Source organism: Cavia porcellus, unplaced genomic scaffold (assembly GCF_034190915.1).
Source record: "Cavia porcellus strain 051 isolate PalLab524CR breed Dunkin Hartley unplaced genomic scaffold, mCavPor4.1 scaffold_7, whole genome shotgun sequence".
In the NCBI taxonomy this organism is placed as follows: Eukaryota; Metazoa; Chordata; class Mammalia; order Rodentia; family Caviidae; genus Cavia; species Cavia porcellus.
Window position 1 is genome coordinate 5048262 of NW_026947490.1, and position 138882 is coordinate 5187143.

Consider the following 138882-nt stretch of genomic DNA (forward strand, 5'->3'; position numbering starts at 1 on the left):
GGCCTGGCATGGTGCTGCACACCTGTAATCCCAGCACACAGGAGGCTGAAGCAAGGGAATCATTGCAAGTTCGAGGCCAACCTGGGCTACAAAATGAGTTCAAGGCCAGCCTGAGCTGCATAGTGAGACCAGGTCTCAAAAAGACACAAACATTCTCTGGATTCCCTCAACTTTCTTTTTTGAGTTGGGCTCCTGTGATTTACTTTTTTGTTTTGTTTTTTGAGACAGGGTCTCCATAGATTGGGCTGGCCTCAAACTCACTATACAGCCCAAGCTGGCTTTAAATGCATGGCAGTCCTCCAGCCTCAGCCTCCTGAGTGCTAGGGTTACAGGCAGGCAACAGCACACTCAGCTCTTACTTTTTCTTTCTTTTTTTTTTTTTTTTTTGGTCTTTTTGAGACAGGGTCTCTCTAAGCAGTTTAGGGTGGCCTTGAACTCACTTTGTGGCCCAGGCTGGACTTGAACTCCGAACTATTCTCTTGCCTCAGCCTCTCAAATGCTGGGATTATAGGTGTGAGCCCCCTCGCCTGGCTAGTTGCTAGTTCTTACTTTCTTTTTTCTTTTCTTTTTTTTTTTTTTTTTTTTTTTTTTTGGTCTTTTTCCTTTTTGTTGATACCGGGGATCCAACTCATGACTGCCTGCTTGCAAGGCAGATGCTTATGACCCTGAGCTAAATCCCCAGCCCCAGTTCTTACTTTTTTAATTGAGCCAATTAATGGCCTTTGAGTGATGGGCCCAGCAGGGAGGGAATGTCAGTCTAGTTGAATGTTGATGTGGGGCTGTCTTAGGTGATTTTACTAGAGGCCTGAAAGTGGCAGTCTTCTTGGAAGTGCAACCTTCAGTTAATTATGAATCTCTTGTCTCCTTTCTACCTATCTTTTATTTCTTTTATCCTACCTCAGTCCCAGCTACTCAGGAGGCTAAGGCAGGAGGCTGGCTTGAGTCCAGGATGTCAGGCCAGCCTAGGCACAATGGTGAGGCCATATATATATATATATATATATATATATATATATATAATTCTGGTCCATTTGTTAGTCTGATTCTTTAATAGAATTGTTTTTGCAGTAAAACTAACTCTGAAGACCTGTTTGAATTGACATGTAAGGGTAAGGGTTTTGCCTAGCATGTGTAAGACCCTAGGTCTCATCCCCAACACTGCAAAAAGGAAAAGAAAGAAAGAAAGAAAGAAAGAAAATAACAAAACACCCAGTTCCCATGGGCTCTGAAAGATCCTCTTATTTTAGGGCTTGTCCAGAAAGACCCTGAGCCTGTGTCTTTCTTTCTCCTTGCTGAGACACAATTGTCAGCACTCCCAATTATTATTTTTGTTATTATTATCATTTTGTGTCCCAGGCTGTTCTCAAACATGCAATGACCCTCCTGCCTCCGATCCCAAGTGTTGGAATTACAGGTGTGCACCACCACACCCAGTTTGGCACCCACAATTTAAAGGAGGAAAGGTTTATTTGGCTCACATCTTGTAGAGGTTTCAGTCCATAGTTACTTGCTCCAAGCAGGGAAAAACAGGTTCTAGCATGGCAGCAGTGATGAAGCAGCCAGTGATGAAGTGAGGAGCCCAGGAGGGACATAGACCCTTCCGGAGCATCAGCTGTGCCCCCACAACAGGCCTCACCTGCTGACATCACATTTAGCTACGAGCTCATCAGTGATCTAATCCACAGGTGAGCATCTCACCCCACCATCCAATCCCTCACCAAAGTCCACCTAGAGTGGGAGAGACGGTACCTGATCATGTGTTGCATGCTATTTTCAGTTGCACAGCACAGAATATAATCACAAGAATCCAATTTGTTACTCCAACTCCCCTTTGAAGAGTCCCTTCCCCACTAAATAAATGGCATTTCTTATTTTCACTGGAATTAAAGAAACAGTTTCTTCCCTGACTGCTGAGGTTTAATGATCTCCTCTTGGGGAGAGCCACAGTGAGGATTTGGTCCTGTGCTTGTTCTTGGGAAATAGTGTGGCAGCATTAACATATAAAAGATATGATGCCTGCATTAACTAATGACCAAAAATACATCTATATGGGGGAGACACTGAGAGAGCAAGTCTCAGAAGGCAGGAAGAAAGAAAGGAAGGAAGGAAGAAAAACTAACTTAAAGTCTTGGTTAGTTACTTTGCTACTGAGTGAGCACCTAGGAGGAAGTAGAAGGTGGTAAAGAGCAACTGATGTGTTTCTAGAATGATTTGGTGGGGTGGGGTAGAGCTCAGTGGTAGCCTTCTTAGCGTGCATAATGCCCTGGGTTCAATGCCCAGCACCCGCCTCCCCAAAAATATGATAGAAAGCTTGGCATAGATGTGATTCAGAAGCATGGCACCCACATTCTTGATTTTGAAAGAACAAGTTGTTTTGTAAAGTGTGTGATACCTAACAAACTTACATTGTCAAAGGGAAATTTGGAGGCTTTCTGCCTAGATAGGGGACATCAGTTGATGTAATTTTTAATTCAATGAGTTAACATTTGGCTTCTACAATAATAGTACTTATCTATCTGTAATAAATAAAATTTATTATTTGTAACATTTGGCTTCTACAATGATAGTACTTATCTATCTGTAATAAATAAAATTTATTATTATTTTCAAACCCCAAAACAAGGACTGTGGCCCAAGAAACAAGAGGCCAGCTTCTCAAATCACCACTGTAAATAAAATTGTAAACAGCATGAAATATAGCTGTCTTTTTTTTTCCTTTTTCTTTTTTATCAGTACTGGGGAACTAACTCACGGCCACACACTTGCAAGGCAGGCGCTTATGCCCTGAGCTAAATCCCCAGCCCCATGAAATATAGCTTTAGTGTGTGTGTGAGTGTAACATAGGGTCTTGTTGGGTAGTTCGGACTGGTCTTGAACTCACTATGTAGCCCACATTGACCTTGAACTTGTAGCTGTCCTCCTGTCTCAGCCTCCCGAGTCTTGGGATTACAGGCATGTGCCGCCATGCCGGCTCAATAATACAGCTTTATAATAGCCATTGTTCCAAAACATTTTAGAAGCCTATCATCTTGCTGGGCTTGGTGGCACATGCCTGTAATGCCAGCATTTGGGAGGCTGAGGCAGGAGGATCACCACAAATTTGAGGCCAATCTGGGCTACGTAGTGAGTTCAAGGCTGATCTGAACTACATGGTGAGACCCTGTCTCAAAAAAAAAAAAAAAAAGTCTGTGACTTTTGTTAAAAAGTGGAGTTAGATGTAAAAGTCTTAATTGTATTGCAGCAAACGTGAATGAAACTATTTTTAGTATTAGTGGGCAAGTGAGGTCAGAACACTTAATTTCAGCACAACGTACTTTATGTTTGTGAATGTCTATATTAATAGTTACTTTAATGATTATTCAATGGTCTATTTTTGTACAAACAACTAATAATAACCATATTTTTGGCTGGCCATCTAAGTAAATGGGTTTTAAAAATGTTTTTGATTGATGATATGAAATCTGATTGTGATACAGTCTTCATATCTTGAGGGCAAATTCGTTTATGTAAAAACAGACTCTTGACCAAACTGTAGGCCAGAGAAAGGAGTTGAGACAGTTTATGAGAATTTGTTGAATTGTAATTGAAGACTTAATCTCTGCATTGACCTTTGTCAGTCTTCAGTGCCAGCTTCTCAGTTTAGTGATAATTTACTGAGTTTATGTTTTATTTTTTGGCAGTACTGGGGATCAAACCTGGGGCACAGTGGGAGATGGACCTTGCAATCGTTCTGCCTCAGCCTCCCCCAGAGCTAATAATATAGATCTGTGGTGCCTTGTCTGGCTTTACTGAGATTTTTGCATTCACTAATAGACACACCTCGAGACTCTGCATGGCTTCAGTCTTTCCATGCCCCTAATATCCGCACTGCATTCTTCAAACCCCAAAACAAGGACTGTGGCCCAACAAACAAGAGGCCAGCTTCTCAAATCACCAGCTTCTGTTTCCTAGCAGTCTGAATGGGCTTTTCCTCTCGTTCTCTTTCCTCCAGTCTTGGCCTCAGTAGCTTTGCTGGTACCACCGGACTAAAACTGAAATTCCTCGAGAGAACAATTGCATTACTCTTGGTTTTTATTGAAAACCCAAAATTCGAGTTCAGTCACCTGAGTATTGTAATCCTCTTTCTAGTCTGCCTCACAATCCAAAAAGTTATATTTGAAATCCCATTGAGACATTATTGGAATCCCAACCGGTCAATTCCAATCTACCACCACCAACCAGTGCAATCCGCAGTGAGAATAAAAACACAAAGGTGTATTCCAAGTTAAGGGCAGCCAAGGGGTCCTACTTCCATTTCCCACGAGGACATGTGGAAAAAGGCCTTGATCCTAGGCCTCTCCAGCATTTATCCTGGGAGAAAGGTGGGGGTTGCTCAGGGATGAGTGATAGTCAGGATGTCAGGGATTCTGAGTAACTTGAGATGGTTGGCCAGGTGCAAGGATGGCATCTCTAATTTGCAGAGATAAAGACATGCAGAAGGATCAATTTATGTAACCTGATTAAGGTAGCAATGGGATTGTTTTGGGGGGCTATTGCTTCGGTTTGTGATATGCAAACTCTTGTGCCTTGGGGAGTCATAGCTTCTTATCTTGAGGCTCATACCCAGTTGACATTCCCGGAGCAAATTGTTCTACATCTCCCCAGTTCAATCCTATATTGTGGAGAGAACCATGCAAGGAAACATGACTGATGGCTGACTGTCTGATTTGCACATTAGTACCTCAGCTATCCTTATTTGCAATGCTTAGAGCCAGTTGAAGAGAGAAGGAAATATTCTACCAGCCTTTCACATATCAGTATAAGGAAATGATTCTCCAAGTAATCAAAGTCACAGCAATTGTTTTGGATCCAAAAGGAGTCACTGGAGTTGTCTCTGACATCTCTGTGATGGCTATAGATTTTGCACATTAGCACCTGGGTTAGCCTTATTTGTCATACTCAGAGTTAATTGAAGAGAAGAAAATACCCTAGCACCCTTTTACATATCAGTATAAGGAAATGAGTCTCCAAATATTCAGTCACAGCAATTGTTTTGGATTCAAAGGGAGTCACTGAAGTTGCTTCCCACAGTTTGCATTGTCATTGTGCCCTAGTGACTTAGCTCTGTTTTTGTTTTGTTGTGTTTTGTTTTTCATGACCTCATGCTTGCCAGGCAGGCCATATGCCTCTGAGCTATATGCCCTGCCCTAGCTCTGTTCTTAGGGGCAGCCCTCCTGGGCCTGGAATCGCCTTCCCCCTGCCTCTGTGCTTGGCCGTTTTACACCCCAACAACCTGCTGCCATGTACCTGAGTCCCCCTCATTGGCCCTCAACCACCTTTTGGACATTTCAGTGCCACCTAGCCCCTGATGACTTAGGCTGATTTACCTGCTCCTAGAAGTATCATCTTCCTGTCTTGATAATGTTTGGTTCATTTAATGAGGCTGAAGGAAAATCCATGATTTCACTGAATTCTCAAAAATCTTATAAGAGGACATGGGGCTCGGGATTCAGCTCAGTGGCACAAGTGCCTACCTGGCATGTGTGAGGTCATGAGTTCAATCCCTAGCACCAAAAAGAAAGTGTGCGTGTGTGGGACAAATGGACACCTCAGCACTAAGTTTACCAGCACCCTGGCTCCAGGCAGGGGACACTGAGCCCGTAATACGCCCTGGCTGGCTGAGGCAGATTGGAGCCTCCAAATACCACTTCCCTCAAGGCACTGGAGAACAGAAGAAGGTTCCTAGGATGCGACAGCCTCTCCTGAGGCCGCCTGCAGTTTGCCTCTGAGTCAGTTCCCTGCCTGCCATGGGGCAGCAGAGTCTCTGTCATCCTCCCACCTCCAGATCCCCTGCCCACACCTCCACTCTCAGATCCAGATCCCAGAAAGTAGGAATCTCTCTCCTGCCAAGACCAGCTTGCAGGATCTCGATTCCTGCAGGAGAACTTGCATCTTCCCCCAATGAGTCACATGTACCAGCCACCCCAGCTCCTGCAGAGACAATGCAGCCCCTACCCGAAGGCCTGAGCAGGATCTTACATCCAACTACACCCCCAGGGAGCGATGGAGCCAACCTACCTGGTATCTGTGACCGGGTCCCCTTGACCCCTGTGGCCAAGCCTGGTTCTGTGGCCTTTCCTCTCAACTCTTCCATGGAGTCACAGTGTATCAATCCCTTTGGTATTATGATTAGATACCTGAGGAAGGCTAATTTTATAAACAAAAGAGGGTTATTTAGCCCACCATTTAGAGATTTAAAGGCCTGGCACTGGCACTGGCACCAGCCCTGCTCTGGCATGAAGGCCTTCTTGGTTACATCACAGAGGAACCCCAGGATGGAGGGAGAGATGGTGTCTACACTCAGGAAGCCACAAAGACCGGGGCAGCTGGGCTGTGGCTGGAGACAACCTTCTTGAGAAAACTAACCAGGCCCCTTGAGAAATCCCTGCTTTTCCTTTCCAGAACTCACTCAGTGAATGTCAGGCTCCCCTATAGGCCCTGCCCCTCAAAGGGTCCCACCTCCTAGTCATGTCAGCCTGGGGGCCGAAACTGTGACCTGTGAGATTTGGGGGGACACACTAAAACCACGCCCACACCGAGGTACTCAGTTTACATCATGATTTGCCCAGTTGAGCCCTAAGAATCTCAGTGAGCCTTGCTTCAGTGATTTAGTGGACAGCCGTCACACTTTGCCTGGCTACCTGTCACCGGTCAGACGACCATATTGATGGTGGCACACATCATTCATCTAGGGAAGATGTCCTTCCTCCAAGAGCAGGCCAGCCCTTTGAAAGAGAAACAGTCCCTAATTTTCTTAAATAAGCTCAGAAATGGGTGTATGACCCAGGCTTTGCCCATGGGCCTTGTCATTGGGAGACATGAGTGAGATGTGGCGAGCGACACATTGACTCTTTGAAATTCCACTTTACTGTGTGAGGAGGTGGCAGTGGCTGCCAGGGCTAGGTCAGCCCGACTGCATCCAGCAGAAATATCTTGTGTTTTTCTCCTAAAAAAACATCTGTAGTTTTTCCTACTTGCTCCAAGGACTTCATGTCTGGAACAGACTGGCTCAGTCAAGGACACTTTTAACTCTGCACTCAAACCCTCCCCCTTTCCTCCCAGGATGTCCCTGTTTTATGATAAACAATTCCTTTTAAAGTAAACCTGCTTAAAACCAGTCTGCTTGACAACATGTGACTTAATTCATGTAACTAATCAAGTAATAACCTGCTATCAAACCTTGTACTTCCTGCTTGCAAAACGTATTTAAGTCTGGGAATTTAGCTAAGTGGCACAGCGCCTGCCTGGCAAGCACAAGATTGTGAGTATGATCCCCAGCATGAAAAAAAAAAAGTATTTAAGCTAAACTCTAAGTTGACTGGGGGCTGATGATTTGGACTCAAACTCAGCCCCCCAGCCTGCTGATGTTAATAAACAAGTTGCTTCCCAAACTCCCTGGTGTATTTTCCTTTTTGGTCCAGGTTTTTTTTTTTTTTTTTTTTTTTTTTGCAATGTTCTTAGAGCAACAGGCACTGCCTTTTGCAGCTGAGTGTTGTGGCTACTGCAGTGTGACCATGAGGATCCCATGCTGTTGGGGTGACAGGAATGAATGAGACAGAAGTTAGGGTTCTATTAGTTTTTAAGGACAGCAGCTCCAAAATGAAGTCTGCGGAGTGCCCCTCTCCCCCAGCAATTTTACAGAAACATCTGCCAAGTGGCCTTGGCTGTCAGGAAACTCCCCAGAGGATAATCAAACAGGTACTGACTCAGGGGGTGTGGTCCTTCATGGACACTGTGAATACGGCACAGAGTCTAAGCAGTATGTAGTCTCCTATAGGATAGAGATCATAGGGCTTATACAATGCCTTGAGTTTTCTTTTTTTCTTTTTTTTTTTTTTTTTGTCTTTTTCATTTTTCTCCGTACCGGGGATCGAACTCACGACCACCTGCTTGCAAGGCAGGTGCTTATGCTGCTGAGCTAAATCCCCAGCTCCGAGTTTTCTATCTTTTAATAAGTTTCCTGCACCCTACCTTCTCCACCGCAGTTTCATTCTTCAACGCTCTGGGACACCACCACCTCAGTGTTGCAGTAATGTTAGATGAGAGGGAGCTGAGCTGGGTTGCAGCACACAGCAAGTATGAGCTCTGACTAGAATCTAAAACTCTGTGCTGGGTAGGCATGGGCTTTGGGCACATTACTGGACTTTGCTGACATACACTGAATGGTACTGTGAGAGTTAAAGAGAGGCGTACAGAACTTAGCACAGTTTCTGACACACAACAATCATGCTAGTCAAATGATCAAATTACATATGCTCTTGCATACGATAATAAATGGAAGTTCTAATTTTTACTTAAGATTTATTGATGATCCAGGTGTGGTGGCTCAGGTCTATAATGTCAGCACTTGGGAGGCTAAGGCCACAAGTTTGAGGCCAGCCTGGGCTACATAAATGAGTTCAAGGTCATACTGAACTGCATAGCAACACTTTGTCTCAAACACAAAACAGAACGTCCAGGCATGGTGGTGCCTACCTGTAACCCCTGCATTTGGGAGGCTGAGGCAAGAGGTTTGGTATTTTGGGCTCAAACTCATGGTGAGTCTCCTGCCTCAGCCTCCTGTGTGGTAGGATTATGGGTGTGGGCTACCATACCCAGATAAATTTACATTTCACTCTCTCTTTGGAATAGAGGTATATGGACTCAGAGAGGCAACCTGCATTATTGTGAGTTCCTACCCAGTTCTAGAAGAACAACTCAAATCCAGTGTACTCTGATGACAAGCGAACTGGAACATCTTCCTTCATACACAAAAATTTTTCTGCAGAGGGTCACTTGTAATAGTGCCTAAAAAAAATCCTAGACAATATTGCAATAATACTGTAAAAAGTGATGAGATTAAGACTCTGGTAGAACCAGGTGTGGTGACACACAGCTGTAATGCCAACACTTGGGAGGCTGAGGCAGGGGGATTGCTGCAAATTAGAGACTACTCTGGGATACACAGTGAGTTAAAAGTCAACCTAAACCTAGCAAAAGCCTGTCTCAAATGAAACAATGCTGGGTATGGTGACACATGCCTGTAATTCCAGCACTCAGGACACAGAGGCAGGGGGATCTCTGAGTTCAAGGCCAGCCTGAACTACAGAGCAAGACACTGTTTTAAACAAAACAAAAACAAACACCTCTGGTAGAAACTTCTGATCATCCTCCAACATCCATTCTTCTTTGGTACCACTGAAAGCACACTTTTTTTTTTTTGGTACTGGGGACCAAACTCACAACCTTGCACTTGTCAGGCAAGCGCTTAGGCCACTGAGCTAAATACCCTTCTGCAACCACATTTTCTATCCTTTTCTTTTGCAACTTTAGCAGGTCAAGTGACTAGTTTTTACCAGCAGAATGAAAGCAGAAATGCACATGCAGCCTCTGCAACAAGTTTGCAAGAGGTGTGTGTGTGTGGAGGTGTTCTCTTCTCTGTCCTTTTCTTCTGTTCACTGGGATGCAGGCACAGTGGTGTACTTCAGAGGAATTTGTCCAACAAACATTTTTTTTTAATTTTTAAATTTTATTTATTTATTTTTATTATGGAGAAAAAAATCAGAAATAGGGTACAAGTTATACAGAATTTCAGAAAAAATAAACAAGAGGCAATCACTAGTTAATAGATTACATATTATTATCTTAGAAATAGTTGTTCAAGTTACAAAATTAAAGCATATAAAGTGGACTTTCAAACAGTGAGACTGCAAACAGTTCTGTTCAATGATCCAACAAAACTCAGTAATATGGTTATCTATCTTATACACTTAAATATATATGCAGTTATATTCTTTAGAGCACTTTCTTTTCCTTTCTTTTGTACAATGACAATTACACATTTTGGGTTTTATTACTCCCACAGATCTTATTACTTTCTTTTGAAGAGAGTAAAACCAAATGTGACATAACAGAACAGAGTCAGTCAAATCGGAAGGATGAACATAGTAGATAATGTGAAAACAAAATACTAGGTGATTAACAATGTTTACCATACTGCCTCTTGTTATGTTAATAAGAATTGCCTATATCATCAGTTATAATAAAATTGAACAAAACAGTAAAGAATAAAACCAAAACATTGGAGACATTACAGGGCTTTAAAAGAAGATAATAGTCAACCGGAATGAGTGTCATAATGAATCTTATTGTCTTTACAGTTTGTCCAACAAACATTTATGAGTACCTAGAACCCAAGACACCCATAAGATTTCTAGGAATAACATGACCCAGGATGAGTTCACAATCATTATGTGACACAATCTTCTACTTTATCCTTAGGTCAAATGGTTTGATTCATACTGGTAATCCCACACCAAAGGAAAACCTAAATAAACCTTCTAGCTTCACTTGCTTTGAGTTGACTTTAAAATCACTAATTCTGGCAACCACACAGCAGGGCAACCAGGTTCACATATTTAGTCTTGGCATATTTAGTGCACTGGTTAGTCTTCCAGCAATTTCACTGGGAAAAACACATCTGCAGTGTGAGTTAAGGTGGCAATGGTTGCCTAGGTTACTTTTCAGGGACTTGAAAGCTGCTTTGGCCAGAGATTCTGACTGCTCCCTTGGAAGACAAAGCTTGAAATCTCTGTTTTCATGCCATGTTTGTTCCCGTTGCTGCCTTAACTTATGGATCAAATTCTCCTCAGATCTGCATGTAGACAAGTTGACCATTTGAGAAATGTTTCTGTCCCAAACTGCAGTACAAGGGTTACTTGACCTAGACCTGTCTCTGCTCTCTCCTTCCCCTCCAAGGCTGAAGACACCATGGCCTCCAATCTCAGGGACAGCAGACTGTGAAAGGAGCCAAAGGGGCAGCACCAGGTCTGGAAGAGCTCTGCCCATACGTGGGAAATGCATGACTGCCTCTCCCTTTTTATTCCTGCGCTGTGTCTGTAATCCCACAGCTCCCTGCAGTTGGGAAGTTGATTTACAAGCAAATCTCCTGCTTCTCCGTTCTTTGGCTGCTTAAGAAAGCCTTTTCTTACTTTATCTGATTTGTTTTATTATCATGCATTAAATATGGTTTCACTGTGACATTTGCACATGGGCACATATCATATTATATACAGGTCACCTTCACCTTGTCTCTCTTCCTCCTACTCCCCCGTCCTCTTTCCCAGGCCTGATATCCCTCTCCTACTTCTAGAACCTCTTTTTCTCTCTCCGTTCCCAAATATGAAGGAGAACATGTGATACTTGTGTTATTTTCTCTGTCGCTGAGACACAACCTGACACCCAAAGCTTAAAGAAGAGAGGTTTACTTTGGATCATGATTACAGTCCATGGTTGGTAGGCTGCAGGCCACAAGCAGGCCACTCACCTCATAGGGGCAGGAAAGAGGTGGAGATGGACACCCTTCCGTGCCACACCCCTAGTGGCCCACATTTCTCAGGACCCACCTCCTAACAGCCAGTCAGCTGCAGCTGGATCCCCAAGATCCAGTAACCTTCCAAAAGCCCACCTATGAGCCCATGAGGACTTTGGGGGATATGCTTTGTTTTTCTTTTTTTTTTCAATTGGTACCGGGGATTGTATTCACGACCATGCACTTGCAAAGCAGGCGCTTATGCTGCTGAGCTAATTCCCCAGTCCCTGTTTAGTCTTTTTTTGAGACAGGGTTTGACTATGCAGTTCAGGCTGGATTTAAATTCACTAAATAGCCTAGGTTGGTCTTGAACTCACAGGGATCCTCCTGCTTCGGCCTCCTGAGTGCTGGAATTACAAGCATGGGCCACCATGCCCAGTGTGGGGGAATATAAGCCATAACTCTTGTGTTTCTGTGTCTGACATATCAATCAAACTGATGTCCTGCTGTTTAAACCATTTTTTTTTTCTGCAAATGACAGGGTTCTGTTTTTCATGGCTGAATAAATACTCCATTGTATACATATACACTTTACTTTCTCCAGCCAGTCCTCTGGGGACACACTCCTAGGCTGACTGGGTACTTGGCAATTGTGAACAATGCTGAAATAGACTTGGGTACAGTGGGTGACTCTTTCTTATGCTGATTTCACTTCCTGCAGGTGTATACCTAGGAGTGGTAGAAGTGGATCATACAGTAATTCTGGTTTGTTTTCTGAGGGTTCTCCATAAAAATGAAAAAGACAAAAAAAAAAAAAAAAAAAGAAATGATTAACCTCAGGAAATTATAGAAAGTTCTGTAAGGTCCAGCTGCCAGCTGTAATCTAATTGTGTCAATAGCAACAGCATTCCTGGGGTTTTTTGCTTTATAAGTCACTGCCTTTTGCTGTGAGGTGCACAGTCTCCAAATTGGCTCTTGCAGACTGTGATGCCAGGCCAGCCCTAAAATAAAGCCTTTGCTCCCCAAATTTTAATTTCTTGCTTCCTTGGGTTTTGTTCTGGGGTCCGAGCTATCACAATATGATCTAGGTTTGGGTGTATCAGTGCTTAAACAGTGTTATTTTTTTTTTCCCAAAACCTGAAATCTGATTTTGTATTCTGTAGGAAATTTAGGACCTCCAAAGGCTAGTTAAGTTATGCTGAAAATTCAAGAGGCCATATCTTTATTTTTATTATTATTATTTTGTTTTAGGTACCTGATAGAACTGTGGGGGACCGGTGGTGGCTGAAAAGATAAGAAGTATGAAATATAAATGACCTTTATTTTGAGAATGCGGGGAGAGACACCCCATCCCCTGGGGTGCAGCATCTCCACCCCGGAGTCAGCGATCTCTCCGTGGAACACGTGGAGTCGGGGCCTATATGTAGCTTAGGTTAGGGGTTGTGCCTGAGGGGGCATTAGGGATGTACAGGTAGCCCACTGGCACTAGTTTGGCGCCTAAGATTCCTAAGGGTGTGGGGAGATAGAAAGGTAAATCCCTGGGGGGGGGGGGGGCGGGGATAGGAGCTTCCTGGTTCTGGCTGAGACTTTCCTGGCTACAGTGTCCCATGTGGGCCAAAACCCTTTCAGTAGCAGGGATCAAACGCACGACCATGGGCTTGCCAGGCAGGTACTTATGCCACTGAACTATATCCCTGGCCAAGAGGCTATATATCTTTAAAGGAGAAACGCAGAGAGACAAGTGGCTCTGAGAAAGCTAAAAATTTGAGTGGAGAGATATAAAAATAATCTTCAGGCCAGAACTCATGACCTCAGGCTTGCCAGGCAAGCGCTTGAGTCCCTGGCCCCTTTTTTTCTTTTCGCTTTTTCTCTTTTCTTTCTTCTTCTTCCCCCTCCAACTCCCTCTCCACCTCCTCCTCCTTCTTTTTTGGGGGGAAAGTGGGGACTGGAGAGCAAACACAGGTCCTAACCCCGGCCTTCTTCCTTTTCTTTTAGAGACAGGGTTAAGGGTTTTTTTTGTTTTTTTTTTTTCCTCTTTTCATCGGTACCGGGGGTTGAACTCAGGATCCCCTGCTTGCAAGGCAGGTGCTTATGCCGCTGAGCTAAATGCCCAGCCCCTGGGTTAGGGTTTTGAACTCACTAGGTTCCTGAGGCCTCGAACTCACCGCGATCCTCCTGCTTCAACCTCGTCAGTGCTGTTTGTACAGCGGGGATTACAGCAAGGCATCGCTAAAGTTCCTTGGTATCGGGGTTTACAGCAAGGCACAGCTAAAGTTCCTTGGTATCTGAGACCATTGTCCGAGCACAGACCCTATCCCGCAGCAGGCAGAGTCGTTACAGGGCCAATAGGCAAAGGAGACCCAATCCTACTGTAGGCGTGGGCTGCCCCGCGCGGGTCAGCTCATAGATGCTGTACGTGAAGTCCGCGTGCAGCGAGGCTGCGGTGCGAGGTCGAAGGTGGCGACTGTGGACCAACTACAGGGTCTACACCACCGCCGCTCGCAAGGCGTGGTCTCCGGACCACCGCTCCTAAGGCCCTTAGAGCCCATGCAGCCCACCTCGTCCCCAGGAGCCCCACCCATTGCCGTCACTTCACGGCGATTGGTCACCGCGGAGTGCACCGCGTCGCGCCTCGCTCCGCAACGCTTTAGTACCGCCTCCTGGCCTCTCGCCCCTCCTCTGAGACATGCCACGCCCCCTACAGGCCACTTGCTGTGCGATGATTGGTTGCTGCCTTTCACAAGGCGTCTCACTCCGCCCCACCGGCGCCCACGCCTAGCTCCAGAAACCCGCAGGCGGCTCCCTGGCTTGAGGAGAATACGCCGGCCGGGTTACAGCGCGGCCACCTCCTCCTGCCTCCCGCGCCCGGGAGTCGGCGCTGGCATCAGAGAAACCTCGGTGAGTGCGGTTGGCTGGCTTGGGAGGCGTGAGGGATCTCGCGCCGACGCCTGGGCATGGGAAAGTGCCTCCCACGGGCCGGGCCAATCCCTCGGGGTGCTGCGGCGAGGCGCGGCGCGGCCCGGGGCGCCCGGCGCCACTCGGGCGACCGCTGCCCTGGCGCGGGCTTGACCCCCACCTGCGGGGGTCGGGGAGGCGGGCCTGCACCTGCCTCAGACTCGGCCTGGGTCGCTTTCTTTCAGAACCCGGAGAGGTTTTCAGGTGACCGCTTTGGGGGTCTGGGGCGACGGCACGGGAGAGGACGAACCCTCCGGGCGCCCCGAGTCCTTGCCGGGGATCTGTGCGTGCTCGGTGGGCTTTCCTGACTCCGTCACGCGCAGACTCGGGGGGGGGGGGAAGAGGGAGAAATAAACCTTGAGTGTGGAGTGTCTTTTACGACGAGGAGCAGCGCGGCGTTGACCCCGTGTGTCTTTAGAGCAGAGTCTTTGCGAGCAAGGCCGTTTCAGGCATAAACGGGCAAATCTGTGACCTTTCCCGAAGCTGCGCTGGGGTGCGCGGTTCCCGCCGCGCTGTGCTGTGGCGAGGGGAGGAGGGGCGGGGTCTGAGCCGCCCGGGCGTTGGGGATGAAATCTGCATCCTCTCTCCGCTTCTCTCCGACTCTGACTCCTGCTCCTACTGGGAATCCCACTTCCTGGCGGTTCCAGTGGCGCTGCCTCCCAGGCTTGTCACCTTTGTTTTTCCTCATCTTGTTTCCTCTTTCCAACCTCCTTAAGTTTCCAGAAAAAGGACGCATAAAAACATTTTAACCTAGTGTGGTGTTGGAAGGCTCTTCGATCTTAAGATGGAAACCAAAAGTTTGAATATTGATACCTTGAGGAAGAAGCAGGTGTAACTGGAGCAGGGTGAGGATGTATTTTTCGTCTTACGGAAACACATTCTTCCCACTTCCTCCTGTACCACTTAGGATTCCAGCAGTCCTTCCTTAGCTGATCTTTTCCAGCAGTCCTTCCTAGCTGATCTTTTCTGAATTCATCTCCGGTGTCCAAGGTAAAGAATGTATCTTGTTTTATCCTCCTCTGCCTTTTCAAACAATAGACAATTGAGATGTAAAGCAATCAAAACATTACAAAAGAATAGCAAGTAAAATAAACGGTGCATAAATGTATCAAAAAGCATTGGTTTTCGTGGTTCTTCATATTTTAATATTGCCAGTTCCATTCCAGAGAAGGGGAACGTAGTATATCGTTTGGTAACTGACATAAAAATGACAGATTTCTTATCAATGTCTCTCTCTCTCTCTGGTTTTTTTTGTTTGTTTGTTTTTGTCTTTCTCGTCCTGCTGTCTTCCTGCCTTGGGAGAGTGCTGGGACTATAGGCGTGTGCCGCTACCCCCTGCAAACGTTTCTTGTTATATATGAACCTCATTTTTTTTTTGTCTTTTCCCTTTTTATCGGTACCAGGAATCGAAATCACGACTGCCTGCTTGCAAGGCAGACGCTTATGCCACTGAGCTAAATCTCCAGCCCCCTATGAACCTCATTTTAAAGATGCATAGTATACCATTGCTTTGATATACTATTAGGTTTTTTGGTCTTTTCTCATGGAAGTTTGACCGTTTCTGGATTTTAGCCATTGAAGCCTTGTCTGAAAAAACTTTAGACACCATAAGATGGTTTAAATAAAAAAAACAAGAGGAAAACCAACCAAACCAAAAAAGGATGGTTGATGTAGATTCCATACCTTATTATACTTTAGTAGGGTTTTGTTTCAGAATGGTTCTTTTTGTTATTTACAAAAGTTTATAATTTGAAGACAGCTGCTGAATATATTCTTGGGATCTGTATGTCCATTTATACTGAGAGTCTGCATCGGAAAAAATTTGGAGTACTTTGTTAAATAGCAGCAAATTTATTAACCTTGTTACTACTCAGTGGTGTTGATCGTACAGTTATATTGCCTCATTTGATTGGCAGGAATAAATAGAGGATGCTTTGAGGAAGAGAAAATGTGAACAGACATATTTTGTATTCATTCTGATCTGTGGCAATCTCCATCAGTGTCCAATGATAGCGGAAACACTTATTCTTTTTAAAACAATTATTTTTTTCATTGCAAAATGTATTTCAACTATCAAAAATGTATGGATCATATATTAAAATTTTTTTATTTTTTGTCTTTTTCCTTTTTATCGGTACCGGGGATCGAACTCACGACTGCCTGCTTGCAAGGCAGGTGCTTATGCCGCTGAGCTAAATCTCCAGCCCCTCATAAGAGATTAACAAAGAAAATGCTCGCATTTTTTTTTTTTTGAGGGAAGCCCTTATCCTGATTTTTGTGTTAATTTTTTTCTTGCTTTTGAAAAAAGCTTTACAAATTATGTATATATTTATGTGTATGTATACATATATATATATATACACACACATAGTCATAAGTGCACAAATACACATCCCTATATCCTAAATAGTATAGTTTTAAATAAGTAGTGTTAAAATTTCCATGCAAGAGGGGCTGCGGATTTAGTTCAGCAGGCATAAGAGCCTGCTTGGTAAGTGCAAGGTTGTGAGTTCAATCACTGGTTCCACCAAAAAAAAAAAAAAAGTAAGAAAAATTCCATACAGATATCATGTTTCTAGGTTTTTATTTAACTGCTATTGAGAAATATAGAGCTAGCCAGGGATTTAACTCAGAGGCACAAGCACCTGCCTGTGAAGTACAAGGCCATGAGTTCACCCCTGGTACAAAAATAAATAAATAAATAATAAAAAACAGAGGTTTTTTTTTTTTAATAAATCGGTCCTGGCGATCAAACTCACCACTGCCTGCTTGTGAGGCAGGCGCTTATGCCGTTGAGCTAAATCCCCATCCCCCAGAGCTGTTTTTTTAAAAAATTAAGTTCATAGCTGATATATACATAATGATCACATTCATCAGAGAATTTGTACCTGTATATGATATATCTTAGTTCCTTTTTTTCTCCCACTCCCCTCCCTTCCCTTCATCCTGTCTTCTCTTATTTACAAAGCTTTGTTTCCATTTTATCCTTTTTTTTTAATTTTTCTTTTTCTCACCTCCAGTTCCCTTTCCCTTTTGAATAATTTCTACTTCACAGTGTCTATTATATACTTTGGTTCTTATTTACATTTTCAGTTTCTCACACCAGAGAAACAATGATATAGTTACATGTGTGTCTGATTTATTTCACTTAAGAAAATGGTTTCAAGGTGCATTAGAGTTGGTTTTAAGAGAACTAAAGGAATAGACACATAGTCCATAGGGGGAAAGGTATATCTCTATAAAAGTGCTAAATTAGCTGAGAGTGATGACACATACCTATAATCCCAGCACTCTGGGATGCTGACCTAAGAATACTGCAAATTTGGCCTAGTCTGGGCAACTTGATGAGACTGTCATAAAACAGAAAATAGAAAATGGGCTGGGGTTGTAACTCAGTGTGAATATTCTGGGTTCAGTCCCCAATACTGCCTGCTAAAAGAGATGGCTAGGGCTGGGGATTTAGCTCAGCAGCATAAGCGCCTGCCTGTCAAGCGTGAGGTTCTGAGTTCAATCCCCTGTACTGCCAAAAATAAAAAATAAAAGAGATGGCTAAATTAGTTATATCAGGTTAATGTTTTACAGGACAACAAAAGCATAATATTTTGGGATTAATGTTCTCTACCAAGCTATAAAATACCTTGTTAATTTCTATAGTAAACCTTTTAAGACTGTAAATTATTTGCATCTTTATTAACAGTGATTATTAACAGAAAATTCTGTCCCCTAGAACACAGATAAAGGCCAAACAGGCTTAGTAGAAAATAGAAGAGCTTCTCAAATGTGGGATTCAGTGTTTGTATAATCATAACTTCTAACTAGTTATACAAGGGGAGGACGCTTGTCACTGATAGATAAAGGCTTCCAGGAAGAGATGAAGCCTTTCTGAGGAGGCTGGGTGGTGTTAGGAGGGAGTTCAAGCAATGGGGTTCATACGGAGAGTTCTAGAGGGAACCAAGTAGTGGAAGAACAGCAGAAAGAGGGTTAGGATAGTGGGTCACCCTGCATTCCTGCTCCTGGACTCACCATTTCCTACCTGCAGTTATCATCAAGGAAGGTCAAAGCCAAATATATGGGTGAGGAAAGTGCAGGAGTGCTGCTAATTGCAGGGTGCAGGGCTTACAGGCGGTTTGGCTTGCAGGTGATCAAGAAAGATAAGGCAGCCCCTGCCCAGGACAGATAGGGATCTGGGCCCCATTGTGGTGTCAGATCTCAGGTAAACCACAGCTGGACACAGTGCTTCAGGCTGGCCTAGTTATCTTCCACCCAGCTGGCCATTAGCTTCTTTTTAGCTCTCCTGTTGGTCTTTCCTGGATCCTGCATCCTTTTTTATTGATTTTACTGTCTGTAGTGCTGAAACTCCAGTAGTATCTAGAATGAGTTACCTTTGTTGGAGTCCTTGCATATCTGAAGGTGTTTTAATTCTGTCCTCATACCTGACGATAATTTTGGTGGCTGGTGTTAGTTATGGTTGGAAGTGCTTTTCCCTCAGAGATCCCCGGTACCGATAAAAAGGAAAAAGACAAAAAAAAAAAAAAAGTCCAGAGTTTTGAAGCTGTCGCTCCATTGTCATCTTGCTTCCTGTGTTGCTACTGAGAATTCTAAGCCATTGTGACCCCTTAATCCTTCAGGTATATGTTTTTTTCACCTCTTCGTAAATTTATAGATTCTATACTTTGGTTTCTGTGTTTTACATTTCAAATGATGTGTGGATCTGTTTTCATTCATTTAATTAAGTATTCACTGGGCCCTTTAATTTTTCAAAATACAAGAATATGTTTTCTTGAAATATCTTGTTTTCCCACGTATTTTCTTTGTAGTAAACACCATTTATTTTTTGTGGTATTGGGGATTGAACTCTGAGCACTGAACTACATACCCAACTATTTTTTTTTTCCATTTTGGGACAAAGTCCTGATGTTTTACTGTTCTCATCACAGAGACAAAATATCCAACATGCAAAGTTGAGGGAGGAAAGCTTTATTTAGTTCACAGTTTGTAGAGGGTTCAAGTCATAACTAGCTGGCTCCAAGGCAGGGTGGCAAATAGCAAAGGGGTTACCCTTTGTGGTGGCAGCAGACAGCAAAAGCAGAGAGAAGGAGACAGACCTCTTTCTGCCCCTTATATTATACTCAGTCTACAGGAATTAAGGGAATGTCAGTGCAGTCAGTGGTCTGATCCAGCAATCAGTTACCCTTAATTCCAGCATTGCACTATGAATCAGTCATACACTCTAGAGTCAGCTGCCTCTGAAAAAAGCCCACCCTCCATGACTGCATGAGGCTTTGAGGGATATCTAGATGCAAACCGTAACACTTGCTAAATTACTAAATTCCCCAGGCTAGGCTTGAACTGTAATCATCCTGCCTTAGCTTCTCAGACTGCTGGGATTACAGGTACATGGCACCACATCCAGCCATCTGTGAATCTTTTATGCTGGTTTTCTAATTTCTTATCTATTTGCTGTCTGTTTTACTTTCTCTACTTACTCTGTTTACTTGCTTCACAACCCTTCTATTGGATTTTTAAAGAAAATAGTTCACCCTTTCATGTTCTTAAATTGCAAAGACTATTTTGCCATCTCTCAGTGTTTCTTAGAATAGCATTTTTTTTTTTTTTTTTTTGTCTTTTTCCTTTTTATCGGTACCGGGGATTGAGCTCATGACTGCGTGCTTGCAAGGCAGGCACTTATGCCGCTGAGCTAAATCCCCAGCCCCCTTGTTTTGCTTTTTTGAGACAGTGTTTCAGTGTGTAGCTCAAGCTGACCATGAACTCTTGGTGATCCTCCTGCCTCAGCCTCCTGAGTGCTGAGATTACAGAGGTGCACCACAGTGCCTGACTTTTATTCTAGTTTATCTGAGGTTACAATGATTTTAAATTTTCTGTCTCTTAATGGTTGTATCAGACTACTTATTTTTTCTGTGCCTTTCATATTGTTTCCTCAGATTCATAGTAATCATTAATTCTTTGCTAATAAATAAAATTGACTAAATGGTGATTGATACCTCTGAGGAGGCTTTTCACTGTGTATTTTCCTGCAAAATGATCTGGCTAGACCATGGGTTAATGGTACCCTGATACCTGTTTTTTATATCTTGTCCCGTAAGCCTTTCTGATTCTCTGGAGTTTTCCTGACTAGGAGGAAAGGATCCTGCTGTCAGTGTTCTGAGTCTGAAGAGAGACTGAAACTTCTTTTGGCATAATCCCGAATATTAAATTTTAGTGTGATACATTACCTGTGATACTGTTGTATCTGGAGTCCCCCAGCCCAACACAAGCATAAGGAAAATGACAGACAGATGAAACAAAAACTCACAGACTTGTCGAGATGGGAAGGAGGAGTTGCCAATACCATGAAGAAAGAAGGATCACATCCCGGACCCACCTGTTTTCTAACTTCCCTGTTCTTACTGGCTTGGCTCTCAGCTTTTTTCCTGCCAGTTTAGATTTGGCTTTCTTGGGTTTGCCCAGGTCAGTTAGCATCCATCTGGTTTCCAGCTTTAAAACTTTTATTGCTCTTATGTCCTCTTTTGGGTTTCCTGATGTAAGAAGTTCATGATTTTTTTTTGAAGTTCATGATTTTTAAGAATTTTCTGCTGTTTTAGAAGGCTTTTGGGAGGGACCAAATGGGATGCTCATATTTGTATGGTCCACTATCTTTATCTAGAAACAGTACTGTGCTTCCAGCGGGGCAGTCCTGGTAGTGCTGCCAGAATGGAATTACCTGGAGGAAGCAGTCATGTCTGAGTTGGACTGAGTGCTTGTATGTCCTTGTGTCCTCAGTCGTTCTCACTTTTGAAGGCCATGCTATCACCCCAGTTTACACACCGGAAGATCCCAGCCACAGAGAGCTTAAACTGGAACAGTGCCTGGCACATGGCTAGACCAGGGAGACTGGCTTTGATAAATGTGTCCTAGTAGATGCAGCCGGGGAGAGGCTGATTGCAGGTAAGCCCAGGCTTCTGCTTTTAGCCACTGCTGGTAGCTGATGTGGGAATGTGTTCCCTGATCATCAAGGTGTCCACTTCCTTTGAGCCTTGAGAAATGTTCTTAGCATAGATGTTTTCTGAACTCAGGTTAATACCCCTGCTTTCCCAGTGCCACTTGTCAGCAGGGCTCCCTTTTGCCTATGGGGGTGGAAAGCTATGACCCTGTAGCTCAGTTTGGTTTTGTTTTTTGTTTTTTTTTTTTTTTTTGTTTTTTTTTTTGGTACTGGGGATCGAACTCAGACTGCGAGCTTGCAAGGCAGGCACTTATGCCACTGAGCTAAATCCTCGGCCCCCTGCAGCCCAATTTTGAAGTGGAGAGTAGTTATTTAATGAGCGATTCCAGCTGAGGCAGAGATAACTAAGCAGGGCTGTGGAGAGGTGGGACAGGACGACCTTAGTGAGGGAGTGGAATTTCCCTGTAGCTGGATCAGCTTTTGGGTTGGATAGCAGTCATGTAGCCTCCTGTGCAATTCATGATACTATGCTTTTCTAGTTTTTCACCTTTTTAGTACAGGACTTTTTTTAAACATACAGAGGTTGAAAGGTTGAAGGAAGAGTAAATTCAACGTTGTTAAAAATTTGCTGTGCATGTTGGTGCATATCTGTAGTCACAGCACTGAGGAGGCAGAGGCAGGAGGATTGATGTGAGTTCAAGGCTAGCCTGGACTATATATCGAGACCATGTCTCAAAAGAAAAAAAAAAAAAGGCTGGGGATTTAGCTCAGTGGTGTAAGTGACTGCCTGAGTTTGATCCCTGGTACTAAAAACAAACAAACAAATAAAAGAATATTGTTACTGGATGTGGTAGTGCACGGGTGTAATCCCAGGACTGGGGAGGCTGAGGCAGCACAATCATTGTGAGTTTGAGACCAGCCTGAGCTACAAAGTAAGCTCAAAGCCAACCTGAACTGCATAGTGAGACCGTTTCTCAAAAAGACTCCCCTCATAAAAATTAACATTTTACCATATTTGGTTTATGTTATTATGCTTAACTATTTGATAACATATTGATGACACTGACACTTTGAGATGAGGAACCTAACCCACTCTTGTATAGTAATATGCAGGTTTGCTGACTGCAGTTGTAGAAATAAAACTTTGAGGATTAGTCAATACAGAGGCACAGAAAAGGTTTTGTTAGGTAGAAGTTAAAAGGTACACACCCCAAAAAACAGAGTGCAGGCCCTCTAGACAGAAAGAGGTGGGCTAGGGATACAGTTCAGTGGCGTAAGCACCTGCCTGGCAAGTGCAAGGTCCTGAGTTTGATTCCTGGTACCAAAACAAAACAAAACCAAACCAGAAAAGAGGCACCTTATTTCCTGGAAATGGGGACATTTATGCTTCTCTTGAGGGTTGGAAATCTCAGAAAAAGAAAGTGGTGGCCTACACCTCCAGGCAGGCACTGGTGTGAGCCTAGTTGTTGTTTTTTGTTTTGTCTTTTACTTTTTTATCGGTACCACGGATCGACCTCATGATCGCCTGCTTGCAAGGCAGGTGCTTATGCCGCTGAGCTAAATCCCCAGCCCCTAGCTTTTGTTTAAAGATGGATAATTTTTTTTTTTTTTTTTTTTTTTTTTTTTTTTTTTTTTTGGTGCCAGGGATCAAACTTACGACCTCGCGTTTGCCAAGCAGGCACTTATGCTGTTGAGCTAAACCTCCAGCTCTGAATTCTCTCAACCTGTTCTTTTATCTTAGGGTCGGGTTCCTGGTCTTCTCAATTAAGCACATTAATGGATTATGAGTGTTCCTGAGGAATTATGGGTGTGATGGGTCTGGAAAGCAGCCCAAATTTAATTAAGGGAATGCTGGTATGGATTGCTTTAGATGGCTTCAACTGGGTCCTACAAGTTGCAGGCATTTTATTTTATTTTATTTTATTTTATTTTATTTTATTTTTTGGTACTGGGGATCCAAACTCACGACTTCATGTTTGCCAACCAGGCACTTAGGCTGCTGAGCTAAACCCCCAGCCACTATTTGCAGGCATCTTAAAAGTGTGATTTTTTCAAGTTATGATTTATTTACATGCTTTCTGTGTATCTTATTTCTCCTATCCCACCTCAACTTGACCCCTAAACATATCAGCAGACAAGTCTTAGGCTTGGTGAGGCTTTTGCACTGTACCTGTGATGGAGACAGCAGAGGTGGCAGTTCTGGTGACTTCTGAATTGCCTTGTGGTTATTCTTCTATTGTCTTGATGAATATCACCTAGCTTCAAGATGGCTGATCCATATTCATCTCCTTATCAAGTGATTACTGGGCTATACCCTTGTTCTGTCCTGAGTAAGCTTTCTAATGTGGATATGCTCAGGTAATTTTTCAGATTTAAAAATTTTTGCTTCTCTGTTGGTTACAATTTAAGTCATCAGTCATCATAGTGCACAGGTCAGGAGAAGCCAAGCCACATGTCCAATGCTTTGCTTAGAAATTTCCTTAACCAACTTGCAATTCTAGTTCCAGCTATTTAGAAAGCTGAAGGAGGATCACTTGAGCTTGAGGTATCCCGGACAATATAGCAAGACCCTGTTTTAAAACAAAAAATCAGGGGCTGGAGATTTAGCTCTGGTATAAGCACCTTCCTGACGAGCTCGAGGTCGTGAGTTCAATACCCAGCACCAAAAAAAAAAAAAAAAAAAACCCAAAATTTACTAGCCAAACTTCCATTTTGCCGGTTCACAAGTTCTACCTTTCACAGAAGGCTGAAACACACATTTAGTTTTACCAAGTTGTTTGGCTCCTAGTAACAAGGATTGCCTTTCTTCCGCTGTCCCATGACAAGTTCTTCTGTCAGAGATGGTAACTGTGGCCCTTACTGTCTGGATTTCTACCAACATTTGGTGACAGTAGCTTTCCCAAGAAGCTTTCCCAATGTTTCCACTTGCAGAAGATTGAGGCTCCATGTATAATTCTCTTCCTTCTGAGCTCCTAACTGACTCCCCCAGAATAGGGTAACCTTTTTCTAGGTTCACATCTTCAAACCTCCAGCCTCTTCTCAGTACACATTCCCAAAGCTGCTTCCACATTTTTAGGTTTTTGTCACAGGAGCCACCAGGCCCGGCTCTAATCACTCTTAAAAATCCTTGTCTCCCTCCTCAGGTACCACTAGGATTTTTTTTTTTTTTTTGGTATCAGGGATCAAACTTAGGACTTCATGCTTGCCAGGCAGGCACTTATACCACTGAGCTATACCCCCAGCCCACGACTAGGATTTTAACATAGACATTCAGACCATAGCAATCTATGTCCATTCTCTTTACAGAACCACAGTTCCACCATATCATAAATAGTTCTGTGATACCTCTGACTTGTGTTCAGATTTTCCTTACTGACCCAAGATTGCCTTAATAAAAACATTTTGAACGACAATGGATTATGTCTTACACATTTCACTTAGGTTGCCAGTAATATGTTTTTGATATAGATAAAATGAACAATGAGATTCTCTGAAGTTTCTACCTCATACAGCTCTTGAAAACTGCCTCAGCTGGGTGTGGTGGTACACACCTGTAATCCCAGGATTTGGGAGGCTGAGACAGAATTGCTGAGAGTTAGAGACTAGCCTGAACTACATAGTGAAACCCTGTCTCAAAAAGAGGGAAAAAAAAAAGGTCATGAGTTCCATCCCTGTACCAGGGGGGAAAACAGAAAATAAAACTGCTTCATTACTGGAGAGATGCTGAGGCATAAAGTCTAAACATGGAAGAACACTTGAGACCATTTGGTGCAGTGAGTACCAAATTTAATCACTAGCGAGGGGAATTTTCCAATTTGGGAGTTTAAAAAAATGGCCTTGCTCTTGACTTTCTCATCTTTAAGTATATGTCCCAATTCCCTTATTTTCTTTCTGCTCCCCTCATGCGTGTGAAGTTAGCCTGGTCCATGGATCTGTTTGGAACTAATTTAGTATACCCCTCTCTTTGAAAATGTCAGAGTCAGGAAAAGCAGAACTTTTTCTCCCTAGATTTTTCTTGCATTTCCTTCATCAGGTGTACACACCAAATGACATGTAAGTACTCTGCAATAGGATGTGCATTTACTAAAGCAGACAAACAGAAAACTTAAAACGACATATGAAAGCATTCAACTAATTGGGTCAGGGATGTGACATTGGATGTGTGTTTGAAGACTAAAATCAAAGTTTGCCTGTAGATAAGAAGTGAAAAGGGAATTACAGGGAAAGGGAGCTGTGCGCATGTGTGTATAAAGTACATTAAAAATTAAAAAATATGTACTTATGAGCTGATCGTCGTTGTATATACCCATAATTTTAGCACTTAGAAAGCTGCGGCAGCAAGATTGCCACAAATTTGAGGGCCTCCTGAGCTACATAGTGAGTTCTAGGGCAGTCTGAATGGCATAGTGAGATTCTGCCTTTAAAAAAAACAAAACCCAAACAATCAAAAGTATAATTTATATATGTGAGATATTTAGCAGTTTACCTAACAGGGCTATCCAACAAGTATTTGCTATTTTCTACCTTCTGCTTTTTTATGGGAGCAGGAAGGTGTTCCAGAGTAGTGGGAGATGCATGATCCAATCTGAATTTTAGGAGAAAGTTCTGATATATAGACTTGGTGAAGCAAGAGGGAGTCTTTTTGCATTTAAAAATTTTTTGGTACATTTTAGATACACGTAATGATCACATTCACCACAAGCAATTTGTACCTGTATAATATTTATTTTAATTCTTTTTTTCCATTATCCTCCCTTCAATCCCTCATATTCTCCTTAATTATAAAAGATTTGTTTTCACTTTTTCCTTTTTTTTTCTTGTACTTTTTTCCTTTCTCCTCTTCTCTTATTCCTCTTCTCATTTGAACATTTTCTTCTCATTTCCCAATATCCATTATACATTTTTTTTGAGAGGGTCTAATGTAACCCAGGCTGGCCTCAAATTTGTGATCCTCCTGCATCAGTGTCTTGAGTTCTGGGATCACAGGCATGTGACACCATGCCTGGCCTCTATTGTTATTATTATTAATTTTTAAAGTCTGTTTGTTTTATCTTCATTATACACTGAGCTCACTTTGTAGCCCAGGGTGGTCTCAAATTTACAAGTGTCTTCTTGCCTCAGCCTCCTGAGTGCTGGGATTGTAGGGCTGCGCCACCATGCCTGGCACCTGGTCTCTATTATTCATTTTAGTCCTTACATACACTTTTTGTTTCTCACACCAGAGAAATAACATGCTATTTAAATGTGGGTAGGGATGATTTTCAGAAATAATTTTTTTTTTTTGGAGATAAGAGTCTTGTATATAGCCCACACTAGCCTGGAACTCAAGGTAATCCTCCTGCCTCAGCCTCCCAAGTGCTGGGATTACAGGTGTGCACCACAGTGCCCAGCTCAGTGTGTTTAAATATGTTGTCACAGCATAATAAATTTATTTATTCCTTGTATTAGTTGTCCTTTATTACAAGATCATAGAACTAATTACAAATTTAACATTTAACTTGGTAAACGTTAGTCAGGTAGTTTAATAAAAATGAAATGTTTATTTAAAAGTAGTCACAGAACAGCTCAAAATGCTAAGTAAGGATGAAAAACTTCTGACTTGCCAATAGACTTAGCTCTCAGTAAATGAAAGCTTTTCTTTTCTTTTGTTTTTTTGGTACTGGGGATCGAACTCACAACCTCGAATTTGCTAGGCAGGTGCTTATGCTGCTGAGCCAAATCCCCAGCCCCAAGATTTTCTTTTCTTTTCTTTTCTTTTCTTTTCTTTTCTTTTCTTTTCTTTTCTTTCTTTTTTTTTTTTTTTTTGTCTTTTTCCTTTTTATCGGTACCAGGGATCGAACTCACGACTGCCTGCTTGCAAGGCAGGCACTTATGCCGCTGAGCTAAATCCCCAGCCCCTTTTTTTTTTTTTTTTAAGGAAAAATAGACTGTAATTGCAGTAGACAGCGATATGGGAAGTTAACTGTTTGTCTCAGCTGGGATAGACACATTTACATAATGGGCTATGCTTGAGCCTCCTTTGCAAGGAGCTTTAGATCTTGGCAATCGTCTCCTTTTCCTGTTGTGCAGAGATACTCTGCACCACTTGCTTCTCCACCCAACTTATCACATGCTCTTGTTCCTTGCGATGCATCATACTCTGCTCAGAGATACGGCAGTCCAGTGATTCTTTACTTCCTTATAAGTAACCTCCAAGACCATAGCAGTATTACTTCTCTGGACATCAAAAAGGTAGTGGCACTTCTGAACAAGTACCTGCTGGGAATTCTCCAATTCATTTGCATTCTGGATTTGTTTCATGGAAGCTTGCTTTGCTTCTTCTAGCTGGGCAGTTTTTTCCTCGCTGAATTTATCAATAAATTCTCCAAAAGAGGCATCATATATATATATATTTTTTTGTCTTTTTCATTTTTATCGGTACCGGGGATCGAACTCACGACCGCCTGCTTGCAAGGCAGGTACTTATAGAGGCATCATATTTTTTAATTCCATAGATAAGTAGCCCTAATACAGATATGGTATTTCTTTGGATAAAAATACAAGATCAGCGCAGTTCCAAGCATGTAGGGTTGTTACACCAGTTTTAGGGTACAGGAACTAGAAGAATTGCTCAGGAATCAGCCCAAGCTGAACTTTCCTGCCGTATTCAGGAAGAGGTGATAAAGAAGGGAACCGTGGCTGCCCCGTGTGAAGCATCCTTGTCACCTGCAATTCCCCTGGTCTTAGGAGGACTGAGTTCTTCTGACCGGGGGCTGCTGGAGCAGTGACAGAAAGTCCCACCTGGGACAGCATGGTCAATAAAGGTCCAGGAAGTGGTCTTAGCAGCCCTGTGATCCCAATCGGACCAAAATTTACTTTCTTTACCAAAGTAGTATTTCTTACTGCTGATTTTTATAAATGGTCAGTTTATTTAAATTGATAAATCATAATTGCATAGGTATAAAGTTGGCTTTATTTTGTGATAGAATGATGAAATGAATCACATTTCTTGTTGTGAAAGCTTTAATAGTCATGAGTACATATTTGAGTGCCTGTTAGGCTTTGTGAAACTATAATGAACAGTAATGGAATTGGGCCGATCTTCCTCAGGGAGACAGGCATTAAACAGTAGGATTAATAATTAAATGACTGGAAGAATAGATCTAGAGTCAGGAAACCATGGATGTGAGCATCATGTTGCACTTGAATTATTTCAGTTAGCCTCTCTACTGGTCTCCCAGGTCTTTTCACTCCTTTTTTTTTTTTTTTTTTTTTTTTTTTTGTGAGGCAGTACTTACTATGTAGTTCAAACTGGTCTTGAGCTCACTGTGTTGCCCAGGCTGGCCTTGAACTTGTGGTGATCTTCCTGCCTCAGCCTCCTGAAGGTTAGGATTACATACATGTGCCAAAATGCCTGACACTTTCCATTCTTTTTCTTTTTTGAGTCAAGGTTTTGGTGTGTAGTTCAGGCTGGCCTTGATCCTTCTGGCTCAGCCTCTCAAGTGCTATGATTATAGGTGTGTGCCAACACATCTGTCTGCCTTTCTCCTTTGAGGCCTACAATTGTTCTTCCCATAGCAGCCATAGGGATTCTTTAATCTTCTTAGAACCTTCTTGTGGCTCTGTATTTTCAAGCAGTACAAGCCAAAATTCTCACAGTGACCTGTAAGGCTCAGCAGTGATCTGCCCTTGTCCTGTTACTATCTGATCTCATTTCTTCTTTCCCTGCACCGAGTCCTCCTCAACCCTACTGACCTCTTGTCGGTCTGGGAGTGTTCAGGCACTGGCTTCAGCCCTGTGTGGTGTCTGCTGTTTCCTGTCGGATCTTGGTATAGCTAATTCCTCCCACCTTCAGGTGTTTGCTCAATTGTGCCCTGCTCAGTGAGACCTATCTTGGCCACCAGCTTGATATTTCCGTTGGCTGTTCTAGCTCCTATATGCCTGGTACCCTTTACTCTGTCCTGACACCCTGTTCCCCTGTGGCACTATCCCCTTTTCACATGTTATCTAATTTACTATTTATTATGCTGTTGTCTCTCCTGTCTCCCATTAAGCTCTATGGAGCCAGTGCTTTTTATCTGTTATTGATGGATCATAAGTCCAGAGAAGTGCCTGGCATGAAGCAGGCATTGTGAATAAATACTGAGTGAATGAAAACTGAAGGGAAGATGATATCTGAGTTGACAAGGAACAACTAAGCTAACGTCTGAAGTGACTTGAGAGTTAATTAGATGATCTCCATTAAGGATGGAGAGAGATCAGAAAGAGGACCTGTGGGTTTTAGGTGAGGTACCTTAGCAATTATGAGGTACTAAATGAAAAACCATTGTGATTATAAGAAAGTAATGAGTAATCTGTTATAAGAAGGGGATGGGTTTTACAGAGTTTTATCTTTATATTAAAACAAATGAGAAGACAATTATGTGTTTTAAGCAGGAGGCGGGCTCCAGATTTGTACCATTTTGTAAACAGCGATTTTAGCTGCCAGTGGAAGAATGTATTGATGGGTACGGCATGGAATTGGTTAGATCTGTTATGAACTTTTGTAACGGTGCAGGTAGAGAGCACTGTATTGAAGTGGTGGAGATGGGAAGAAGCTAGACTTGAGTGAGACATTTAGGAGACACAGTCAGCTGATTGGATATGAGAGGGCAGAGAGGAGGAATAAGAATGACATCTGGCTTTCTGGCTTGTGTAACTGAATAAATAGTGATTCATTCATTGAGAAGCCCAGAACAGAATCAGGTTTAGAAGAAATGTGGATTCAGGTTCAAACATGTTGATTTTAAAGTAATTTTGAGACATAATGTCTAAGAGGCAGTTGGGTATGAGACTCTGGGATTAGATATTGAAATCTGTAAATCTGCAACGGAGGGGAGGCTTCCCCAAATAATCTGTGTCAAAAGTTGTTAACTAGCTAGGTGTGGTGGCACATGTCTATAATCTCAGCACTTGGGAAACTGAGGCCAGAGGATCGCTATGAGCTCGAGGCCTGCCTGGGCTCCATAGTGGTCAGCCTGAACTACTGAGTGAGAACCTGTCTTGGGAAAGAAAAAAAAGTTGTTAAGCAGGACCATTAATGAGGAAAATTATAAATTATAAAATTAAAGTCTTCTTATTTAAAAGTCTACAATCCTCCCTCACTTTTTTTGGTCCTGGGGATCGAATTCACAACCTCATGCTTGCCAGGCAGCCACTTACGCCACTGAGTTAAATCCCCAACCCTAGTACCTTTAACTTGAGTCTCAAACTTTAAATCTTTTACCCAAAGCAGAGGTGCTTACTAAGTTTTATTCTTGTTGTATATAATTTACAGTTTTATATGATTTAGAGACAAACATTTCTTGAGCTTAAATATGTAAGATATCTTTTCCTCAAGCGCTTAGATCATTGAATAATTTTTATTGCTGGATTTTTTTAATTGATGGATTTTAAGGCTCGTAAAACATTTACTGTGGGTGCTTAGAAACCTGGTACATGGCTAACTCAAGAAGAAAACTATTTTCCACGTTCCTTTGGCAAGGTTTAATTCAGCATAAATCATAAGGTCATTGCAGACCTCATTAGACTGCTTTCTTCTCTTGTCAAATGCCCAGTGTCCTCTAAGTCAGGGCTGTTTATCTTATTTTTGTTCTTCTGTCTTCACCATAGCCTGGGGAAGAACTTTCTCTTCATGAGCTCTGAAAATGAGAGAAATGCGGCAGGATGACAAGCAGCAGTGCAGTGTCATGGCCCAGATGCAGATTTGGGAATCAGATGTACACTCGTTTTCCTCCTTGCTAGCTGTGTGACCTTGGCAAATTAGCCTTTTCAGTGACGGGAAGATCATAATAGCAGCTGCCTAGCGTGTTTGTGAAGGTTGAAAGTAATGGTTTCTGCGAAGGGTGAGAGTTGGAATGGTCTGAGAAGAGCCCAGCATCTGTAAACAACTTGTAATAGCTAGTGCTGGTAGTAGCAGTAGTAATGGGGACAGCTAGAAAATAGTTTTATTTTGTCTAGTTGTTTTTGCTCTGGCAAGCAAGACCTACTGCTTTGAATGACGTTTATGTTTTATTTTATATTTTGTTAAACCACTGTTTTGCCACAGATTTTAAGTGATAGACATTTTAATTAATGAACTGTTTTGCAGTGCTGGCCTTGAACCCAGGGCTTGTGCACTGAGCTATCATACATGTCCAGCCCTCTTACTGTTTTTTATCTTGGACAAGATATCATTAAGTTGCTGAATTGCCCAGGCTGGGCTTGAATTTGTGATGCTCATGCCTTAGTCTCTCAGAGAGCTGGGATTACAGGTGTGTCACTGTGCCCAGTTCGTGATTTAATTTGAAAAGAGTTTACTGATTTCTGTGTTAACATGTGGACCCCTGATGATGAAGGCTAAGTTTCATTAATCTTTATTTTCTCCCCAGTGCCTTGCTCACAGGAAGACTTATGTGAGTATTTAGAACATTCCCTAGAGCAGTTTGTGGTTATTTGCAGGTGTGGGTCTGGTTTGCAGTTGTAAGTCTGCTCTGCTGCTGGGTGCACAGTAATCCAAGGGGTACAGCAACTAGCGGTTGATACTGATTTTATTCTCAGGCTTCTTCCACATTTTCTCCTTGAGATACCTTAGCTGCCCTCATGACTCCAGGTACCACTTTGTTACTGAGAACCTCTAATGTATGCCTATGTCAGCTGTGTTTAGGGTCTCTTCACCTGCATGTCCAGTATATACACCCAAGCTGGCTCTCCTCTCAGCCTCCCTTTTAGCAGTCCCAGTTTTGATTCATGCTCCCTCAGTAGCCACTGGGCACCTGGCCAAGAATTGGATGACTGTTCTTGACTCCTTCCAGCTATAGCTAATGCTGCTGTAATAGTTTTCAGTTGAAAACCCTTTCCTTTGCTTGTATACTTTGGCCTCAGTTTACAGCCTTATTCTCTGCCTGTCTAGAATGATGACAGGTGTCATTTTCAAATTTCTCTTTGGTTCTTCTTCTACACTGTCACCCCCAGAATTCTCTTTCTAAATTACAGATGTTACAGTAACTTTCTGGCTTACAAACTTGGTGGTTTCCTGTTGCTTAGGGTAAGATTCAGTAAACTATAACCTGTGGGCAACTCTGGCCTTCTGCCTGTTTTATAAATACAAATGGTGTTGGAACATAGTCATGCCCATTTGTTTATGTTTTGCGTGTGGCTGCTTTCATACTGCAACAGCAGAGTTGTGTAGTTATGACAAGGGTTTTATGGCCCCGAAACCAAAGTGTGTAAATTCTGGTTCTTTTTAGTACAGGTTTGCTCTCATGCGGCTTAGAGGGTAGAGTTCTTACTTGAGTAGGCTAAAAAAAATATATTCATGACGCTGTTCTAAACAGGTTCTGATCATTAACATTCTCTGAAATATCCTACATCTTTGTTGGCTCGTAAGTCTGCATATTTTATTTTGTTATCTGACAATTTGTGCTTCAAAACCCATCTCAAATTTATATAAATTTGTTACAGTGTTTCTTTGCCCCAAGCTGTCCTTGACCCATCCAGTTGGAGCCCTAAAAGAGGAAGACCTCAATTTATTTCATAAATCAGTGTGTGGAAAAGCCATTCAACTGCTTATAGGGCTAGTTATACTAGGTTAGTGTGTAGGAAATGAAGATTATGATGAACTTCTTGTAGGAAATGATTTTCACTATTTTAACCTTGAAGCATTATCTTAAATTGATAGCAACTGTCCTTATTCTTGCTTGTAAGCAGTTAATATCTAATCTTTTCATTAACAATTGATAAACATGTTTGTAGAATATCTTGATCAAATGTTCCCATGTTGCCTTTTGTTTTAATATTGACTGATCACCTTGAAATTGTGAGACTTGGTTTTATACTTTGTTACAGTATGTTTGGAAAGTCCCTTTTGCACTGGAGGAACTCAGAATGTATCAGGCAGCAACTGGAATCTCTTCTTTCCATTTAGCTGGGTTTTTTTGTTTTTTCATTTTTCCTGGCTACCATCGAGTTTTCTTCATGAGTTTCCTTTCTGGGTGAGTCAGGAATTGAAAGGGAATTTAAAGTGTTTGGGATTTTGTCTTGTGACCCACTCTATCCCTGATTTCCCGTCTCAATTTCTAGCTGCTCCATCCTTAACATCTGAAGCCAGTAAGATAGAATTTTTCCTTGAATTTTAACCACTTTGTGTCGTAGGAATTCCCTGTGGTTGGAAGTGGGAGAAAGCTGTGCAAAAGTGTGTCCTGCTAGGCTTGGTGGCATAGGCCCATAATCCCAGCACTTGGGAGGCAGAAGCAGGAGAATCTCTTGAGTATGAGGTAAGCCCAGGCTACATGGTGAGTTCAAGGCCAGCCTGGATTATAAAGCAAAACTGTCTTCCCATCCAAAAAAAAAAAAAAAAAAAAAACCAGAAATGAACAAATAGACAAATGGCTCCTACTCGTGTTTTTTTCCTGTCAAGAGTCAAATCCCTTCCAGATTTTGTCTGCTTTCTAGTACCCTAGTGCTTTTAAATAGTTTTCATATTTGTTGTTTTTAGAATTTATGGTGGCTCTAAATCACCCGTTTGGACACAGTCTGTCTGTGTTTTAAAAAATTTCCCTAATATGCCATCCTTTTGTCTTGATTTTTTTTAAACCGGGACTTGAACTTATGACCTCGCACTTGCCAGGCAAGTGCTGTGCCACTGAGCGAGATCCCCAGCCCTTGTTTTGTTTTTCACAGGTATGCCCCACTGTGCTTGGCCATGTCATTCTTTATTTACATTATTTTTCTCATTTCTGACCTTTGTTACCTACTACTACATCATAGATTGAACTGCAAAACCTGGTGGCTTAAAACAGTCATTTTATTTTTTGTTTCCTGGATTCCGTGGGTCAGGAATTTAGGAAGGGCACAGCCAAAATGATGTATCTCTGCTCCATACGTTTGGCATTTCACACAGGAGAGCTCAAACTGATGTCATGGCGAGGATAGGACGACATAGCCCTGTCTTTATTCGCACATTGGCAGTTGATGGTGGCTGTTGGCTGGGACCACAACTGAACTGTGGGCCAGAACACCTTACGTGGTCTCCTCACAGCATGGCACCCCTGGGTTTCTGCAGGTGACTCAGGACTTTACAATTACTGTTCCAGATAACCAGGTGAGTGCTGCATTGCCTTCCATGACCTAATCTTGGAAGTTGTGTTGCAGAAATTACATAGCATAGTTTCCTGTATTCTGGCTAACTGGTTTTTCTTGTTGACTCAGTTCAAGTGGTAGAACATAGCTCCACCTGTCAGTGGGAAAAGAGTCAAGGGTTATATGTTTTAATTTGTTTTTTGATCCTGGAAATCGAACTCAGGGCCTTGTGTTGCCAGGCTGTGTTTTGTCAGTGAGCTAGCTCTCTGGCCCAAGGATTTTTTTTTAATGCTGTAGGAGATTGACTTCCAAGTCTTGTGGTAGGATGTGCACTACCACTGCGCTGCCCTTCTAACCCCACAAACAGGCGTGAAAACCTCAGTGTCCATTTAGCATATAGCAAGCTCCCTCTTGTGTCTAAGCACAGTCCTACATTTATCTCAATAGGAACTTATTGAAATACTGATTTTTTTCTTAATTATAATAGAATAGGCCCTAAAATAGCTTAAAGCTTTTTTGGTCCTGGGAATCGAACTCAGGACCTTGCACTTGTGCCACTGAGCTAAGCCCCCAATAGCTTAAAGCTTTAAGAAGGGAATAAGAAACAGATATAGTAGCACATACCTAATTTCTCAGAAGACTGAGACAAAAGGATCACAGCTTCCTTTTGGGCAACCCAGCAAGACTCTGCCAAAATAAATTTTTAAAAAAGGAGTTCAGGGATGTAACTTAGGGATAAAATGCCCCTAGGTCTGATCCCCAGTACTACTAAAACAAAAAGTAAGATATTTCATTTCCTTCATACTGACCTAAGTCCCTTTAAAAATGTGTTTTATTTTGAGACAAAGCCTTGCTAGTCATTAAGTTACCCAGGTTGGGTTTGAACTGTTTTTTCTTTATTCTTTTTTCTGAAATGGATGGTCTTACTTTCTAGTGCAAGCTGACCTTGAACTCACTATGTAATGCAAATTGGTCTTGAATTTGCAGTGATCCTCCTGCCTCAACCTCCTGAGTGCTGGGGTTACAGGTGTACCACCATGCCCAGTGGATATTTCACTTCTTAGAAACATTTCCTTAGTTTGATAACTTTGTGTTTTGTTTGTAGGATACAGTATTTAATGAAAAATCCATGTTTGAGCAATAAAAATGGCAGGCTTCCTAGATAATTTCCGATGGCCTGAATGTGAATGTATTGATTGGAGTGAGAGAAGAAACGCCGTGGCTTCCGTGCTCGCAGGCATCCTGGTAAGTGAGAAGGCCAGTTGGTGACTTTTACTTTTTATTTTTCATGTTTTGCTCTGGAAATTGGTGTTGATTCCTTTGGACTGTGAAAACTCTTCCAGGTACTGTATTTCCCTGATGTTTTCAGTAGATAATTATCAGGATTCTAGGTGCTGTTACAGAACAGGGTCTGCCCTGGTTTGTTTTGGTAAATTCATTACATTTACTACCTTTTCTTCAGTTCTAGTGGTAGCGTGTTATGATTTTCAGCTTAGTGATACAGTATATGTGTGAGTACTTTACCGTCCTCAAAAGCTCAGCATTTGATGTAACACAAGGTGTTGTGACTCATTGACAGTCAGGTTGTGTAGACAGCAGAAGCACCTCTGGCTTCATTAGAACAGAAGCTGTGCCTGCTCTAGGGAGGCCATAAGACTGTGGATTTATCAGGGAAAACTGAACTTTTCAACCTGGATGTTCCTTGACTGTACCCCTTCTTTCCTCCCTTTCCTATACCAGCTTCACCCTCTGTACCAGCTGCACCTTGTGTGATAACATCAAACAGCTTTGCTACATCCCTCCCAGCTGCCAGGCCACCTAGATGTGCAGAGCTGTAAGCCTGGCATCTTTGAATAACTGCCATTGTTCTGCTTCTGTATGTTAGCCTGCTCCACAGCTCCACAGAGGCCCTGTACAAGGCCTGCAAACCTCATGCTTGGGCTTGGACTTTGGGGTGCTGAACTCTTTTGGGCCTGCTGGCATAATAAATTTTGATTCTCTCCACGTCTCAAGAGTGCCACTCAGTTTCTTCGCCTCTGGTGAGCTAAGATTGCCGTAGCGATTTCCTTAGCTACAGTTTAGGGAAACAAAAGAAGAAATTTGTGGAGGAAACCATGAGTTTATTTATTTTTTTGTGTTTCTGAGACATGGTTTCGTTGTGCGGTTCAGGCTGGTCTTGAACTCACGGTGAGCCTCCTGCCTCAGGGATTGTAGATGTGTTTAATTTTCTTCATTTTTAAAATTTTGAAATTCTTCACGGGGCTGGGGATTTAGCTCAGCGGCATAAGTGCCTGCTTTGCAAGCAGGCAGTCGTGAGTTCGATCCCCAGTACCGGTAGAAAGGAAAAAGACAAAAAAAAAAAAAACAAGAAATTCTTCACATTTTGAAAATGTGAAGAACATTTTCAAAAATAGAGGATGCTATAAAGATCATCCCTTGCTGGTCTCAAAAAAAAAAAAAAAGATCTTTTTCTTCTTACCCCTTAAATTTATCATCCAGCTTCAAAAAACAGAACAAAGCAAAAACCAATCACAGCTAGTCTTGCTTTTATCATGCTATCAACCACTCCTTGTTTCCTCCTGCTTGTTTTAATACAGGTTTCAGCATGTCTTACAATTTTTAAAATTCATTTTTTTCAATGTATACTTCTGCTACTGGAATCAAATAGAGAAAAACTAGATGAAGTAGGGTAAAGTAGGAACTGAAGATAATTGTAAGGAAGTCTGAGTGCAGATTTCTTTTAGATGTCTTTTTTCTTTTCTTCATTTTTTTTTAAACATGCTCCATGACTGTGTTCATTAATATTTACAGGGAGGGCAGGATTGATCTCAAGTGAAATTAGACTGGCTTCTTTATATTAAATGATTTTCAGATTTTTCAGTTATTTCACTTCATAGAGTTTGGACACTATTCATGCATGGTTTTTAACAATTCAAAATGCTCTGGAGAGCCAGGCTATTTAACCTGACCTGCTGTAGCAGGCGCACTACCCCACAAGTTTAGAATACACAACCCAGTGAGGATCCTAACTCCCCCAGGTGTCTCTTTACTTAGGGCACCCTGGCCTTTGACGAGGGAATGTGGAAAGTGCTTTGGCCAAGCACCAGATAGATGGTTGACTTCTCTCTCCTTGTTCCCTGCCACCTGCTGTCTGTATCGAGCAAATAAATGTGTTTGTCATCTCAGCAGGAGGCCTCCACATAGCTGTACCTTGGTCTTGAATTTCCCTTGCCTAGGGACAGTGTCTCTTTACTATTTTAGGCTGCTCTTGGACACCTATGTTAGCTATCTTTGCATCACTATGACAGAATACCTGAGAAGAACAGCTTAGAGGAGGAAAGATTTATTTTGGCCTACAGTTTCAGAAGTTTGTGATCACATGGCTTCATTGCTTCAGGCCTGTGGCAGGCAGAAACATCATGGTGGAAGGGAATGGCAGGCACCAGCTGCTTACCTCATGGAAGCCAGGAGCAGAGGATGACAGACTGTGAGAGAGCTAGAGAAAGGGACGGGTCCTTCACCGGCCCTACCTGCTAACAGCCCATTCAGTCCTGAACTCATCATTTTATCCACTGATGAGGGCAGTGCCCTCGTGGTCCAGTTGCTTACATAGCAGTCCCCTTCTCTGAACATTGCTGTACTGGTGATCACGTCTTCACAGTGAGTCTTTTGGGGAAGATTTTAGATCCTAGCCACAAAGTGGGAAGTGGATATGAGGGAGCTGAGGGAGCCTAACACTGAATGCAGTGGTCATTGGTTGGTGGCTGAAGGAATGGGAGAGTTTATTGATGTCTGGGCCACGCAGCTTTGGCCTATATGCTCATCAAGGCCTGTAGTGTATAAATGACAACCAATGGGTTTTTAAATTTTTTTTTAAATCAGACTTTATTGATACATTTTAGATACACATAAAGATCATTTTAACCAAAGTGTTTAGCTAGATTAAAAATGTTACAAACATTTGCTAAAAAGTACATTAAATATGAGGATTGTATATTCACTGTTTATCAGGACTTTAGAAGAAAACCATCACATTTGCATTTAATTTGTCTTAAGAAATTCCGAAGCAACTTGTCTATGTTAGATCTGTTCCATTTATGTGGAACTGTTCAGCTTGTTTAACTAGAAACATTTTACAAATTCATGTTGAGTCAGTTATACAACATTAAATGACTTAGCTAAGATCAGAGCAGGTGAAATAGTTCTGAAGACTGGGCGTAGTGGTGCAGGCTTGTAATCCCAGCACTTGGGCAGCTGAAGCATGAGGATTGCTGCAATTTTGAAGCCAGCATAGGCTACAAAGTGAGTTCAAGGCCAGTCTGAACTTCATAGCAAAACTCCGTTTGTGTTTTCTAAATAGTTTTGGATATGTGACAACTGACTTTTGTTAAGCATGCATTGTATTTGTGGAAACAAAACTGCTGGAAGATGTTAGTAATGTTGACTGGAGAGAAGACATGCTTCAGATAATCAGGGAGTTGGTTCTTCTGGAGTTTAGTTAAGAGCTTCCCCTCCAACTAAGTATGGTGGCTGGAAGAAGTAAAGAAGCCATTCCCAAATATAGTTATGGTTCTGTCTTGCTCTAGGAACAGAATTTCAGAATCTTACTCCAGTTTGAGTCATCTGCAATAAAGAACAGGTAAACAAGGGATTGTTTTGTATTTCAGTATCCAAAAGTCAAAAGTAGAAGTCTTTGTTTCCTGTATAGGAATAGAAGAACGTTACTCCAAGAAGAGTTTAGTGTTGTAATGTCTCGGGCTGTGGCTTCAGTTTTTTACAGGTTGGTGGATAATGATTGATGCAGCGGTGGTCTATCCCAAGCCGGAACAGTTGAACCATACTTTTCACACCTGTGGTGTGTTTTCCACGTTGGCTTTCTTCATGTAAGTATTAAGGTAATTCTCAATTTAAGAATTTTTAAAAATATTTTTCCTGGGGCTGGGGATTTAGCTCAGTGGTATAAGCACCTGCCTTGTAAGCGGGCGGTCGTGAGTTCGATCCCTGGTACCGATAAAAAGAAAAGAAAAAAAATATTTTTCCCCTAGTGATCAGTGATTTCTTTTTTTTTTTTTTTTAATTTTTTTGATCAGTGATTTCTTGAATAACTTCAATTTTATTGATAAATTTCTTCTTTAACACTATACATTTGTGTTTTCAGTAGATTAAGGTTGTTTTTGTGGCACTGGCGGTTGAACCTGGGTATCATGGGTAGTAGATGAGCACTTTATTACTTACGTATTTTGAAAGGCCAGAAATAACCCATGACATGTAGTATCAATTGATTTTATGTTTTTTTTTTTTTGTACTGGGACTCAAACTCAGGATGTTACACTTGCCAGGCAGGCACCATGCCACTGAGCTGTATTCCCAGCCCACAGCACTTACGTATTTTGAAATACAGTCACCTTAAATTGGCTAGACCAACCTGGAACTTGTACTCCTCCTGCCTCAGTTTCTTGAGTAACTGGAATTGTGTGTATATACCACTATACCTGTGTTTTTTGTTTTTTTTTTTTTTTAAACTGAGAATGAGTGCTAAATTTATCTGTCTTGGTTACTTTTTTCTTGTTGCTGGGACAAAATACCTGAAACTCAATGTTAAAGGAAGGTTGGTTTATTCATTTAGCTCACAGTTGGTGGAGGTTTCAGTCTGTGATCAGTTAACTCCAAGGAGGGGTGACTTGGCAAAGGGGCAACAGTTCAAGGCAGCAGAACACAGCATAAGCAGTAAGAGCAAAAGAGTGGAGAACAAGCCTCTTTTTCTGCCTTATATTGTAAACAGGCTTCCTCCCTTTCTCCTGGGTTGGTGTAGCATTCACATCATCTTGGTGCACTCTTCTTGCACAGAGTGAGGATGTTCACAAAGTAAGGATGCTAGCTCCCGGCTGAGTGGCTTAGTTAATTTTTTTAATTAATTTTATTTTGAAAGTAGTAAAATACAACAGAACAAGACAGAATAAAGCCAACTGAGACAGTATAGTGGAATTGGTACAGAACTTCACAGCAGGTTACCGGGATAACAGTAATAGGTATCACAGTATATATCATTATCTTTACAATAGTTGTTCTTTCAATCATGTATATCAAAATAAAATGAAACACAGAACATTATAGAACTTATCAAAACAGAGTATTAAATAGAGCAGTACCATTAATCTATTAAATAGAGCAGTACCATTAATCAGAATAGAGCAAAACAGTAATAAAAAGAGATGGTAGAAGGAAATCCCCCTTATTTGCTGTGGTCAACCTCCCAGGAGATGCTTAGATTTCTGGTTCCTATATGCTAACTGGAGGACAGGAGAAGGGGGGTAAAGGAAGTGGGATGCTTGACTCTAGGCCGTGTACCGGTAGGTTCACTATTGCTTAGCAGGGAGGCGGGTTGGTTGCTTGGTTTCCCAACTTCATAAGTTCCAAAATGGTGTGGAACACACTGGTGGTTCTCCCCCTGGAGGGGCCGTAGTCTGCCACACTGCAGCCACTTGCCAGGGAGGGGAGCTGCTTGCTTGATTTCCCAGGGTCCTAAGTTCCAACAAGGCATGGATCTCAGGAGACACTGGTGGTTCTTCCCCTGGAAGGCCACAGTCTGCCACACCACCACTGCTTACCAGGGAGGGGAGGTGCTTGCTTGGCTTCCCAGTGTCCTAAGTTCCAACATAGTGCGGATCTCAGGAGCTGCTGGTGGTTTTTCCCCCTGGAAGGGCCACAGTCTGCCACACCGCAGCCGCTTACCTGGGAGGCGAGCTTCTTGCTTGGTTTCCCAGTGTCTTAAGTTCCAGCATGGCACAGATCTCAGGAGCTGCTGGTAGTTCTCCCCCGGAACGGCTTAATTTTTATGAACTTCTCAAGTTGATACCATATATCAACCATTATATAAGTCAGGTACCTTTTTTGGTGGGAGAGGTTTAGACAAGGTCTTGCTCTGTAATGCAGGCTGACCTTGAACTTACTATGTATACAGTTCAGGTTGACCTCAAACTCACAGGATTCTTCTGCCTCAGCTTTCTGAGTAGTGGGATTCCATAATGTAATATTCCATGTGCTACCATGCCTGGCTACAGAAATCTCTTTTTTTTTTTGGTACCAGGGATCGAACTCATCTTATGCCATTGAGCTAAATCTCCAGCCCTCCAGAAATCTCTTAAAATAAATGTTTTCTGGGTATACCTTAGGAGAAAAAAAGACTAATGTAATATTTCTGTCCAATAGAATTTTTTTAAAGATATGTTTAAATATTGGCCTTTTAAAGGAAGTAATCTGTTTTCTTCTAGGTAAATGTGTTAATAACATCAAAGCTAATTGGATGACTTTGTTTTGTTCCAGGATAAATGCTGTGTCCAATGCACAGGTGAGAGGCGACAGCTATGAAACAGGCTGTCTAGGAAGAACAGGTAAAGGCATTGTGACTATTGCTGGATATAGGCAACACAGGGCGTACAGGCACATGAGCAGCAGGCTTCAAATAACCAAAGCCCCATATGAGTCTTTATTCAGGACTGGTATGAATGATGTGTTTTAGTTTTTTAATCGATACTGGGCATTGAACTCATGATCATGTGCTTGCAAGGCAGGCGCTTATGTCACTGAGCTAAATCCCCAGCTCCTAAAAGTTTTAGTTGTATTTAAATCCTTCTGAAAGTTAAAGTAACTGTTTTTGTCATATTATGATGCCCAAAGTATAGATAAAATTTTTCTGTTCAAAAAATCAGTGGGTCTGGTGCATGCCTGTAATTCCAGCATGTGGGAGGCTGAGGTAGGAGGATCCTGTGAGTTTGATGCCAGCATGGGCTACAGTAAAGTGGGTTTAAGCCAGCCTGAACTGCAGAGTGAATCCTGTCTCAAAAAGACAAGCTGGGGATATAGCACTGTGCCTGCCTGGCAAGTGTGAGGTCCTGAGTTTGAGTTCCGTTAGTAAAAAAAAAAACAAAAACAACCCCCCCCCCCCAAAAAAAAACAAGCCCCCCAAAACAATGCTTTATAGACTCCAGGTTATTCTTCTTTTGTACCAGGGATTGAACTCACGACCTCCTGCTTGCCAGGCAGGCGCTTATGCTGCTGAGTTAAATCCCCGGCCTCCAGGTTATTGTTGTAGTGCTGAGGATGGGCTTAATCTTACCCATGATGCTGGCCAGTAATGTTCTTTACTGATAACTTTATCAGTAAAGCAATCTCACAGTTGCTTTGGCACAGCTAGGACTACAGCGCTTTTCACCTTCAATTCTGACTGCGTGAATAGCCATCTACAGATGCCAGTGAAATTGTGTATAAGAAACTTGCAGTTTGTCTACAAATGAATTAATTTGTGGCTTGAATTCTTTTGAATTGCTATACAATGGTGTTTTTCTTTATTTAGGTTATAACAGATTCTCTTAGGATCCAGGAGTTTGTTCTCAGTGGAATTTCAGTGCTCCATGTAAAAAGCACACAGTGGAAAGTACTGTTTCTAATCTTTAAGGAGCAGGAAAAGTGATTTGTGGTCACAGTTGGAAGTCTGTAGTAGGTGGGAGAGGAATTTTGAAGGATGATTAAGAATAACCAAATATTTGTTAGAATAGTTAACATATGTCAAAGACTGCCCTGAATATGTGCCAGTATTAGCTTCTTAGCTCATAGTATTAGCTCATTAGCTCTATGAAGTAAATGTTCTCATTGTCCTTTTCTGTTGTTATTTTTTGAGTCAGGTCATCCTATGTTCTTCAGGTTGGCTGTAGGCTTACTGTGTAGCCCAGGTTGGTCTCAAACTTGTCATCCTCCTGCCTCAGTCTCTCAAGTACTGGTATTATAGGCATGTTTCACCTTGCCTGGTACATGTCTTCATTTTTAGATGCAGGAGCTAAGGATAGAGGTCTTACATAGCTTGGCCAAAGTCACAGAGCAAGTGGTAGATCTGAGCACGTCTGGACCCAGGGGCTATGCTTTTAGCTGCTATTCTCTGTATGTTGCCAGCCCAGAGCCATTTGGTCCCTTTGGTTCAGTGCCATATGGTATCTTCTATTTCTTTTGGGCTGCTTGAGTATAATTTATGTACAGTAAAACATACAAATTTAAAAGGTACAGTTTAGTGAATTTTAATAAATGCTTACAGAACATGTCCATTTCTTTCAGTGTGTCCTTCTACCCTTTTGAGTTAGTTTCCTTTCCTTACCTCCTAGCTACTACCCATCTGCCTTTTATCACTATAGTTTTGCTTTTTCTATAATTTTGTATCATTGAAATTCTACAGTTAGTATCATAATGTTTTATATAAGTACCCTGTGCTAACAGATTTCACCACTTTATCTCTGAGTGTAGCAGAAAATGCCCCCTGGCCCCAGCCAGTATACTTCAGTTTGTTAGTTGCCCAGGTAATAGTTTCTGGTTCCAGATCTAGTTGCTCCTGTCTCTTAGAAGCTACAGGTCACTGTGATGCACACTTCATAAATCATTCCTCAATTGACAAGCCATTTTGCCTCTGTACCTCCTGCTTGCTTATCTCAGATAAGCCCTAGACCATCAGGATTAGAGTCTGATATTTTGGGAATGATCCTGATCAATGCCTGTCCATGTAAGTGAATTTGCCTCCAAATCCTGGGTGTTATTTTGGTGTTTCTGCTTGCCATTGCATCTGGTGCATTAGCTGGGAAGACTGACTTTTCTGACCTCTTTGGTCATCAGTCATGGCCCTTGTACATGGAGCAAGGGTTTCTCCAGGTCCTTGATGGGAAGGTGTGCCCTTGAGATTTCTGGAGTCCCCTTGGAGATCTGAAGGAGGATTTTCAGTTCCCTACTCAAGCAGCTTGCATCAAAATCCAAAGGGAGGAGCACCCAATGTCTGTCTATCTGTCTGTCTGCCTGCTTGCCAGCTTGATTCTGGTAAAACCCCAAGGGGCACCCCAGTTAGTCTGTTAGCCTTACTCAGTGTGAGCAGAAGAGATTAATCAACTCTTGTTAGTTAAGGCCACCTTCAAAGGATAGGAGGTTGGAATGTTGAACCTCTGAGTGCTTGTTGAATGAATGTGTGAGAAAGTGGCCCAGACAGCATAAGCAGTATGTTGCTACATCTGTGCACCAGGACTTGGAAGCACTGGTCATGGTAATTGATTGGGCCCTCACCTGTGGTTCTGTAGCAATCAACATATGGCATAATGGAGGCCCTGCACCCTCCTTAGCTAAGTCACACTTAAGTCCCTGTGAGGGGCACAGCCAGGTGGGCATCTGAATGGTCTCTCTCTGAGGGGCACCCACCCTTTGTCTGTTGTGCCATTGTTTAGGAGGCCACAACATAGGGAGATAGAATTAGTGAAAACCCAAATTCCTTGACTGCAAGAAAAGGGGCTTTTAGAATTAAAAATGAAACCAAACTGCTCCCTGCATCTAAAAAAAAAAAAAGGGAAAAAGAGGCACATTCTTCCTGAGAATTCACCCATGGCACCACCTGTAACTTCACTTCTCACTGCCAACTCGCCTGCTTCCAGCCAGTTGAAACCATTTCAGTTCATTGCTGCATTCAGCCGAAGAGGCCCTCCAGAGACATATTTATCTAGAATGGATGGTATCATCTAACACTCACCTGAGATGACTGTTGACACTTCCTTCTGACATACACATTCAGACTGAGGACAATTGGACTGTCAGCTCTGACAAATGAAGTGTGCCTTGTTGGACCTGAATAGATAGAACAGATTGAACTCTTATCAAATCAGGTTCCTGAGAGCTTGTGGTCATTACAGAAGTCAGAGATAAACCTGTGACTTCCCTGGGAGGCAATGGAACAGAACTCTCTGCCTTCAAAATTTCCCTCTCTAAAAAAGTTAACATCATTGGGGGAACAGGGGCTCTTGTGTCTCGCCCTTTCTGCCAGCCACAAACTTGCAACCTGAGACATTGCCTTCATACCTAGCCAGTCAGCCTCACTCTTGTTTAACCCTCTGACTGTTCTCTGAAAGGAAAATGATGCCTGCATCAACCTGAGACAGATAACTGCAATCCTGAAGTTCTCAAAACTCTCTTCCCAGAGGCAGAGACTTAAAGACTCACCTCTGGGCCTGGACATCAACAGTGTTGCCTCACCTTGACCCTAGATATCATGAAAAGCACAAATAGTCATCCAGCCACACATCAGTGTGATAGACTGATAATCACCTCGGGCAAGAGCACTGTGCTGTCACCAACACAGAAGAGATGCCTTCCTCTATTTGTGAGTTGCTCCCATAAGCTCCTTCAACTGGGAAGATGCCACGATAAAAGGCCAGCTCACTTGAACTCAGTTGCCATAGCGATTAAAAGCTTTCCCACCTTGGTTCTACATCTTGGTCCTGCATAACAAGAAAGCAATCCTAGTCATCAAAACAAACCCACAAGGCCATCTGAGAGGCTGTCAGGTTCAGCCCAAGCCAGAAAATCTTTACCCTTTTCTGCCCAAGGACCCCAAGTCTGACCTGGGTCCTTCATACATTCATCAGTCCCAGGCTGCTCTGCCAGCCTCAGTGCTACCACCGCCCATTCTGTCTCCTGCACCACAGCCTCCTGCTCTACTGTTAGCAACTCCTTCTGACTCAGTTTAATGGTGAAGAATGTCACCATATTTATATATGGGGTTCATGCCTGGTTAAAGTCAAAAGTCCCTACCACTGTGATTGATACTGATACTTGGGTGAACACAGTCCTCCCCTGAATACATCAAAACTGGGGCTGTAATGCAACAGAGGGCCATGAAACCGTAAATCAGTACCACACTGCTCTCCTGGTAGACCTAAGAGAGAGGTAAAAAGCCAATAAACATATCTAGAATTACCCACTGGAGACCCCACTAAAAAAGAAATTTTACCAAAGCAGATCCTGTGAGATTGATAGATACTTTATCAAACGTGAATTCCTGTACACGCTTGAGTGCCCTATACCTATCCTGGGATGTGACCAGCCTCCCTTACACTTGAGTTCACTGTGCCGGACTTGATTTGGACTCTGACTGTACCTGGGGAGGAAGAATGGTGCCTGCATTGGCCCAAATGCCTGATAATATCTGTATATGTTGCCTCTGTCTTCTGACACTTACAGCCTGCTTGGACCTCAGAATGCCCTTCTTCTGCCTTGGATTGGTTCATGTCAGCCAGCCCTCTTTGCAACTGACCTGGATTCAACCTCCCAGAGGTTCAGAAACTTGTGACTTGTGTCCTCTTTTTTTTTTTTTTTTTTTTTTTTTTTTTTTGTCTTTTTCCTTTTTATTGGAACCGGGGATCGAACTCACGATTGCCTGCTTGCAAGGCAGGCGCTTATGCTGCAGAGCTAAACCTTCAGCCCCGACTTGTGTCCTCTTTGAAAAGCATTTCTGGGGGGCTGGGGATTTAGCTCAGTGTCATAAGCGCCTGCCTTGCAAGCAGGCAGTCGTGAGTTCAATCCCTGGTACCGATAAAAACGAAAAAGACAAAAAAAAAAAAAAAAGAAAGAAAAGCACTTCTGATTAATGACACTCAACCTGCTTGCTGAAAAGACACAAGAGCTGTGCTACAATCTGGCAGAAACTGGTTACAAGGAAGAAACTGCAAATTTCTTGAAACTGCTGGCTTCTATATGCTTATTCAGACTCAGTCCTTGGGAGCACCCAAGGGCTGCCTCCCTGCTCTGCCTCTGAGCTGTAATAGCCACTGTCCTTCTGATCAGGAAAGCTGATAAGCTCTCCTTAGACTGAGATCTACCTGTCTAGGAGTTGCATGCTATGTGATGTCTAAAAAATGGACCCCCTGGGGCTGGGAATTTAGCTCAGTGGCCTAAGTGCCTGCCTGCCAAGTGTAAGGTCATGAGTTTGATCCCTGACAGATGCTAAGTATATCCTATTTACAGGTAGAAGTGGCTCTGTTGGGAATGGTGTCTGACATGCTAAATACACTGTGGTCACCTTAGACAAAATTATTTTGGCCCAAACTCTCCTGCAGGGATGATCTGCACAGCAGACTGCTGTTTGGAAACCTGCCATCAAAGATGCAAAATAATTCAGCCCCGAGGCTTAGCCCTTTCCAGGGATCTGATTGAAACATCAATCCCAGCCACCAGACCTGCCCCACTGTGTGTTCTGCAAGCTCAAGTTGCTGCACTTGAAGCTTGAAGCTCAGGCTTCAGCATCTGTCACTGGCCCTGACCTCCCATTCCCTATCCATACTGAAAAGACAAAGTTTGTAGGGTCTTATAAAAAATCATCCCTAGATATGACCTATCCTTGATCATTGGCAGTGACAGCAGGCCTGCATATGTAACAGGGGTGACTCAAAATGTAGATTAAGGCTGGGGATATAGCTCAGTGGCATAAGTGCCTGCCTGGCAAGTGCAAGGTGCTGAGTTTGATCCCTGGTACCAAAACACACACACACACACACACACACACACACACACACACACACAATTAAAAATTACATACAGCTTGTGATCAGTTAAAAGACCAGCTATATCTGTAGATATTCCTGTACACACATAAAAGCCAGATACGTATTAACTGCCTCTACAAGTTTCAGAAATTCAGCCTTAGAATTTGCTGAAAAATTTACACGGACAGCTCCTCTAAGGCTCACTCTGAAGAGACTTGCCCCCCCCCCCCATCTGTGGTTTTTTTAATTAACCTGGATTCTGTTTGTCCTGGTCCTTGCTTTGCTGCTCCCTGTTAGCTGTGTTTTTTTCCTTAAATTCTATGGACAGTTGCCCCAAGAGAATAGAACAATTGACCAAGATTTGATGAGTATCTAAGATACATTGGATACTCTCTTAGATCAGATATCTCCCTCACTATCTTGCCAGAGTAATGTTACAAACAGACAGGTGCAAATTCTAGTTGGGGGCTGGGGATTTACCTTAGTGGCTAAGCACCTGCCTGGCAAGCACGAGGTCATGAGTTCGATCCCTGGTACAAAAAAAAAAAAAAAAAAAGCTAGTTGGGCATTCTCAGAAGATCACTGTAACATGCCCAGCAAGGATTTGGTAGGGAAACTAAAAGAGGAGGAAAATGTAGCAGAAAATGCCCCTGCTTCCAGCCAGTCTACTTGAGTTTGTTAGTTGCCCAGGTAACAGTTCCTGCTCCAAATCTAGTTGTTCCTGTCTCTTAGAAGCAACTGGTTACAAAAAAACAAAAAACAAAATGTAAGAACCCCCAGAATCTTTGGGGCCAGTGTTTAGCTTTTTTTTTTTTTTTTTTTTTTTTTTTTTTTGGTGTTTAGCTCTTAAGTGCTTGCTTGGCAAACACAAAGTCTGAGTTTGAGCCCCAGTACCAAAAAAGAAACAACTGGTTATTGTGATGCATAGCTAGTCACTCTCATGCATATTATACTAGCCAATGCCCAGTTGACAAGCCATTCTGCCTCTGTGCTTCCTGCTTTTTTATCTCAGATAAGCCTAGACCACCAGAGATCAGGGTCTGATATTTTGAGAATGATCTCGATCAGTGCCCAGCAACATAAATAAACCTGCCTCCAAATCCTGGGTGGTGTTTTGGTATTTTTGCTTGTCATTGCATGAGTATCATAACATTTTAAATAAAGGAGCTATGAAAAACTTAGTTTTCTTTTCTACTTAATCCTTAATGCTTTGTAACCTCACCTCCTCTCAGAGTTGTGGAGAATTGGGAAGGAGGGAATGTAGTGACAATGACAAATGAACCTAGGGTAAAAGTGCATAATACCTGTGTGTGTGTGTGTGTGTGTGTGTGTGTGTGTGTGCGCACGTGCATTGGCACATGTATAGGTGTACTCACTTTTTAATATATCCTGTGTCCCAGCCCTGATAAGTAAGAGAGGGTAAAGAAAACAAAAACAGCAGTAATAGCAAGTGAATGTGATAGGATTTTCAGTGTGGTTAAAGAGAAGGAGAATATAAAGTGAAAATGGCCTTTATTCTAAGGACGCGGAGAGAAATTCCATGACCCCTGGGGCCTGGCTTTTTCTGCTGGGCACGTGGTGTGGGGGGCATACATATAGCTTTTGTCTGGGGTGGTGCCTAAAGGTGGCATCGCTGATGTTGAGTAGCTGGTTGGAACCCTCTTTGCACCATAAGTAAGTTGCCTAGAGGCGGGGAAAATGACCTCAAGGTAAATTTCCCTTAGTCCCACCTCCCACTGCTCAAATGTCCTATCTAGGGCAAAATCCTTTCAGAATGTATGTACAGAGACTACAGTAATTTATTTGATCAAGATTTTTTGTTGAATATTTTACAGACATTGCTGTAGGTTGTTCCTATTATTTTTATCTGCAGACAGTAGTTGGCTGTAGTGGCACATACCTATAATCCCAGCACTAGGTAAGCGAGGCAGGAGGATTATTGTAAATTTGAGGCCATTCTGGACTACATAGTGAGTAGGCTACATAGCACGACCCTGTCTCACAAAAAAAAAAAAAAAAAAAAAAAAAAGTAAACATGGCATTTATATTTGCCTTTCTCTGTTTTTTTGTTTTTTTTTGTTTTTTTTGTTTTTTTTTGAGGTAGAATCTTGCTGTGTAATTCAATTCAGGCTGACCTTGAACTCACTGTATGACCTCACAGGATGACCTCAGACTTGTGGCGATCCTCCTGCTTCAGTCTCCTGAGTGCTAGGTGTGCACCCCTGTGCCCTTTGGTTCTCATGCTTTTTTACCCTCATTCTGTGATGGTTACATTTTGTGAGTGTTCCCATGCAGTTAAACCATACATTTATATGTGGTGCATAGTTCAAGTTCTATGTAGAACTTCAAAATTTAAGAAGGAATTTTTTACAGTCCAACTTAGGCATTACTACACTAAGCTCTTATATTACTTAAATAACTGATTTGTAAACTATCTCCATTTAATTCCTAGAGGAATTTGTAGGGAGGTATCAAAATTGTAAATAGACAGTAAATGATTTCTTAAGTAACAAATCTGTAAAAGGTATAGGGTTAGGTAGAAATAATGATTGTATATAGAATCTAGTATAAAATACATTCTCTTAACTGTTCAGTAATCTTAAATCTGAGCTTCCTGACAGTCAAACAAAATAGGAAAAATGTTAGTTTTTATGTTTTGTCAAACAAAGCATCCTCATTTTTCAAGGTAAGTGTTTTTCTTGTTTAATTCTGTTAATAAGAAGCTGGGCGTGTGACGCATGCCTGTAATTCCAGCAGGAAGGAAGCAGGGGCAGGAGAATCATGGCAAGTTTGAGGCCAGCCTAGGTTACATAGTGAGTTCAAGGCCTGTCTGCACTATAAAGTAAGATCCTGTCTAAAAAACAAGTGCACAATAATTTTGTTAGAAAATTAAACATATATAGGGTTATATGAAGGCTATGATGGAAAATAATTGTAAGGATTTTTGATGGTTCTTTTTACTCACTTGAGATAAAAGCTATGATTACCTGTAGTTTAAGGGTTGTCTTCTCTGTGGAATGAAACATGACCTTATACTTCTAGAGATCTGCTGTTTAGTATTTTAGTAAAATTCAATCACCTGGACACCTGTTTCAAGTGTCAGCTGTTCTAACACTGCTGAGATTTGACCAATGTTTCTTGCATATCTGATGTCTAAAATTCATGTTTCTGTTTGCTTAGTAGTAGAATATCTGCAGTTGTTGAGTGTGGTGGCACATGCCTTTGATTCCAGCACTTGGCAGGCTGAGGCAGGAAGATCGCCATGAGTTCAAGGCCAGCCTGAGCCACATAGTGAGATGCTATCTCAAAACAAAAACTCGAAACCAGAATATCTGCAGTACAGGGACATTTCATTTTCTGTTGTGGAAATTGGCTAGGGTTTTATTTTCATATCAACAGAGCTTCATTTCTTTTCCATAGGGTGAGAGGCCGTCACTATGCCTAATACAAGTATTAGGCTACTTTCCTAAGATGTGTTGAATCTGCTCCAGGGCCCAGACGGTTACATTATTGAGAGTCTAGAATCCTGTATACCCCCGGTTGAAGAGATACTTTTGACCTTGAGCTTTTAAAGCGTGTGTGGCTTAGGTTGGTTCCTTCAGTTATAAAAGTCCAACTGTGCTTATGAGGAATGGCCCTATTTATATTACATTGAGCAGTGGTGTCACTGCAGAAGCTTAGATTAGAAAGGGATGTACTGGTCCTTGTTCATTTGGAATCTCTTTTTCCTGCCTGATGAGCACTAGAGTGTGTTTGGTGCTCTTACAGAGCAGTTATTTTGATAATATGCGTAACAAGATGGTTTTCCAATTAGGGTTTAATGAGCCAGTTTAGTTAAGTAATTACCAATGAAGGTTGCCTCGGTTACTTGTGCATTAGCTTCTTCAGCTAGAAAAAAGGTAATTTCTCTGTCCTGATAATGGTCTAACTTCTTTTAGGTTTTTTAATCTTCAGTGAGTTAACTGTAATACCAGACATATATAAAATATGTGACTATCTTGACATGCACACTGTGTATTGCTCCCAGTGTTATGCGTCTCTGAAACCTTATGGAGCTGCAAAACTGAGCAAAGTCACAAAGCGTCTTCTTTACACAGGTGCTCGAGTTTGGCTCTTCATTGGTTTCATGTTGATGTTCGGATCACTTATTGCTTCCATGTGGATTCTTTTTGGGGCGTATGTTACTCAGAGTAAGTATTTGTTTCTCCTTTCTTTTATAGGATAGCTTCCTATGCCTTTTGTATTTAGCAAAGTCTGTTGAGTCCACCTGGAATAAAATGTAGTGTACTTACTGAATTAGCTCTTGGCTGTTGCACCATGCGCAGGGTTACTGGTTGTTGACACAGCCTGTCATTGTGCAGTAGAATGGCCCAAGTGTGAGTCCTAGCCACTGACAAAGATCTCTAGAGTTTCTAACTCCTCTCCTTTCCTTGCATAGCCAGGCTTTTATACAAGAGGCCTATTTCTGGGGGTCTAAAGTGAGAAAGCAGTTTAGGCTTATTGTCAGACCCCTTATACACAATTCTGAAATCCACAGAATGCTAGAAAAAAATTTTATAATGAATTTGGCAGCAAAACCTGACCAAAACTGATTAGAGGCTCATTATGGTTTTAATCCCATTTAATGTGGTAGTCAAATGTTGCATTACAGTAATGAATTTGAATGTATTTGATTATAGGATGGTGGTCCAGTTCCAGCTCGGGATGCTATGTAATATATATGTGCTTTGTGGGTTTGTTGTTTTGTTTTTTTGGTATCAGAAATTGAACTCAGGACCCTTGTACTTGCCAGACAGGCATTGTGCCACTGAGCTATATCCCCTGCCCTGTGTTACTCTTCTTAAATCGGAAAAATTCTAATTTTTTTTTTTGGTCTTTTTGAGACAGGGTCTTGCTATGCCGTTCAGGCTGGTCTTGAGCTCACTTTGTAGCCCAGGCTGGTATCAAACTTGCTACAGTTCTGCCTCAGTCTCCTGAGTGCTGGGATTACAGGCATGTGCCACCATGCCCAGCTGAAATTTCTAATGTGTGTTTCAAATCTTTTACTGTGCAGGTTATCTTGAACTATTAATATATTAATATTCATAATAGCACTACCATTTATATATAGGTTGAGTATCTCTAATCTGAAATCCAAAATGCCCTAGAATTGGAAACTTTTTGAGAGCTAACATGATACAACAAGTGGGAAATTCCAAATTTGATCTCTTGTGATGTTTCATTCAAAAAATAGGTGTACTGGGGGCTGGGGATTTAGCTCAGCGGCATAAGCGTCTGCCTTGCAAGCAGGCAGTTGTGAGTTTGATCCCCAGTACCGATAAAAAAGGAAAAAGACAAAAAAAAAAAAAATAGGTGTGCTAAAAATACTGTGTAAAATCACTTTTAGGCTATGTGTATGAGATATACATGGAACATAACTGAATTTAATGTTTAGACTTGGGTCCCATCCCCAAGATAGATTTGGATATTCTAAAATCTGAAAAAATATGAAATCTGAAATGCCTTAGTCCCAAGCATTTTCTAATAAGGTACAGTCTGTCCTGTACCATTTAATGGATCAAATACTATAGTATTCTAAGCAATATGCATGGGCACTGATTTAAGTCTCATTTTCTGTGGTGGACCCATTTTATAGATTTTATAGATGGGAAACTGAGCTATTTTATAGCATTTTATACCTCAGTTTCCCATTTTATAGATGGGAAACTGAGCTATTTTGGAATTCAAGGTCATTTATTTAATCAGTGATAGAATTAGGATTTGAACCTAAGAATCTGGCTCAAACTTGAACTTCTGTTCCAAGCTGCTCTATTTGCTACGATGTAAAAAACAAAACATACACACACACACAAAAAAAACCCCCCAGTTTCTTCATCTTTTCTAGTATTGGTTTTTTATCACAATTGTGTTTTATTTTATTATTGGCTACAAAGATGGTATAGCCAAAAATAGCAATGACATGAACATATAAAGGTATTTCTTTGGGGTTGGGGATTTAGTTCAGTGGTATAAATGTCTGCCTGGCAAGCAAGAGGTCATGAGTTTGATTCCCGGTACCAAAACAACAACAATAACAAAATTGTGTTTGTTTGGAGAGTTGCCCTGGTGTGACCTCAGCAGGCCACCTTAACTCCTCTTCTGGAAATGTCCTGTCTCAACTGTATTCTTGAAGAACCTGAGCCTTGAAGAGTTTGCCGTGCTCTGGCAGTGCGTGTTAATGTGGCCTGCAGTGAGAGGCAAGTCCGTCCTGCCCGGGCCTGGTGGGGTGTGAAGAGCTTGGGCAGGTCCTCCTCGGCACTGGCGCTGCACATTTTCCTGCTAACAGTGCTGCTGGTACTGATGCTTCTGCTGCTGCTTGCTGGTGTTCCTTATGTACCTGTCATGCTTCACTGTATCTTGGCTCATTTCATCCAGCCTGTCCATCATCAGCAGTGGCAGGTTCTTCCTCAGATGACTGCTGCTAGCAAGGCTGAGCAATTCTCGAGCTCCCATGTCAGGACATAGATCAGATGTGACTGACCATCTTTTTTTTTTTTTTTTTGATATCGGGATCGAACTTAAAACTGCACGCTTGCAAGGCAGGTACTTATGCCCCTGAGCTAAATCCCCAACCGCTCTTTTCTTTCCTTTCTTATCTTTTTTGAGACAGGGTCTTCCTATGCAGTTTAGGCAGGCTTGAGCTTCCTTTGTAGCCCAGGCTGGTCTCAAATTTGCACTGATCCTTCTGCTTCAGCCTTCCGAGGTGCTGAGATTACAGGAGTGTGCCACCACGCCCTGCTCAGATGTAAATTTTTAATTACAATTGGCACTTCTTCAAACATGTGCTCAAAGGTGATGTTTGGCTTTTTCAATGTTTCAGGGGAAAATTTTTTCTCTTTACAGACTTCCATCTCCTTAGGAGTCAGTCTGTAGGCCTTTAGCAAGAGACTCTTCTGCAGTTTTAAAGGGATCGTAACTGAGAACAGCAGATTCTTCAGTGGCATATTGGTAACTGACCTGAGAATCCAGAAGTGCCCAGATGATGAATGAGCCCATGGGGAAATGGTCGATGCTTATGTGGTGAAGGCTCTGCATCGTTTCCATTTGATGCTAGACTTCATCAAACTCAGCATTATCCTCTGTGTGCTGGGAAGGGGAAGCAGTTAGTTATTGCAAGTTGATCTTCGACAGCTAGGCCCAAAAGCACTTCCATCCACCTTGGTTCTTTGTCCTTTTTCTTGATAATGTTTATTATCTTTAATACCACCAGGCCATCTGTGTGCACTTGCCTCACAGCTGAATCTCCAAGAGCTGCCTCTCCTTCCCCGTCTCCCTCTGCCCCTGCCTTTGCCTTTGCCTCTGCCTTTCCCTTTCTGCACCGCAAGGTGGGGGGGGGGGGGGGGCTGAACCTTCCTTGCAGGATGCCATCTTTCCAGCCTGTCTAGTATTTTGTAATCAACATTTAGAGTTTTTTTCTTTCTTTCACCTTATACTTGCCAGGCCGGCACTGTGCTCCTGAGCTATTTCCAGCCCCATTTGTAGTTTTACAAAAATTATCTATAAAAATTTTAAAAAGCTTCTGATTTTTTTCTTTTCCTGTGAAGACAGGAAGCTTTTCCTCTAGGATAAAGTCAGGGAAAGAACTTGATGATAAATTTTAATGATTCCTGTTTGTATGTGTCACATTTGCATAATGTAACTCCTGGATTCATGAAAGAAAATAAATTAGAAGGCTTGTTACCTGGTAAGGGGTTTTATCCAGGAATTGATGTCCTAAACAAAGAACTAAGCAGGACACTCAAGAGTAGTAGCAGAAACAGTGATTTATTTGCAAGAGAAAAGACAAGATCCACTCCACAGAGTGGGAGCGGGCTGGTCAGTGAGAAGAGTTCGTGGCACCAGGGGCACTTGGTGTGGAGAGTACTCAGCTTAGGACTGAGACAGGATCCAGGATTTGATCTGAGGTATGACGCCTGCCAGGGAGGGGCCCAACTCAGGCCCTGTGTCGGTCAGTGGAGGTTTTGATCTTACCTGGCCTTAGGGAAACCCTCATGGTGTCCAAAACCCTGAAGGATGTCAAATCTGCATAGTCAGTGATGTGATTAGGGCTGGGGTTGGCAGAAGACCATTGGGCACATACCTGGGGCCCTGCTGTGTATAAGCAAGGTTGCCTAGTATTTTTCCCCTTGTGTTTAGACCTAGGCATCCTGGTCCCTAGCTACCTTTAACTTAGAAGATGGATCTAGTCGCAGAAGGTGGACCCTAAGGTGGGTCCTCCCCTTTTTTTTTTTTTTTTATTAATTTTAACAGCTGTTTCCATGGTTATCCAAGCCTTAGGTCTAGCCCGGAAAGCAGGCTCCATGGTACGGGACCCTACTTTTTTCTCTAGTCTTTTCCTTAGTTACTACTTCCTGCCAACAACTAATCAAGAATTTAATTATATATTTCTAACATTATTATTTCTATCTTCCACAGGAGGCAAGGGAATAAGGTACTCTGTTTTCCCAGTACCTTTTTGTTTTGTTTTGTTTTCTTTCTTTCTTTCCTTTTTTTTTTTTTTTTTTTTGTACCTGGGATCAAACTCACGACCTTGTGCTTGCCAGGCAGGTGCTTATGCCACTGGGCTAAATCCCCAGTCCTGTTGTGTTTTCTTTTGAGGCAGGGTCTTGCTGTGTCATCCAGGCTGGCCTTATCTTGGGCTCAAGTGATCTTCCTGTCTCAGTCTCCCAAGTGGCAGGGGCTACAGGTAGTAGCTCTCAGCACTTTTGATGCAGCTAGTACCATAGCAGTTACTGTTTTTTTATTTTTATTTTTTTCAAATCCATTTTATTAATAGATAAAAAGAAAGAAAAAACTACAACAAAATTTTAAAGTATTTCAGTTGGGGTAACAATCTTGCATACATATAATAACAGTTACTTTAATATGTGTGTATAATAATAATGAAAATTATAAAAGATCAAGGACATTTCTTTGCAAGTTGATTTTTTAAAACAAATGATTTGTTTTTAATTATAGATACTGTAATATTATGATTTTTTTGTTTTGCAAAACCAGTAAATATTGTACGAAAATAAATTCTTTCTTTTTTTGGGAGAGAGGTACCAGGAATCAAACTCAGGACCTCACACTTGCTAAGCAGATACTGTGCTGCTGAACTATATCCCAGCCCAAGAATAAATTTTAAACTTGTAATTTTCCAAGATACTTGAATAATAAAAAGGAGCCTGTTTTTTCTCAACATTTAAGTAACTGTGAATTTATTCCCTAATCTTTCCAAGAATAAGCCTGAATTTATGCCTTAAATGGAAAAGAATAATAGACAATAATAGCTATGTTAAGTAGCTTTTGATAGTTTTTCTGATGTTTATTTTCTGGAATTCATCTTCACAAAATACCTGAATTTAAAATATTTCTACTGAGTTGATCAGTGAGAGGAAGTAAGGTATGTGTCGAACACATAAACTTTACCATACTTGTCACAGTTACACATATCAACAAAATTATGCATATCAAAAATAGACTACCTTTTAAAAAGTACAGAAAAAATGAGGAAAAACCCAAGTTGAAAGCCAAAACAGGACTGCATTATCACCCAGGTGACAGCACCAGGAAGATTAATGTCTGTAGCAAAGAAAACTATATCCCTCCTTGCATGGTTGTAATGGTTTTGTGCTGATGCATTTGATGGGGCGTGCGAGCATCCGAAGAGCTTTACTATTTACGGGAAGCACCAAGGCATGGTAGGAGTGAAAGCTCAGCTCACACAGCTCTTCCTACTCTGCTTCTGGATCACATCCAGAAAGAGGCGTTTTTACAGAGGAAAAGCACTACCTTGATTACTTTCTCCATCACCAAATCGCAAATGGATAGTAGCAAGCAGCCATGTGAGAGCCAGATGAAAATTTCTGCAAATAAGATGATCACTTTGTGACACTGAAGAATGGGTGGTAGGTGACACATAGTCAAAAAGATGTGATACTCAGAGGCTCCCTAAGTCATTGTTGGATGCAGTTATGTCAGTGAGGGGGTCCTCACTGGCTTGGTAGACACATGGTGGTACCAGCTGTCCGATGGCTCATTTCTTATAAACAGAATAGGGGATTCTTAGGACCTGCAAGTCCCCAGGACAGAATGTCCCAGTGGAAACACTGAAGCTAGCCTCTTGAGTGTCGAAGCTTTCCCTAATAGCTGACTAAAAGCAACTTCTGCCCCTGGAATTCTTGTACTTGCTTTTGTTTTGTTTTGTTTTTTTCTTTTTCTTTTTTTTTTTTTCTGGTACTGGGGATTGAACTCATTGAACTCATGACCTCACATGCCAGGCAGGCGCTTATGCCACTGAGCTAAATCTCCAGCCCTGTACTTGTTTTCTTATCTTGTTTCTTACCGACTCCCTTAGCAGTTTTTTAAAATAAAAAACAAAGATAATAAACAAGAAAAATCTGATAATGTTTACTAACTTTTATCCATAGTGAGAGTAGTCTTTTGAGAGAATACAATTGGCACTTTATTATTTTGCTTTCATTATAGATGTCTTAGAGTTGATGAAAAAATAGTAATACATGTATTATATGCAACATGTCCTCAATGACACCAGGATTTTGTGACTGCTATTTGTAGTTTTCTTTCTTTCTTTCTTTCTTTTTTTCTTTCTTTTGGTAGTCTTCTAATTCATTTTACTTTGTATGTGCAGATACCGATGTTTATCCAGGACTAGCTGTGTTTTTTCAAAATGCTTTCATATTTTTTAGGTAAGTTGCTTAATTTCTTAGCCACATCTACAGCATTTAAGGAAATGTCATCTCTGTTCTAATAACAGCATATGCATAGAACAGATAAGAATCTCTGGATTATAATGCATAGGTCTTCTGGAAGGAGGTAAAAATGCCATTACTACATAAGAGCGTATCAGACCCTCTGATTTGGGGTCTTGATATGTCAAGACGTTTCCTGGATGCTTTTCATGTATTAGATTGTAATTTCAAAACACAGCATGCCCACAAGTTGCCTCATGGTCCGGTGTCTCTGATCCTCCCTTTCCTGAGATAATTCCCACTTTTCTTTTTGATCTCTGCTCAGTTACTACTTTTCTCAGCTTCTAACTAGGTCAGATCCTTATTTTTTGCTCCTTTATAGCACTTTTTATTTTTAATTGAGTCTTTAGAGGCTTTTGATGGTCTCCTTCCCCAACCTCTGAGCTCCATTAAGGAGCAGATCAGTTCATTGTGACTGACTCACACCCCAGCACTTAGCTAGGGCCTCTCCTATAGCCCACGTTTGCCACACAGTACTTTTTAATGAACAAGGAGCTGCAGCCTGCTATATTTTAGGGTGCTATAGTAATTGCAGTTCAGATACAAGAGGCTTTGAGAGAGAAAAACTGGTCCTAATGTTTTGCTACTGTGAAAAATGTCCCTTTCCTTTACAAGTTTTCTGAGTATTTAGGTTTTAAGCAGGAGTATTTAAGCTCAGCTATCCTTGCTAAACAGCATTATAAAACAAGAAATTCTGACACCACCATCATGGTCTCTTACTTAATTTTAGAAATGACACAAAGCATTCAGGGGACACCTGTCTAAGCATATTTTAGGAAGTAAATTGTGTTACTTTTTCATGTTTTTCCTCATGATTTATATGTGTATCTTTCTAGCACTCTGATCTACAAATTTGGAAGAACGGAAGAGCTCTGGACCTGAGATCACTTTTTAAATCACATTTTTCTTTTATTACATTCTATTTGTAGATAAGTTTTTATCTTAATATAATTTACAAATTGCCAAATGGAATAGATTGTATATTAAATGTTTTTGTTTCTTTACATTTTTATGCCCTGAGTTCTGAAATAGGTTTATAAAATCTGTCCTTTTTTTCATTGACTAGACTTATAATATGTACATAATATAAGACTATATAGATTGGATGATGAGTATCAGTTTTTTATTCCTGAGACTTAAAGCTTGATCTGTTCCCTGAGCCAGGATTATGTCATCATGTCATTTTAGAGAGAAATACCATCTCAGTGTCTCTAATTTCTGAAGATGTACAAAAAATTGTATCTTCATATATCTGGAATAAGTATTAAGCCATTTTTAAAGCTGTTTCTGCAAGTTGTAATTTATTTGGCTTAAAAATGGGATTTTTTTTTTTTTTTTTTTTTGTCTTTTTCCTTTTTATCGGTACTGGGGATCGAACTCACGACTGCCTGTTTGCAAGGCAGGCACTTATACCGTTGAGCTAAATCTCCAGCCCCCAAAAATGGGATTTTTTTAAAGGAAAAAGTTTGTTCTTCTGTATTAAAGAAGTGGGCTTTTATATGAAGATTTTTAAAATACCCACAAGACTAGTTGGAAAGCCTCTTTTAGATAGATTTCCTCTATTTGAGAAGGGGTAACACATAATCAAATAAACTTGGTTTTTATGGTTAACGTGTAAAGACTGTAAGGCTGTTCAACAGTGGGCTCCCCATAAAAGCAGCTTCAGTGATCTGCGGGGTGGTCTTTCAGCCTGCCTGCTGGTGTCTGGCGTAACACAGTTGTGTAACAAGCAAATCTGAGACTGCTGCAGTTTAAAAGCATGACCCAGGTAACAGAAAGTAGAATAGTTTAAAGATAAAGCACTTCTTCCTGAAGGGAATCTTTGTGCCATAGTGAAAAATTAATCATTTCAGCCACTTAGTTACCCATTGCAGGTCTCTCTTTGCAGTGGCTCTGAAGCTTCGAGTCAACAGTTGCTGTAAAATGCATCCTTAATTGAAATTTCACACTCCAATTCAAAACCTCTTTTGCCTACTCTGAAATACTCTATTTGCACTGTGTATTCTATGAGCCTTTATTGCTGCTTTTGCTTTCCTTTGTTAAATCCTTTGTTAAAAAAGATTTTGTGTTGCACTTTTTTCCTCAGAGGGATTTTATGGAGCCTTTTGTCCTAAAATGGGATAATATCAATAGTAAAATATGCAATTTCTGATGCAAGCCTTACTTAAGAACTTCTCTCAGAGAGGACTTCCTGTGCACAGACTGAAGCCGTTGCAGAAAGCTGTGCCTTTGTCTAGACACCATCTTGTTCATTACTTCTTGTTTTCTCTCAGAATGTCAGTGAGTTGTGTCTTGCTTCCAACGGATTTTAAGGCTACTTGTTTGTACTCTTAGAACCTGTTGCAATAAATATTACTTGTCACATTCTAATATTGTTAAGTGTTTGAAAAAATGAACCACAAAAATTGATTTTTTCTTCACTTTTTAATTATTCAAGTACATTGATCTTAAAAGAAGGAGAAATACAATAGTGTACTTAGACTTTAAAATATCAGTGTGAGGGTTTTGAAGGGTATACCTAAAAAAAAAGGCTATCCCTGAAGACCGACTGAAAATGATTTTTTTTATTCTTGACTCTGACATGAATTTTCTTATTGTAAGACAATAAAGTAATTTTCTCAGTTTACTTTCCATTTAAACAGATATTGGTATCCACTCTTAGAGATACTGTGAGTTGGTAGAATTCATAATTACATTTGACTCCCTTAATAAAGATCTCACTGTTAAACAAGTTCAGTGGTTGTTGAATGTCTTTTGTGTGTGATCAATTTTTAACCAGCATAATTTAAACAATATTTATTTCTTGAAATCGTTATTTTCCCTATTGCCAGTGGTGAAAAAAACAGGTTGGACTTTCCATTGTGTATTGGTCTTTGTAAGACATTGGCATGTGTTAACATCATGAATTTTGAAAGCTATAAGATGAATGTTATCAGACCATCAGGCACTGCAAGGGTGTTTGATGGTGATGCAAGATCCCCACCCATTTGAGTTAGATGCACTGAACTCTTCTGTACATTCTTCCCTGGTGGAAGAGGTATTTCCATAATGTCAGTTCGGCAGCATTTCTTTCCTTACTTCTTTATAGATTTATTTACTTCATACGAGTCTCTGCCAGTCGTATAAATTTATCCCTGTTCCTCCATGCACTCTCCTGTCATCACTCATTTTGATTCTGCTTAGAGTGTGTGGAATTTTGGGGCAGCCTTAGGGATTTTAATCTCAAGCGACAACCTGTTAAGCCCTGAAGAGAACACCTGAGCTAATTTTATGTACTATAAATAATCAGTTAAATGTTGTTAAAAGATACTCAGCCCTGTGCAATTTTTTCATAGCAGTCTCTTCACTTTGTAATTTATTCAGATAGGAAAGAGTAGAAATGGAAATAGAAGCTATGTAAAGCAGAAATGATTGTTATTATTTGGTACTGGGGATTGAACTCAGGGCCTTACACTTGCCAAACACACACTTTACCACCAAGCTACATCTCTAGCCAAGAAATTACTATTTCAGTCACTATGATTTTTTTCCCTTATTTCTCTGACTGAAGATGAATAGTCTGCTGTGACATAGATGTAGTGCTTTCCTGAAGCATCACTGGAGACGTGTATTTGATCCTACAGTCGTTTTTTACCTGGAGGGAATTGTGACACAAATTTTCATAGCCACCCTCATTTTCTTAGAAGTAATCTTATATTTCCATTTTATAAAGAAAGAACTAATTTGTGTGCTAATCGGTTGTTTAAAGAATCTTTACTTACTCTTATCCCTTAAATTTAATGTACACTTTTTAATTATTGACAGTATGTCTATGGAATACAAGGCAGAGTTACGATGTTTCTCTACAATGTGAAATGATTAGATTAATCCAATTAACATGTCTCACCTCAGCTGTCCCTGAGTTTCATTATTAGCAAGCCCAAATACTTTTGTCCTCTAGCTCTTTTTTTCCATTTACCCCAACACTTTAAATGGAAAGCTTTCCAGATAACAGTCCTTGCTATTCCTTGGCTGAGTAAAGTTGTGGCCACTAAATTAGAGAATACCGAGGCATTGTATCTAGGGGGAAGACCACCTCTGAGACCCATAGTCTCATTATTGACCTCAACTGATCAATAGGTGACCTTGCTTTCTGTGTATTTCTGCTTAAGGATATCTTATTTAATATACATTGTTGGGTCATTAGCATTGATCTTGTGTCCAACAGCACTTTAACTCATGCTCAGTGAACCTTCTGGAATAGATTTTTCCCTCAGGCACATCACAACCTTTGTGTGTTTAAGAGTAGTTCTTCAGCAGAACTTGGAGGCCACTTTAAACTGAAATTGCCCATGGCCAGTAGAACGATAGTGTGGAAAATGCATTAGATGGACTATAAACAAGGATACTTGTTTGTAGTATGACAGTTGAAACAAGGCTGGAGTTGCCTTCTGTGTATCTCACCTGTCAGTTGGCGACCAGAAATGGGGACTCCCAGCAATTTTTCCTTGCTCCCTACTGTTCTTTCTCTGCTGCTTAAGTGTCTTTTAAGTGTCAGTAGCCTTGGTTGCTGGCTGCTTTGGTATCCTTATTCTTCCATGCAGTCAACTTTTGTGTTGCCAGCTTAGTGTACCAGCTCACTGTTAAGTGCTTGAGATAGAAACCCCAAATAGGCAATCGCGCTATCCAGAATAGGTTTTATTTAGACTTACATGACAGCACAGTGGGGTGTCTTAGTTACTTTTCTCCTTGCTGACACAAAATATCCAACACTCAAGGTTAAGGTAGGCAAGGTTTATTTATTTACAGTTTGTAGAGGTTTCAGTCCAGAACCAGCTGGCTCCAAGGCAGAGTGGTGTGGCAGAGGAACATCACAGAGGAGAAACAGCCCATGGCAAAGCAGGGCAGGCAGAAGATAGCCAGCCAGAAATTGCGTCAACAAGAGACAGTGGTAACTTCCGTCTGCCCCTTTTCTATCTAGGCTACTGGGGTTAGGGCCAATGTAAAGCCAATCAGTGGACTAATTAGTAATCACACATCCTTAATCCCAGCATTATGCATTCTACATCTGGCCACCCCTGAAGCCCAGCCGCCTTTGGGAGGACATCTAGACACAACCCATAACACTGCATGAACTGACCTGCTAAGGGTTTGGGGGAAATTGCTTACACAGGGGGAAAAAAGTAGGCTCCTGTGTACATTGAGTTTCTATTTGGGTAGAGGAGGGGCCCCCTTGAGGACTTAATAGAGACAAAATGTGGGACACAGAGATGCAGAATCATCCAAAGAGATGCAGGGTGGAGTCGGGGGTAGATCCAATCAGAGGCCCCGCTGCAGCCCAAGCAAATGTCTCCTGGTGCGGCCATTGGTATCTGATGGAGCTGAGCTGGCTGCAAGGTATTTGGGGCAGCTGGGGAAGAAAAATTGTCTCTTAAGGAGCTTCAGATCTTTCTGTCTCAATTTCTTTCCTCTTTCACTATTTCCAGTTTAATCATCCAGGAGGTCTTTGTTTTAGGAGCATTTTCCTGCTGAACTGAGAACTCTCTCTCTTGCATTTTGTCTTCTGCCCAAATTTGCAGTGAGAAACTCTGATACCTAAAAGTCAGATAACTTGCCTGTGAATTGGGAGTAGAAAGGAGATAAAGGGGCAGTAGGAGAATACTATTTCTGTGACATGGCTCCTGTTCTGGTTTGTAGCCAGAGTTCTCGGGGAGGTACAAGTTACGTTTTTGCCCTATGTGTGACAGGAGACTGTTGCCCTATCTAGAATTAACCCAAGGAAATGCTGAGTGTATTCCCTGTCTCTCTTTCTGATGTTTTGCAGAGCACGTTTTCTTTCTTCTCTAAGTGCTGTTTAGCTTTTGGTCACAAGGTGGCACGCAGGTTGTGAAAAACAAAAAGAGTCCCCATCTGCTGGTTTGGGTTGTTTTGAGTCTGCTAATGCAGATACTTTGTAGCAGCTTTGTCACACTTTATGTTTTTCCCTTAAGGATCCAGATGAACATAATGCGCCTCAATTACCTTAGCTGTCCCAAGTAGGATATTTTAATTTCTACAGGTAGCCTTAATGATTACTTGGGAATGTTGATATCTCAGAAACATCTTCCTTGTTCTTTTCAGGTGGTCCCTGTTCTCGCAGGGGCCATAATCATACAGGAAACTTAGGAAAGATAAGTTCTAATGTATATCAGCTCTCAGCCCAAAGTTAAGGGTCTCTAAAGAATGCTGTCCTTTCTGCTACCACTGGGTGAAGCCAGGGCACCCTGGGATGCTATGTGCCTTGTTTTGGAAGGAGTGAGGTGTTACTGCTCAGTGGGGTGGAGTAGGTGTTAGGTCTGAGAAAGAGGAGGAAGAGGAAGGGGTGGAAGGAAGGAGTGGAAAGGGAAAGAGGGCCGTGAAAGGAGTGGTGGAAAGGAGTATAAAATATAAGTAACCTTTATTTCAGGAATGTGGGGAGAGACCCCCCCCCCGCCCCTCCACCCCGGGGCCGGCAGTCTCTCTCTGGAACACACTCTCCCTTTCTTCTCTCGAACACGTGGAGTGAGGCCCATAAGTAGCCCCTGTCTCGGGTGGACCCCAAGGGGCATTAGGGATGCACAGGTATTTCATTGGCACACGTTTGGCGCCAGGGACAGGTTCTTAGGAATGGGGGTATAGGATTACAGGTAAATCTATAGGGGCGGGGGAGGCAGGAGCCCCCTAACTTGGCTGAGGCTTTTCCTGGTTAAAGTGTCCGGTCTGGGCCAGCAACTCTTTCAGTAGGGTATGAGACCTAACATTCACCACACACTAGTCTTTGTTTCTTTACTTAACTATAACTGACAAAGCATGATATTTTGGACATTTCACCCTTCCCTTTGTCCCTCAGGCCTGCTGATGTCTAAAACACTCATCAGCTCTTAAAGGGCTCTTATGCTTTCAAACTCTGATTTTTTTTTTTTTTTTTTTTTTTTTTTTTTTTTTTTTTTGGTCTTTTTGAGACGGGGGTTTTGGTATGCAGTCCAGGCTTCAACTCACTTTACATCCAGCTTGTTTCGTTTATTTGACACAGTGTTTCACTGTATAGTTCAGGCTAGCACATACTTGGGAGTGCAAGTATTCAGAAAATGAGACATTATGGCCAGGATATTTGTATTTGTTGTTACATGGTCTCTTTCTATATGCATTTCAGGCTGGTCTGGACTCACGGTGTGGCCCAGGCTGGCCTCAAACTCAGCCTCCCAAGTGCGGGGATTATGAGTGTGTGCCACCATGCCTGGTTTACTTATGTGGTTTTGGATCATCTTAAAGATAGTGATCCAGGCTGTGTGTGCCTACTGTCTGCAGGTCACCCACTGGCAGGCAAGGTGACAATGCAGACCATTTACTGGTGTTGGGGGCTATGCTGCAACCTGACACCCACTAACCCTGCCCCTGAGGGTGGAGTTTGCCTGAGAAGTACACTCAGCGCAAAGCCCTGAGCCCAGTACGCAGGCTCCTAGTCTTTAAGAGCTTTTGGAGTTGTTGTAAAAGTTTATGCTTTTAGTTTCCTCAGTGTGAAAAAAAGGCTTGAGTAATTTTTGTGTCCTGAAGCTGCGGCTTTTCTTAAAAGCATGGTTTTAATAACACAACTTTCCTTGTCTCCTTTCCATCTTTATTTCTGCTTACTGCCCGCCCTATCTCCACAATGGGATGGGCTTTTAGGCTGCATCCCTGACAGTTTACCTAGAGTGCTGGCGAGGTGCCCTGAGCAGATCTCTGTCCGGAGCAGTGGTCACCATACTGGCCATTCCCAGCCCTCCCAGAGGCAGCCTGCTGAGATCTCAGCAAGGAATGGGAAACCACTTTTACTCTCCCCTGCAGATAGCCAGGCCTTCCTCCTGCAGCCAGGGCCATGGAAATCCCACTGCACCGTGGAAAACTCGGGGGTTTCCAGAGTTTTCAGGAAACGCCAAACAGGAAGGCTGGGTTAGGATGTTCTCATCCCAGATTCAGGCAATTTGGCAGATAGCGACTATCCTTTTGGAGCTCCCAAGGGGCCCTTAATGTGCTGTGACTGCACAGTGATTCTGCAGGTTTAAAACCACGGGCAGAGAAGTGATTTAAAATGAAATGAAGTCGGGCATGGTGGTGCACACCTTTAATTCCAGCACTCTGGAGGACGAGGCAGGGGGATTATTGGGATTTTCAGCCCAGCCACATTAGTGAGACCCCATCTCAGAAAAATGGAAAAACATTCCATGTGGAAGTCTTGGGGGAGAGAGCAGCACCCATTTTTTTTCTAGGGCAGAACATCAGGTGGTGTCTTGCAGATGGATGTCTCCCTTAGGTTAGGTCTCTACCAGGCCTCCAGGTCCTGCCCTGAGGCCTTTTCTCTTCTGAAAGCCTCTGTCCTTCACCCTCTTGGGTCTTAGCACTTCCTGTGTAATTGTGAGCTCACGCAGGGATTTATCTTCAAGGACACCAGCGTCTGGTCCTCAGGGGTGTGTAATGTCCTTCATAGAATAGGCACAGGAAATGTGCTTACTTAACAGTTTGTAGCGTTTGGAAATAGTGTCTTTAAGATAGGTGACCTCATCTAATTCACAGAAAAATAACTTACGGTCTACAAGTGGCCTCAGTCCAACTAACTACATCATCTCTGGGTGAGTAGTTCTTTGTATAGGGCTCTCGTTCCCATTTATGTGCGTGCAGTGCATCCTCCTGGACTCCAGCCAGCCTTCCCTAGTGCATGGTCCATGATGTGATCTATAGGTGCACAGCAGAAGGAAGGGTTCCCCGCCTACAGCTTGTGACCCCAGAGCTCCCTGTGAAATGCATGGACCTGTAATTCATGACCTGAAACTACACGAGTAAATCTCTGCACCTCTACAATGACCAGTTCATTGAATAGGCTGCAGTTAGCAACTCTTTCCATAAAAGGCCAGATAGCAGATATCTTAAGGTTTGTGGCGACACAGTCTCTGATGCAACGGAATTCTGACTTGTCATGCAAAAGAAGCTATAGACGATAACCTCACTGTATTCCAATAAAACTGTATGGACATTGAAATTTGAATTTTGCATGTGATGAAATTTTTTTTTTCCAATTTAAGGATGTAAAAAGTATTTTTAGTTCACAGGCTATGCAATAATGGAATGGGCTGGATTTACCCAGCCACTTAAGGTTATACTCTGTTATAGATGATTTAGAAGACTGAGCCAGGTGTGGTGGTGTATGAATATGATCCCAGCCCTCAGGAGGTTGAGGCAGGAGGATCTTTGCGAGTTTGAGGCCAGCTGGGCCTCACTATGTCCTTGGCAGCCTGGGTAACATAGTGAATCCTGCCTCAAAAAACCAATCCCCTCCCCCACCAAAAACTTTTTTTCTTTTCTTCCAACTAAAAAAATCTTAGAAGAATTAAACTTAGATTGACTAAAACTTAAAGTCCTAAGTTAATTTTTTAAGCTAGTGGCATACTGTATTAATTCTATTGATTAGTCAATTTGCATAGTGTTGGTATTGTACATAACCTAGAGATAACTGAAAGTGTACAAGAGGGTGTATGTCAGTCATATACAGATATAACACCATTCTCCATAAGGACTTGAGTGTCTGTGGGTTTGGTTCCCAAGCGGGGGGCTTAGACCTACAGTAATCTCCGAAGGATACTGAGGGGTGGCTGTTTACACATCCTGTCATCTCCTCCCATGGTCAGCAGAGGACGCGCTTCTGTCCTAAGTGTCCACAGAGAATTTTTACTTCTCCCACTTACTAACCCTTCCTGCAAATCTGTGCCAACACAAGGTGCATCTAAGAGACAGGACTTACAAGCACAGGCTGCTGGGGGCGGGACTGGCCTTTTTTCCTTTGTTGCCCATGATGGGCAACACCCTTGGGCCTGCTAGACAGGCACCCTACCACTGGGTTCCACACCTCCTGCCTCCCTGGACAGCCAATTGCACAATGCCTAAAGGAAAAGCACCCAGCTTCCAAGCAGCAAGACTGGGCCCAACTGAGGAAAAAAAGCTGACTTCACCAACCAGTGCTAGAAGCTTCATCAGCCTTCAGACGGCATCTCCTCATCCGCTGCTGAGCTGAGCAAAGGTGGCCAGCAGGGCTTTGCCCAAAGCAGGCCTGGCTGCCACTGTGTTCCCTGTGCAGGCTTGGGGTGCATCCACCCATCTCTTTCCTAAATGTTAAGACTCATAAGATGGGCTTCAAGCATGTGTCGCTTGAACGAAAGAGCCCCCCAACACCAGCACCATCCAGTCTCGTGTACATTTGGTGGAAAACATCACAGGTCAGCCTATTCTCTTTAGCACAGTGCTCTTCAGCATGTAAGCCAAGAATGAAAATCACTTCTGAAAACCTCGTCATCCCGCTTCAAGGAATCACATGACACCCACAGTGTTCTTGCCAGGGAGTTCCCTGGGGCCCCATCAGCTATGCTGGGTGTTACCTAAGAAAACACAAGTTTACATAGGAAGTTTAAGAAGCTAAAACTTGGCAGAAAATAGGCCAAAACGAAAAACGGCAAAATGGAACGAAAAACTGCACAGAGACTATTGAAAAAGTTCCCTATATACTGGTTTCTAGATTTTTAAAAAAAATTTATTAGAAACCTTTTTTTTTTTTTTTTTTTTTTTTGTCTTTTTCATTTTTATCGGTACCGGGGATCGAACTCACGACCACCTGCTTGCAAGGCAGGTGCTTATGCCGCTGAGCTAAATCCCCAGCCCCTAGAAACATTTTTTACTAGTTTACTTGTGTGTGTGTGTGGTGTCAGACTGAACCCAGAGCCTCATGCATGCTAGCCAAGTGCTGTGTCCTCACTCCAGGGTGAATCACATTTGAAGCCAGCAAACTGGAAGGCACCTATGATCCATCCTTGGGACAGGCTGGGTCAGACTGGGACAACTCAGTTATTAGTTCAGAAGAACAACTAATCTCCAAATGGCCTGGACCAACCATCAGGGAAACTGACACAGACCTGCTGTAGTCATGCTGCAGGCAAGAAGTTTCATGTGTTTTTAGTGTTTAAAAGAAACCTTCATCTTTTAAGAGATTTCTGTAGAATCTTCCTAGGAACTTGTAAAACTCAGAGAATTTTTTTTGGACAGGTTGGCCTCAAACTTGCAGTGATCCTCCTGCCTCAGTCTCCCAAGTCCTGTGGCCACAGGTGTTTGCCACCAAACGCAGAGAGTCAGGAAATTCTTAGAAAAAGTCCTCAGCTGTCTTCCTCTAGACACTCAGCATGGCAGGCTTCTGAGGCAGGAGCCGGGAGTGGGTCTGTGTGAGCTCCAGGCTGGATGTCATTAACTTCCCTGCTCAATGTCCTCCTCTGGGGATGCCCGGCTGGACCAGTGCTTTGGTTCCAAGTCTTCTCCTTCCTTCTCTGCAACAGAGATGATGGATACAGAGTCCCAGACATCATCCTTTGGGGAACTGTCCTGGTCCAAGACCTCTAGGATGAGCTGAGCAGGGTCCCTTAAGTACTAGAAAAGATTAAGAACCGATATTGTAATTAGCTTACCAGTTTCATATGTCAGACCTTTTGCTTTTATTTGATTTTATTTATTCTGTCTACCAATGAAATAATTTTTCTGTCTTGTTTTTCTGCAGTGCTGGGATTGAAACCAGGGCCTGGTATATACTAGATACACGTTGTACCACTGAACCCTGGGCCTGAAATGGTTTCTAATACAAGAACACCACCGCTTTACCCCTTGTCTATTTTATTCATGTATTTATTTATTTTGTCATTTTGATATAGGGTCTGGCTGTGCAGCTCGGGCTGGCCTTGAGCTCACTTTGTAGACCAGGCTGGTGTTGGAACTACCACAATCCTTCTGCCTCAGCCTCCGGAGTGCTGGGATTACAGGAGTGTGTCACCATGCCTGGCTTTTTTTTTTTTTTTTTTTTTTAAGAGGGTCTCACTATGTAGTGAAGGTTCATTTCCAACTCAGTAGCCCAAGCTGGCTTTTAACTGGAGGGGTATCCCTCCTGCCTCAACCTCCCAAGTGCTGAAATTACAGGCATGTGCCACCCTTTTTTTTAGGGCAACTCCTAAGTCACCCAGCTGACCCTTCATTTTAGCAATATTTTTAACACTAATCCAAGGACCAAGCATATTCGTCTGCTGAAAGTCATGAAGGACATAACTCAGCAAAAGCAGGCAAGAATCCTCACTCTGTAGATGTGTGGATTATCAGTCCTGAATTTTTTTTTTTTTTTTTTTTTTTTTTATCGGTACCAGGGATTGAACTCATGACTGCCTGCTTGCAAGGCAGGCGCTTATGCCACTGAGCTAAATCCCCAGCCCCTATCCTAAAATGTTTTTAAAATGTCTCTTTAGTGGAGGAAAGGGGACCTAAGTGGGATGGTTTGGAGGCACTGGGCTCGGCCCCTCCTCGCAGCCGAGCTTTCTGCCGTGGGCCACCCAGGCGTTCTCCTGTGGCCCCTGGTGCCAGTACCGGTACCCGTGTCGTACCAAGGCATGTTTATTTATCTCACGGCTCCCAGCTCACCCTGCCCCTATGTGCAGCCGCCCATTGGCCACGGTCCCCGGAAACCAGAGCCTCGCAGGCTCTTGGAGATCTGCGAGCTGCGATAAGGAGGAGCACGCTGGGGTCATGTGCCCCTGCAAAAACCTCAAAAATCAAAGTGAAACATGATTCATTCTTCTCATCTAACTGCAGCCACCTTTGGTAGCTGTTTTTCACACTTTCCCAGAAAAGTCAACTGAAAGCCTGTGTTTTAGATTCATGCTGGGAGGAATAAACCCACTTCCTCGGCCTCAGCTGAGTGTAAGTTCTGAGACCATGCACCGCGGTTACTCCAAGAGAATGCTAATCGGGGAGGCCCCACTGGGGCACTTTAAATAGCACCTGTGTGCTTTCAACATCTCCTGACAGAGGAACCGCACTGGTGCTTCCTAGAGGCACCATTGTCTGACAGTTGGGCTCCTTGGCATGGGTCTTCATTCTAGAGATAACAAAAGTAAAAGTGTTTCTCATCCCTGTATCCCAGGTTTACCAAGGAATCACATACACTCTCCAGGAGCAGATCCTTTTTTTGTTTTTTTGGAGACAGGGTGGCACTTTGTAGTCCAGGCTGGTTTGGACTCACCATGTAACCTAGGCTGGCCTCTAACTCTCCTAAATCCTCCTGCCTCAGCTTCCTCAGTGCTGGAATTATGGGTGTGTGCCCTCACAGCTGGCCACTCTGACATTTTTAATTCAAATCTCTGTGCTCCAGGCCCTGTGCCTTCTGCAATCTCAAGGGAGGTGCACATACCTCTTCTATTTGTGACGGGATGCTCGGCGGAGTGTGAAACCAGTACTTGATCAGCCCTTGGTATCTCCGGACCAGGAGGAAACAGCCCCCGGTCAGCACCAGCAGCAGCGCAAAGGTTCCCAGACAGATCAGGATGATCTGCTGCAGCCTGGTGGAGGCTACAGAAGGTGACGTCACAGTGAGTGAAATGACCCCCCACTCAACACAAATGCCAGTTGAGTTATCGCCTGCTGCTGCTCAGATGGCACCCAGGGAATGGCTGGTCCCCCGCCCTCTACACTGTCTTACGCTTTAGTTTTTTCTTTTTCCCCTTTTGCAACTGGATTTTACTATGCAGTTCAGTCTTCAAACTCACTGTGCAACCTAGGTTGGCCTTAAACCTGTCGTGATCCTCCTGCCTCAGCCTCTCAAGTGCTGGGCTTACAGGGTACGCCATCACACCCAGCTTTCCCTTATCACTGAATTAATACAGATTGGGTATCTTCTCTAATTCAAAAAAATCTTGTCTGAAATGCTCCAAAACCTGAAACTTTTTGATCATCAACATGATGCCCACAGCAGAAAATTTCACACTTCATGTGATAGGTCACAGAGATCCAAGTGCACTAAAAATACTATGTAGAATACCTTTCAGTCTTTGGACTGAGGTGGGGAATCTATGGCACATGTGTTTGTGTGTGTGTGTGTGTGTGTGTGTGTGTGTTTGAGACAGGGTCTCACTGTATAGCCCAGGCTGACCTCAAACTCACAGTCATTCTCCTATCTCAGCCTCCCAAGTGCTAGGATTACAGGCTGTGTCACTAGGCCCAGCTTATTGTGTTTTTAAGACAAAAGATGTTAATGTATGAGTTTTTTTTTTAAAGGAGACCTCATTATTAACTTTAACTGCAGTGTTGGGCCTTTGGGATAAGTGAGTACTGGGTTGCAGTTTGGGCTCTTGATCTCTAAAAGGTTTGCCATCACTGGTATAAGATATATCTGAAATATACTTTTTTTTTTTTTTTTTTTGTACCAGGGATTGAACTCGCGACCTTGAGTTTGCCAGGCAGGCACTTATGCCTCTAAGCTAAATCCCCAGCCCTGAAACATACTTGACTTTTGTGTATAGATATGGATCTCAATCGCAAGATAGCTCCTTATGTATAGACAAACATTATTGTTTTTGTTTTGTTTGGCTTGGTTTTTTGGAGACAGGGTCTTGCTATGTAGTTCAGGTCCGCCTTGAACTCACTGTGTAGCCAGCCAAGGCTGGCCTTGAATTCACTGTGTAGCCAGCCAAGGCTGGCCTTGAACTCGTGCCAATCCTCCTGCTTCAGCCCTCCAAGAATGCTGAGATCACAGGCGTGCACCACTACACCCAGTTTAAAACAAATATTTGAAATTATGAAAAGATTTGGAATCCAAAATACTCCTCATCCCAAGCATTTCAGATAAGGGTCGCTCAGCTAGTTGGTGATCCTATAATAAAATGATGCATGTGTCAGCTGACTCACCACCTTGGCCACTGCAGGCCTCAGCCCCAGCTCCTTACACCCACAGGGTTTTTTGTTTGTTTGTTTTGTTTTTTGGTATTGGCTGTTGAACTCAGGACCTCAAGCTTGCCAGGCAGGCACTGTGCAACTGAGCTACATCCCCAGCCCTATCTGCAGTAAAGTGTCCTCTCTTTCCCCCATTTCTCTATCTTCTCTGTCCCCAACACTTGCCAGTTCATGAATATTTCCTGTTCTTATTTTAGAAGTGTTCTTTCCCCAGCTCCTAACGGATACAAGAAGGATGTTTTACCATCTGCTGCTGTTTCGGAGCAAAATTCTTTGCTGAAATTCCCGGGCTTCGTGATCTTTGTCACTGTCCAAAACAGTTGTGCCTGGACTTTTAAACAGTACACTTTGAAGGGCTTCAAGTTTTCCAGCAAAATGGAGTTGCTTGTGACAGGGCCTATAACCTATGGAAAGGACACTGTGAGCCCAGCTGAGAAGACCCAGTGGACAGGCTCGAGCCACGTCCAGCTTTCCCTGCCTTCCCTCAGATCCACAGTGACAATGACAGCCAAAGAAGAACCCGATGTCGAGGGTCACTGCCCACAGGGGACATGGCCTTGGGGTCTCAGAAGCCCCCTTGCAGCATCTGTCATGTAACAATTGCCAGTTTCCAGGGTAAAATGTCCTCCTTTAAAATGAACATCTTGAATGTTATGATTAATTGGATCTAGATATCTTGAGTTAGTCAAATGGGAAAAAATATTTTGGAAAATAAGGTCCATTTCACCCCCAACCTCCTTCTGGCCTAGACTGAACTGAGCCAGCTCCTTGTATAGTTTTGGTCAAAAGGACCTGGGGATTTGTCATCAGGAGTGAGTGTCCAGGGTGATCAGTCCCTTTGGACCAGGCGCCCCTTTGCCAGCCTCCCTGCCGTCACATCCCTCACAAGGGTGGTTTTTCTGGGCACCTGCAGTTCTCCACATGGGCCAGACCCTCCCAGACCTGCTGGCCCTGCTTTCTGGATGCCTGGTCTCCTTCGGGTGAGTTTTGACCCACTCATCTGTGCTCTCCTTCTAGACCTGCCGACCTTGGGTGTGCAGCCCTTCTTTTTCTTGGTCATGAAAATGGCCATGGTGGCTTCGCCATCAAAGGGAGACCCCTGGGTCCTCTGGGTGTTTTTTGGAGCCTGATGTTAAATAAAAGGGATGGAATTCCAAGACTATGGAGGCATGCAGGGCTTCACTGTACAGTCTGAACAGAGGCAGAGCCATTAAGACCTGCTCGAAAGTGCAGAGGTGGCAATGCACTGGCACTGCCTGCGTCCCAACAGCAGGAGTGGGTGACTCAGGGAGGCTCCTTCGGCTCCACCTGGGCAGGGGAGCCTGGGGAAGGGAATTCAGGCTAGCTCAGGGCTCAGCCTCCAAGAGACTCCCTGGGAGAGGCTGCTCTCTTGGCCTACATTGGTTTTCTTTCTTTTTCTGAATCAGAAACTCAAAAGAATAGAAACTAAAAACAAAGAAGCAAAATGCTCTTGCCTTATGCGTTCTACCCCTTTCCCAATATTTGGCAATGTAGGAAAACGTGGCCTCCGTGGGGCTCCCGGTGTCGAAGGGGGCAGAGTACGTGACGATGAGGGAGCCTGCTCCTGGGGTCACCACGATGTCTTCTGGAGGCCCAATGGTAACTGAAACAGAAGTACAAACCAAAGTGTAACATGGGCGCACATACACGCGTGTGCAGACTGTGCAGATAGATATGTGCAGAGTGTACACCCAGTGTGTGAATGTGAGCACACACGCATTTACCTTTGTAGGAGCTGAGATTGTACAGATGTGTAAGCCTCCAAGAGGCGTGCTGGGCTTGACAAGGGTTTGGACGTAAACCTCCAAGTGGAAGGCACCTCTCCACTTGGCCCAGAGCAGGGCTCTCTGGCCCCTGGGGCCAGCTCGGTCCAGGGAGTTGAGATCACATGGGGCAGGCGCAGGACCCTCCCCTGCTGACAGGCGCTAGAGCCACTATCGCTTGTGACAACTCCACACAAGTTGTTTTCTGGCCAGTTACAAGAATCACTCTTCCCACCAAGTCTTCAAGGTGGTCCCGGCAGACACTCTTTTCCTACCAGGGGTCGACTGACTACAAGCAAGGCTACCTGGATCGGGGTTGATTATGACACCGGTAACACAACTAGATTCTCAGAGAAACAGAAGTGGAGGGTTAAGCAAGGGTCAGCTTTTCACAGGGTTAGCTAGCCCTCACCTATCATAAAGTTCCCACAGAAGTCAGCAAAGTTATATATATACCTGTATTCATTTATTTATTACTAACTTTATTTATTTTGAGACAAAGTCACACTGTGTTGCCCAGGATTCTCAAGTGATCCTCCTGCTGCCTCCTCCTGAGTAGCTGGGACTCCAGGTGTGTGCCACCACCCTGGCGTATATTTATTATTGTAAGAATGTTTGTGTCTTCGCTTCTTGTTACGGTAAGATTGAACATACTAACAGAAATGTGACCACTGTGAATCTTCTTAGGACAGCTAAGCACCATGACCAATGATGTACTATGAGTGAAAGGTGGTGGTGTTTGTCAAGCAAGTGTCACAGTGTTAATGAATTTAAGGAACTCATCTCCACACCCACCCCTGGTGTTTCCAGGTGGCCAGGAGGGTCAGGCCTATGCTCTGGCCGCTTCCTCTTTGTGTTGCAGTACTGGTCCCTGCCGAGACCGCAGGTGGGCCTCTGACCTCATGAGTGGTGGTGGGTTAGCCAGGTCCAGGTGAGACCAAGGGGCAGAGTCAGGGCCTGGCTGAACCCACTGCCAGCCAGAGTGAGGCTGGAGGCCTGGCTGCTGGGGACAAAGGGCTCTTTCTCTGCGCCTGCTCACAGACATTCTCCAGCTTCCCTCGGCACTGCTTGGTGACTGCAGCATGGCTGCTACCAGCTGCAGGCTTCCTACCTCCCAGCACGTGCTCTGGGGAGTGGCATGAGCTGTGGCCAAGGACAATGTCCACAGGTGCACCTTTCTGAAGGCCAGCCAGGCCTGGATCTGTCCCATAGGGCTGGGCATGATCTGCCACCAGGGATGGGACACTGGGTCTCAGTGACAGCAGCTTCCAGTGGTGGTGTCTGTGTATTCACACAGGACCTGTGCAGATGCCATACAGAGTTACCCCTGTGTCACAGAGGAGGAACCAAAGGCCAGGCTGATATTCCTTGTCCAGAGTAACACAGCCAGGAAATGACTGCATTGGAAATCTGAACCAGGTTTATGAGACAGCGAAGCCCAGCCCCTGCAACTATAATCCATTCCTCTACTTAGTAATCTTCACATAGCCCTGGTATTTATTTATTTATTTTTGAGACAGGGTTTTGGTCTGCAGTTCAGTCTGGCCTTGAACTCACTTCATAGCCCAGGATGGCCTCAAACTCACAGAGATCTTCCTGCCTCCACCTCCTGAGTGCTGGGATGAAGGCATGTGCCATCATGCCCAGCTCACGGGTTCTGGTTCTAACCCTATGAAAAGTGGCTAAAAGCCAGGTGTGGTAGTACACACCGGTGATCCCAGCACTCTGGGAGGCTGAGGCAGGAAGATAGAAAATTCAAGCCCAGACTGGGCAATTAAGAGAGACCCTGAGCCTGTCTCAAAATAAGAGAAAAGGGCCAAGAATGGAGCTCAGTGTGAAGACCCTGAGTTCAATCCCCTGTACTGAAAAAGAAAGAAAGAAAGATTAAGTCTGCAAGATTTGAGAACACTTTTGCTTCAAAGTTGAAAATTAGGGCAGCGAATGCCAACCCAGCCAGTAGCCAACCATGAACATGGCTGAGCACCTCGTGGTGGGAGAACAGGGATGGCAGCTAGCTGACACCTGACCACGGGTCCCCTTCTGTCACCATCGCTTGTCCCCTGGGCAGCAGCAGTATCTACCACTTTCTTAGCTCCTAATTTCCATTAAGGTGACACTTTATAGATCAAATGTGTGCTGGTTCTCAAGAACAGACCATCCATAGGAGGTGATCACTGCTAAGGATGGTGGCCCACTCCTGTGACCCCAGCACTCAGGAGGCTGAGGCAGGAGGATCGCTGTGGGTGTGAGGCCAGCCTGAACTACACAGTGAGACCCTATTTCTAAACAAACAAATATAGTAGATGACCAGCTGGCTGGGGCTTCTGTTTTCTCTGTTTCTGCCACTGATATTGCCATGCACAAACTACTGTTCTTCTTGTTTTACTTTTTACTACAGAAAATGCCAAACATATGGAAAGTAGAAATGATCGTAATAAAACCTTATCATAATCATACAACTTAGTTGATTATCAACTTATAGCCCATCTTCTTTATGTCCATGGGCTTTGTTATTGTCTGCCCTGCTCTTTGGATTGAGTGGATCTCAGACATCCCACCATTATTTTGAGTGGACCTCAGACATCCCACCATTTCATTTGCATATACTTCTTTAGAGATACCTCTAAAATATAAATTGTTGCTACCTTTTTGTTGTGTTAAGTACATGAAACACTATCATCCTAACCATCCGTTAAGTTACCATCATATCCATCCTTTACCACCCCCTTTTAAAATCCAAATACTGCCTGTAATCCCAGCACTGGGGAGGCTGAGGCAGGAGGATCACTGAGAATTAAAGGCCAGCTGAGGTGGGCTACATAGAAAGTTCAAGGCCATCCTGAACTGCACAGTGAAACCCTGCATCGAAAAGACAAAAACAAAAAGAAATTGTAAATAAAGTCTAAAGGCCCTTGTTTGCTTACCATTTCGAAAGTGCTGAAACCAAGGCACTGTTGCCCAGGCAGATACGCGTGGTCCCAGCTCGGCCCGCACACGCAGAGACACGTTGAAGTCCTTTGGGAAGCCCCCGGAGAGGCTGGCCGTGGTGAATCTACACTCCGTCGCTGTGATCCGTGTACAGTTCGCCTCTCTGGACTCGGAGTTGTGCCAGTTGCTATCAGTGCTGAGGAGGGAAACACGATTTCAATTCACAGAATTCTCTTCTTCCTGTATGACAGTGTCTCCAGAAACTGGTTTGTTTGTTTTTTTTTTAAATGGCTTTAATTTTGTTTCTTGGCTTTTTGGCAAAGATCAAGTATAAAAACATCTTTATTGAGAAGTAAACAACATACCAGTCAACTCTTTTAAATTACGCAGCTCAGCAGTTTTAGTACATGCACAAGGGTATGCAAATGTGACCAATTTTAGGATATTTTCACTACTTCATGAAGCAAATTGGTAGCCACTAACATTTTCCCTCCACTGCTTCCTCCCCAAGCCCCAGGCAACCACCTACTTTCTGTCTCAATAAATTTCTCTATTCTCCACAGATTCATATCTGAACATAGAATCACAGGATATGACTGGTGTTTTGTGACTGGTGCTGTTCATTGGTTCCTTGTAACAAGGGCCACTTAGCTAGTAGTGTACAGCACGTCTTCATTCTTTTTTTTTTTTTTGGCCAATTAACATTCCACTGCATGGACAGATCACATTTTGTTTATATGTTTATCACTTGGTAGCCACAGGTACTTCCACGTTCCATCTGTTATGAACGTATGCGTTTTTGTGTGGATGTGTATTTTCAGTTCTCCGGAGCCTGTATCTGGGAGTAGAGCTGCTGGGTCATATGGTACCGATGTTTAGTCTTTGAGGACTTGCCAGACTGGTTTCCAGGGTGCTTACAAAGTTCATATTCCCACCAGTAATGGGTGGGAGTTCCGGTTCCTCCATATCCTCCCAACACTCGTTCTTCTGTGATTACAGAAGTTGTCCTATGCATCTGCACCTGGGTGTGTCATGGATAACAATGTCACTCACATATCTTTTCTGCGCTTATTGGCCATTTTATGTCTTTGTCTATTTTTAGTCAGTTATGTCTTTTAGTTGTTGAGCTGTAAGAGTTCTTTGCATATGCTGTCTCAAGGCACTTCTCAGACATATGATTTACAAATATTTCTTCCCATTCTACCTGACAAATGAATGCTTCAAACTGAGCTGGGGCAGCCTGTCTTAGGAGTGATGTGGTATGATTTCCACTCATACTTTCTGCTGCTGTGGACTCCGCTTTGGTCCTGTGGCTGCCCCCCTTCGAAGGGGGCTTGCCACATTCATCTGAAACCGCTGTGACCCACGTGGCCACACCTTGTCATTGTGGTGCATTTCCAGGCAGAAGCCACACCCCCACAGCAGCCTCTGGTCCTGGCTCCAGGGACGACTCTGGCTTAGAAAGCCATAGATCCCTCTTTGCCCCCAAGCCACCAGCCTCCAGGTATCACACATGCTTTTAAAGTACACCAGGGACCCTGCCAGGCCTGTATCTTCTCTCTGAGGGGAAGGCTATAAATTGAAAGCTGTTTCTAGATGCCTCCAGGGCTTCTGTGCAAACTGCCTGACACGCATGCGCATGCGTAACAGCCAACTCCTTGCATCAGGCCCTGAGAGAGACAGGGTCAAAGTACAGGCCCTTCCTCTTAGGGTGTGTGTGAGTGTGTGTGTGTGTGTGTGTTGGTGTGTTGGTGTGCTCCGGATGGGGTAATTTATTTTTCAAGATACAGAGATACTAAAAGGCACACTAACATCCTCTGCCAATCCCAGCTGCTGATTTTAGATAAAAGCCCTCTAGCGGTCTCAGAGGCTCCTTCTTGGGACACCCTGGGAATTAACCATTTATCACCTGTTCTCCCTCAAACCTAGCTTTCTCTTAGAACTGTGCTTTCCTCTTCCCCTTCTTCCATGCCAGGCCCCTTTCTCTTTCTCCTCCTCCTTTGCTCCTTTTTTATGTGTGGTACTGAGGATAGGACCCACTGCCTTTGCACTAAGTGATGTCTTTTAGAGACAGGTTCTCACTATGCAGTTCAGGCTGGCCTTGAGCTCACTTTGTAGCCCAGGCTGGTTTCAAACTCGCAACAATCCTCCTGCCTCAGCCTCCTGAGAGCTGGGATTACAGGTGTGCACCACTTCATCTGGCTACTAAGTGACATTTTTAGCCATATCTTTATGTTTTAAATTCTGAGACGGTCCCATCCTGTCACTAAGTCCCCCATGGGAGCTCCAACTTGTAGTCCTCCTGCACTCTTGGTTTTCTTCCCATTTGTAAAAGCTTTATTTTCTTCATTTTTCTCCCTTTCAATTCCTTTTTCCCACCCCCCTCCTCCCCACCCCCATCCCTTCATCTCTTGTTCCCCCATCCCCGTGAAAAAATTCTCCCCACTTCCTCTTTATCTGTCTTCTACTTTGCTCAGACCTAGTTTTACAAAATCTTTGTCAGAAAACAGGCTGAAAGGAGAACAAGCCACCGGAAGTTCAATGTCACTGGACACAGGGATAGCAGCAGGTTGGGGGAAAGTACCAGTGGGAGAAGGAGTTGCTCCCCTGCCCACCCCGTGCTGGTGGAAGGCAAAATGTTAAGAAATCTGGAGATTTTGCTGACCAGAAAAAACAAAAAACCCTCTCAATTTCTGTTCGCTCTTAAAGACTGAGCAGGTCCTGTGGAGGTCACAGCCCATCTGGACGGCTGCCAAAAGCTAAGGCGATGCGGGCTTCACTGCAATGAATAACACACAGAGCACAGCCTCAAGGGTGTGCATCAGTGGTCGCAGGTGCCCGGAGTCAGCCAGGCTCAGGTTATTTACTCAGAAAGTCACTCTGGCTTCTCAAGCTGAGCCATCCTGGATGTCTCCTGTTACAGCTTCCGAACCCAGGGCCTCCCACAGCCTAGGGATGTGCTTTACCAGTTTAAAAAAAAACAAAACAAAAACATTTTAAAGCAGCCCTCATTGTGAGAAGCACAGCATGTAGTGTGCACTGGTTGGGATGTGGCTATGAGACATGAACTTTCAGATCTGCCTTCCGGAATTATCAAGATGACTGAGTGGGTGAAATCAGGAAAGAACCTGGACCAGTGCCCAGAGTCCAGTAAGCACCAAGTAAATATCTGTCTGACAAAGAATCCTGTTTCTGTCTGAAAGACAGATTTAGAGTCTACACCCAGCCACCTTCTTCCTTATTTTGCACCCTGAGACATTCGGTCCTTGCTGGGCCTGCTCTGGCCTTAAGTTAGGACCAAGCACATTAGTGTTCAGGTAGGGACCGCAGTGCCGTGGAACACTTCCTTCTGCAAGGCATTCCAGCTCAAGCTCTGGCTCTGCTACACCGGAGCATTTGTTTTTGACCCAAGGTCCCTGGGGTGGAGGCTCTATTGGTCTTGATGGTTCCAGCAGCCGTGCTGTGAGCCTGTGTGCCTTGGGACACCTCTCCAGCAACGCCTCGAGCCCCGCTCTGAGGTCGAAGGAACAAGGCAGAGCCTACCCTTTCACCACTCTGAAAGTCAGGCAGGCATCAGCGCCGACAGACAGCTGGGAGAGCTGCACAATGGGCCAGCTGGAGGGTGCCCTGACCAACTCCATAGCTCACAGTTGGTCCCCAAGAGTGGGCACCTGTGTCACACAGCAGCTCTGTCCAGCCTGTCTTGAACACTTAGGAAATGTTACCTAAGCCTTTCACCTCTGATCCAGCAATCCCTGTCCTAGAAACATAGGCAAACACTCCGAGATGATTTGAGTGTGAGGAGGCAGGACAAACACCAGCTGTCCACTGCCTACACCCAGCTGTGGGGAAAGGTTAAGTATGTCATGTGAAATATTTCAGTATGCAATAAAACTATTTATACTAGTAAGCAGATGAAAAAATGTGAGCATTTTAAAATGTGGTTACAAGGTGGGGTGGAGCACAGCCCAAAAATAAAACCCCAGCTTTGAGTACTCAGATATACATTTTCAAATGAGACATCATTTAGGAGGAAAAAAAGATCTAGAGAGAAAATAAATAAAATGAGAAAACTTGTTATTCTTGGAGTGTAGAACAGCTGATTTTAATTTTCATTTTTCTACTTTCCTGGGGTTTCAGGTTTTGTTTGTTTTTATTTTTAACGAAAATGTCTTGCTATTGAAATCAGAAAAGGAAAAAAAGAAAAAAGCAATTTGAGAAGACAGGGCAGGCAGCTTTGAGCCTTTGTGGCAGCCGTCCAGATGGGCTGTGCCCTCCAAAGGGCTCGCTGCCTGCCTGGCTCAGTCTCCAAGAGCAAACAGAAATTGAGAGGGTTTTTGATTACTGTTGTGGTTTTGGTAAGCAGGATTTCTTAATATTGGCAAATAACTGGAAAAAAAAAAAAAGAAACAGGATGAGAGGTTTAAGTCCCATTAACCTCAACATAAATAAAAAATTTTCAAACATGTAAACATATCTAAAAGCAAAACTACAGTAAGCCCCTCTTTGATCATTTCATGTATAACTGAACAAAACTGGTCTCAGTGTTGGTTTTTAGTGACCTCCTTCCTACCTGCCTCCACTTTGCTTTGATAAAACCAACCTTGATACCTGAGAAAATATCTACAAAATGCTTTCCAAAAGCAAAATAAAGTGAAACAAGCAAGACTATGATATGAAATTGTCAAAGGGCTTTAAAAAAAAAATCAGTAACAGCCAGGTATAGTGGCCCAGGGCTCTAATCCCAGATACTACAGAGTCTGAGGCAGGGAGATTCTACTTTTGAGCCTAGCCCAGCAACATAGTGAGACAAATCTAAAAAAAAAAGTCAATAAAGTTTTAAAAATTATTATATCGGTGCCTCTAGTCAATTCACAAATGTACTTCTCTGTTCAAGGCTAAGGAATGTTAGTCTGTAAATTGGCTGTGACTTCCGCTTACTAAAAATATCTTGGCTGATTCTAGGTCAGTTTACTGACTGCCAAGCGTGGAGCCAACACTAAGGCCATGTGACCTGGGCAGAGTCACACAATGCCACCCCTGGAATGCACTTGGTTGAGTGCCCTGTGGTTGTTATCTTAAACTTCTTAATACTGTCTGAATAAGAGGACCCACCTTTTCACTGCACAGGGCCCTGAAAATTATGCAGCCATCCTAGCGCCACTTATGTAATTTTTAACTACTGGAGGAACAGATAAATGTGAATCCTAATCAAAGGGGACCTTTAGAAATGAATCCAAAGCCATCTGGACCCCCACTTCCTGAGTCAAATGCCTGTAGATTTTCTTATTCGTATACATGCATTCCAAATTCGTATACATGCATTCCAAATTTTCTTATTCGTATACATGCATTCCAAATTCGTATACATGCATTCCAAATTTTACACAAATTCTACCAGATGCTGTATTATCTTTTTTAATGACTGTCTAAAAGTATCCATTATCCATTGTTAGTATGCTAAAATTATCCTTTTCCCTGATGATTGACATGAATATGCACTTTCACATGTAGCTTTGTGAACATAGTATTGCTTTGGGTTTTTTTGAGGGAGGGCAGTCTTCAATTATCTACTCAGGGAAAAAGTAATATAGATACTCCTGTGACTCTTTAAATGTATAAATAATAAGTATAGAATTACTTTTCAAAAGGGCTATGCTGATTAATCCTATAAGCAGTACCCTGTAAGCATATATCCATCAACCACATTCCCACAGGAACTAAGATTACCATTTCTTTACATTTAATTTAAATATAAAATGACTTCACCAATAATTTTACCCTAATCTTTAATTAAGTACTTAATGTGAGCCAGGCACGGTGGTGCACACTTGTAATTCCAGCACTCAGGAGGATCGCTGTGAGTTCCAGGGTAGCGTGGGCTACAAAGTGAATTCAAGACCAGCCTGAATTGCCCAGTGAAACTGTGTCTTCAAAATGATCAATTTCCCCCCAAGAAAACCCAAAACCAAAACAAAGCAAAAAACAAAAACAAACAAAGTATTTGATATAGTAAACAAAGAAAACGGAGGACTTAGCATTTGTCTGTCTTCTTTCCTACTGTGCTTACAGTACATCGCCTGATAACAAACTATGAAAATAGGGCCCTGGGGATTTAGCTCAGGAGCATGAGTGCTTGCCTGGCAAGTGCAAGGTCATGAGTTCAATCCCCATTACCCAAAGGAAAAAAAAAAGTTTATCTTACTACAAACTATGAAAATATGAATGCAGGCAGGGCAGGTGAGGTAGAACAACTGTTCAAATCAGAAACCCAGTTAAGAAACCAAGAATTCATTGTAATTAACTGACTGTATTCCCAAACAAGCTAATTGTGGCCTGTGAGGTTAAATGGAGCAGATTATTATTATTATTGTCTTTTTAAAACAGGGTCTCGCTACGCAGTTCGAGTTGGCCTTGAGCTAACTTTGTATCTCAGGCTGGTCTCGAACTCGCACAGGATCCTCCTAGCTCAGTCTCTTAAATGCTGGGATGATCGGCGTGCACCACCACACCCGGCCCAGAGCAGGATTTTAAACCTGAAAATGAAGCCTGAAAGCTGTCTAGGAGCCTTCTAAGACTGGAAGTCAACCCTTGAGCAGAAACCAGTGAGAGACTAAAGTTTCACCAAAGTGCACAGTCAGGTGGTTAGATGCAGCTGTCTGCCAGCACCTATTGGTGAGGCCCATGGATGAGTGGGAGGTTGTGAAATCTCTGCCCCTGGAGACTTTCAAAGCACAAGAGAAACACCTCTTCCTACGGTAACTGGTAGCTGGCTCCAGGGTTAGGGACGACCAACTGCCCCCAGCTCCCAGCAAGCACACAACAGAAATGCCCACTTACTATTTATACTGCACCCGGTAGAATACTGGGCCCGTGTTGTTGCCTGAGGGCGAAGACTCCCAGCTCAGAACCTGCTCTGCGTTGTATAGGCGAATTCTTGGGTTCCGAGGAGCAGCCAGCTGGGGAAAAGAGTCTGAGAAGAGAGGGGGCAGGACGAAAGGAAAAGAAGAGGAACAAAGGAGAGAAATAGATTAGAGAGACATTGTCATTGGGAAATGCACACTGTCAAAGTCAACCACACATCCGATTTCTTCCCAGGAGTAGGAAAGGTATTACCTGTCTGCCCTAGGCTTATCCCCACCCCACTTGTAGCTTCAAGGAAGTCTCTGCTGACTGTGGGGGTGGGGGAGGAGAGCGCTGGGGCACCCTCTCCATCTGCTGGATTGGGGGCCCAGGTCGCCCACTTGTAAGTGCACTTGAGTAGGGTGTCCAAGCCTGGGTTTCTTCTTTAGGAACAAGGGATCGATAATGTACAGCCCATCGAGATGGGGCCAAGTTTTCTTCACCTTCTCTTCCTGTTCCCTCTTTTCTTCTTCCTCCCCTTTCTCTCCCTCATCCTCTTTGTTCTTTGTTTCCTGAGGCAGGGCTTCATTCTGTAGTTCAGGCTGACCTTGAACTCACTAAGTAGCCTATGCTGTCCATGAATTTACCATGATTCTTCTTCCTCAGCCTCCGGAGGCTGGTGTGCGTCTTCACACTAGGCTTCTTCTTCTTCTTCTTTTTTCTGTTTTTTTTTTTTTTTTTTTTTTTTTTTTTTTTGTCTTTTTCGTTTTTATCGGTACCAGGGATCAAACTCACAACTGCCTGCTTGCAAGGCAGGCGCTTATGCCGCTGAGCTAAATCCCCAGCCCCTTTTTCTGGTATTTTTGAGATAGGGCTTCCCTGTGCAGTTCAGACTGGCTTTGAGTTCACTTTGTAACCCAGGTTTATCTCGAACTCACAATGATTCTCTTGCTTCAGCCTCCCAAGTGCTGGGATTCCAGGCGCATGAAACCATGCCTGACTTAGGCTTCTTTTTTTTTTAAGTTAGTATGTGTTTGTGATATGTAATGTTTATACCTTTTGGGGGTGGGGTGAATATTAAATGGGTGAGTTTGTGAATGTATTAACCCAATCTTGGGTAAACACAGGGACACAAACACCCAAAATCAGGTAGGAAAGGCCCAAAGGCACATGGAAGGACAACAGGTATCTTCCATGCTTCAACAGAGTCACACTGTTCCCAACCCTAACCCTAACCCTGTATCACTGTCATTGATACGAACCGCAGACTCCCATCCCCAATCAGGAAATTTGCATTTTTCAACAAGATTCTCCGAGATTCGTCTTTTTCTTTCTTTTTGATTTTGTTCTTCCTTTTTGAGACAGTCTTATTGTGTAGTTCAAGCTGGCCTTTTAGAGCCCAGGGTTACCTGTAATTTGTGGCAGTCTTCCTGCCTCAGCTTTTCAAGTGTGAGGATTACGGTGTGCAGCACCATGCCCAGCTGGCTGACTCCTACACACAAAAATTTGTGAGCCATCAACAATGAAACTAAGAGAATCCTCCTCTCTCGGGTTACCTGGAACAAAACCAAGGTCACCAAGCAGATACCGCAGGACAGAAAGCCTAGGAGCCTTTTCCTCAGAGCGAAATCATGACAACAGTCACACTTTCTCCTATTGAAATGCTAATGAGAAATGCTCAGAAGACAAAAAGAAAAGTTGAAAGAACACGCTGCACCAGAATTCGAAGCAGGAAATTCAAACCACACATTTTCAGTAAGTGTATCCAACAATGAGGAGCCCGTGGGCCAGGTGGCTTCTCAGTGACTCATAACTGCTATTTATCCACAGAACGGGGTCAGGCTCCTTCCCTGCCAGCTCCACCTGCCTTCAGGCCAGCTGTGCATGGGGCCAGCTGTGCTCTCCCCATTCACCTGGCAAGCTGAGGAGTGCAGGGAAGGAGGGCTGATTCCGGGACAGGCTCTTCCCTGGATTGCCACCTGCATGCAGCCCTGCTCATTGCTCCAAACCTAGACCTCCTAAGGGCGGCCCTATGGATCATTCTGCAGCTCAGGAGCAGATGCTTGACGAAGGCCCAAGCCAAGGTGTCAGCAAGGTTATGTTCCCTCTAGGGGACCCAGGGGAGAATGAGTTTCCTTGCCTTTTCCACTTTTAGAGGTGCATGTGTGATGCTGGCCCAGTGCTTGTGCCTCTGTTCTCTCTGGCTCGGTCTCTCTTTCTCTCTCTCCCTCTCTCTCTCCTTCTCTCTCTATCTTTTTGAGACAGGGTCTTGCTGTGCAGTTCAGGCTGGCCTTGTGCTCACTCTGTTGTCCAGACTGGTCTTGAACTCACAAGGATCCTTTTGTCCCAGCCTCCGGAGTGCTGGGATTACAGGTGTGCACGATCATGCCCAGCTATTCTTCTGTCTCCTTCTTGCCTTTCAAGGACTCTTGTTGTGACTGGGCCCATGTGGTCCAGCAATCTAGGATCATCTCCCCATTTCAGGATCTTAAACTTAATCATATCTGCAAGTCCCTGTGGTCAGGTCAGGTCTGATATCCTCAAGGTACAGGGGCTGGTGTGTGGATACCTCAGAGACCATTAGGGCCAACCTCACTGCCCTTGCACCATCTCCCATCCTCTTCCAAGGAGCCAGCAGGAATATTCTACTCCCCTCCGCCCCCCAGCTCCTCAGCACCCAGCTCCCCGGCCTAAACATTTAGCCAAGACAGGCGGTACCATGAAATCCAGGGCTGACACAGAGCTATGATCCCAAAGCCCCGCTGAGTTTCACCTGGTCTCAATTTCATCACAAATAAACAATACTCCCTCTTGCAGAATTGTGAGGGGCACAGCAGAACCATAAAGGAAAGGTGGATGAGATACTGCTCTCCACGTCTCACTTTTGAGATGGGACAATGTTAGGGTTTCCTGATTCTCCATGAATGAACAGCTGCTTCTGCAGGTGTCCAGCAGTTCCCAAGATGCCGCCTGCAGCTGCCCCACACCGGCACAGAATTCAATGATTCTGATCTGTCACAGGCAGCATAGTGCATCCTTCTCTGGAAACCTTGCCTTCTATGAATAATCTAGGTTACATGGAAAAAGGGAAATGACGGTTGCAGATAAAATGTAGGTGCCTAATTAGAGGACTTTTTTTTTTTTATTTAAAGAAAAGGAAACGAAAAAAAAATACATGGAAATAAAAAAAAAGGGTAGAAATAATTCTAAATTACAGACAAACAAAAGGTAAGAAATTGCCAGTTGATAAGTTACAAATTGTCATCTTCGAAATGGCTGTTCAGGTTATAGAATTAAAGTATATAGAATGACATTCAAAAAAAAAATGACCCTACAAACCATTCTGCTCTATGGCCGAACAAAAGCTCTGTAATATGATTATCAGTCCCACCTATTTGTTTTACATCTCTAAGAGGATAACGTTAACCATATCAAAACAGAACAGAACATTTTTTAAAAAAAAATAAAAAAACAATTTAAAGAAATACAGATTTCAAAGCAAGTCCACTGGAGATCTACCTTATCTAACTGTCTCTAGCTTCTTACAAATAGTTGTCCCTAACTTCACCCACTTTCTATACTTATTGCATATTATAGAACTAATCAAATCATTTCAGGATGATGGAGTCTTTTTAGGTCCTCAAGTTCCAAATTAGGGAAGACAATACCAACTACCATCGCATCTCTCATTCTCTTTGTGATAGCCGTCCCTATCTCTGCATATGCTGAACTAATTAGAGGACTTTAAAGTAGGAGATTACTCGGGACTGTCTGGGCGGGCCCAACATAAGCAAGCACCCGGGTGTTTCTCTAGGAGCTGTGTAGACAGGGAAACTTCAGCCAGGGCCTCTAAAACCTTGACTTCTGTCCTGTGAAACTCAAATTAGACCTCTGCCCTCTGGAACTATAAGATCACATGTCTGTGCTGTTTTAACCACTAAATCGGTGGCATGTGTACCACCAATACAGAAAATTGATACAGTCCTTACTGGTGAGCACCAGGGGACCCATGAAGCTTAGTAGGGATACAGAGCTCCACTTCATGGTCCTTCTCCATGGTCCTGTGCACAGTGATTCCTAAACCATTAAGGAGAAGAGAGATAGGAGAGTGAATTGTGTTCTGTGCACCTGATAGCCACACGGCCTTGCTAACACCTAACCAACACCCTGATCTACCCTAGATCCAGATGTTTTAGACTTTGTATGTATTTATGAATACACTATCCTGGATCTGAACAGCATGGTTTGCTTAACACAGTACACACATATAATAAAATAAGTATTAAATTGGTCTTTTAAAAATTATTTATTTTTCAATTCTTGGGAGGCTGAGGCAGGAGAATTGCTGTTTGAGGCCAGCCTGGCCTACGAAGTGAGTTCAAGGCCAGCCTCAACTGCATAGTGAAACCTTGTCTCAACAAAGACCAACCAACAAACATTTGTTTTTATACTGGGAATCCAAACCAGTACCTTTACACTACACCGTATGCCTTTTTGATTTTTATTTTGAGGCAAGGTGTTACTAAGTCACTTAGTTGAACTTGCAGTTCCCCCAGCCTCACCTTCCCAGAGTGCTGAGGTTACACCACGCTGAGCCAACGATTTAATTTTGACAACCCTGGACCAACCCATCAAGATCTTTCTATGTAGGCAGCATTATGATGAACATCAATCTCACCTCCCATACCCTAAAAATGAGAAGAAAACACTTCCCATTTCTCAGCCACCACCAGGAAGCCACTCTCTTCAGTAAACACAGGACATCAAGTTATTTACTTAGATCATGTGTTCTTTCCACAAGCAATAGTTTTGCTTTCTTAAAGCAGGGAGATTATCCATTTCAAAAGAATGGCTGAGATAATATATACAAAGTGCTTAGCACCTTGCCTTAAGAACTATAGCTAACATTACCATTTATTAAGTTAGCCGGAAGCATCCCAGCTTTGTGACAGTTTCAGTTGCTGAGATTACAAACAGAAGGGGCTACCTGAGGTGCAGTGGTTTTTATGTCCTTGGAGATTTACTGTTTGCCAGTGGTCTCTAAGTACATTGGAAAGTTTGGATGCTCCAGTCGGCAATAAAGGCAATGAAATTCTGCATTGTGGATACCTATACAATCCACTGGAACATGAAGCAGCTGCAGCCACCCCATGATAAACAGATACCTTAACTAACGAAGTAACTAAGTAGCTACTTGACTCTCTACATTTTCATGCTGTTGGTTATGTTTTCTATCTAGAGCAAATGGCTACCACTTAAATATGCTACAAAGTAAGTCAGGTCTAATAGTTTACATATGCTATCCTTGTAACAGCTCTAGGAGTAGATATTATAAATCCTTCTTTCAAAAATTGTTTCTAATAGGTTTCCTCTGCCTTTGACTGAAGCAGCCATTGTATGGATTTCTGAAGGACAACTGTAAATTACAGAAGTGTGAAAATTTTTCCAATACCTATTTGCCATTCATTGTTGATATTTTCACTTTGTGTTTTAACTAAACAAATTTCTCTTAAAGATGTCTTGGGATTTTTAAAAAAAAAAAACTATTTCATGTGAAAACTTTCAAGTTGCTTATTTTTAAGTGATTTGTACTAAGTGCTACTTTCCAAAGGATCTGTACATCTAGGGGCATGAGACAATACTGCCGTGGAACACAACAAAAATCAGTCCTTAGAAAGATGCACAGGCACCGGGATGCTGGAAGAATCTCAAGATTCACTGGAGTGTGAATTACAAACAGTGCACCGGGGCTGGGGATTTAGCTCAGCGGAATAAGCACCTGCCTTGTAAGCAGGCGGTCATGAGTTCGATCCCCGGTACCGATAAAAATGAAAAAGACAAAAAAAAAAAAAAAAAACAGTGCATGGATTGCCCCAAGCCAGGGCCACACCCTCTGAAGCCTTGATACCAAGGACCTCCGTGTTCCCATCACATAACTCCGGAATTACCAGATGCCACCTGATAAAGAAAGAAGGGGTGTGTGGGGGTTGCTTAAATTGTGAAGCTGGGGAGTAGCAGAATCAGGACTCAAATCTATTTATCTGATTCCCATGAAAAAAATAACCATTCAATCAAGACGCAAGTTCCCTTGCAAACCCCTCCTCCCCCAGGAGAGAGGAAACTCACAGGCTTGTCTGAGGCTTGCTGGTAGAAGAGCTAAACCCCAACACACCCAGCAACTGCAGGAACTTTTACATTCCCGAGACTGTACATGCGGTGTAACTGGCATTGTCTCTAAGTTTGGGAAAACCCCAGCCAAAGCATATTTCACATCAACAGAGAGAAGGTTCTTGGTCACTCAAGCCTTTTCCTTTAGGTTTGATGTTTAGCTCATAATTATCATCAATTTGTGTCAGAGAGGAGTCTGAGCCCCGGTAAGGGGCCCTCCGGGGCAGCAGAGCTGGGACTGTACAGGCGGGCTCCCCTATAGCTGCTATCCGTAGAACAGGCGGTGGGGCATTTCTGCCAGCAGCGCATGAGACCCTGGAGAACTTCGAATTTCGCACCGAGGCTAAAGTAAGAACTGGTCCTGGCCATACACTCATGACCGAGGTCCCTGGCCCTGAGTAGTCAGATTCAGGCTTTAAATAAGCACCCAGCGTGGCTTCAAGGTCGGTGCCCCGGGGGCCACAGGGTCGGGCTCACTATAGCTGCAGCCCGGAATCCGGGCCCCGGAGGAGCTGCCCTCGCCTTGGTTTCGGATGTTACTTCGGTAATACTGAGAAATCTGGAGCACTCAGTCCCCGGATGGCTGGGGCGGAGGAAGCCGTGCGGGAGCTCGTCCCGCTGCATGCGGGGCCGCGTGACTGCCGCCTTTCTGGGAAGAGTTCCGGGGACCAGGGCGCGGGGAGAGGCGACGTCTGTCCCGCGGCTCCTCCGCACGGCGCCGCCCGGAATTCCCCGCCCGCCACCCGACGCACCGCCGGCTCCCGCGGGCTCCTCCCGAACCAGGCGCCCACGGACCCCTTCTCCCGATCGATCGGGAGCCCCGGGAACGCTGGGGACCCCCACCCCGCCGAAGGCGCCCCGAGGAGCCCCACCCTCTGCAGCAGCGCACGCGGAGGCCGCGGGGGTCCCAGCCACGCTTACCTGGGGGCGTCGCCGCGGCTCCCAGGCAGCAGAGCGACTGCAAAAGCCACAGCCCCAGGGAGAGCGGCCGCATGGCCTAGGGCGCAGGGACTCCGGCGGCGCAGGCCCGGCCGGCCCCGGCGTGGGGTCCGCCGAGCCGCTCACGTCGCCGCCCGCGCAGCCATGGCGAGCGCAGGGCGCGCGGGGCCCGCCTCTTCCCGAGAGCCCGGAGCCGGGCCCGTTCCGCCGGCCCGCCCCGCCCCGCCCCTCCCGGCCGCCCCGCCCCGCCCCTCCCGGCCGCCCCGCCCCCCCCGCCCCGCCCCGCCGCACGCGGGACTTTCCGTGCGGCCCCGGAGCGCTGGCCGCGCTGGCCGCTGCGGGTCCAGCCGGCCCGGCCGCTGTGGCCTGCGCAGCCCCGCCCCCAACAGCGCCGTGCTGGCCGGCCTGGCCTGGCTCGGAGCCGGGGAGTCGAGGGGGTCCCCCACACCACCAGGCCCCCACCTTGAAGGCGGGGTGTTTGGGAGCCCTCTGGAAAGATCCCTCCAAACCTAGCACCCGCGATGAGCCCCACGCGGCCCTGGCGCCCCAGCCTCTGGGTCTCGGGCCCCCGATGCCTGGATGCCACCACTGGGTCCTGTTCCTGCAGTGTAAACTCGTGTTGTCTGTAAGGCTCAAGAGCACACAGTGAGCTTTTAACCTTGTTTTTGAAAAGAGCTTGAGGAGCTTAGGATACCGACATTAGAGCCCTGTTTACGGAAGTAGTGGGGCTGTGGTGGATACCGGGCACAGAGCGACAGGGAAGGAAAGAGAGGAACTCCCCGCAATTCCTAAGAAGACGCGGCTTTGCTCTGCTCTAGGGCGCCCAGCTTAGGAGGAAGTAGCCCCAGGGGTTGAGCAGGCCAGGCTTGCAGCCTATGCCTGCGGGCTTCCAGGGCTGTGCCTTTTGCAGGAGAGATTTGTGCTTTCTCTCCCGGTATGAACTCTGAAGCCAGTGCAGCGGTGGGTGGAAGGAAGACCAGCAATTCAAGAGGCTCTCATGGGGCCCAGAGGGCGTCTGCATGCAGGTTGGGATATAGTGTTTGGCAGTACAGACTTTAATTTTTGGATTTCCTGCATTATTTCCTCTCTCTTGACCTCTTGGAATGAGCTTGTTCTAAAAATGTGTGATGAAATATCTAGCGAGTGAAATTTGAGTCACGCTCTGAGTATCTCAAGACGTAGGGACACGTTTACATGCTAAATGAAAGCAGCAAGCTATGAATTAGACTCCTTTCCAACAGGATACGCTGAAACTCATTTGGGAAATGTGCCCAGCCACGGAGAAGAGATGGTGATTTCGTGAATCAGTTGGCCTTTTTGCCCTGTCCCTACCCCACTGGGCATATTTGACTTTTATAAAAGTGGTGGGGACTGTGCTAAAGACAAGGTCAAGTGTGTGTGCCCGCTGAGGCCAGGTCGGGCACAGCATGAGCTTTGGGTCCTAGGCAGCCACGTCCAGCTTGTGGTCTTGTCCGGATGGAGATCTGAGAACATTTCTTTCTTTTTTCTCAGATGAGAAATTTTTCATTCAGAAAATCTTTCTGCTGAAACGTAGAGGGCTTATGTTTTCCTTACAGAAATCCTTCACCCAGAACTAAAAGGAGCTCCATGAATTGGCATCTCCCGGTTGCCTCAAGATCCAGTGGGGCAGCTGTGCCCCACTCTGCAGCCGGCCAGAGCAAGGCCAACTCTCAGTGGGTGCTGTGCACTTCCCTGTTCCTCCTGGCCAGACCACTCTTTCGGGCATCAGTATCTGGCTCTGACTGCCGCCCAGATGAGATTGAGAAGCCGGTCCTCTTGGTATTTCTCATGAAAAGTGTCTAGCATCTTGGCTTTTTGCCTTTCCATTTACACTTCTGCTCACCAGCACGCAACACCATGGTTAGCACACATAACTTCCTACTAACTTCCCTCTAGCTGTTTCTCTTCTTTGGAGCAGATTTACGATGAATCTCCTAAAGTTTCAATCTCAGGAGTCTTCTCTAAAGGTCTCCTCCAAGGCACTGTTTACAGGTGGTCGTGTGGTTTTGTGAAATCTGCAGAGCAAGTGATTTGAGGATTGTTAAAATACTTTCCTGGACTGGGGATTTAGCTTAGCGGCATAAGTGTCTTCCTGCCAAGCACCAGGTTCAATCCCTGGTGCCAAAAAAACCAAACCAAAACAAAAATGCTTGTCTCTTTCCTCTTTGAGTTTCCCTTTGACAAACTTCACATTTAGGGGGGTGTCTAGGTGGCTATGAGACTTTTTTGAGAAATGTCTTGCCATTTTACAGCATAGATACCATATCTGACATTTTACAACAGATACATAAAGAGCAACAACAAATTGTGAAGTCTAAAGAGTCTTTCCTAAACTGTCAATGATCACAAAACAAGTTTTGATTAATATGGCTAGGGGAAATGCTAAATTTATATGTGTATATGTGCACATATATATGAAGATACATGTATGTAGGTCCACATTTGATATTTTACAGTGCATATACATATCTCAACTGATGGTGAAATTTAAAGTAAGTTTTCTAAATTATCAATAATTTAAAAACACTTTAATAACTATGCTAGAGAAAAGATTGAGTTACCTTTTTTTTTTTTTTAAGGCAAGTTCTCACTAGGTAGCCCAGGTTGACCTCAAACTCACAGTGATCCTCCTGCCTCAGCCTCCTGATTGCTGGGATCACAGGCATGTGCCACTACATCTGGCTCTGTATTAGCTTTTTATTTCTTGTTTTGGTACTGGGGATCAAAAGCTTTTTATTTCTATGGAGAATATTATAGAAGGTTGTCTTAGTAAAAATGCAGGTAAAGAGAATTACAGAGATATTTTGGGCATTTAAAACATTTTAATTTTCTGGTTTCTGTGATGTTTATGGCATTTGAAAGGCCTTAAAATTTGTATTCCCTTGTTTATTTTCTCATTTTTAAATAAATGCTCATTTTTTTCTTCCTAACTTTATTTTTTTAATTTTAAAGAGAATAAAACAAAAGAGAACAGAACAAAGCAAATGAGAACAAAATAATGTAAGCAACACAGCACTTAACTTCACAACAAGACAATCGGATATCAATAGTAGCTACCGTAATGTTTCTTTTCTTCAAAATAGTTGAGCATACCTTCACACACAATAATATCAAACATAACAAAATACTATAAAACCATTCAAAAGAATGAAAGCATTATAGGACTTCAAAACCAAATAATAGGAAATAAACAATGGCTACAACAATATCTTATTTTCCTCAAAAAAATTGTTTATACCATCTCACATAATAAAATCAAATAAAGTACAACAGGATAGGACCAATCAAAACAGAAGAACATAAGCATGGTAGGACTTCAAAACAAGATGATAGTAAATCAGCAGTGGCTGCCATGATGTCTTGTTTTCTTCAAAGTAGCTGTTCATGCCATCACACATAATAAAACCAAACAAAACAGAATAAAACCAATCCAACCAATGAATGAAAGCATTATAAATCCTCAAAGCAATATAATAGGAAGCCATGACTACCATAATATATCCCAATATATTCAAAATAGCTGCCCCTACCATGTGACAGCATAAAATCTGACAAAATAAGACAGAACAAAGCCAAATCTTAACAAAATTGTGTAAATAATGCATGAGTTCAAGATAAGACAATAAGAAATTGACAATAGTTTCCTCCTTTCTCTCTCAGATGTTTCTTACATTAACTACTTTGCTTTTGGATCCCATTAACTCTTTCTGTTTCTTATGCCAGGATTCATGTGTATGATTTTAAACTGTTTTGGCTGTGAACATGATCTCCAGTTGTGTCTATTTACCTACAGGAGCCTTGAGATTATTCTATTTTATAGCTGGGTAGCTTTCCACTGCATGAATTCTTATCCATTCTACGGTTGGATGATGGGTAAGTTAACTCTTTTTTATTTTTATTTTTATTTTTTTAATCAGTACTGGAGATCGAACTCATGACCGCCTGCTTGCAAGGCAGGTGCTTATGCTGCTGAGCTAAATCCCCAAATCCCCAGCCCCAGGGTAAGTTACTCTTGTTCTTTTTTTTTTTTGGTCTCCTGTCACACGGAACAATTATTTTCTCTCCTTTGATTTTCAGTCTAAATTTCCTTTCCAGTTAAATGTGTTTCTTGTGTACAGTGTATCAGTGGATCTTGTTTCTTGGTCTACTTTCCCTGTGTTTCTTTTTATTGCTGACCTGAGGCTGTGTACATTAATGGTTACAACCAGCATACCTTGGTTTGTGTCTGCCCTCTATCCTTCTATTGTTGGCCCTCCACTTTTCCTCTCTATTCAATTGCCTGCCTTGTTTGGCGACCCTCCTCTGCTGCTGTTCCTGGAACCATCTTTACCTCTCTCTAGAATATCCTTTAGCACACTCTGTAGGTTTGGCTTGGTAGTCATGAATTCCTTCAGTTGTTCTTTATCAGGGAAGCATCTTATTTTTTCACCAATTTTGAAAGATAGTTTTGCTGGGTAGATCAATCTGGGTTGGAAGTTGTTTTCTTTCAGGATTTGAAACACTTCACTCCAAACTCTTCTTGACTTGATGGTTTGTGTTGACAGGCCTGCTGTGATTCTGATTGGTTTTCCTTTACAGGTGATCTGTCTCTTTTCTTTAACAGCTTTTAATATTCTGTTCTTGTGCTGAATTTCTGGGATCTTGATTATTAAATGTCTGGATGTAGATTTACTTTGGTTATGCCTAGTTGGATTCTTATATGCCTTACTTATCTGCATGCCAGGTCCATTTCCCATATTTGGGAAGTTTTCTTCTATTACTTCCGTGGATATCCTTTTAATTTCATTTGTGTTGACCCTGCTTCTTCACCAACACCTATCACTCTTAAGTTATCCTTCTTTGCATCATCCTACAGCCATTGAGTTGTTATTTCCTGATTCAACCTTATTTTTAAGAGATCTTTCCTTTCACCATGACTAGCTGCAATCTTGTCTTTAAGGTTTGAAAAATCTATCTTCAGTCTCTTTCAAGCAGTTTTGCCAGCTTTCGGTTGAATTTTTAATTTCCTTCATCTCTCTTTGAATCTGTTTCATGCATTGTAATTCCTTTCTATATTCATTCAAGGTTTTCATCATTTTCCTATGCTCCTCTTCGTTGTCTATGTCTTTTTAGACCTGCTGAACAATGCTTTCAGTGTGTGTGTGATTTCTTCTTTTCCCTGAGACATTATTTCTGATTTGACTGCTTTTACAGTCTCATGAAGTTGTTTTCTTACTTCAGTTGCTATCCTCTCAGAGGTTTCAGGTGTGTGACTTTTGTTTTCTTCCATGTCTACATCTCCCAGACTTACTGTGTGGTATAGAGGTCTGAGTTTGCCTTTGGCTCCTTCGTCTTGATATTCTCCTGAGTTCTTCCCAAAAAGCTGGTTTTGGGGTCCCAGGCACTTCCCATGTTGGCTGCCCCTAGGCAATGTAGGGGGATGGGACAGGCACTGGGGTTCCTCTAATTCCAGATTTCCAGGGAGATATCAGGGTGTGGAGAGGGCTTCTCTAGAGCTATGCAGCTACACTGGGGCTTCACTGATGATCAGGGGTGCATGGAGGTGGGGCTGCCTCTCTCAGCCTGTGTGTCTACACTGGGTAGCAGATACACAGGGGTGTGTTTGTTTGATTCTGCTAGTGGATGATGGCTGTCTGAGCGAACCAAGGGCTTCCAGCAGTGGCCTAGGGATGCACAGGGCTTACCTGGCTGTGTGTTCCTGCTCCTGCTGGCTGCCTGCAGGAAGGAGCCTTCCAGTGGCAACTCCCTGAAGGTGAAGATGGGTCTGCTGGTTCTCTCTGCCCACACTGGCCACCTGTAGGATGTGGCTTTTTGGTGGCAGCGTACAGCAGGCAGAGGTGGGCCTTCTTTTGGTTCTCTCTGTCCATGCTGGGCATGTGGAGGAAAGGGGCTTTCAGCGGTAGTGCCCGACATCTTTATATTCGACGACTTTGTATTCTTAAATTGTGTATTCTTTTATAGGGGGCTTTCACACGGCGTATGAGCTCAATCCAATAAGAACAGAACCTGTCCCATCTCTTCTTGTTAATTTGCTACCTTCCAGCCAGTTGCTCTCCCCAAACATTTTCCTGATGGGAAACAGTCTAAGAGGATCATCCTCTTTGGGAGGGTGAACGGGGGTGGCAGGAAGAAGCCGACACTGGCAGATGGTGAGCCGTGTCTCTGGGGACCTTGTACCCCTCACAAGTCTAGCTAGTTCTGTTTTTTCACAGATGAGGAAGCCATCAGAGTTAAGCAATGTGCCCTGGGTGCATTTGTATGGTCACAACCCCACTAACTGTGACTCCTTTTCCCAGAACCCTCCTCCCTGAAGAAGCTGACACTGACAGATGGTGAGCTGTGTTTCTTGGTACCTCTTACCCCTAAGTTCTTGTAGGTCTGGGCATTGCCGTCACTGCACAGAGGAGGAAGCCAGCTGAGTTAAGTAATGTGCCCTGGGGCACGTTTGTTCAGAAGCAACCCAACTGGCTGACTACACTTCCTAGAATTCTCCTCCCTGAACAGTGCTGAGCAAGCATGGGAGGGAGAGATGCTTTTCACAACCTCACCCGGAGGAGGGAGGGTGCAGCCATGCTCCTTTACACCTGGGAGCTGAGGCTTGCTGTACCTGCCAAGTGGCTTATTTGCTGATGTCCCATGTGGCGGGACCAGTGCCCCACAGATGTTCTGCTACAGCTTCCTGGGCTATAGTCCCCTGGGCCTGGTGCATGGCTAATTTAGCCTCATGACAGAGGGCATCAGCTTTTTTGTTTGTTTGTTTTATTTTATTTTTGCAGGACACAAGTGTGATTCCCAAGTTGGATGGAGGTTTTGGCAGTGAAGAGGAGCCGAGGGGGTTTGCAGCTCAGCCTTGGCTTCTAGTTTGTTCTGATCCCCCACCTCCTGTTTCCCTCCGCTTTCTGAGGTCTCTGTCCGAGAACTGTAGGCCTCAGCCCCGAGCATAGGGAAGGGATCTCACATGGGCTGTGTAGCCAACACCCGTGATTGTGTAACATCAACCCCTGTATTATCACACATGTTGCCCACATCACATAGTGGTTTTGCTCCTGTGAACAAAATCCAGCTGATTGTGTCCCAGATCAGATGACAGCAAATAGTGACATGGACTCCTGGTCAGATCCTGTCTAACTCCAAAACCTCCTGTGTTTCATATCTAGCTTCTCACCTGCTGTCTGTCACCCTCACGCCGACACGTGCTCTGAGGCCTATCGGACGCCCCACGCTACTCAAGGTCCTACTGTTCTGGCAGCCAGACTGATGCTGCTTCTCAAAGGTCGCATGTGCCTGCCTTCTCTCCCTGCCTTTTCCGCTGCTGGGCCCCTCTTCCCGTGGTCATCCTCATTTTCTTCCTTTGTCCCCATACTTTTAATCTAAATTCTAATCTCCATCTCTTGCCTGGGCTGTCACTTCCTGAGAACTCCTTCCTGCCCCGCCCTCACCACGTCTCCAGCTGCTGGAGACTGGTGTAAGCAGTGGAGGGGGTCACCCAAAGGCAAGACTGCTGGCGCCAGTGTGCAGGGCTGGCAGGCGTCCTCTGTAGGTGGGAACTGAGCTTCAGGTCTGAACCCCAAGCAGGCCTTTGATCATTGCTGGGCTTGGCCTTGATATGTTGCCTGGTACCCTCTCTTCAGGTCAGCAAAAGAACAGATCCTCTCTGGTTCCCAGGGACTGTTTTGTTCTTTTACTCTGTCCCTCCCAGGCCACAACCTCCACTCCTGGCCCTACAAAGTTTGCATTTCTGGCTCCTTATCGGGGGCCGCTAGAAAGCCTCATTCCAAAAACACTTGTCATTTCTGTGGTCAGAGGCCTTCCCACAAGTAACCATTAACAAATATGACACTGTCCCTCTCCTGCCCCCTTAAAACAGGGCCTGAATAATGTCCTGTAATTTGTCAGAGAGAAGAGACAATGGGAGAGGGGAATATTTCACAACTCTTTCTTGCCCCTTTTCAGGGAAGAGACTTCTGCATTTTAGGGAAGTGTCATTCATTCCTGATCCCAGAGGGCATGAAAAGGGACAAGGATCCCAGGGGCAGACTGAAGCACCCAGTGGGAGCTAGAAAGAAAAACCTGAGCCTTTTCCCCTTGGATTCTTGGACAGGATTTGTGCAGTGAAACCTCTCGGGTTTGTATAACTCAGGGAAATGCATACAGATGTCCAGAGTGATTAAGATCATGGCTGACATTTGGTGTGTTTTAATCTGCTCTCTGGGATCTCATAGACTTCAAGGAAAAGCCTGGTGTCTTGGGCAGGACTGGGAGCACATGGTGAGCAGAGGGCTCAGTCTAGTTGGTGGTTGCTGTAAGTCAGCCAGTGTGCTTAAAAGAGCCTGCAAATAGTGATGTTAGGAACTGATGTGAATAAATCTCCTGCTTTCTATCTGATGATTGCTCCTCTCATTTCAGAATTGTCACAGTGCAAAAAAGTCTGCTTGTGTTGCCTCAGCTTAAGTGAACTACGTAAATTCAGTCTAAGACACTTCCTGTTTTATAACCACTCAGAAGCTGCCAGACAGCGTTTCTGGTGGCAGAAGGGCATATGGTCCGAGCCACCAGTAAGGAGACCTGATGTTTTTATTTGCCTGGGAGCAAATGAACACTTCCCATAGGTTTTTCCAACTGTGAAGCCACTCTGGTGCCTTTGTCTTTTCTAGAGTATCCAGAAAAACAGGGGCCAGGCTGGGAGCCCAGGCAGAGGTACAAATGGTCCACTGTCCCAGGGAAGGTCATCCTGGGCCTCCATTCTAGGGCTGTATTGGTTTCCTATTGCTGCTGTTACATTGCACCACATGCTTAGTGGCTTGAGACAAAAATGCCCAATCTTACGGTTCCACATGTGAGAAATCCAAAATGGGTGTCAGGGAAGATTCTAGGGGAGAATCTATTTCCTGAGGCTTCCAGCTTCCAGAGGCTGCTGCCTTCCTTCATGTGTCAGCCTTTCTTCCGTCTTCAAGGCTGTACCTCTTTCTCTCTTTCTGTGTCGCCTCACATCTCACACTCTGACTCTCCCATTCCTCTCTTTCTCTGATGAGGTGATTACATTGGTCCCACTTGGACAGCCTAGACTCTAAAGGGCCTCAGTTTAACCACATCTGCTAAGTCCCCTTTACCTCATAAGGTATGTACCATAGTTTGGATCATGAATGTCTCCCAAAGGCCCAAGCATTGAAAGCTTGGTTCCTAGCCTGCAGCATTTCGGGAAGGAGGCAGGAGCCTTGGGAGGTAGGGCCTAGCGGACAGAAATTAGACCACTGGGGGTGTCCTTGAAGAGGACGCAGGAGCCCTGCCCCTCTTCCTTCTTTCTTTGCTTCCTGGCCACCATGGGTCCACTATGATATATTGTGCCCCAGGCCCAAAACAATGGGGCCAAGTGATCATGGACTGAAACCTCTGAAACCACGAAGTTTCCTCTTTTTGCCTGATTTATTTCAGGGATTCTGTCACAGTGACAGAAAGCGGACCTTGGTAACATATTCACATGTTGGGAGTTGGATCTTAGCCACCGTTGGGTGCCATTAACCAGCTTAGCACAAGGGCTGCTTGGGATGACATCAGGCCAGTGGGTGGCTGTTCTCAGCATGTCTTTCTGGGGCTCTCCGTCCTACTTCTCTCTTGGACTGTCCCTTCCTTTCCTGCAAATGTGCGCACGCACATCTGAGCCTGGCAGCCCGAGGCCAGCTCCTATGCCGGCATTCCCTTTCTCACATATGAAGCCTCTGGCCTGATAGAACGGCGGCGGCTGAAAAGATAAGAAGTATGAAATATAAATGACCTTTATTTTGAGAATATGGGAGACATTGAGAGACACCGCCATCCCCTGGGACGCCCCCCCCACCCCCACCCCCACCCTGCCATCGTTGATCTCTCCATGGGACACGTGGAGTGGGGGCATACATGTAGCTTAGGTTTGGGGTGGAGCCTGAGGGGCATTAGTGATGCACAGGAAGCCCATTGGTATTCTTTTGGCGCCATAGGTAAATTCCTAGGGGTGGGGGAGATGGAGCTCCTTGGTTCTGGCTTTACCAGCTACAGTGTCCTGTCTGGGCTAAAACCCTTTCATGGCCCTTTCAGGAATGTGTCTCCTGGAGCTGCCATTTTTCTTGCTTAATTAGTTTAATCAAACCCTGCCTTAAACAGGAGGAGGGGACAGGATAGCTCATTGGTACAGCACTTGCCTAGCATGCATGAGGGCCAACACTGCAGAAAACAAAAGACTACGGTAGAAGAATTAAAATTATTTTCTGGGGTGGAGAAGTAGGGCAAACAGGAACATTTGCTGCTGTTCTCTAGGAATCTGTGTGAGTTTGTTTGTGAACAATTTCCTGGTCATAAAATAGGCAGTAGGATAGGGCAGACCTTGGGTGGTGTCGGCCAGTTGTTAGAGCTACAGTGGAGAATGTTTATGGGGAGCAGCAGGTCTCTATGTAATTCCTTTTAACCTCTCCATAAACAGTTCTTTCTGGGCACACACTCTTCTTACAAAGGGTCATCCAGGAATCAAGAAGAGTAGCCCTGTGGTGTAAGACACCAACCACCCGGATGGGCTGGGGCAGGACCTGTGAACTCTCAGCTGGATTCACCTACTCAGTTAAAAAAAATAATTAAGACTGCACCTCATCCCTTCATCAGAGATTGATTCTAAAGCAGCTTAGTTAATCAGCTTACTGTGCGCCTGTTTGTGCCGTATGTGTGTGAGGTAGTCACCCCTTTCTCCATGGTTTTTGATTCTGTGTTTACTTTGGAAATAAACAATTCATACCTTTTAATTTGAGTGGCATTTTGAGCACATGATGAAATCTTGTGGCATCCTGCTCTGTCTGACCCCTGAGTCAGGAGCACGCACGCGACACATACTACAGGCCCATTAGTCATTTATTTTGTAGCAGGTTAGGTTATCGACTGGTTGTAGGTAGCTCAGTGCTTACGTAAAGCGACACTCACAGGCAGCCTAATGCCTTGTGGTCATCCTCTTCCCTTCATCTTGTCACATAGGTGCTGGATCATCTTATCACCATGAGAATGCAAGCCATGTGTAGTGGTGCACGCCAGTAATTCCAGCATTCAGGAGGCTGAGGCAGGAGGATCACTGTGAATTCAAAACCAACCTGGGCTACACTGTGAGCTCAAGGCAGCCCAAGCTGCATAGCAAGACCCTGTCTCAAAAGACAGATGAACAAACAGGATGGCTGCAGTGCAATATTTTGAGAGAGACGGATCACAGTTATAACTTTTATTACAATATGCTATAATTGTTCTGTTTTGTTACCACTATTAATATTAACCTCTTACTATACCTAATTTATGAATTCAGCGATCACATATATGTACATGTAGGCATAAACAGAGCACACACAGGAGTTGGTACTATCTAAGGGTTTAGGCCTCCACTAGAGATCTTGGAATGTATCTTTCACAGAAAAACAATTCTATTGAATTATTTTTTAATGCAAAGGATTATAAATAAAATAAGTATACAATTCAAAATATTAGACTGAAAATTATTGGTTTACCAAAGGTATATGAATCTGGGATATGTGGTTCACTGCGAGGAGACAGCATGTCCATTTGTAGTAAGGAGTCCTGCATGTTTACTAAAGTCAGCTTCCAAAATAGATCAGTGTCCAAAGGTGCACTGATACCTCTGAGGTTACAGGGCAGTGTGTAAGTTCACACTTTGTGTTTTTGGTCTAACTGCTTTGGACAATGGCTACTTAGAAGTCTTGTAAGGACTTCTCTGTTCCCCTGTGGGACCCTTTGCTCTGCGGAGTAAATTAAAGCAGAAATTTAACTGATTTGGAATTTCTAAACTCAAAACATGCAAACCTGTATTAGTGTTTTTCTTTGTTAGAATAGCAGTCCTTGGTCATTGTCATAATACTGTAAAGTACAAAAGATGTAAAGAAAACTAATCACCTAAGTAACCTTACTGTACAGCCCAGAAATTCCCATGTTTTACATCCTAAAACGCTTACGTTTGTCTCCCTGCACAGCTCTGAAGATCAATCCCAAGGCCTCACACATGCGAGGCAAACGCTCTGTCCCTAAGCTACATTGCCAGTCCCTGAAGTGCCTAAAATTTTAAGCACCAGTAAAATGGCAAGCAGGCAGCAGCACTATTTTACCCTTTTAAAGAAAGTGGTGGAAGTGACATTCAGGCTTTCCTGTCTCACACATTTCATGATTGTGTGAAAAGCGGCAGCTTATGATCTCAGCTTATGGTCTCAGGGCATTCTCTCCACGGAGATGGCCTTGACTCTACAAAAGGACTTGCACTTTCTTTTATGTTTGCTTTTAAAAAATAAACCAGATCAAAATGACAAACTGATGTGTCTCTTTAGCAAGATCTTGCTAAAGCAGAAAAATGTTTCCTCCTATCATCTCAGTATCTTTTATTTTACATTTTGGGCATGGATGTTCATTATTTTGATTGTGGTGATGGTTTCACATACGTAAAAACTCATCAAAATGTATGTTTCAGTTGTATGCAGTATGAGGTATACAAGAAGCTGCTAGAAAAAGAAAAAGAAACAAATTATACACACGGTCCTGAACACAGGGTTGCGAAATGCTTGGTCCATGCCTGTCACAGCGGTAGATCAATCTTTATACGTAGGGAGTTCAATTCTGCCTTTTAGAGAACCTCACTGAGAAGCAATTTTAATTCTAAAAATAGGCCTCCCTTCAGTTAAGAATCTTGGGATTTCCTCTTTGAAAACTAGGCCACGCCCCGCAAATCGAAATGATTCCTGTTCAGTGTTGGTGGCTCTGACCTCAAGACAGTACAAAGGTTTGGGGAAATTCCAGTGTTGCTTTGGACTTGGTGATACCCGTGCCACCAGTGCCATGCACTAATCCTGGCTCACCCTGCTTGCCGGCCAAAGGTCCCTGGGGCTGATAAGAAGACCAGATATGCCAAGAGGCCAGCGCTGTCTCTGCTGAGAATGAGAAATGTCATACTAGTCTGCTGCTGAGGGATTTTGAAGAACCAAGTATCACAGCATAGAATAATCAACTATGGAGAAATAAATCCCAACCCGCAGCTCCAAAATCCAGAGCACTGAAAAATCACAAACTTTGTAACTATGACTGAATCCACTTGAAGCTAAATGCAGTTTTTAGTCATCCTCTTAAAACTGAAATACCTATAGTTATATTGTCCTAGACAATTTGTCGGGGGGAGAGTGGTGGCTTTTTTTGAGACAGAGTCTCACTATGCAGTTCGGGCTGGCCTCGAACTCACTACATAGCCTAGGCTGATCTCAAACCTCCAGTGGCCCAGGTTGGCCTTGAACTCACAGCAATGCTCTTGCCTTATCCTCTCCAGTGCTGGGGTTACAGGTAGGAGCCACCACACCTGACACCCTGGAGAATTATAAGGCTGCTCGCAGCCTGCTGGGGGGGCTACTTTATAGTCTCTCTACCTTTTTTGCTTTTCTAAACCATCGCTGGCTCCTCAGGGTTCCAGGGGAGGGGCTGTGGGCCAGAGTCATAACCGCTGCCATCTACCAAACACACAGACTTGGCAGTTGTCTCAGAATGCCGTTGATCCGTCTGTAAAGAAGGCTCTAGTTTTTCCTTTTTACTTAGGAGAAAACTGGCTCAACAGCCTCGGGTTCAGGGCTGCGTTACAAACATCAGAAGCTGTTCTTGCTAGTTTAGGCAGAGTACCAACTTGGGGAGAGCCACGAACAAGTCTCTAGGCTCATTGATCAGGAAAGGAATGTGTATGTGTATGGTGCTGGGAACATGACCCAGAGCCTCGCACACACTGGGCAAGTGCTCTACCACTGAGCTGCGTCCCCAGCTCCCAAACTGGGCCATTATTTTTTGCCCATATACATACATAGGCCCCTATGTATATATAGTTGTATATGGACATATACATATAAGTATATCTAGTTAAATATATGCACATATATATCTTCTTGGTTGATTTCTATTTTTTGAGTATAAGACTGATCAACTATTATTTGTTTAAGAATATTTGAATTTCTTTTTCTATAAATTATCTGATTACATTTTTTGGTCTTGTTTGAGGGGGTTAGTGTTCCTTTTAAAAATTGACTTGCATAATGATACTAATTCTAGTCATCCATATGAGTTAAAATGATTCCCCAGATTATAATTTGCCTTTTAAATTAGTTTCTGGTCATTTTTTCTGCGTACAATTTACTATTTTATTTTACTTTATTTATTTATTTGGTACCAGGGGTTGAACTTGCAACCTCAAACTTGCCCAGCGGGCATTTATGCCACTGAGCTAAATCCTAGCTAAAAATTATAATTTTAATAAAATTATACTTATTAAATATATTTATAATAGTCATAAAATATGATGTAATATAAGATCAAAAAGATTAACCAATGAATTAATTATTAACATAATTAGGTTTATATATTTCCCAAAAGATTAACCAATGAATTAATTATTAACGTAATTAGGTTTACATATTTCCCTGGTTTTTTTTTTTTTTGAGACAGGGTCTCGCTATATAGTCCAGGCTGACTTTGAACTGGTGGCCTCCTGTCTCAATCTTTCTATTCCAAGTTCTGAGTGCTGGAATTATAGGTATGTGCCTGGCCTACATCTTTTTGAAGACTAAATGTTTTCATTTTAAATGTTGGCATTTTAACTGGGACTGTATTGAATTTAGACAATAATTTGGTGAGAACTGGCATATAAGAAAAAGGTGACTCTTTCTATTTATCCAAAACTTCTTTTATGTCCCTCAAAATAACTAAGATAAGTTCTTGACTTTCATCTTTTAATGTGCAAATGGGACTTTTTCTTCCATTATATCTATTTTAACTCATTTTTGTTTCCATATGGAAAATCATTGCTTTTTATACACCACTTTTGTGGTGAACTATGTGATTAAACATCCCGAATCTTTCTTGTAGTTCTCTGGTCAATTCCTTTCTGTGCCTTCCCCTCCCCCATCATCAGGACTTCACTTCCTCTTCTGCCCGCCATAACACACCATGCAGGGGGAGATTGTGTGCTCATGTGTGGTGTGGCTCCCCGACAGCTGAACACACACAGGCACAGGCTGATGCTCCGGTGTTTACAAACTGTGTGCCCGCCTTGCTTAGTTGCACGTTAAGGATGAGGCCCTAGCATGGCTGGCGTTTGTCCTGCTAGCCCTGCCCTGAGGAAGGAGACTGAGGGAACCTCCTAACCTGGGCTTGGTGCTCCAGCTAATGTGTTTTATTGGTGCTTGCAGGGCAACTTCAGAGGTGTGTGCTATCAAACAGCAGGACCCTGAGGAGCCACTTCTGTTCCCTAGGAAGGGAGGGGCCCCTGGAGAGATCCTGAGGCACTGCCCTGGAATGAGAGTCCCTCAGCACACGTGGGACACATTTCAATATGTGATTCCAGGGTCACTTTCACCATTTGGGTAGCCGAGAATGCCCTGGGAATCTTGTGAAGGATTCCAGCAACTCCTCAGGCAAGAGAAAAAGGAGTTGGCTGAGAGTTCCTCAGACCCAGAAGTGGACTCAAAGGATAGTGAAATGGCCTTGGCCAAAGGGTCACTTGGGGACTGCAGACCCTCAGGACAGGGAGGGCCTGGGATCCTTTCTGCAGAACTATGGCCTCGAAGAGGCTTTGTCTTGGACGTGGCCAGCCCTTGCCCGAGGAACCCCTCTGGGCAGGACCCACCCTCTAGAAGCAGAGAGTGCAAAGGGGCTGGAACTGGGGGAGACCAGGTACAAAGGGGCTGGAAACAGCTGGGGTTGCCCAGAAATAGCACAGAGGCTCCGGAGCTGGGATCATTTCGAGCGACGTTGACTTGGAACTGAGAACTGACTGCAGAGAGGAGATTTCACATCTCTGAGTGACATCCTTTGGTTAATCCACATTCAGCTCAGCCCAGGCAACTCTGCAGTCAGCGTGCAGTCTGAGAGAGTAACCCACGGGGTGAGAACCGCCACCCGGTTCACGTAATACCGCTGCTGTGCGGTTTAAGTGAGAAGACACTTTTACCAGTGGTTAACGACGTCCTTCGACAGAGCAACCGTGCGGTTATTATGTTATAACCACACAGTATCAGAGGTGGCTCAGTTAGTTGTGAAAGCAACCGTGAGTACCTCAAACATCAAGGAAGCTCAGGAAATCCTTCCTCGAAGACCTCTGATGATATCCCGGACTGTTTAATAAATCACAACGCCTCCTCCCAGATTGCTGTCGGGAGGAGGAGGAGAAGGAGGAGGAGTGGGGCCCCACAATCCCTTTGAGAGCACTGCCCCAGTGAAGGACCCCACTAGACCCAACCTCCCAAATGATCCACCACCTCCCAAGAGCACCACCAAATCCTTAAGGCATGGACCTCTGGGAAATTCCAAGCCTATCCAAACCAGAGCATGGCTTTGGAGACAGTGATTTTCACGCCCTCCTCCCCTTTTTTTTTCGTAGGCCCTTTTACCTACAAAAACTATTGCAGGGCACCCAGACATCAGACCCAGCTAACTGAATCTCCTGGCTGCATGAAAGGTCCTTAAGAAGAGCAATGATAGGTTGTCAGCCACTGACCTAAGGAAAGAAGGCCCGGCACAGCTCTGCTGACCTCACACCAGCAAGTGTGAATTGAGACCTGGCAAAGCAGACGGCAAAATGATAGCATAGACCCAGCCCTGCAGCCTTGCAGTCCAACAGCAGGGTGGGATGGGAACGGAAACAACACAGAGGAGGCCGGGAGTTCCCAAAGGTCAGGGCTGGGCAATAGGATCGCATGCTGCAGGGAAAAAGGGTGGAAGAAGCTGGACCAAGCCCTATGGCGATGCCTTCCGGAGAGCAGTGCTGGTAGATACAGCGGCAGTGAGGGAAGCTGCCTGGAGGAGGTTGGCGAGTGAGTGGGCGTGCGTGCAGAGGAAGGTGTGACGAAGTGTGGCGAGCCAAGGAAGTGGTGGGGAAAAAGACACTGGTAAGTGTATTTTTAGGCTGGGGAGGGCTGAACACCCTTAAAACAGAAGGGAAAGAGCCAGTGGAGGAGGGCGTGAAAATCACTTTCTCCAAAGCCATGCTCTGGTTTGGATAGGCTTGGAATTTCCCAGAGGTCCATGCCTTAAGGATTTGGTGATGCTCTTGGGAGGTGGTGGATCATTTGGGAGGTTGGGTCTAGTGGGGTCCTTCACTGGGGGAGTGCTCTCAAAGGGATTGTGGGGCCCCACTCCTCCTCCTTCTCCTCCTCCTGTTCTTCTTCTTTCCCCTCTCCTCTGACTCTCTCAGTCTCTGTCTCCTTTGATCTCTATCTCTCTCCATCTGTCCCTGATTTTGTCTCTCTCTGTCTCTGTCTCCAACCCTGGCTCTGAGATATGACCATGGATCCAACATGTACTACTGCCACGATGTGCCACCCCAACCCGTTCCTTCAAAACCAAGCTAAATAAATCTTTTCTCTTTAAAAATTAGTTGTCTGAGGTGTATACCTTGGTAACACAGAGCTGACTAATACATGCCATCAGCAATCAGTCAATCAATCAATCAATCAATAAAATAGGCCATGTGTTCTTCTTAACTGCCCCAATGCATTCAGAAGGCAGGTGCCCTTTGCTTGATGAGTATTGTTTGAATTTTGCTTATTTTACAAAGGTTAAAAACAATTGCAAGTAAGTGCTTGCCTTGCAAGCAGGGCAGTCATGAGTTCGATCCCTGGTACTGATAAAAAGGAAAAAAGACAAAAACAAAAACAAACCCAAAAAACTAATTGCAAGAACAATCTTCTTTCCTGGAGGAGCTTGGAGTTGGAGCACAGCTCATGCCTTTAAAAAATAACTGTAAGTAAGCAAAATGTGCTCTGGTCACGCAGTAAAATATTATTCAGCAACAAAAAGGGACAAAGTGCAGACACTTGCTACAATATAGCTGAGGCTCAGTATGGTTTATATCTAGATGCCAACCCAGAGCCTCATGTATTCATAGGCAAGGCTTTTGGAGGCAATTGGATTACAGGGGATTATAGTGGATTTTCTTTTAGAAAGGGGGGTCTGGTGGAAGAAGGGGGTCATTGTGGCTGTGGCCAGAAAGGGTTTATCTCCCTCCATGCTTCTCCATTTGCTCCCTTTTTCCTGGATGCTATGATGTGAGGAGTTACTCCTTTTCTGGGGCATCCTGCCTTGGAGCCAGCTGACTATGGACTGAAACTTCTACAAACTGTGAGCCAAAATAAACCTTCCTCTTCTAATCTGTGGGCATTGGGTATTGTGTTCCAGCAATGAGGTAACTAACTAAGACAAACCTGGAAAGCATGCTGAGTTAAAGATGCTAGTCACAGGGGCTAGGGATTTAGTTCAGTGGCACAAGTACCTGCCTGGCAAGCATGAGGTCGTGAGTTTGATCCCTGGTACAAGAACGAAAAGAAGAAGGAGGAGGAAAAGGAGAAGCTAGCCACAAAAGGACACACATTATATGATTTCATTTACATGAAATGTCTAGAATAGACTATAGAGACAGAAAGTCAATTGGTGTTTGCCAGGGCCTGGGAGAAGGAGCAAGGGAGAGTGGTTCTAAAGGGTAGAGGGGTTCCCCTTTGGAGTGATGAAGTGATTTTAGAATTACATACAGATTCCAAACAATACCACAATATTGTGGTAGTGGCGCAACACTGTGAATGTACCAGTTACTGCCACTGAACTGATGTAGCTGATGTGTGTTACATTCATTTCATCAAACAATTAAACTAACAACAATGAAAAATGGTCCCAGCCCTACCACTTACTGGATTCTGCATCCTTCCCTTCAAGGATTTGTCACATGCTGACCTTGCAACCATGAACAAGTCACCACCCTAAAATGAATACCTGATCATTTATTAATCACCTGAACAAGACACAAAGGATTGATTTCCCAATGTCCCGCCCAGAGCCTGGATCACATGGCTCTCTCTATGGCCACCTATATCTCAGTCTTTCACCAGAGCTGTGGCAGAGTGTATCATGCTTTGTATGGTGATTTGCTGACCGGTCAGAGGGTTTGCCCCAGGTGGGGACTTTCAGTGCTGAGTGGGAAAGTCCTGGGTGAAGCAGGCTGTGTTGGTCGCATTAGCTTATGCCCTTATTACAGTGTTTACAGAAGTCAAGGCTGTGGCCTCTCTAGCCCTGGTGGCGAACCCCAGCCTCTCCCTTAATCAGCAGGCTTTCCTTCTGCTCAGCACAGAGACGTGGGAGAGTGCTCCTGTGCCCCGGGGAGGAGGCTGGATCTTAAGACTGGTGAAACCGGGACTGTTCTGAATTGAGGACTACCAGTCATTTTTCTTTGTGCCATGGAAAATGGAAATTTCTTTGGGTCCACATTGAGGTGAAGGGTTAGCACCAGGAGCAGCTCCTCCGGTGTCATGGATACCAGGTGGCTACCAGAGGATTATGCTGATGGTGGTAGCCAGAGCCTGGTGGGACACTGGAGCTTGGAAAGAACAGGTAGATATAATTAGATGACACCTGGATGATGCAAGTAGCCTGACTAATTTACAGAAGACATGCCAAGGCCCTACAGGGTACGTCTGGGGAGACTGTGGGAGTTGTATTAAAAGCAGCCAGTGATGGCACCATTTGTAATGTCACCACCCGTGAAAGATGCATCTTTGCTTGTGCTTTGCTTCCGTTAGGCGAGCACCTCTGCTCGGGGAGAGGGGAGAGATAGCTTGAGTGCCCAGATATCTAGGAATGGATTAAAAATACCAGGGGGCATTCATAGCCTGTAGGTTATCTGGTAATTAAAAAAAATGAAGTCTGAACAGCCATTGAAGAACAGTAGCCATGGGTTTGAACTACCTGTTGGCTGTGGACCTCCAAAAGGGGCACAAGGTGGCAAAGAACATGAGCAAGCTGAGGTGCAGGCCATGCTGTTGGTGCCTCTCCAAGCACCCCAAGTCTGTGCTGGGCTGGATCCCAGCACTGTGTGGCTCCGTGCCGTAGGAACTGCGTACCACAGGAGCTGCTCCAAGTCTCTAAGGACACGGGAGCCCTCCAGTTCACCAAGGAAGGAATGGGAATACATGTCCACTCCAGGAAAAGCATGGGAGCTGAGCAATGTCCTGGCTACCAGGAGGGATGTGACTGTCAGGGTCTGAGCCCCCTACCTGCTGTTTGTAGCATAAAACTTTTACAGACAAAAAAGGAAAAAAATGAACAAGTCTCTAAAACATGATGCTAAGGGAAAGAATCCAGGCATAAAGGATCACATATTGTGTGGTTTTCTTTGTATAAAACATTCAAAATAGACTCATTCATAGAGACAGAAAGTACAGTAATGGATTCTGGGAAAAAGGGAATACAGTTTGACTTCTAATGGGATGTTTTGTCACTTTGGGATTACTCACATCACCAGCATGCCCCAGAGTGGAGCCAAGTCCTGTGGGTCACTCCGTGACTATGCTTCTGTCTTGAGGTTGGTTCCACATGGAGGAACCATTGAACTTCCTTTTCCTCCTCAGGGAGGGGAGGAGAGCCCAAGTAGACCCAGCTAGAGGGAGGATGCAAGGGCTCCCATCTTCTTTAAACACCCCCTGGGGCCAGAATGTGGGTTTTCCAGCTCACAAAGCTGGATGTTGCATCTGGCTTTGACTTCCTGTTGTGCGTGGCCTCTCTGTGCCATCCTTCTGTGGCTCAGAGCAAGTCACCTGGGGGCACGGGAGGCCTGGAGCTGGCCAAGCAGTGACCATGGCTCTGGCTGCATTTTAGAAACACCCGGGTAACTGTAGAGACTGGCAGAGCCTAGGCTCAGCCTGGGGCCTCTGACTCTGGTGGAATGAGTCATGGAGCCCCACGCCCTGCCCGTGCACTGGAGTCAGAGAGCTCCTGTTCTACAGAAAATGATGTCACAAGGAAACATGCAGCCACAGGGGTGTGGGAAAAGCGTCGCAGAGCTGTGTCAGTAGGCAATGAATGCAAACATCGTAATTTAGTAACATTTCAGTTAATGTTTGGAAAAAATACTTCGTGGTCATGCTGCAGTACTCTGGTAATGCCTGGCATCTCACATTTAGTGACCATTGGGTTAGGGTGCTAATAGATAGACCTGTAAAGGTCCATTTCTCCCATTGCAGTTATTCAGTGGTCAGGGAAGAAGATAGTTTTACTGTGCAAATCTGTTCCCCAGCAACTTTTTAAAAGTAGTTTCAACCATCCATTGATGACTTTCTTGAATAAATTATTTCACTGGGAGTTGCAAAATGCAAATCATTTAAAGTTTTCATTAATTTTGTGTTTATTGGCTGGAATCTTCTTGGAACAGTGCTTCCCCTTATCAATATCAGGACTGGTTTTAATGTCAATCAAGCATGTCTTAAAAGCATTCATTTAGCCTGGCTGCCGCATTCACAAATGAAAAATACTGCTGTTCAGATAAGCAAAAAGATTTGCTCAAATGGTACAGTAACTAGAAATAAAAGCCTACCTTTTTGACACCAAAAGTGCTTTGAAAAGCCACCTTTTCGTTGCTGGGACAAAAATACCCAATGTACACAATTTAAAAGAGGACAGGTTTCTTTTGGCTCGTGGTTTCAGAGATTCTGGTCCAGGATCAGCTGAGTGCATTGCCTTCATGTCTGTGGTATGGCAGAGCAGAGGTGCTCGCCTCACGGAAGCAAAGCACAAGCAAAGATGCGTCTTTCACGGGTAGTGACTTACTTCCTCCAATAAGCCTCACCTGCAAAGGGAACAGTTAGTCCTGCGCTCATCAACAGGCTAATCCATCAATGAGGTCTGTGCCCTCACAATCCATTTAGGAGTCTCTTGATTCAATCAAGTTCATAATCAAGATTAGCTGTCACAAAGAGGATAAATCTTTACCTCGAAACAAGTCTGAAAAACCAGAGTATGGTGCTCTGAATGGTTCTTTTATAATATTTGTCAACATTTCTTAGAACAGAACATAGCTTGGGAAACAGGGAAAGCTTGGCAAAATATTTGAAAACCTTCCATTTCACCCGGAAATGAAATTGGACCCCTAGTCTCTCACTGTGATGGTTTACCATGGCCCTGGAAGTTCTGGCTGACAGAATAAGAGGTGAGCAAGAGGTGTCACAGTTAGAGGCAGGAATACAAGATTACCCCTAGTTGCACATAGTACAATACTCTTTCTAGAGGAGCAGTTCTTTAAAATTTACCAAGGGTCACAAGGGACTTCTGTTTATGTGGGGTATATGAATTGAGACAGAGACATTTAAAAACTTATCAATTCATTCAAAAGTAAAAAAAAAAAACCCAATTGCATGTTAACATAAACCACATTTGTTTTATTAAAAATACTTTTTCTAATAAAAATGGCAATGAAATCACTATTATTTTTAAAAGAGATTTTACAAATCTCTATCATTATTGACCTAAGGAAGGCATCTGAGCTCACATCCATCTGTTTTGCTCTTAGCAGATACATGATATCACATACAATGAAGATTCACATTTTGCTGAAAGAATGAGAGTTAAAAGTCCAATAACCTCCTGTATTATTATGAAAATGGTTTTCGTTCTGAAGATCCTTGGAAAGGTTTTTAGGACCACAATTTGAGAACTGATGTTTTGATACATTCAAGAAACTCAGGTTAGTTTACCTGTCTCACTTAGCTTGACAAAGTGACTGGATAAGTGATAAATATATGAAAACAAATCACCCTCCCATACAGCGACATCTCTGGAATGTGTTGGGCTCTACTCTTATACAGTGGGTCCTCTTTATAGGAAATCTCAAGTCTCAGTCATTCGGATGGCCTTTAGCTGGCGCTGCAGGGAGTACAAACTTTCCAAGGGTTCTTTTCCCCTTGTCAACCCTTCTAAGGCTCCTGGATGGAAGAAGAAGGTGCGTGGCGTCATGTCTGTTCTCAGCACTGCATCTGCTGTGAGCAGCCCTGTACTGCATCCTGCGGCCTTCTCCACACTGTGCTGCTCACGCTGCTGCTGACCGCTCCAGACCCCGGCCAGGATGTTTACACAGGATTGCCACAGGTCTTCCTGCACTGCCCTGATGTCCCCATGGTTCCTAGACACTGGGCAAGCAGGCATTTGATAGAGATTGGACCAAAGGGGTGCGTCCTTGTAGTCTCCCAAATCTGCCACCTCTCTCATTCTGCAGCAGGAATTAGTAAGACAACAGGTAGGATTCTATTAGGCAGTCAGGACAGAGGCCCTCAAATGGAGTGTGTTGAGGGACAAGCCTCCAGGGATCTTACAGAAACACCTTCCAGGTGGTCTCTGCCTGTCTGGGACTCCCCAGAGGATGATTAGGCAGGCTGTTAGCTGAAGGGTACATGAACCCTGCGTGGGCCCTGAGCGAACAGCACATAGATTGAACCCTCAAAATGCAGAGTTTATTATAGGGTAGAGATTATGTCACACAACATTCCTAGCTCCCTTCTAAAGTCCTTAAATACCCTGTTGTAGTCAGAGATTGCAAAGAAAACTATTATACGCGGGACACATAATTTGTAGTATTATTTTATAATAGTTGCCCAAGGAGTCAAACACAAAAAGTGCAGGAAATCTGTCCACACACTAGAGATCCCTGCCCCCCCCAATTGAGCTGAGAGCCTGGATACCATGGCAATACCATACATGAGACCAACGGGAGGCCTAGAGCCTACAACAATGTCTCGTGCAAGATTGTTTCTTGGATCTGTGCTGGGAAAGCCCAAAGTTCAGTGGTGGAAGCCAGAGTCTGTGCCAGCAGGGTGAAAGATCTGTGCCAGCAGGCTGAGGGTTCTGCACTGGAGCCAGGAAGCAGCAATCAAGCAGAGCTCCTGTGAAAAATACCATAGTCATCCTCAGCGACAAGGTCTCGAGCTCCTCCAACAGTGACAACAGCCGAGTTCATATCAGGAAGCCAGCATGACAGTCTTCTCCAGGAGACTGAACAGCACACATCTCCCCCTTCCAGAGCCAGGAGGTGATGCCCAAAGTAAGGACCAGAGCTCCCCCAAAGTGAACTGCAGCCATTCTCAATGACAAGGTTCTGAGTTCCTCTGATGATAACAGTCAAGTTCATATCAGGAGAGAAACTCAACAAGCTTCTTCAGGAGAACCCATAGCAACAGGAGAACCAACATCACCACCTCTTCCTGTCCAGGTCTCCTTTTTATGCTGGCAGCTTTCCTCAGGTGGGCCCTCCACACCCAGCACCGTGCTGATTCAGTTCAGCTGGTGCTACAAGTGGATCACCAGTTTCACCAGTTGTCTACCCACCCTGTACCTTTAGATGAAGAGTTCTCATGGGCACGCTACTCAGAATCCTCTCCCTTGTGGTAACTTTACTGCCTGGCTTTATATTTTTTACTTTCTTGTCTTTATATCTTTTAAATAAATAAATTTGCTCAGACCCTACCTGTGGGGGATAAGGTGTCACTTTGTAGGCCCAACCCCCTCTAACCTGCAATTTACAATAGCCGCCCTGGTATGCGAGAAGGAGGTAGAACGGGAATGCCCGTTCTCAGTGAGCCCTCACCCTCTGGAATCCATACTGTGAGCTGGCTTTGTTTTGCAGAAGTCTTGAGGAAGTGGCTGGCCACCCTTTGTGACACTAACAGCAGACAAATTAACAACATTCTTGAGCTAATGAATTTCTTCCTGGGCTAGAGAAGTTGTGAGAACTGGTTGTGATTATTTACTTCACTTAGATAGTTTTAGAATAAACATTGTAGTCTGTCACGTTGTAGCTTGCCACAAAGAATGCCTTTTCACTACTTAATTATCTGGGCTCTGTGAATTGATCGGGTTTTCTATATATGAATCCTAAAATAAAGATTGTGCGTACAGTGCAGTGCAGTGCAGTGTAACGCGGTGCAGACAGCAAAGGTGTCTCTCCTGTCTTTCTTTTCCAAGCGCTGTACCCCCCGTGTCCCGACAAGGCGTGCGTGTTTACCTTGCCCGGAGTTCAGAGTGCTCTAGACACTCACGACAAGTGGCGCCCGAATTCAGGGACTCCGAAGGTCGCTTAGGAAGGTAAGTATAATTTTATTACGGGGAAATGGGACAATCTGCTTCCTCTCCTTTCTTAAAAATTCTTAAACATTTATTATCTATATATGGCATATCGCTCAGGTCAGCTGACTTGGATATGTGTATTGATACAATTAAAGAATATAATCCTTGGTTTCCAGATGAAGGAACTTTGGATGTAGAAGTATGGAGGAAGGCAAGGGTTAGTATAGAAAGGGCTATGCAACAGGAGGAAAAGATTCCTTTACGTTTTTGGGCTATTTGGTCGGTTGTGTACTCTTTATTAAAAGCTATGGAAGATGAACATATTGTAGAAAATCTTCAACTAGAAATTAAGCCAGTTATTCAGGAATTGCCCCTCACAGAGGAGGAGCAGAATGTAGTTCAAAATGACGCTATCGCTTTAAGTAGTGAAAAGGCGTCCAAACCAAAAGTAAAATCCGCTACAGCCGACTCAGCTTTAGCTGCCGCAGCAATATCAAATTATGACAATCGCCCAATTTTACAGGCTATACAGCATTTAACACAAGAGGTGAAACAACTCTCCGTTAAGCAGAACCCGCCTGTAGTTCCCTCTGCACCTCCTCCATCTAACCCTAATTGGAGTAAAGCCAAGCTAGCTTTGGCTGATTTACCAAAATTAGGGGATTCTGATGAGGAAAAGCCTGCCTTTGCTTTCCCTGTAATCAGGCCTCAGCCAATAGATGGAGAGGCAGTTCCCCCTAGATGGGAAGCATTTAATATGGATGATTTAGCAAAATTAAAAAAGGCTGTAACCCTTTATGGCCCTCAGGCTCATTACACTAGAGAATTAATAACATCGGTAGCAGATCACTATGGTAATCTTGCTCCTTATGATTGGAAAGCCTTGGCCAAAATTCTTTTAAAGGAGCCAGAATATTTACAGTGGCACATGTGGTTTATGGAAGGTTGTGCGGAAAAGGCAAGACAAAATGCTGACGATCGAGATCCGAATATTAGACTCCTTTCTTATCCCATGCTCTCTGGTACAGGTTTCTTTGATACTGTTGAGCATCAGGCAGGAGCTCCAAGAGAGATTCATGCTCAATTAAAAGATATTGCTTTAAAAGCTTGGGATAAAATACGGCCTAAAGGATCAGAATATGGATCTTGGGCTAAAGTTCTGCAAGGAGCCAATGAACCGTATGTTGAGTTCGTTGCAAGACTTCAAAATGTTATAGAAAAAACAGTAGTGGGACAAGACTTACAAGAGCATCTCTTAAAAATGTTAGCTTTTGAAAATGCTAATGATGAATGCAAAAGGGCTTTAATTCCAATAAAAGATACTGGAACGATTGACAATTTTATAAAACAATGTAAAGATTTAAATTCAGAATCTAGGAAAATGCAACTGTTTGCTGAGACCATGGCAACCACGTGGACTAATTGGCAATCTAAAAAGGAACAGTCTTTAAAATGTTTTAATTGTGGTCAGATAGGACATGTAAAGAGGGCCTGTCCAAAACTTGTAGGCAATGATCAAAAAAAGAGATCTAGAGCTCCTGGCTTATGTCCAAAATGCAAGAAGGGAAATCATTGGGCTCGTGAATGCAGGAGTAAACAAGTTAATTCAGCTGAACAAAAGGGAAACGGGAGAACGGGCCCTACCCCGGCCCCGGACAAATCAATGGGGTAACTCTACCGTATTCTCCCTACAGCCAGCCACCCAACACAGTGCCGCAGTGGACATACCAGCCTTAAAAGATGTAGAATTAAGAGGAGGACAATCTCCCGTGAGAATTCCTACAGGAATTTTTGGTCCTCTGCCTGCGGGAACTTTTGGCTTGCTCACGGGTAGATCTAGTTTAAATCAAAAAGGCATTACTGTTCACTTAGGAATTATAGATGCAGATTATACTGGAGAAATTCAGATTCTGATGTCCTCACTTACAGATTATAAATTATTAAAGGGAGAACGTATAGCTCAACTCATTTTACTGCCTTATATCCCAATAGGATCCTCTGTTGTTCAGCGAACAGGAGGGTTCGGCAGCACTAACCCTATTAATGTAATGTGGACAGCTAAATTATCTCAACAACAACCTCTTATTAATATTTTTATTGAGCATAAGAAAATTCAGGCTCTTATAGATACAGGCTCGGATATTACTATTGTTAAACCTACTGATTGGCCTTCTCATATTACTTATACTATTATTCCATGTAATATAAAAGGAGTAAGTAAAACTCCAGTAAATACAATTGGACAAGCCACAATGCATATACATATAAAAAATGAAGAGGGTCAAGTTGCTGTTATTAAACCTTATATCTTAGAGGTACCAGTTTCTATTTTAGGAAGAGATGTATTAGAACAATGGGGAGCTTATATACATTTTTAATATTTTGCATGTTTCTACAGCCTAGGGAAATGAATCCTTTAAAGCTTAATTGGAAAAATGATGACCCAATTTGGATAGATCAGTGGCCTATGACTACTCAAAAGTTACAGGCAGCGCAGGAATTGATTGATCAACAGCTTTTTCTACATCACATAAAACCATCCACATCTCCTTGGAATTCTCCAATATTTGTGATAAAAAAGAAATCAGGCAAGTGGAGACTTTTAACGGACTTACGTGCTGTAAATTCATCCTTAATTCAAATGGGAGCCCTTCAGCCCGGTATTCCTTTACCCTCAGCGCTCCCTGCTGGTTGGTTTGTATATGTTATAGATTTGCAAGATTGTTTTTTTTAACATCCCATTACATCCAGAAGATAGAAAACGGTTTGCTTTTTCAATTCCTCAAACAAATTATCAAAGACCTTATCAAAGATATCAATGGAGGACTTTACCCCAAGGAATGAAAAATTCCCCAACTATATGTCAAATTTATGTTGATGCAGCATTAAAACCAGTGCGTGCACGATGGCCTCAGGTTTATACGGCTCATTTCATGGATGATATTTTATTCTCATATAGTGATAGAAATGTTTTAAAAGATATTTTAAAAACTTTACCTCAATATTTTTCTCCGTTTGGACTTGTAATAGCACAGGATAAAATTCAAAAGGAAGAAGTTAGTCATTATTTGGGATATATTCTTACTAGACAAAAGGTGATTCCACAAAAAATGTCTATTAGGAGAGATAAGTTATCCACTTTAAATGATTTTCAAAAATTATTAGGGGATATTAATTGGCTTCGTCCCACACTAGGTATTCCTACCCATGCATTACAGCATTTGTTTGCTACTCTACAGGGCTCTTCAGATCCATCCAGCCCTCGTTCTTTAACAGCAAAAGCCGAGCAAGAATTACAGTTTGTAGAACAACGAATTAAAGATGCATTTTTAATTAGGATTGATCCTAAATTGCCTCTAACTTTATATATTATTAATACTTTTCAATATCCCTCTGCAGTTTTAGGTCAAAATGCTATGCCAGTAGAATGGGTATTCACTAAAACTAAGCAATCTAAAAATGTTATGCCTTATATTGACATGGTTGCAGCTTTAATTATGAATGGTAGAGCTCGTTCTATAACTTTGATAGGAGAAGATATAAACAATATAGTTATCCCTTTAACTAAGGAACAATGGGAATATTTGTTGTCAATTACTAAAACCTTACAAATTGCTTTAGCAGATTTCATGGGAACTTTTTCATATCATTTTCCTAAAAGTAAATTATGGGATTTTTTTAGACGTCAACAATTTGTGGTTAATACCTTATTAGCTGTACAGCCAATTCCACAAGCTTTGACTATATTTACAGATGGATCTAAAAATAAAGCTGCATATTGGACTCAAAAATCTTACTGGGTACGTCAGACAAATTTTAACTCTATACAACAAAATGAACTTTTTGCTATATTACAAGTGTTTTTAGATTTTCATAACCAACCTATTAATATTATAGCCGATTCGGCCTATTCTGTTGGAGTAGTGACAAATATCTATTCAGCTGTGTTATATTCTAATAAGCCTGCTTTATTGTCTTTATTTCAAAATTTACAAATACATGTTCAAAAAAGAAATCATTCTTATTTTATTACTCATTTACGTTCTCATTCTCAGTTACCCGGACCATTAGTATCAGGTAACAATGCAGTGGATTCCTTAGTTATGTTCACCACACCCGTTAAAGAACATCAATTTAATCATGCAAATGCAGGACATTTGCATCTTAAATATAAGATACCTTTTACAAAAGCTAAACAAATTGTAAAAGCCTGCCCTATTTGTAGACCATTACATTTAAGAATTATTCCCGCAGGTGTCAACCCTCGAGAAACTCAACCTAATGAATTATGGCAAATGGATATTACACATGTACCTTCTTTTGGTCGGCTTTCTTATGTACATGTAGTTATTAATACCTATTCTTCATTTCTATGGGCTACTGCTCAACAGGGAGAATCCACTAAAAATGTTATTGTACATTTATTGGAGACTTTTGCAGTTATGGGAATTCCTTCTAAAATCAAAACAGATAATGGACCTGCTTATACTAGCAGAACATTTAAACAATTTTGTGATCTCCATAATATTATTCATATTACAGGGATTGAATATAACCCCCAGGGTCAAGCTATTGTTAAAAGAGCACATGGCACTCTTAAGTTGCAAATTAAAAAATTAAAAAGGAGGAGTCAGGAGGATATTCAGATACCAATACTGTTTAAATTGCAAAACAGTCCAAAAACATTACTGCATCAAGCATTGTTTATTTTAAATTTTCTCAATTTACCACAAGGTGAAATATTAACAAGAGCTGAAAAACATTTTGAACAGCAACAACAGCCTTTTGTGATTAATGAACCTATTTGGACTAAAACAGCTCCAGAGGCTGAATGGGAGAGGGGCACATTGCTCTATAGGGGGAAAGGTTTTGGTTATATCTCCACAGAAAATGGAATTCAGCAGTGGGTCCCTGGACGATGGATCAGGACCCGCGTCTCCAGATCCTGTTCACCAGCCCCGGAGACAACTCCCCAAGGAACCGGAACCGTGCCTTCAGAAGCGAGCGCGAAACCAGCTAGAAGCTGAGGATGCTGAGTTTGTTCCTATCGCAGCCATGGCCAGATTACAGCTAAGAAAATCCCGCCGCTCACAGCGACCAAATTTAAATCCCCTCCCTACATGGGGACAATTAAAGAAATTGACCATAGAAGGGCAACGGCTTGTCCTTCAAGCAGGAAAGCCTTTAAACCCTGAAAACTTGTTTTTAGCTTTATGTGCCTTGCTCACCGTTGCATCGGGGACTGAGGTACCTCCGCATTCGTACTGGGCATATATTCCAAACCCCCCTTTATTAGAACCTGTAAAATGGGGAACTAGTGATATTTTACTTTATACCACACCTAGAGAAATTTTGTCAGCACCGTGGGCTGATTTAACCCCCCACAATCAAGATGATGGGACACTATTCAATTTTACTTATTATGGTAATCAAAGGCCTATTTGCATTGGGGAACCGCCTTGCATCCCTCTGGGATGGCAGTATTGGATTCAACATGGAATAAAAGCAGGCAACAAAAGGACAAGGCTTCAAGCCTTGGCTGCTCAAACCTTTAATGTTACCTGGAGAAATTTAACAGCACCTGATACAAATACATTTCCTGTATGCCCTGAATTTACTTATAAAAATATTTCTTATAATCCCATAATTTGGCAACTATGTATGGGAAAATTTGCTAAAAATATTGATGGGTATATTATTTGGGGACCATTTGGAAAATTCGTTAATGGATGTGCTGAATGGAATGAGACAAGATGTAATCTCTCTGTTGTGTATAGTCTTCCAGATCCAAAAAAAATAACTGACGGAGCTCCTATATTTCAACAAAAGACGGCTCTCTTGTGGTGGGGAGATGGTGGAATCGCTAACCCTGCTGTTGCAGCCGAAGAATACCCTCATCACCTTCAAAATCATATTTGGAAGATCCCAGCCGCTATGCAACCTGTAACCTTGTACAATGTTTCATATTCAGGGACTAGTCGATCTGTATCTACTACTTATAATTTTACTAGGTTTAAAATGTATAATATTACTGTTTGTGCACCTCTGCCTTATGTCTTTTTAGTGGGAACTTTTAATTTTACACATTTTTCTTGTACTTGTTTAAATTGTCAATTGTTTACATGCTTAAATAACACACTAAATTTCACTAAGCCTTATACAGTTATGCTGTTACAACAAAAAACTCATATTTGGTTGCCTGTAAATTTAACTCGACCTTGGTCTCAAGACCCGGTAATTTCTGTTACTACTGAATTTTTTAAACATCTGTTAAAACGTACAAAAAGATTTATTGGAATAGTGGTTGCTGTACTGTTAAGTCTGATAACTGTAGCCTCTCTAGCAGCAGTCTCAGGAGTAGCTTTACAAACCTCTTTGCAAGAAAAACATGTTGTCGAATTATGGCATGAGAATTCTCATGAACTTTGGTTAACTCAGTGGCAGATAAACGCCAGACTACAACAACAAATAGACCTCCTTAAACAAACAGTTGAATGGATGGGTAGAAAAATATTGGCTCTTCAGCATCAAGTGTTTTTAAAATGTGATTGGAATTCAACTACTTTCTGTATAACCCAACGACCTTATAATCAGACAAAACATGAATGGGAAATGATTAGAATGTATTTAAATGGAAACACCTCTGCCCAGGAGGAAATAAAATCTTTGCATAATCAAATTGACAAGGATTTTGCAAAGCAAAATGATGATGAATCTCTAGCACAATTCGCGCAATTGCTTGCTCAATCTTTGAAAGGATTAGATTCCAAAGGAATCTGGCAGAGCATTACCCACACTTTTAGTGGCATGGGACTTAGTTTAATTATAGTTCTCATTGCCATAGTTCTTGTGTATTTTTACTGCATAAGACAAAATGCTATTAATAACCTGATCTTATGGAAATTGTTGTTAAAAAATAAAAAGGAAGGAAGTGTGGGGGATAAGGTGTCACTTTGTAGGCCCAACCCCCTCTAACCTGCAATTTACAATAGCCGCCCTGGTATGCGAGAAGGAGGTAGAACGGGAATGCCCGTTCTCAGTGAGCCCTCACCCTCTGGAATCCATACTGTGAGCTGGCTTTGTTTTGCAGAAGTCTTGAGGAAGTGGCTGGCCACCCTTTGTGACACTAACAGCAGACAAATTAACAACATTCTTGAGCTAATGAATTTCTTCCTGGGCTAGAGAAGTTGTGAGAACTGGTTGTGATTATTTACTTCACTTAGATAGTTTTAGAATAAACATTGTAGTCTGTCACGTTGTAGCTTGCCACAAAGAATGCCTTTTCACTACTTAATTATCTGGGCTCTGTGAATTGATCGGGTTTTCTATATATGAATCCTAAAATAAAGATTGTGCGTACAGTGCAGTGCAGTGCAGTGTAACGCGGTGCAGACAGCAAAGGTGTCTCTCCTGTCTTTCTTTTCCAAGCGCTGTACCCCCCGTGTCCCGACAAGGCGTGCGTGTTTACCTTGCCCGGAGTTCAGAGTGCTCTAGACACTCACGACACCTACCTCTTCCATCTGTGGTTTTAGTATTTGTCACTGAAGCAAGACAATACCCCGGCATTGCAATATCTATTCTCTAGCCTATTGTTGGACTTTTGCATTTGTGGACCATTTCCCAAGGAGCTGTGCCCTTGGCTGGCTGTCTCCTAGGGCCACTGTCTGAGAGCAGGCACAGGATGGCCTCTGGCCTCATGGAAGTCAGCAGGTAACACTGAACGTCTGTGTCTGTGTCCTCGAGTGGTCCACAGCCTTGGGGCACCACATCCGGACAGCTGAACATGCAGTGACCTGAGCCTCATAAATCTCGTCTCATCCTTGTCCAAATGCTACAGTGAGTGTGGTCATTGCCATGGGGATGGGAATTTTTTGTGGGAGAGATGGGAAATTTTTCATAGGGTAAGGGAAAATTTTATTTATCCTTACAAGAATAATGGAGATTGGTGAAGCTGGAGAAAACAGAGGAGGCAGCTGTGCCAGGCAGAAAGGAGGCTGAAGCTGGCATTCATGTGACTGTTGGAAGAAATGGGGGGACCTACAGGAGAGTGGGGGCTGCCTGCTCTTTTGGGAGGTTTTCTCCCCTGAGTGGGATGAACTGGGTGAGGAGGTGCCGGGAGCCAGTGTCCAAGCGCAGAGACTGTCACCACCACAGCTCCAGGGACGTCTTCAAGGCTAAATCTAGAATTCAAATGCTGCTTTTTTAGCTCCTTTCTCTTCTCCAAGTAGCTGACATTTTCAGGATTACCAAAAACTACAAAGAAAAAAATTTCCTTTTATCTTTTTGATCAGAACCAATGACATCTTTGCCACATTTTTTTTCTTTTTAGACAAGATCTCGCTCTGTAGATCAGGTGGATCTGGAACTCACTTTGTAGCCCAGGCAGGCCTCAAACTTGCAAGGATCCTCCTGCCTCAGCCTCCCAAGTTCTGGGATTAATAGACATGAATCACCATGCCTGGCTCCAAAGATACCTTTTAAACGTTTATTTTCCTGTCTCTGCTCAGGATTTTGTCTGTGATACAATTTTTCAAGTGTTTCCTATGCTTTAGCTAGTGGAGTCTAGTTTTATCTAAGTTCTAGTCTTCCCTCTTGTTTAGATGTTTTTTTATGACATAAAAATGCCTTTACACAATTATGACTTCATGTATTGCCCAATTCAATTTTTTGGTTTCATTTTTTACTTTTTTGTGTTTGGAAACAAGGTCTTGCTATGTATCCCAGGCTGGCCTTGAACTCATGGTGAACCTCCTGCCTTAGCCTCTTGATTGCTGGGATTATGGGTGTGTGCCACCATGCCTGGCTCAATTTATTTTTTAAAAATTATATACCACTAAATTCATTTCTCTTGAGTGTGCTATTCAATAATTCTTGCAGTTTTATAGAGTTCCATAACTATTAACACAATTTAGTCTCAGAACCATTGTTTTTAAACTCTTTTGGTGCTGAGGATTGAACCCAGGGCCTCAAACAAACAAAAATCATCGATTAGTGACACCCTTAGCCTCTTTTTTGTTTGGGGGTTTTGTGCAGTACTGAGTATTGAACCCAATGCTTTTGAACTGAGCTGCAGTTCCCTGCCAATCCTCCCATTTAATTTTTGTTTGTTTATTAGTGTTTTTGAGGTAAGGTTTCACTATACGGTTCCACTGGCCTCGAGCTCCCTTTTTAGCCCAGGCCCGCCTTGCAGCGATCCTCCAGCCTCAGCCTCCTGAGTGCTGGGATTACAGGTGTGTGCCACCATGCCAGCTTTAATTTTTTAATTTTGAGACAGAGTCCAGCTACATCACTAAATTTCCAAGGGTGGGTGCAAATTTGTGTTCCCTCTGCTATAATCTCCCAGAATGCTGGAATTGCAGTGTGCTTCATTATCTTTTTGTTTTTTTAATTTTTTTTTTATCGGTACCAGGGATTGAACTCACGACCGCCTGCTTGCAAGGCAGGTGCTTATGCCGCTGAGCTAAATCCCCAGCCCGCATCATTATCTTTAAAACACAGATTAAATAGTGTTAAAGAAAATGCATAGTGCTATTTTTAAAAACTACTTAAAATTTGATTTGGTCCATTTTTCTAATGATTAATTAATTATTCAATTATTTCTTGGGGGTCATGCAGTGACTAATTTTATGTGTCAATTTGGCTAGATCACAGTACCTAGATATTTGGCTAAACATTAGTCTAGATCAGTAGTGTCCAGCCTTTTTAGCAACAGGAACTGGTTTTGCAGAAGACAATTTTTCCATAGGTCAGATGGGGGCTCAGGATAATTCAAACACATTATGTTTATTGTGTGCTTTGTTTGAATACATTGTAATATGTATGCAGTAGTTTATACAGCATATCATAATGTAGTATCAGTAGGAGCCCTGAGTTTGTTTCCTTGTAATTAAAGGCTCACTTATGGGGGGGGGGACAGTGACAGTCCAGCTATGTTGCTTATGTCCATACTTGGTAATCTTTTTTTGGTTGTTCTCATTGCCAGAAAATCTTGCTTCACAAAGATAGGATTATGGAAATGGAAGCTGGCTTTCCATGCTTTTGTAGAAGTCTCAGGATAGTTCACTTTGACTTTAATCTAGAACGCGTGCGGGCTTGAAGTTATTTAAGATAGATATTTTTTGACTTTTTCCCCCAAATATATTTTATTTCAAAGAGAAAAAAAATTCCAAAACACATCAATGGTCCATACATTGCACATTGTCACCCCCAAATCATTCACCCAGAGCACAAGACATCTGCCTTCAGTTGTCCAAACAATTCCAGCACAAATCTTTCTCTTTAGTGAACTCAGAGAAATCAGTAGTACAACTACTTTAACTATTTGCTATGCATACATATATACATACACATATGTTGTTTTTTCTAGCTTATCACACCAGTGAGACAATATGATGTTTACACATGCATGTCTGATTTATCTCACTGTGAGTATGGTCTCAAATTGCAGCCATTTACCTATAAGTCTCTAGTTTATTATTCTTTATGACTGAGTAGTACTCTGTTGCATAAAAATACCACATCTTTTTGATTCATTCCTCAGTTGATGGGCATTTAGATTGTTTCCAAGATCTGGCTATTGTGAATTGTGCTGCTATAAAATGGGTGCACATTTATTGCTGTGGTGTGATGTTTTTAATTCTTGTGGGAAGATACCCAGAAGTTGAATAGAACCTCTAATCCTAGTTTTTTGAGGAATTTTCACAGTGGTTGCACCAGCCTACACTCCCACCAACAGTGGAGAAAGGGTTCCTTTCAGCCCCTTCAGAATTTGTTATTGGTTCATTTCATGATGGTAGCCATTGTTTCCGGGATGAAGTGGAATCTCAGTGCTGTTTTAATTTGCATCTCTTGAATGAACAGTGATGCTGAACATTTTCCACCTATTTATTTGCCATTTGAGAAGTGTGCATTTATATCAGGTGCCCGTTTTTGAACTGAATCTTTAAATCTGGGAGGAATAATTTTTTTTTGAGTTCTTTATATGTTCTCAATAGTAATCCTTTGAGGAACAGCTGGAAAACATTTTCTCCCATGTTGTGGGCTGTCTTTTCACTCTGTTGGTGGTTTCTCTTGCTGTGCAAAAGCTTTTCAATAGGATGAGATCCCAATTGTTGATTCTATATGATAGTTCCTGTGCAATCAGGGTTGTGTTCATAAAGTCTTTGCCTACACCAATGTCTTGCAGAGTTTTATTTACTCTGTCTTCCAGCAGATTTAATATTTGTTTTAATATTAAGATCTTTGATCTATTCCAATTTCAGCTTAGTGCGTAGGCCCAGTTTTAATCTTTTTCAATTTCATTGATTGATATCGGGTTATTTAGGATTTTTATATCTTTGTGATTCAACTTTGGTAATTCATATGTATTTAGGAATCTGTCCATTTCCTCTATATTTTCTGTCTTATTAGAATACAAGTTTTCAAAGTAGTTATACATGATCTTCTGGATTTTTGCAGGGTCTGTTGTGATTTCACCCCTTTCATTCCTAACTGTGTGTATTTCAGGCTTTTCTTTCTTTTTTTGATAAGATTGGCTAAGAGTTTTTCAATTTTATTTAATCTGTCAAAGAACCAACTCGTTGACTCATTGATTCTTTGTATTGCTTTTTTCAGTCTCCAATGTGTTAGTTTCTGCTCTGACCTTTGTAATTTCCTCCTTCTTAGGAGCTTTTGGCTTAGCTTGCTCTTCTTTTTTTTAGAAGTTGAGGTTCACCATTAAGTTGTTTATATGTGCTTGCTCTGTTTTCCTGATATGGGCCTTTATTGCTGTAAATTTTCCTCATAAGACTGCTTTCATTGTGTCCCATAAATTCTGGTATGTTGTAGTGTTACTATCACTCAACTGTAAAAATTGTCTAATTTTTTTCTTTAATTTCATGTGTGAGCCATTGGTTGTTCATCAGGGTGCTATTTAATTTCCATGTGTTTACAAAGTTCTTATCATTTCCTTTGCCCCTGATTTCCAATTTTATTTATTTATTTTGCTAGGGGAAAGATGGCCTCTTTTTTTTTAACAGTAATAGGTATTGCAGTATATTTTGTTATGTTTACAATAGTTGTTCTTTCAATCACATATATCAAAATAAAATGAAATACAGAACATTATAGAACTTACCAAAACAATATTGAATAGAGAAGTACCATTAATCAGAATAGAGCAAAACAGTAATAAAAATATTTGCCCTCAAAGAGATGGTAGAAGGAAATCTCCCTTATTTGCTATAGTCAACCTCCCAGGAGATGCTCAGATTTCTGGTTCTCATTTGCTAATGGGGGACAGGTGAAAGGGGATAGGGGAAGTGGGATGTTTGACTCTAGGCCACGCACCAGTAGGTTCACTATTACTTAGCAGGGAGGCAGGCTGGTTGCTTGGTTTCCCAGCTTCCTAAGTTCCAACATGGCATGGATCTCAGAAGACACTGGTGGTTCTCCCCCTGGAAGGGCCAAGCCAGCCACACTGCTATGGTTTACCAGGCAGGGGAGCTGCTTGATTGATTTCCCAGGGTCCTAAGTTCCAACATGGCGCAGATCTCAGGAGACACTGCTGGTTCTCCCCCTAGAAGGGCTGCAGTCTGCCACACTGCCACCAATTACCAGGGAGGGGAGCTGCTTGATTGGTTTCCCAGCATCCTAAGTTTCAACTTGGTGTAGATCTCAGGAGCTGCTGGTGGTTCTTCCCCTGGAAGGGCCGCAGCCAGCCATACCGCCACCACTTACCAGGGAGGGGAGCTGCTTGCTTGGTTTCCCAGCGTCCTTGATGTCCAATTTTATTGCACTATGGTCTGATAATGTGCATGGAATAATTTCAATTTCTTTGCATTTACTTACACATGTTCTATGAGTTGTTAGGTTGTCTGTTTTGGAGAACATCTGTGTGCAGCTGAGAAAAATGTATATTCTGATGTTGTGGGCTGGAATATTCTGGAGACACTAAGTCCATTTGTTCAAAAGTTTGGTTCAGTTGTAATATTTCATTGTTGATTTTTTGTCTAGCTGATATGTCTATTTGTAACAGTGGGATATTAAGACCCCCTAATATAACTGTATTAGTGCTTGTTTTTTCTTGTTCATTAATATTTGTTTTATACAATCAGGTGCATTGGTATTGTTGCATATGTATTTATGATTATTATCTCTTCCTCTTGAATTGGTCCCTTTACAAAAATGTAATGACCTTCTTTGTCTCTCTTCATTAGTCTTGGCTTGAAATTTACTTTGTCTGCAAATAGAATAGCGACCCTTACTTTTTTCTGGGTTCTTGTTACATGGAGTATTGTTTTCCATCCTTTGATTTTCAGTCTATAATTTCTTTTTGGGTTAAATGTGCTTCTTGCATGCCTGTGACATATTGTTGGATCTTGCTTGTTGATCCATTCTGCTGGTCTGTATCTTTGGATTGGTGAATTGAGACCATTAATATGGATGGTTATAAATGATATGTATTGACTTATCCTTGTCATGTTATTTTCTTGTTGTTGGTTCCCTTTCCCCCTCCCTTCTGTTTAATTATTTGCCTTGCCTGGTGGATTTGTTCTGTTGAGTTTTATGGAGCTGTAGTCCTTGTTTTCTCTTTTTTTAATGTCCTTCAAAACATTTTGTAGTATTGGCTAGATGTTTACGAATTTCATCAGATGTTTGTTGTCATGGAAGTATCTTATTTCTCCATTAATTTTGAAAGATAGTTTAGTGGGGCACATCAATCTGGTTTGAATGTTGTTTTCCTTCAGGGTTTGAAATACCTCACTCCAACTTCTCCTTGACTTGAGAGTTGTGTCATGAAGTCAGTTGTGATTCTGATGGGCTTTCCTGTATACGTGACTTGTTTCTTTTCTATAACAGTTTTTAATATTGTATTCTTTTAGAATTTTTTGAATTTTGACTATGATATGCCTGGCTGTAGATTTTTAAAACATGTTCATTGGAGTTCTATATGCCTCACCTATCTGTATGTCAAGTTCTTTCCCCTTGCTTGGGAAGTTTTCTCCAGAGATGCCTATGAACAGGTTTTTTAAAATATCATTTCTGTTAACTCCTACTTTTTCATGTACTTCAGTCAATCTTATTGTAATCTTTTCATCATCTTGCTGTTGCTGGATTGATTTCTCATGATCCCTTGCTATTTTTAAGAAAATCTTCCTTTCATGTTAGCTGACCATGAGCCTGTCTTCTCTATTTGAGATTCTGTCTTCACATTGGCTGGTTCTGTTGTGGATACTTTAAATGGAAGTTTTAATCACCTAGATATCTGGTTGAATATATCATGGATTCCAGTTTTTTCCTATGCTGAGCAATCTTGGCTTCCATCATTTTCTTAAGGTCCTCTATTTTAAAAAAATCTGTGTCTGTTCTAGAGTTACTAAGCATAGTTATCATTGTGAACACCATCTTATAGTTATCTGAGAAATTATTAGTATTTTTTGTACCAAGGATTGAACTCATGACCTTATGCTTGCTAGGCAGGTGCTTATGCTTCTGAGCTAAATCTCTGGCTGTGAGAAATTATTTCTGATTTGATTTTTTTCTAGAGTCTTATTCATTTGTTTTGTTGTTACCACTTCAGAGCAGTCCGCTGGGTGGTTTTGGATTGTCTCATCTCATTGCCTTCTGAGTTTGCCTTTGGTGAAATGGATGTCTGGGATTGTATCTTTCCTTCTTTCTTTCTTTTTAGGTTAATTCCCTGATTGATGCTTGTAAATTGTAATGGTAGTTGCTTTATTGCTGGTATTTTTTGTTGTTAGTATTTAGAACCCTTAGTAAATGACTACTTCTCTGAGATGTCTCCCAGGTGTAGTGGGTTTTTGGGTTTTGAGTCTGTTGCAAGATCCTACCTCTTCAATTTGTTAGGGATGATACATTGCTGCCTGCTTGGCCCAGCCCCTGTGTTCTTTGGTACTGGCCCATAGTGTTTTCTATGACCCTTATCAGTCTTAGAATACCAGGATGAATAACTGGTTAGAGCAAAAATGTCACTTTGCCTAAAGTGACATAATCAGCAATAACAACTAGCATCAAACATTGCCTAGAAAATGACAAAATGGAGGTAACCATTAATTTGCCACCTTTAACTGTATGAACTAGATTTGTGACTATATAATAAAATCTAAAACAAACCAGGATATTATATACAATAAATAAGTCCTCAATATGCCAATTTTTCCCACAGGGGTAAAATTAAAAGGCGACAGGGAAAAAAGTAGAGAAATTGAAGGAAAGGAAGAGATTAGAAGCAAGGCTGGAAAGGGGAGATCATGGAAACTTTGGCCAACTGCAGTAGAAGACAAGAGGGAAAGAGGGAAGAAATAAAGAGACGAACAGAACAGAACAACAACCACAAAGAAGCTGGAAACTGTATTCACATTCATTTAAAAACAAGATCAAACAATGAAGAAAAACAATGCAAAACAAAATGAGAGAGACACAGAGAGAAAGAGAGATATAGAGATGAGAGAGAGAGAGAGAGAGAGAGAGAGAGAGAGAGAGAGAGAGAGAGAAGAGAGAGAGTTCACTTTCAAGGTTGTGTCTGCTGTCACTGGTAGATAACATGTGAAAGCAGAATCCAGATCTGTGTTGATTTATCCCAGCAAGCCGGCAGTAGCTTTATAGCAGGGTAGTGGACAATCTCGGCAAACCTGCACCTTTATTTCTCCTGAAGTTCAGGCTGGTTTCTGGCCATGAGGCTGAGAGTAGATTTGCTCAGCCTGCACGTGTCAGTGCATCTTCTGTGAGCTTGATCTCAGCTGGGAGCTGCTGGATAGACCCAACAGCTGCTATGAGTTCTGAGCTCAGTCAGCCCCTCCAATTGCTCTCTCTGGCAGGACATCTGAGCACACAGCACTCACCAACAGCTAGTGTATTCCTTCATGTCCACTGTTCCCTTCCACTGATGTGTCTCTCTGTTGAGGCCTCTGGTTTTGCCAGCAGTTAACCTATGTCCATAGGTTTGAACCAGTCCTCCCACAAAGTAAGTCCTGACTCAGGGAGAAGACTCTGCTGGCTAACTCCTTCTTCTTGAAGTTTCTCTCTTCACTCTCCCTGTGGACTTTAATCTGCACTCAGATACTTCCTAAGTCCAGGGGACCCTCTTCCCTCCTTCTCTTCTTTGCATTGCTCCAGTGTCTGTTTGGCAACTTGTCATGGCAGCTGCTCTTGCTGTGCATCAGGTGAAGCTTAATTGTCACATGTGACTCACTGATAGTGTTTTGACATGAATCTGCAAGCAGTTGATTTATCAAGGTCTCTGAGTAGTCAAACTTCTCTGCTAATGTTAATCTGTGTTTGCATCTGGTCCCCAGCACTAACATCACTGCTTCAGCTCTACTTCAGATCAGGCATTAGCTTTTGATAGGGAGGACAAAGGCTAGATCCCTGGCACATGCAGTTCACAGTAGGAGCCTTTCTCTCATAAGAACCTGATGCCACTGCTGATCTGACAGGGGGTGGAGCTCAGGAGGTAATTTGAGCAACAGGCATCAGCTCTCAATACAGATGAGCCTTGCCACTCATCTGCCACTCACTTCCTGCTATGTTGCCCAGCTCTAGATGTTTCTGTGAAAGTGTTTTTTTAAGATGTGAAAACATTAGTCAGATTTGAGAATTTTTGGAGGTAACATTGCAAGATTTCTTAACAGATAAATGTTGAGCATGAGAGAGAAGTCAAAGTTGGTGCAAGGTTTTGGCTTTAGTAAGTGAAATAAAGGAGTTATTATTCTTTTTTTTTTTTTTTTTTGTACCAGAGATCAAACTCACAACCTTGTGCTTGCTAGGCAGGCATTTATGCCACTGAGCTAAATCCCCAGTCCATGGATATTCTCTCTCTCTCTCTCCATTTTATTTTATTTCATTTTATTTGTTTTTGGTACTGGGGATTGAACTCATGACCTCACACTTGCCAGGCAGGCATTTATGCTGCTGAGCTAAATCTCCAGCCCAGGAGTTACTATTCTTATTGTGATGGTAAAAGACTGAGGAATGAGTTAGTGTAACTTGGTTTTAAATCTGCATCACTATTCTTCAATTTATAATAGAAAACCTGAAAAAGGAAGAACATGATTCTACAATCTTCTAGAAAGTACTGAAACCATGAACTATGTTAAAAGCTGTATGTCCTGTATGTCCATCATTACATATCTTCGCAATGTCCCTGTGACATGAGTATGTGAATCTTTATATTACTACAGGATATGTGTTGTACTTACTGAGCCCTTGTTGGGTTTTAGGCCCCAAGAGGGAAGTGGTTTGTCCAACCCTACCTTACCAGAAGGTGGCAGTAGAGGGCAGGGTTGAGATTTAAATTGAGTTGCTGGATGGTAGACTCCCTATTAACATACTGTTTTATGCCTAATTGAAAACTGAGCATTTTTGTTACTTCAGAAATGAAGGCTTGCTGATAATTCTGAATGATCCATTTATACACTCTAGAATGGAGAATGAAAGGGCTTTGGCCCAGACAGGACACTGTAGCCAGGAAAACCTTAACTGGAACCAGGAAGCCCCTATCTTCCCCGCCCCTAAGAATTTACCTGTGACGCTGTCTTCCCCACCCCTGGGAATTTATCTATGGCACGAAACAGAGGACCAGTGGGCTACCCGTGCATCCCTGATGCCCCCTTAGGTTCCACCCCAAACTGAGGCTACTTACAATACACCCCATGCCATGTGTTCGCTGGAGAGATCACCGGACTCCAGCGGTGGGGGTTGCTGTTCATCTCTCTCCATGTTGTCAGAATAAAGGCCGCTTTTTGTTTTATACTTCTCATCATTTGGAAATATTTTTTATCTTTTGGAAATAATCCTATCATTTGGTGCTGTGACTCGATCGGCAGGCGATTGACTCCTGGGACACACCCAGGAGTGAGTGTGAGTCCCCAGCTGATTCACAAACCAGATAACATCCTGGATTAATTCCATGCTTTTTTGTCTCCCGAGACGTCCTTGTCACCAGCCGCCTGCACTCACCATCGGCCGGACTGATTTCAGATGAGCACTCTCTGGGGAACTTTTGGCACTGGGCAGCCCCAGTCCACTGTTTTCCCTGTTCGTGTGGGTCTGTGGCATTTTCACGTTCTTAGGACAGCCCAGGGCAGGGTTCTTTCTGGGCAAACCTGTGTCCACACTCTAAAATCTCTCACGTTCTTTGGGTCAGATAGCCCAAAGCAGAGATTTTTGGACTGCCCACACTGACAGGCCCTCACTTCCCTTAAAGCCTCACACTTTCACGGGCAAAACTGTTACCGACCCCACGTGGGCTCCACTCGTAAATTTCTCAGTAATGACTGGAATATACGAGTTTTTGGAACCTTAGCCGCCATATGGTGCCACAAACGAGTGACAGCTTGTTCTGGACCACTGGCTTATTTCTTGCCTGAATCAGTCACGGGAAACATATTTTCTAACTCCCAAAAGACGCCTTTACAATGCCTAATTTCCAATTTATGTACTTTAAAAATTAAAAGTACCATAAAAACTAAACAATTAACTTTTTACTGCTGGGAGGTCTGGCCAACCTACCTGCTTATCAGCAATCGTTGGCCCAAGGAAGGAACATTTGACCCCTGCATTCTCAGGAATTTGTATGATTTTTGTCAGGCCAGCGACAAGTTATTACAACTCCCTTATATTCAGGCCTTTCTTATTCTGAGAACATGCCCATCTCTCATTAAGTCTGTGCTCCCACTCAGATACTTTTAACTAACTCTACCACGCCACAAACTTTTCCGTCCTGTCCTCCGGTGTTTTCCCTGCCGCCGCCTCCCTACCTCCAAAATGGTTCCTTGCCGTTATCTCCCGCTGTGGGATCGTCTTCCCCTCCATCTCCTAGGACCCATAACTCTCCAGCAGCTCTAATCCCTCTGTGTCGCAGTTATCTCCCGCTGTGCGATCCTCTTCCCCCTCTGTCTCCCGGACCCATAACTCTCCCATAACTCCCTAATCCCTCTGTTAGCACTTCCTCGAAGTGTCTGACTTCTTATTCTCCTGAGAATTCTCTATCTCCTACAGCATTCTCACATACTAGGTCTCGCTCGCTATATCCTTCCAGCAGGCCACATGATTGTTCCAGCTTGTGCCGAGAACGGTCGCCCTGTTACAACCCTCCGCCACGTGGCTGGGTACCGCCATGTTCACAGGGGTCTCACTGTTAATGGGCGCCCCCTTGTGGCTGCTCTTGTGAACTGTAACAGCCACCCTGTTGCAGTTCACATGACGCTTCATTGTGCTGCCGACAGCAATTCTCTCACTGCAAGGCACACAGTAAGACGCCATCTGCCTGTGTTTCCCAGGGTGACTGGCAGCAGCAGCTCTATAGCCGCTCTACAGCTCACACGCATCTACCGGATGGATGGCTGCCCAAAGGCCATCTACTCCTCATTCTTCTCAAGCTCCGCTACTGCTTCGGGAGCAAGCTGGCCCCAAGGGACTTGTTAACATCCATGTGCCTTTTTCCCTTTCTGATCTATCTCAGATTACCCATAAATTAGGTAGCTTCTCTGTTGACCCACAGAATTATATCAGGCAATTTGAATTTATTACTAATTGTTATTTACATTTTAAGGATGTTTATGTGATTCTAAATACCACTCTCAGCTCACAAGAACGAAATCAGCTGTGGCAAGCGGCTTGAGAAGAAGCTGATCACAGACATAAGGTAAACACCACTGATAATGACCCTGGGCCTATAGCTGTGCCAGAGCAGGACAAGCATACTAACTATAACAAACTTTTAAAACAGGTCCAGGAGGCTAATAAAAACCCAGCTGTGTTCCTAAATCAGTTTTCCAATCCTCGAGCCCAGTGAGCAGTTCCAGCTTCGTGCGCTGCATGGGGCCGCCTCCCAGCCCCTCCCCCATGCGCCGTCCCAGCCCCCCCCACGTGCTGTCATCACCACCGCCTTATGCATTTCCAGGGGCAGTCCCAGCCCGCCCCTGTGCGCTATGTCCCGACACTCGCCCCACTCCCACCCTGGGTGTGCTCTGCTGGCGCGCTGCGTAACAGCAGCTCAGCGGCTCCGCTCAGACATGCTTTTTTTACAATTCGGCTCTGCTCAAGAGATGCTATTTTTTATCACAATTTTCAAACCATTTAATCAAGGTTACTGGCCACCTGATAATTTTATCAGCCTTGTTTATCAATCAAAGCCTTTTTTGTTAAATATGTAATTCCACGCAACACCCTAAAAGTGATACGCCATCCAGATAAAGCCTGGTCTCTGATCTAAAATGCCAATATTAAATTCCTGCATACTTACTTAATTCTACTGTAGTCCAAATCCCAAACAAAAGGGCAAAACTTGACCTTCAAACCTTAGAGAGATCTTAATATGGTTTTTCATATTTTTAACATGTGATATTGGAGTTCTGAGGCAGGTAAACCTACACAAGGTGTAGCTGCCTGGCCCCACCATGGACCACGCTCAAATGCAGCAGAAGACATTGGGCAAGAAAATGCCCCATCCTGGCATTCTTTGAGACCTTACTCCAGGGCTGCTGGACTGTCCTAGCCACCAGAGAGTGGGTACGCCATCCCAACTTCTAGCCCTCACAGGAAATGTCAGTACTGCCAGATTCCTTGCTGACAGAAAATTGCTGCTGAAGACTGAGGGGGTTCAGGGCAACAACAGCCCCCTTTAAGGTGTCAGTCTCAGAGTCCAAGTCCCACTAAGTCTCAGGTAAGATAATTCTCTATATTTGTGGACATAGAGGCCATATATACAGAGTTCTTCCTGAGTATTCAGACTGCTATATTAAGTCCTCAATCTCTATGACGGGGTATTGATGGTCAACCTATGCCATTTATAAACAGGGCCTATTTTGTGCAGGTCCCAGTCCTAAATCTTAAAAATGCCTTTTATGCAGGCTGACTTAGACACACTGAGGCCTCAACAGCTTCCACCTATTATCACTAGTAAACCTCTCCTCAGTAATATAAGACCACCTCCTTCCTTTCTTATTCATCAATTTCTCAGGTAACCCTGGTCAAGACTGACAGATACATTTTGTCTTCTCACTTCGTTTATACTTTTTCGGGATACATAAAAAACTTTCTCAGAGCTGGCGATTTAGCTCAGTGGCATAAGCGCCTGCCTTGCAAGCAGGCAGTCGTGAGTTCAATCCCTGGTACCGATAAAAACGAAAAAGACAAAAATAAATAAATAAATAAAACCTTTCTCACAACCAGGGAAACTGCTGATATACTTGCCAAAGTTCTGTTTTGTTATCCACTTTGGTTCCTAATTTCTTATGTTCTATTAATGATCATTTTTACAGCATGACTCTTTAACAGAATTGCCTACAGACTCCAACATCATGCATTTGAGAGACAAGCCTTACCGATCTACCTCTTAACTTTTATGCTTTCAGATGGGGGAGTAATCACCTCTCATAACTTCACTCCTCCTAACCCCACATTTAATTTTCAGAATTCTGCCTTACCATGGAAATGTTCCTACCTCAACGTCATCTTGATATAATGACATGTCTAAATCAAAGGCACCTTTCCTTCTAACTCACCTGGGTCCTAAAATATGACAGTGCCATGTCTCCTCATAACATCTTGTCTCTTTGTTTTTCCAGTCTAACATATGTGCATTCACCAGTGAATTTGTCCTGGCTAAAACACCTGGCATCAGCTTCTACCTGGGCATCAACCTTCATTCTGTCAACTCCCCTAGGCTCCAGTACAGCACCCTCTGCCAGCAGGAAGTAGTTAAAGAGAGAAATCTTTGCCCCTTTTCATAATAATAGTCATAAGACAGGATACGAAAGGGTTTTGGCCCAGACAGGACACTGTAGCCAGGAAAATCTCAACCGGAACCAGGAAGCCCCTATCTCCCCCACCCCTAGGAATTTACCTGTGACGCCATCTTCCCTGCCCCTGGGAATTTACCTATGGTGCAAAACCTAGGACCAATGAGCAACCCGTGCATCCCGGATGCCCCCTTAGGTTCCACCCCAAACCGAGGCTACTTACATCCCCCCCCACACACGCCATGTGTCAGCCAGAGAGAAAGCTGGACTCCATCATTTTGGGGTGCTGGTTATCTCTTTCCGTGTTCTCAGAATAAAGGCCGCTTTTTGTTTTATGCTTGTCA

At 43.2% G+C, this 138882-nt stretch overlaps 2 protein-coding genes and 3 pseudogenes across 6 annotated transcripts; 1 reads left to right on the forward strand and 4 right to left on the reverse strand.

The window, feature by feature from the left end:
* Positions 1–14054: 14054 nt before the first annotated feature.
* Positions 14055–74368, forward strand: Tmem50b (transmembrane protein 50B). Of its 5 annotated transcripts, XR_010048575.1 has the most exons (8): positions 14055–14227; positions 35407–35546; positions 39072–39184; positions 41625–41692; positions 51736–51828; positions 53734–53874; positions 58311–58368; positions 59268–61162. XR_010048575.1 is itself a non-coding variant. In XM_003467212.5 (7 exons), exons 2-7 carry the CDS (start codon positions 35448–35450, stop codon positions 59311–59313), a joined length of 477 nt encoding a protein of 158 aa, XP_003467260.1. In that variant the 5' UTR covers positions 14055–14227; positions 35407–35447; the 3' UTR covers positions 59314–61162. The 5 variants fall into 5 exon arrangements, 4 of the variants coding, with proteins under 4 accessions (XP_003467260.1, XP_063108552.1, XP_063108553.1 ...); XM_003467212.5 differs by lacking the exon at positions 53734–53874; XM_023563974.2 differs by lacking the exons at positions 14055–14227; positions 53734–53874 and adding an exon at positions 14329–14488.
* Positions 27215–28016, reverse strand: LOC100718016 (ATP synthase F(0) complex subunit B1, mitochondrial-like; annotated as a pseudogene).
* On the reverse strand, positions 53883–55670 carry LOC106027085 (eukaryotic translation initiation factor 3 subunit H-like; annotated as a pseudogene).
* LOC111756003 (E3 ubiquitin-protein ligase SIAH1A-like) lies at positions 57141–58064 on the reverse strand (annotated as a pseudogene).
* On the reverse strand, positions 66515–92051 carry Ifngr2 (interferon gamma receptor 2). Its single transcript, XM_003467265.4, has 7 exons — positions 91851–92051; positions 84759–84891; positions 77915–78114; positions 74682–74830; positions 73451–73610; positions 71669–71826; positions 66515–69867 (listed from the first exon to the last, which is right to left on the reverse strand). Exons 1-7 carry the CDS (start codon positions 91921–91923, stop codon positions 69688–69690), a joined length of 1053 nt encoding a protein of 350 aa, XP_003467313.1. The 5' UTR covers positions 91924–92051; the 3' UTR covers positions 66515–69687.
* Positions 92052–138882: the final 46831 nt, after the last annotated feature.

Bases quoted from the DNA above. Each gene is read 5' to 3' on its own strand.
- Tmem50b (XM_003467212.5), top strand. From the start codon at position 35,448: ATGGCAGGCTTCCTAGATAATTTCCGATGGCCTGAATGTGAATGTATT. The intron at 35,547-39,071 runs GTAAGTGAGAAG...CTGTGGCTTCAG, and splicing joins CCGTGCTCGCAGGCATCCTG to TTTTTTACAGGTTGGTGGAT. The intron at 41,693-51,735 runs GTAAAGGCATTG...TTCTTTACACAG, and splicing joins AGGCTGTCTAGGAAGAACAG to GTGCTCGAGTTTGGCTCTTC.
- Ifngr2 (XM_003467265.4), bottom strand. From the start codon at position 91,923: ATGCGGCCGCTCTCCCTGGGGCTGTGGCTTTTGCAGTCGCTCTGCTGC. The intron at 74,831-77,914 runs GTAAGCAAACAA...CTTCTGTTTCAG, and splicing joins GTTTCAGCACTTTCGAAATG to TTACCATTGGGCCTCCAGAA. The intron at 69,868-71,668 runs GTATGTGCACCT...AATCTTTTCTAG, and splicing joins TCCCGTCACAAATAGAAGAG to TACTTAAGGGACCCTGCTCA.